The 144,179-nt window shown below is 43.4% G+C and overlaps 9 protein-coding genes across 9 annotated transcripts in view; 5 read left to right on the top strand and 4 right to left on the bottom strand.

Moving 5' to 3' along the window:
- The window catches only part of LOC128299202 (uncharacterized), a 31,498-nt gene extending 17,724 nt beyond the window's left edge, over positions 1-13,774 (top strand). The window contains exons 14-17 of the mRNA XM_053035092.1: positions 1,186-1,296; positions 1,363-10,806; positions 11,294-12,013; positions 12,103-13,774. Of these exons, the coding sequence (XP_052891052.1) occupies positions 1,186-1,296; positions 1,363-10,806; positions 11,294-12,013; positions 12,103-12,378 (10,551 nt within the window). The 3' untranslated portion in view covers positions 12,379-13,774. The remainder of the gene's footprint in view (positions 1-1,185; positions 1,297-1,362; positions 10,807-11,293; positions 12,014-12,102) is intronic.
- Positions 13,775-14,610: 836 nt separating this feature from the next.
- LOC128299935 (late histone H1-like) lies at positions 14,611-15,246 on the bottom strand. The gene has a single exon (XM_053036100.1). The coding sequence runs from the start codon at positions 15,244-15,246 to the stop codon at positions 14,611-14,613; it is 636 nt and encodes a 211-aa protein (XP_052892060.1).
- Positions 15,247-17,967: 2,721 nt separating this feature from the next.
- On the top strand, positions 17,968-18,702 carry LOC128299929 (histone H1-like). The gene has a single exon (XM_053036086.1). It carries the CDS (start codon positions 17,968-17,970, stop codon positions 18,700-18,702), a length of 735 nt encoding a protein of 244 aa, XP_052892046.1.
- Positions 18,703-22,350: 3,648 nt separating this feature from the next.
- On the top strand, positions 22,351-23,085 carry LOC128299918 (histone H1-like). The gene has a single exon (XM_053036074.1). It carries the CDS (start codon positions 22,351-22,353, stop codon positions 23,083-23,085), a length of 735 nt encoding a protein of 244 aa, XP_052892034.1.
- A 3,644-nt stretch (positions 23,086-26,729) lies between these two features.
- LOC128299908 (histone H1-like) lies at positions 26,730-27,464 on the top strand. Its single transcript, XM_053036062.1, has one exon. It carries the CDS (start codon positions 26,730-26,732, stop codon positions 27,462-27,464), a length of 735 nt encoding a protein of 244 aa, XP_052892022.1.
- A 2,320-nt stretch (positions 27,465-29,784) lies between these two features.
- On the top strand, positions 29,785-30,367 carry LOC128299903 (Golgi-associated plant pathogenesis-related protein 1-like). Its single transcript, XM_053036050.1, has 3 exons — positions 29,785-29,789; positions 29,855-29,972; positions 30,047-30,367. The coding sequence occupies exons 1-3, from the start codon at positions 29,785-29,787 to the stop codon at positions 30,365-30,367; spliced, it is 444 nt and encodes a 147-aa protein (XP_052892010.1).
- A 1,352-nt stretch (positions 30,368-31,719) lies between these two features.
- Positions 31,720-32,321, bottom strand: LOC128298434 (uncharacterized). The gene is made up of 3 exons (XM_053034183.1): positions 32,298-32,321; positions 32,115-32,232; positions 31,720-32,040 (listed from the first exon to the last, which is right to left on the bottom strand). The coding sequence occupies exons 1-3, from the start codon at positions 32,300-32,302 to the stop codon at positions 31,720-31,722; spliced, it is 444 nt and encodes a 147-aa protein (XP_052890143.1). The 5' UTR covers positions 32,303-32,321.
- Positions 32,322-34,622: 2,301 nt separating this feature from the next.
- On the bottom strand, positions 34,623-35,357 carry LOC128299894 (histone H1-like). Its single transcript, XM_053036037.1, has one exon. The coding sequence runs from the start codon at positions 35,355-35,357 to the stop codon at positions 34,623-34,625; it is 735 nt and encodes a 244-aa protein (XP_052891997.1).
- A 34,130-nt stretch (positions 35,358-69,487) lies between these two features.
- On the bottom strand, positions 69,488-133,632 carry LOC128310297 (protein amalgam-like). Its single transcript, XM_053046902.1, has 9 exons — positions 133,572-133,632; positions 88,068-88,223; positions 78,230-78,552; positions 77,979-78,126; positions 76,380-76,477; positions 74,202-74,323; positions 73,851-74,031; positions 72,330-72,500; positions 69,488-70,843 (listed from the first exon to the last, which is right to left on the bottom strand). The coding sequence occupies exons 1-9, from the start codon at positions 133,630-133,632 to the stop codon at positions 70,649-70,651; spliced, it is 1,455 nt and encodes a 484-aa protein (XP_052902862.1). The 3' UTR covers positions 69,488-70,648.
- Between the last annotated feature and the right edge of the window lie 10,547 nt (positions 133,633-144,179).

The raw sequence follows: 144,179 nt of genomic DNA, 5'->3' as shown, positions 1-144,179 counted from the left end.
AATGTTGTACATGTATTCCAATGTTTTTTTTTTCAACGATATATATATATATATATATTTTTTTTTTGCAACCCCGTTTGCAAAGATATGCAATACAGCAATTTTCGTTTTGTTTTGGATTGTGAATGATAAAGCCGTAAAGCGGGTTTAAGTACACATTTAAAAAAAAAACCCCCCGACCCACTGTCGCTGTCCACTGCATAACAACATAACCTGTGAACTGATCTTGAATGGCTTTGTCGATCAACAAATTTATTTTTTCTTTTTCCTCTGAATGCCAGCAGCAACCTTACGCGAAATATTACACGCACTACTGTGTACCAAATACTTCTTCGCGTCGATCGCTATTGCTTAAGGTGAGAGATCCCACCAAGAACACCCACCGGTTCCCGGGCAAAGCGCACCTTTTACTCTTGCTAACACCCGTACAATTACTTGACTATCTCTGCACCCATGCCCTTCAGCAAATCGTTCGCAGATCGGCCCCACTGCTCACTTTAGCGTCTCTGTTTGAGGGTTGAGGGTTCACCACAGATCACACACCTGCTAGTTCGCTCTTTCGCCTAGTTTTAGCAACTAAATTAACGCAAGCAATGGGACGTGCAATGCCATTTTTGTTTGTTTTTTGTTGTTACCCAACGTAACCGGCGTAGATTATTGTGCACACACGCTCAGGAAAACTGTATCGATCGTATGTACGCAGCGTTTGTTTTGTTATGTTTTTGTTTGTTCTTCCGTGCGTAATTATCAAATTGGAATGCGAATAGGTATTATGTTTTTTTTTGTTGCTAGTGCAGCGCTTCAGTCTCTACCGCATTACTTACTGTTTTTGTTTCGTTTTTTTCTTACCTGTGCAGTTCGCGCTCAGATGTTATGACAATGACCCTGTGTGCCTCTGATTGTTGAGGTTGAATTACACGTTGTGTGGGAAATGTTACCAACAAAATCATTTCGTTTCTTTCAACTTTAGTGTACCGTAGTTGAGCTAGGTTCAATCTTCACGCTATATTGGAATTATTGTTAGATGCTATTAGATGTCTTCACTTGAAACATGTTTTCAAACCGTGTCTTGATGCGTAATGTAGCGTTTAAAGTAACGATAAGTTTAGTATTGGAAGCGGAACGGTTCGTAATGTTGTGTGCTTATCGATTATTTTATTTTTTTGCGTCATTCTACTTGCGCAGGAGCAGCGTCTTTTGCTGGAAGACATGGTGGAACAGGAGAAGCGTGAACAGGCCAACCAACTGCAGCATGCCGGTGAAATGCCATCCAATCAAGGCATGATGAACGATCAGGTAAAACATTCGGTAATGTTATTAAACTGGCAGTATGAGTAACTTGGAATTATTTGCCTTTTGCAGGATTACGACCGACTGCTAAACAGTCAGCAAGGTGTCGGCCGGCCCTTACAGCAACAACAGGGTATGGTAGCTACACAACAAACCCCAACCCAGCAGCTTCAATCTCCTACGGTTATGCACCAGCAGCAGCTACAAATGCAATCACCTAACGGTGGTCAGTTTATGCTACAGCAGCAGCAACAGCGAATGACTACACAATGGCGCCCAATGACACCGACGCAATCCACACCAAACCCGGGTGTTAATGTAATGGGGCAACAGCAACAACAACAACAGTCTCAAATTGCTGCCGGTGGTGGCGGACTTATCAATCAGCTGCCAAAAAATTCGACGGTTTCTATGACAACCGTTCCGTCGCCCTCGTCGGCCGGAACCGGCGCTGTTCCACCGCAAACCGATCCGACGGCCAACAAATCGATCCCGTTGTTTCAGGCAAATTTGCAGCCACAACCACCGCAACCTCCCGAAACTATCGCTACCGAACAGGATCGCTTGCTGCAGATAAATTACGAAAGCTGGCTCAATCAGCAGAATGCAGTGCTATCGAATCAGCTCAAATATTACGAAACGGAAATAGTGAAACTACGGAAGGTGAAAAAACAGCTCAACACCAAGCAGCGGCACATGCGCAAGCAGGGCAACGAGCTAACGGAGCACGATGCGAAGGAGCTGCAAAGAATCACCGCGGATCATACGATCATACAAAAGCAGCTAGAAAACGCACGGCGTCAGCAGAGGCAACATTCGGTGATACTGCAGGAGTACAAAACGAAGCACCAGTCGAACAAACCGCAAACATCCGGTTCTACAACACCGGTCGGAGCACCGGGCAGCTCACCGGCACAGTCGCTAATAGCGCCACCGTCACCGCTAATGTCACCCTCACCGAGCTCGCAACCGGGACCGCTCTATCATCCCCCCGTACAGTCACCGCTGAGCAATCCCATTCTGCAGCCGAATCAAAGTCCACTGCACTCGCCCAGTCCGCTGCTGTCTCACAGTCCGGGACCGGCAAGCGTAAATTCATCCGTACTGCAAAGCCCGGGTGGCAATCATACGAACTCGAACAGTGCAATGTCGCCGTACAGTACGATGCAACCTTCGCCCCGTATCGGTACACCGCATTCACAGATCGATGAGAATCCGTTCAGTCCCGGTCCCGGTGGTCCTTCGCCGTCTCCATCACTACCGGGGCGGTTGACATCGCCGGCACCTCGTATGACCTCACCCCAGCATCGTATGGCCGGGCAGCAATTGGTGGTCGGTGGTGCTGGCCGTATGGTGCAGAGCCCTGGCAATCAATTTAACCAGCAGGGCATGACGATGCAGAACGCCATGATGAACTCGCAAATGCCGCAACAACAGCTTCAACAGCAGCAACAGCTACAGCAAACACGCTTCGTACGGCCCCAAACCATACCGAACGATCCGAATGTTCGTATGCGAGTGGTAAACAGCATTCAAATGCAGCAACAGCAGCAACAGCAACAGCAACAGCACCAGCAACAACATCAACAAATGATGGTTCAAAATCCCAACATTCGGCAAGTGCAACCGGGTGCTGTTGTCGGAACTGGGTACAACTCTCCGCTGGGCAGCCCGCAACCGACCATGTCACCGGGAGGCAGCATGAACCAACAACAACAGCAACAACAACAACAATCGCAACAACAGACGATGGATCCACGCACAATGCAGTTTTTGCAGCAACAGCGTATGCAACAAATGCAGCAGCGTCAGCAGATGATGCAACAACAGCAACAACAATCACCGCAGCACGGTGGTTCCGCTGGTACTGGAACAATGATGCATCAACAACAGCAACCGAATCAGCAACAACAGATGCAGCTAATGCAGCAGCAGCAGCAACAACAACAGCAGCTGCAAATGCAGCAAATGCAACAACAACAAATGCAGCAACAGCAGCAGCAGCAGCAGCAGATGAATTATGCAAAGCAAAGTCCAATACATCAGCAACCACCTTCACCACTCTTGAGCCATGGAGGTGGTAATACACCCTCATCTTCACCGATGCCTCAAAGCCCGATGATGTACTACAGCCAACAGCAACCACAGCAGCAGCAGCAAGGGCAACAAATGCAGCAGCAACTGATGCGCCAGCAATCGATGCCCAACTGTGAAGGTTATTCCAATACCGGCGGTGGTGGTGGTGGTGGTATGAACCATCCGTCCAATCCGATACCGCTGCCATTCGGCAAGTTTGGTTACATCAAGCTCGGTCTTCGTGGCGGCTCCCCCATGTGGGGCAATGCCCGGGGTAATAAGCGCACCAATCCTGTCGCACAGTTTCAGCAACAACAGCTTCAGAAACAACAGCAATTGCAGAAACAACAGCAACAGTCTGGTGCAAGTGGTAACGCGGGCACATCGTCCGGAACACGACCGCCACAAGCTGCCGCTTCGTCCGAGGTGAGAAAGCCAACGGTTAACGCAACCGGTGCGTTCATTCAGCATCGGAATCGCATCACCATCGTGCAGAAACCGGCGGCCGGCGTAATGAACGCCGTTGGTGTCACGCTGAAGCCAGTTGGGGGGGTTGGTGGCGGAACGGATGTGGTGGTTAGCGGCAACACCAACAGCAGCTCCAACGTCGAAGAGATCGTGGTAATTGACAGCAGTCCCGATGAGAAACAGCAGCGACTGCTAGATTATGACGATGATAATGATAAGACGCTGGTGGGTACGGAAGTGTCACTGAATTCGGTCGCACAGCTCGGTGTCGATGGGGATGAAGCAATTATGGAACCGTTCGGTACCGGCACTCCTGCCGGGTACGAAATCGTTGGCAGTCCGCTGGATTCACAGATTGCTGCCGGCGAGTATAATCTCTTTTCGGAGGACGTGGTTGAGTGTGTGGACAGTGAGGATGGAGCGAGCGTTTCAGCGGTGTCGGGAGCAAAGAAGGACTCCCGGACGGTTGCGGTAGAGTTGCTGATGGATGCGGTGGATAGCAGCTCCAAGGATAAACCATTGTTGGGCAGCTCGGAAATTGAGATAGTGGAGAGCATCGACGAGAGCAGCATCGGTACGACGGCGGAAGATTTCGAGGCAATGATCGATAGCCGGCCCAAGGAAGTTACACCGCCGGCTGTTACCGCGGAAATCCAAAACACCGCGCCGCCCAAAGCTGATCCCGCTAACACGCGAAAGGAAGAGAAGGTTGCTGATAAAGCAACCACCCCTAAAAAGGAAGTGACGGTAGTTACAGTGCAACAGCAGCAGTCAAAGTCATTCTCATACCCAGCAGCGCGGATTGCCATTCAGCAGGCCTTGATGCAGAACCGGCCGATCGTTGCGGCCGGCCATCAGCGGTTCGTGAAGGATGCAACCGAATCGACCGCCAAGCTGTCAATTGGCAACACCACCATCTCGGTGCCGATACTGAAAAGCTTTCCAACGGCCGCCGCACCGTCTAAAGCGGCTGGCGCCGAACAGAACGCGGCGAACAAGGCCGCAACGCTGGCGACACATTCGAAGAAAATCATCAACACATCGGGCGGGCTGTCGATCAGCAACATTGCGAAGAATCCGTCCGGTGGTACCGTGATTGCCGTCGCAGGACAGAAAATAAACACGACCAGCATCGTAACGCTTTCCTCGCTAAACTTGAACCAATCCGCACCGTTCGTAACGAAAACGTTTGTGCGTCCTGGTGGTGCGTTAACGATACAGCAGCAGAAGCAAATCCCGGTTGGGTCGCAGATAAAAATTCAACCCAGCCAAACGTCCATGGTTGCGGCGGCTGGGATTCAACAACAATCCACACAACAGACGGCCACCACCTCCGGTGCGAATGCTAACCAAGCTAGCGCGTCCACCGCTGCAACAAGCATGAGCTTCGGCGTGGTGCAAAGCACTGTTCAGCATTCCGCCAGCTCGCAGCAGCAAATCGAGGGCATCGTAGTGAAAACGGTTACGAAACCGAAAGTATCGTCCTCGCCGAGCCTTAGCTATGCGAAGCTATCGTCGCTTACCGTGACGCAGGATGCGTCACTACCGACCAAAATCTTCGAAGATGATTCCATCTCACCGGACAGTTCGATCAGCCAGGAAGACACGGACCAGCTACCGCTGGAAAAACCCGAACTTCCTACAGCGGTGGAAGACGGTGCAGCGAAAACCGTGGCTGAACCCACCGCACAGACCAGTCAGGACAGTTCGGCAAATGTGGAGCTAAACCAAACGACTGAATCGGGCGTCAAGAGCAAGCAGAACATCATTCCGGTACATGTGATAGCTAAATCGCGCGAGAATTCACGCAGTCCCATCCTGACCGGTGCCTCGGGCCAACGGATCGTGTCGTCGATGCCGCAGCTGTCACCGTTGTCGCAACCGAACGAGCTAACGCTCAATGCGATGAATGTGTCGCAGCAGGTGCGTTCCATCATGTCCTCGATAAGCGTATCGAATGCGGCAAATGTTACCGTCAGCAGTACCGGTACGCCGAACGTTGTACTGTCCGTGGCACCATCCGTCCTGACGACGGCGTCCGGTGTGTCCACCACGAACGCACCGACGGTGGCCGCCAGCAACATATCCACCATAACGTTCGATACAATACTGCCCTCGAAGGGCGACAACATGAGCAAAACGGAAACGATTGCCAGCATACTGAAAACGGTGTCGGGAAAAACGATTCTACCGGCGGCAGCGATCGCTAGCAATACGAACCTGATCAAAACTTCCGAACAGAGCGCCGGTGGTGGTACTGCGCCACTAACGTCGACCACCATCACACAAATACCCGGTACGAAGCTGATCACACAACAGCTGCAACTGAACCGGCTACAGGGCCAAACAATTGGTGCTGGCAACAGTGGCAATTTTCTGGTCGTCAAGCAGTTACGCACGCCGAACAAGCAGGCGGGCCAAAACCACACGCAGAAGCAGCTCGTGGTGCTAACGCAGCAGGCACAAGGAGGGCAGCAAATTAAGCTACAATCGCATCAACCCCAGCAGCTGGCGGCCGGCAACAGTGTCATCATACAGAGCCAACCGAGCGGTCCCGGTGGTGGTAGTTTTGTGAAGATATCGACCACCCCGACCATCGTGGCGACCGGGGACACCACGAGCAAATCGGCTAGCACGACCACGGTGGATACGAACAGTACGGCGGGTGGTATTGCGACCATACTCAGCAACGCAACCCAGCAGCAACACAAGACACAGCAGCAATCATCCCAGCAGGTTCAGTCGATTTCCTCGCCGATGCCGAGTTCGGCAGCTCAGCAAATAATATGCACCAACCAAGCGACGGGACAGACGCGGATACTTAACTTAGGCACCGTGGTAGCAACCGGTGACGGAACGTCCAGTAACCAAACCAAATCCATCGTGATGAGCACCTCGCGGGCCGCTACTATAACGAGTATCAACGTCACATCGACTACAACGACTCCCGTGGCCAGTATTTTAAGTGCTACGCTGTCGCAACCGTTAATCAAAACCGGCCACATACCATCGTCGATCACCACGCTGCTCCAGAGTCAGCTGCAGAACGCCGCATCCTTTCGGCGTTCCAAATCCACCGATGAGGCACCGGCTCACGTGCACGGGCGTGAAACAGCGTCGCAGATATTGAGCAAGCGGCTTAGCCTGGAGGCAACGAACGTCGTTAAAAGTGAACCGGTAGAGAGTGCCTCGGATGATGCAAGCGTCGTAAGCTCCACGTCCGCCTCATCGAGCGCAACCGGTGGTAATCAACCGAAGCCGGATACATCTGGCACCGGTAGTGGGTGCAAATTCTCCACCATGACGCCGTCGGGAACCGCCTCCAAGTCGGAGGATTCACAAAACGTACTGCTGAAGCAGCTGTTGCAAAACAGTGGCGGTACCACCAACGCGTCGGTATCGTCTCCGGCACCATCACCGATCGGTCGGACCGTGCCGAGTCTCATCACGAGCCAGCGTGCCCCCAGTTTGGGTGTGGTGAGTTCACTCGAAGCGCAACTAGCGCGCCCCGTAATTCCACCATCGACAAATCCTCCAGCGATACAAATCATCAGCACCCAGGCCATACCGTCGATTGCCGCAGCGATCACGTCCATGTCCTCCACGACGGCGGCTTCGACGGCCTCCTCTACTGTGGCTGCGCTAACAAGCGCATCCTCCACCAGCATGTCGGCCGGAACTACGACAACAACCATGGCAGTGACTACGGCCAGTAGCGCCGGTTCGGGGAGCAACAGCAGCAGCAGCACGGCAGAGACAACGAAGGCGAAACTCATCTCAAGAGAAACTTCCTTCGTGTCCAAACCCTCCGGCATATCGTCGAGCCATCCGACACCGAATCTGGCTGCCAATATGCTTGCCGCTAGCATGAAGAAGGAGGAAATGCTACAGGCTGCAGCAGCGGCCGCAGCGGGCAGCTTTCCCACCGGAGTTCCCGCCGCGACTGTCGCACAAGGCACGGTGAAAATTGAATCCGGTTCGATTACCGTAACGCAGATACAAACATCACAACCATCGACCGTTGCTTCCCAACAACCACAAACAACGGCCAAGTCGAGTATGCCGCAGCAGCAACCGCAACAGCCACCGAACGCCAACCATCAGTTGCAGACCAAAGTGCCTAATGCTCCGCCCGTAGTAGTGTCCGTGAGCTCTGCGCCGAATGTTGGTGATACAAATGTAACTATCACGAAACGTGACGCTCCGATAACGCAGACAACCTCAAGCGTTACGCCAGCGTTACAGGCGGGCATTAGTGTGACTGTTACGACGAAAACCGTGCCGGCTGAGGAGCAGAAACGGTTCGTACCGAGTCCGGTGCAGGTTGGCGACACAACGGTTGTTCGAACTCCTACTCCAACGCCATCGGCCGGCAATATGCAACAACTGTCCAAGCCGTCGCCAGTCGGCCCGCGGCCAGATACACCGGTTGAGGTAAAGAAAGAATCGGAATTATCGTTAAGCAGTAGTAGTGCGACTTCGGTATCCACTATCACCACCACAACTGGCACCACGACCAGCTCAGCTACGACGCTACCAATCTCGACGATGGGTCCTCCAGTATCGATGCCACCATCCGCAACAACTGCGACGGGTCAAACAACACCGGCAATAAAATCTCCCCTGCCCTCCAGCGGCACTGACTCGGTTACGGCAGCAAGCGTTTCAACTTCTGTCCCTAAAGCGGAAGGTGGTCCGCCGCTACCGGTTGGTGGTACAGTCGTCGTCAAGGAGGAACCAATCGACAGTAACTCCGCCGAGCTGGCGGCCAAAAGGGCCGCCGAAATTGCGCTCGAGCTCAAGAAGAAAAAGCGCCGAGAGTATCAGAAAAATCGCCGACAGATGCAAATTCAGTCCAACAAAGACAACCAGCACAATCAGGCGAAGAAAAAGCAGAAAAAATCGGTCAAGGTCGAGGAAGATTACGACACGTGCATCGACAACTTGATGGGACAGCTGCGCCAGCTACCGCCGATGCAGATACTGGAACCGGAGCTGCCACGCAATTACGGTGTGTGTTCGGTGTTCGGCACCGGCGATCTGTCAAAGTTTACCAACCTGAAGGCGTATTCGATCGCGTGTGGTGATTTGGCCGGTTGTTATGGCGACGCGCACCTTCCATCGGTGGCGGACTTTTACAACACGAAACCGTTCGGCGTAAAGGACCCACCGCCGGAACCGGCGCCCGTTTCCATCCATCGTGGATTTTACGATCAGGAGTTTGCACCGATCAAGTTCGAAATGGAGGACCGTCAGCGGTATGAGTTTGTGCGCGACCGTGAGCTCGATTCACCCGATACGATCATCAGCACGTCGAGTCCGGAGTGTGTGCGGTGGGATTCGCCCATCGGGTTCCCGGGACTGCGGTTGATCAAGGAGGAACCGAGCGACGACGATCAGACGACCGTGTACAGACAAATGTCACCGGTTATTCCAATACTGGCGCCAATTCCAATACGATTACGCAAAGGCATCACACTTTCCGCCGACACAGTGCGCACCAACGGCACAACGAACGTCACGGACAGCAACAAGGAAAACGAAGGCTTCAAGGATACGCTCGGTGTAAAGTCGCGCTTTGGACCACCGACACCGCTGAAGGACACCAGCAACGTGACGGTCACGCTAACGCTCACCTCATCGGCCGTCGATGATATTTTCGGTGTTTTGCGCGATCTGGCCAACATGTTGGAGATTCCACCGCCCACCACGTACCAAATAGTGGAACGTACCGTGTCGCCAACCAGCCAAAAGCTGGGCCTGTACCGTACGAAGGGCAGGGATGGTAAGGAGGGTACATCGATCGACATTCAAACGATCCTGAATGGATCGGCCCGGTTTTGTCGACACTGTGATGTGGTGATACTGAACAACATAATCATCGCAAGTGCGTCCGAGTTCCCATTGCTCGCGGGCAACGGGGACAACGGTGGTCACGGTTTGGAATCGGAAGAGCTGTACTTCTGCGACGAACAGTGCTATCGGCAGTTTAAGTGCTGTCCAACGAACATACTGGACGAGAGCGGACGCAGCATCGCAGCATCACCGTCCGGTGGCGAAAGCATCGTTACGCTAAACCACAAACCCGACAAGACCGCTGATACCCTTCCAGAGGGCGGCATTGTGGAGATCAAGCAGGAGCTGCTGGACGATGTGGACATGGAGGACGCATCCGGTGGTGCGAACGGCTCGCAGCACGGGAGCGCAGAACGGAAGAAGAAACATTCGGACGATGGGTTAGAAAAGGACGTACAGGCCGGTGCGCCACCGGCAAAACAGATGAAGGGCATCCGGTACAAGGTGTACACGCCGAACTGTTTCGGCGTGCAGCGGTTCAAGAAGCCAAGCGAAAAGGAAATCACCGAAACGCTGTTCCGCATGAACATCACCGTGACGCCCGCACCGAAGATGCCGGACGATACGCGCCGCTGCATCTTCTGCCATACGGTCGGCGACGGTGTGGCGGACGGGCCGTCGCGGCTACTCAACTACGACGTGGACAAATGGGTCCATCTCAACTGTGCCCTCTGGTCGGACGGTGTGTACGAAACGGTGAACGGTGCGCTGATGAACCTGGAAAATGCGCTCCAGCAAAGCTTAACCTCGGTGTGTGCCTTCTGCAACAACCTCGGTGCGACGGTCAAATGCTTCAAGACGCGTTGCGCCAACGTGTACCATCTGAGCTGCGCGATGAAGGATAGCTGTGTGTTCTACAAGAACAAATCCACCATGTGCCAGACGCATGCGCCAAAGACGGAGAAGGACTCGGAGCTAACCACGCTCAGCGTACAGCGCCGGGTGTACGTCGAACGGGACGAAAGCCGCCAGGTGGCATCGGTCATGCATCACTCGGAGTCGAACAATTTGCTGCGCGTCGGCAGCTTGATCTTCCTGAACGTGGGGCAACTATTACCGCACCAGCTGCAAAGTTTCCATACGCCAAACTACATCTATCCCATCGGCTACAAAATAGTAAGTATCATCATGTGTGTCATCCAGATTGTGTTGGGTAAAATCGAGTTAAATTTGTTTATATCTCATCCCGGAGTAACTCCGCGGCACATTCGGGAATCAACTCCGGATCAACTCCAGGACATTCTGGCATATCTTGACTGCAACCGAAAGAGGTGTAGACCTCCCATTTTAGGCGTTCGTTGACAACCCATTGTTGATAGACTGTAAACATCTTCACTGAAATGCTTCGAAGTAAGCAGCGGAGTCGACTCCAGTGTTGACTGGAGGTGTTAACACCGGCCTGTTAGCTCCGGAGCATTCTCGAAGCCAAATCCGGAGCAGTCATCTTGGGACTTGTTTGTTTTTTTTTTCGGAGTTGAATCCTGTGTTTCGTCTCGGGAGTCGGAGTGGATTCATTGAAAACCTTCCACTAGTTGAAAAGTTCACAGATATAACGTGTACTGTACCTCGTACTATATCGCTATCCATCCATCTCTTCCTGCAGATCCGTTTCTACTGGTCGATGCGTCGTCCGAATAAGCGCTGCCGTTATATTTGCTCCATCGCGGACGTTTGCGGACATCCGGAGTTCCGTGTGCTGGTGCAGGAAACGTCCGAGGATGACATAGAACTGCGCGATTCGACACCGAAAGCAGTCTGGCAGCGCATTCTTGAGCCGATGGCCCAGTTGCGGAAGAGTTGCCACATAGTGCAACTCTTTCCGAAATACATCACCGGTGAAGATTTGTTCGGACTGACCGAACCGGCGGTCGTGCGTATCTTGGAAAGTTTGCCCGGCATCGAAACGCTGACCGATTATCGGTTCAAGTATGGGCGCAATCCATTGCTGGAACTCCCGCTAGCCATCAATCCGTCGGGCGCCGCCCGAACCGAACCGAAACTGAAGCACTCCCTTTCGTGGAAGAAGCCCCACACGCAGCGCACCGGTTCCGTCAGCCAACGGCCAACGTTCGTGCCGACCAGTTCGCCGGCCGGGGAGGTTGCCTGCCCGTACAGCAAACAGTTCGTGCATTCGAAGAGCTCGCAGTACAAGAAGATGAAGCAGGAGTGGCGCAACAACGTTTTCCTTGCGCGTTCGAAGATTCAGGGGCTCGGTTTGTATGCGGCGCGCGATCTCGAGAAGCACACCATGGTGATCGAGTACATCGGTGAGGTAATACGCACCGAGGTGTCCGAATTGCGCGAGAAGCAGTACGAGGCGAGGGTAAGTAGCATACATGGAGGCGGTAGAGAGGTAGAATTGCAGTAGATTATTTAACTCACGTGTCAATCATATGTTTTTGTTTTTTGCAGAATCGCGGCATCTACATGTTTCGGTTGGACGAGGAGCGTGTGGTCGATGCGACGCTTAGCGGCGGTCTTGCGAGATACATCAATCACTCCTGCAACCCAAACTGCGTGACGGAAATTGTCGAGGTGGATCGCGAGCTGCGCATCATCATCTTCGCCAAACGGCGCATCAACCGTGGGGAAGAACTGTCCTACGACTACAAGTTCGACATTGAGGACGATGCGCACAAGATATCGTGTATGTGCGGTGCACCGAACTGCAAGAAATGGATGAACTAAATTCGTTTGCCCCCACCACAGCCCCGCTGGCTGACCCGATGGCCAGCCTTCAGTCGGCGACACCTGCAGAAGCACGAGCAATCGCGACCGTGTGCGTCTGTGTGCGCACAGGGTCTGCATTTTTACACACCATGTTTACCTCGGCAGCATTGCGGTTGTATGTAGTTTATGTGCGGGTATGAGCAGAATGTTAGGAACCCGTAGCGCAAACTATTCCGGCATCTATGTTGGGATCTGGCTAAGGCATCACTCTTTGTTTTGTTAGTACACCCTTTTCATTTCGATTCTGTATATTTGCGTATTAGCGTTTAGTTAGCATATCATTTCCCATTGTCAGGCTTAAATTAGCTAAGAAATAGACCAGTTTTGCTGCAACTGTATAGATCACAGCAATATTATAATGAAGAATGTGCGTGTATGTGTGTGTTTGTGTGTGTGGGTTAGTGTGCCAGAAGTGTGCGAGGGTACGTGTATGAAAATGTGTTTATGTTTTGGATATTTTTTTTGTGTTAACGTTACGTTCTAATCTAATGTCAGGAGCTGACGTGGGATTACGGTACGAAATAGGAAGAAAATTAGCTTTTAGAAAGCGATGCTGAAAACTGTGTAGTAGGTAGTAGTGTAGGAATACTACTCGAAAGTTTACGATACGATAAGTGAATAGAACAATAAGGCGATAGTGAATAAAGGCAAAGGGAAACAGTTATTTTAATGACCATGTTACAGCATCACGCACGTTAACGGATACATCTTGACCTTCCCCCTGAATTGATGAAGACAAGCAAACATTAGGATCAAAGGTATATACACTCATAATATATATATATATACACACATAAAAATCGTGCATATGATTGTGCACAGTATATATATATATAGCTACATATATAAATATATATTTTCGGACGATTATTTTAGCAAGCATATTTTGCTATATACAAGAAAAACAATGTCGAACAAAGAGATAGAGAGAGAGAGAGTGAATAATAGTGTACCGTGCAGGCAGAGAAATAAAACTAACAAATTACTTTATGATTAAGCTTTCGGTTAAAAAAATAAAACATACGCGCCGCATGAGCAACCATTTCAGAAATGTTATTAGACGGTGTAAGAATTCAAAAGGACAAAAGTAAAGGGATATAAACAAAAAAGTTGTGAAAAAGGGGTGGCGAAACTGAGTGCGAGAGTCTTATCTTCGATTCAATTAGAACACACAACACCCATTCGTGAGCTCCATTTTTCTTTTTCATCTCCTTTTTATACACAGTACACTACACATGTTACTAGGCGGATAAGTTTAGTGGAGAGCCCTTTTGTAGGACTAGGCAAACAACAAAATGATGGCACACACGATGTGCTGAAATGTGTACTAAAATATGCAAATTAATATAACGAACGCAACACAAAGGCAGTGGTGTTCCAATTGCTACGGCTGGCTTTCCATTTGATGACTAAAACCGACCCAAAAACGGTTTTTTTCATGGAGGTGATATACCGACACCTACCGGGTGGGTAGGAGCCATGTACGAGTAAGTTCAGTGGATTCTACAATTCTGGTTAGTACAAGAAAGCCTAAGGTATTCTAGCCAGTCCGTTTCTGTAAGGACCGGTTACACACAACAGTATGGGACCAAACCGCTCATATTCTCACAGCGGTGTCGGCCTTAAATGGCTTCGTGACCTCCGGGGCAGTGATTATGAACGTTAACCAAGTGCAGTTTTGAACAATTCAGTACAACCGTATCCACACGTACACCAGAACGCTGCAGGAACCGTTTCAACGTAATAGACCGCGTAAGTAAATTGTTGATATTGTCCCTCAGATATTCTTCTACTCACATCAAGTTCTCTAAATGAAGTGATTGTCCGAGAGGACATAAGGAGGGAGGAAGCGTCAAAAGAACAAGATAATCTGACTATTTAATTCAAAATCTCCATGTAATACAGGGACTAAATGCAGACAACGTCTGGATAGTCGTAGTACGGTTGAGATTTGGTTCTGCTTCTGCTCTGAAAGCGTCAGAGATGATATCATTCGTACCATGCGAGCTAAAAATTTCATCCAATGCAATGCAAGAACCTAAAACGAAAGGTTAAATGAAGTTCCATTCGATGCCTGACGAGGATAGCCTCGTAATAGCAGAAGGTAGTCAAGAAACGAATCCTTTTACAAATCGAATTGTAGTCCTGAGAAGGACTGTTGTTTGAGGGTGTTTCGTGAGAAGAAGCCCTTTACTTCTTGGCTGCTGCTGCCTTCTTCGGAGCGGCTGCCTTCTTTGGTGCGGCGGCTTTCTTCGGTGCGGCAGCCTTCTTGGCGGGAGCTGCGGCTTTCTTTGGCTTCGGTGCCTTCGGCTTGGCGGCCGCCGCCTTGGATGGCTTCGTGGACTTCTGCTTGGGCGCTGCTGGCTTCTTGGCGGCCTTCTTTGCACCATCGGCGGCCTTCGGTTTCTTGGCGGCGGCTGTCTTCGGCTTCTTGCCAGCCTCTGCCTTCTTGGTGGACTTCTTGGCGGCGGCCTTCTTCTCTCCGGCCGGCTTCTTGGCAGCGACCTTCTTCTTCTTGTCGGCGGCCGACGCGGACTTCTTCGGGGCTGCTGCCTTCTTCGCTGCCGCTGGCTTCTTGGCGGCGGCTGATAGCTTGAACGAACCCGACGCTCCGGTTCCCTTGGTCTGGACCAGCTTGCCGCTGACGACGGCACTTTTGAGCGCCCTCTTCAAGAAGCTGGCCAGCTTGGTCACGTCGGCCTTGTAGTTGGCCGCCACGTACTTCGCCGCAGCTACTTCGGTCGTTACGGTATCGGCCATCGTGTTACGATGCGCCTCTTCAAAACGGGCCACAACTTTGGTCGCACATTCCACGCGCCGCTTCATGTGGTCTTCGGTCAGCTGTTTCGGCACCTATCCGGCAGAAACTTTGTGATACTGCAAGTTGTTCACAAGGATATGACGGATTGTTTCGCTGCTACACACTCCTCCAAGCTTCTCTTCCAAGTCCCTAATTGTCGCACGGCGGTTTTTGAGCATTTCTGCCTCCACTGCTCGAACAATCGCATCCGAGACCGACGGTCGGCCACTTCTCTCCTCGTCGTGAACATTAGTGCGCCCGGAATTGAACTCGCGGCTCCACTTACGCACGTTTTTTATGTCCATACACCTTTCCCCGTAAACTTCAACTAGTTGACGATGGATTTCAATAGGTGACACCTTTTTCGCACTCAAAAAACGTATTACAGAACGCAATTCGCACGCTGACGCCAGGGGTACCTCCATCGTTGACGGCTGCTCAGCCAAGACTGAGCGGTCGGGGAAGCCTCATCCAGCAGCAAAGTGGTAGTGGGGGAACCAAGGAACACGGTGGTGTTGCCATATTTCGCCTAGCGCGTGATCCGTTGTTGTTGTTTGTTGTTTTTATAGAGACTTTGAGCTGGGCAGCTACATTCGCCTCTTTACTGTGGGTGGTGATGGTCAGGATGGCTATGGATGATTATATTTATTTGTACAGGTTACTAATGCGGAGAAATTTGCTGAGTTTACGCTGTTATCGGGGTTCGGTGAAAGGATGTCTGAGATGTGAGTGTCGAGTTGGCAGGAAAGTCAGTGGTTGGAGAAGCCGTGGCAATCGGTTAGGATGTGCAGTACTGTGATGTCGACACTACAGAAGCTGCAGAGCGAAGGTGTGGATCTGTAGCGCGTGATCCGGCGAAGTTGCAGCGTTGGAGCCCTTACTTTATTGTCAGCCCTCGTATGTTTATGTTTATGCTGCATATGCTTTCGCTGCCTGGTGCCTCGATTTCCAAGTCTCGACGGGAAACTACCGAAAAGCTTACGTCAAATTTTCAACGGTGATGTCAAAGAGGGTTGCAAAAATACTGTTCCACTTTTGTTCGAATTTTATTGTAATTTGCTCTGAAACCCTCGATGCGATAATTGCAACACGTAGTAAAAATGTTACACTTCCGAAAAATGTATGCATTGTCTATGAAATATGTCTGTGCAAAAAGATAATCGCGACGGAAGTGCGACTGCATGCGATGCTGATGATGTGCAGTGAGACATTATGAGTCATAATTAATATCGGACACTTGTAAGTGAATGTTTTTGATATTAAATCACTAGTTCAACATGTTTTCTCGCTGATCGCGACATTTGAGCGATAAGCGACAAGGGAAAGGTACATAAAAATCGAAGCGCACTCTGGTGGGTTGTCTGTGAACTACAAGAGCTTTTTTCAAACGCACCAGTACACAATCTCTGCCTTGTGCAAGGATCTTGCCATGACACGCTGGCACATGCTGTGTCATATTCGTTCAGTAAAAACTTTTAAGCAACTATACATCTGTAAGCTTCTTCCTCATTCATCATTACATTTTATTTAATAAAATAGATTTTCGGTAGTAGTTTTGTTCATATCAATACCATCCCATACCATCCGCACAAAGGACATGCGAGCAGGATAACAGCAAAGGACAAACGGAGAAGGACAATTAAATCAATGTAAACTTTACGAAACACTTTTCTACACAAAGTTGAAGGTTGGCATGTTTGGAGCCCTTTCTCGAACTAAACCTGTGTTTGTAAGTCATATTCAATGATCATTCGTAATCCGAATGTTTCCCAATACCTTGTGTCCAATTAGTTGTAGCGAAAGAATAACAAGCTTGTCGGTGCGAGCATGGGTTTTACAATACCGACTGTGTTTGGAATATTCTTTGCTTTATCAACCTTCTCTTTATCTACATAAAATGCTATTTCATATAACTTATTCATTAAAATAGCAATCTCAAATGTTTGGTCATTAGAGGCATTTCGTCTGCCACAAGCCTCGCGTAGACTGTACCTCTTACCCGCGCAGCTGTCAATCGGCTTGTAGAACAAACTTTCACTGGCCTGTATGATGAGTTCTATCGCAATATACATTATTGAAATGTTGAAATCGCTTAACTAAAGTCTTTTTGACTTAGTGACGTACATGTTCTGCACTAAAATGCATATAATCCTCCATAATTATCATTAGTTTTGCACGCAAGACCAACCCAAACAATCAAACGTCATTCCGGTTTGGGTCGATTTGAGGGCCCAGAGTTGCCTTTTGTTTTTTGATTTTTATGTACTTTTCTCTTATCGCTTATTGCTCATATGCCGCGATCAGCGAGAAAACATGTTGATCTAGTGATTTAATATCAAAAACATTCACTTACAAGTGTCCGATATTAATTATGACTCATAATGTCTCACTGCACATCATCAGCATCGCATGCAGTCGCACTTCCGTCGCGATTATCTTTTTGCACAGACATATTTCATAGACAATGCATACATTTTTCGGAAGTGTAACATTTTTACTGCGTGTTGCAATTATTGCATCGAGGGTTTCAGAGCAAATTACAATAAAATTCGGACAAAAGTGGAACAGTATTTTTGCAACCCTCTTTGACATCAGCGTTGAAAATTTGACGTAAGCTCTTCGGTAGTTTCCCGTCGAGACTTGGAAATCGAGGCACCAGGCAGCGAAAGCATATGCAGCATAAACATAAACATAGTTGTGTCAGTGTGTGAGTGAAAGCATAGCAAAAGAAGCGCGAAAGTAACACGATGGCCGATACCGTAACGACCGAAGTAGCTGCCGCAGCCGCCGCCCCAGCAACCGTGGCCAAGTCACCGAAGAAGCCGAAGGCCGCCGCTGGCCCCAAGAAGCCGAAGCAACCGGCAGCGCATCCTCCAGTGAACGAGATGATGCTGGCCGCTGTGAAGGCTCTGAACGAGCGCAACGGTTCGTCGCTGCAGGCGATCAAGAAGTACGTGGCGGCCAACTACAAGGCCGACGTGACCAAGCTGGCCAGCTTCTTGAAGAGGGCGCTCAAGAGTGCCGTCGTCAGCGGCAAGCTGGTCCAGACCAAGGGAACCGGAGCGTCGGGTTCGTTCAAGCTATCAGCCGCCGCCAAGAAGCCAGCGGCAGCGAAGAAGGCAGCTGCCCCGAAGAAGTCCGCGTCGGCCGCCGACAAGAAGAAGAAGGTCGCTGCCAAGAAGCCGGCCGGAGAGAAGAAGGCCGCCGCCAAGAAGTCCACCAAGAAGGCAGAGGCTGGCAAGAAGCCGAAGACAGCCGCCGCCAAGAAACCGAAAGCCGCCGATGGTGCAAAGAAGGCCGCCAAGAAGCCAGCAGCGCCCAAGCAGAAGTCCACGAAGCCATCCAAGGTGGCGGCCGCCAAGCCGAAGGCACCGAAGCCAAAGAAGGCCGCAGCTCCCGCCAAGAAGGCTGCCGCACCGAAGAAAGCCGCCGCACCAAAGAAGGCAGCCGCTCCGAAGAAGGCAGCAGCAGCCAAGAAGTAAAGGGCTTCTTCTCACAAAAACACCCTCAAACAACAGTCCTTCTCAGGACTACAATTCGATTTGTAAAAGGATTCGATTCTTGACTACCTTCTGCTATAACGAGGCCATCCACGTCTCTAGTTTTGTTTCAGGTAATGCAGCTTGAACTTTTTCCGTGTTTTACCTTGCGGAGGTACTCGGGAGATCAACGGCAAGGGGCTACTCAGCCAACCAAATTTCGTTAAATTACCCTTAAATCACCGGGAAAGTTTTGAGGCATTTTTTGGCTGGTTTATCCTTTTTCTGCCTAATTTAAACGGTACATCAATTTGTAGATGCTGCTGTCTGCTCGTTTTAGAACGAATCGCTTCATGTTCTGCTTGAAAAGGGCACGGCTTGCACGGAAGGCCAGAATTGCAGTGTAGGTATCGAAGAGACACGTGAGATTGATGGTTAAGGCGGGTTCACACGACTTGTACAAGCCAGCTTGCACAGATATACGGCATGAGTTGGAGCGTGGCTTGCTGTTGAGCACGTAAACGCGATTCAAGCCAAACCCGCCATTCGTTCTATTGTGCAGTTAGAATCACATTTTTACAACTGATTTCCTTCTTCTGCTTGTGTTACTGGAACGTTAACACCCCTTACTTTGTACTTGCATTTGGGGCCATCCATGCAGGAATGGATCTTGTTTTCAGGAGACCGACTCAGTCGCCAACATGATGTCGTAAGAGTGTATATACGAGGTTTGTAATAGCTTATCGGTCTTTCTATCGAAGTTCATGATTGGGAATTACAGATAATAAAAAAAAACCCCAATGCATACTGGCGCCGGTTCTCCCCATACCCGATCCCCAGCAATAGCAGGTCTAGGCCGCTTGTTGGAACTCTTCTCATCCACTTATTACCTGCGGAGTAAAGAATTAGGACAAGCACGACATCTGGCGTTTCCTTCATGATATCTTTAGCTTACCAATGGGCTAAGAACAGCGGATCAAACCACGTTATTGTAATTGTTGGAGAGCTTCCTCGTGGGTGTATTATGATTGCCACGTGGCTGATTGGCAATCACGTGGATGAATGCTCCATCTCGCGTAAGAAGTACGGGTTCATTGACTTCATTCAACAACAAATCCATCGACGTCATGGCCATCGCCGAAACACACCTCAAGCCACAGCAAAGCTTCAATATCCCCGATCTTTCATTTGTTCGGCTAGATCGGTCTTCGACTGGGAGTGGGATAGCCATTGTCACTCTGCCACCGAAAGGATCCATAATATATGTTGTGGCCTACTGCCCAAAGCAGGCAGTCATAGAAAGGAAACACAAAATGCACCTGTTTGAAAGCTCCGTCAATTTAAAAATCAAGCCGATTGCACTACACTCTGTAGAAGAACCATGGTGACCATCGGTTAGCTAGCAGGTGATCACATTTGAACGTAAAATAAATTTCAAAGATCACATTAAACACACCAAAACCGTTGACCTCCTAATAGGCCTGTAACTACTACCTAAAAGAAGATCAACAGGTAATACTACCAACAATCACCTACGGATCAAACATTCGACGGGAATATACAAGTAGAGATCTGATTCTGATACAAAACGGGTATTTCAATCTCATCTATGATCTTCCTAGAAGATACCATGCTAGCGAACTACATGTGTTGGCTAATGTAATGTATATAAAAAGGTTCGTTTCAGATTTCGAAACATTAAACTAATCCTCAAGGGAATCCACCTCATCGATAATCAACAAACTATTCTAGCAAAAGGATTGCATTCTACCCCCATCCAAAAAACGACGATTACTGCTTCCCGCAAAATAGCTGAAATCCACCGAAACAATCTTCTTAAAGAACCCAAATCTCTCAAATTAAATTAGGCTACAGCCAAAACATGGTTTAAAACACTCGCGGCTTTCAAATCTTGATCAGCATAGCGAGAATAAAGCATTACGATACTCCTAATGAAACCTAATGAAAATGTTTTGAATATCGAATACAGTGTATCCTGCAATTAGGTGCCGATTTTCCCAATGTTTTTTGACTGCGTCCCAGTTACGCATTTAAGCGTGTAATATTACATCATTAAATCCATCTTGTATTATTAAGCTGTAGTCCTATAAAGATCGTGTTATATAAAGATCCTTCAGCCTGGTGTTGATTTATGCTGTGAATGGCAAAGGTTCAAAGCCATCTTTTCAAAGCCAGACTTTTCTATTGTGCATGTTCCGTGCTTGAATTTTCGATGTTTTCTGCGATTTAAAAATCTCCGCAGCGCACTCTGGTGGATTGCCTGAGAACTACAAGAGCTTTTTTCAAACGCACCAGTACACAATCTCTGCCTTGTGCAAGGATTTTGCCATGACACGCTGGCACATGCTGTGTCATATTCGTTCAGTACAAACTTTTAAGCAACTATACATCTGTAAGCTTCTTCCTCATTCATCATTACATTTTATTTAGATAAAATAGATTTTCGGTAGTTGTTTTATTCATATCAATACACAAAGGACATGCGAGCAGGATAACAGCAAAGGACAAACGGAGAAGGACAATTAAATCAATGTAAACTTTACGAAACACTTTTCTACACAAAGTTGAAGGTTGGCATGTTTGGAGCCCTTTCTCGAATTAAACCTGTGTTTGCAAGTCATATTCAATGATCATTCGTAATCCGAATGTTTCACAATACCTTGTGTCCAATTAGTTGTAGCGAAAGAATAATAAGCTTGTCGGTGCGAGCATGGGTTTTACAATACCGACTGTGTTTGGAATATTCTTTGCTTTATCAACCTTCTCTTTATCTACATAAAATGCTATTTCATATAACTTATTCATTAAAATAGCAATCTCAAATGTTTGGTCATTAGAGGCATTTCGTCTGCCACAAGCCTCGCGTAGACTGTACCTCTTACCCGCGCAGCTGTCAATCGGCTTGTAGAACAAACTTTCACTGGCCTGTATGATGAGTTCTATCGCAATATACATTATTGAAATGTTGAAATCGCTTAACTAAAGTCTTTTTGACTTAGTGACGTACATGTTCTGCACTAAAATGCATATAATCCTCCATAATTATCATTAGTTTTGTACAGAAGACCAACCCAAACAATCAAACGTCATTCCGGTTTGGGTCGATTTGAGGCCCCAGAGTTGCCTTTTGTTTTTCGATTTTTATGTACTTTTCTCTTATCGCTTATCGCTCATATGCCGCGATCAGCGAGAAAACATGTTGATCTAGTGATTTAATATCAAAAACATTCACTTACAAGTGTCCGATATTAATTATGACTCATAATGTCTCACTGCACATCATCAGCATCGCATGCAGTCGCACTTCCGTCGCGATTATCTTTTTGTACAGACATATTTCATAGACAATGCATACATTTTTCGGAAGTGTAACATTTTTACTGCGTGTTGCAATTATTGCATCGAGGGTTTCAGAGCAAATTACAATAAAATTCGGACAAAAGTGGAACAGTATTTTTGCAACCCTCTTTGACATCAGCGTTGAAAATTTGACGTAAGCTCTTCGGTAGTTTCCCGTCGAGACTTGGAAATCGAGGCACCAGGCAGCGAAAGCATATGCAGCATAAACATAAACATAGTTGTGTCAGTGTGTGAGTGAAAGCATAGCAAAAGAAGCGCGAAAGTAACACGATGGCCGATACCGTAACGACCGAAGTAGCTGCCGCAGCCGCCGCCCCAGCAACCGTGGCCAAGTCACCGAAGAAGCCGAAGGCCGCCGCTGGCCCCAAGAAGCCGAAGCAACCGGCAGCGCATCCTCCAGTGAACGAGATGATGCTGGCCGCTGTTAAGGCTCTGAACGAGCGCAACGGTTCGTCGCTGCAGGCGATCAAGAAGTACGTGGCGGCCAACTACAAGGCCGACGTGACCAAGCTGGCCAGCTTCTTGAAGAGGGCGCTCAAGAGTGCCGTCGTCAGCGGCAAGCTGGTCCAGACCAAGGGAACCGGAGCGTCGGGTTCGTTCAAGCTATCAGCCGCCGCCAAGAAGCCAGCGGCAGCGAAGAAGGCAGCTGCCCCGAAGAAGTCCGCGTCGGCCGCCGACAAGAAGAAGAAGGTCGCTGCCAAGAAGCCGGCCGGAGAGAAGAAGGCCGCCGCCAAGAAGTCCACCAAGAAGGCAGAGGCTGGCAAGAAGCCGAAGACAGCCGCCGCCAAGAAACCGAAAGCCGCCGATGGTGCAAAGAAGGCCGCCAAGAAGCCAGCAGCGCCCAAGCAGAAGTCCACGAAGCCATCCAAGGTGGCGGCCGCCAAGCCGAAGGCACCGAAGCCAAAGAAGGCCGCAGCTCCCGCCAAGAAGGCTGCCGCACCGAAGAAAGCCGCCGCACCAAAGAAGGCAGCCGCTCCGAAGAAGGCAGCAGCAGCCAAGAAGTAAAGGGCTTCTTCTCACAAAAACACCCTCAAACAACAGTCCTTCTCAGGACTACAATTCGATTTGTAAAAGGATTCGATTCTTGACTACCTTCTGCTATAACGAGGCCATCCACGTCTCTAGTTTTGTTTCAGGTAATGCAGCTTGAACTTTTTCCGTGTTTTACCTTGCGGAGGTACTCGGGAGATCAACGGCAAGGGGCTACTCAGCCAACCAAATTTCGTTAAATTACCCTTAAATCACCGGGAAAGTTTTGAGGCATTTTTTGGCTGGTTTATCCTTTTTCTGCCTAATTTAAACGGTACATCAATTTGTAGATGCTGCTGTCTGCTCGTTTTAGAACGAATCGCTTCATGTTCTGCTTGAAAAGGGCACGGCTTGCACGGAAGGCCAGAATTGCAGTGTAGGTATCGAAGAGACACGTGAGATTGATGGTTAAGGCGGGTTCACACGACTTGTACAAGCCAGCTTGCACAGATATACGGCATGAGTTGGAGCGTGGCTTGCTGTTGAGCACGTAAACGCGATTCAAGCCAAACCCGCCATTCGTTCTATTGTGCAGTTAGAATCACATTTTTACAACTGATTTCCTTCTTCTGCTTGTGTTACTGGAACGTTAACACCCCTTACTTTGTACTTGCATTTGGGGCCATCCATGCAGGAATGGATCTTGTTTTCAGGAGACCGACTCAGTCGCCAACATGATGTCGTAAGAGTGTATATACGAGGTTTGTAATAGCTTATCGGTCTTTCTATCGAAGTTCATGATTGGGAATTACAGATAATAAAAAAAAACCCCAATGCATACTGGCGCCGGTTCTCCCCATACCCGATCCCCAGCAATAGCAGGTCTAGGCCGCTTGTTGGAACTCTTCTCATCCACTTATTACCTGCGGAGTAAAGAATTAGGACAAGCACGACATCTGGCGTTTCCTTCATGATATCTTTAGCTTACCAATGGGCTAAGAACAGCGGATCAAACCACGTTATTGTAATTGTTGGAGAGCTTCCTCGTGGGTGTATTATGATTGCCACGTGGCTGATTGGCAATCACGTGGATGAATGCTCCATCTCGCGTAAGAAGTACGGGTTCATTGACTTCATTCAACAACAAATCCATCGACGTCATGGCCATCGCCGAAACACACCTCAAGCCACAGCAAAGCTTCAATATCCCCGATCTTTCATTTGTTCGGCTAGATCGGTCTTCGACTGGGAGTGGGATAGCCATTGTCACTCTGCCACCGAAAGGATCCATAATATATGTTGTGGCCTACTGCCCAAAGCAGGCAGTCATAGAAAGGAAACACAAAATGCACCTGTTTGAAAGCTCCGTCAATTTAAAAATCAAGCCGATTGCACTACACTCTGTAGAAGAACCATGGTGACCATCGGTTAGCTAGCAGGTGATCACATTTGAACGTAAAATAAATTTCAAAGATCACATTAAACACACCAAAACCGTTGACCTCCTAATAGGCCTGTAACTACTACCTAAAAGAAGATCAACAGGTAATACTACCAACAATCACCTACGGATCAAACATTCGACGGGAATATACAAGTAGAGATCTGATTCTGATACAAAACGGGTATTTCAATCTCATCTATGATCTTCCTAGAAGATACCATGCTAGCGAACTACATGTGTTGGCTAATGTAATGTATATAAAAAGGTTCGTTTCAGATTTCGAAACATTAAACTAATCCTCAAGGGAATCCACCTCATCGATAATCAACAAACTATTCTAGCAAAAGGATTGCATTCTACCCCCATCCAAAAAACGACGATTACTGCTTCCCGCAAAATAGCTGAAATCCACCGAAACAATCTTCTTAAAGAACCCAAATCTCTCAAATTAAATTAGGTTACAGCCAAAACATGGTTTAAAACACTCGCGGCTTTCAAATCTTGATCAGCATAGCGAGAATAAAGCATTACGATACTCCTAATGAAACCAAAAGTGTTTTGAATATCGAATACAGTGTATCCTGCAATTAGGTGCCGATTTTCCCAATGTTTTTTGACTGCGTCCCAGTTACGCATTTAAGCGTGTAATATTACATCATTAAATCCATCTTGTATTATTAAGCTGTAGTCCTATAAAGATCGTGTTATATAAAGATCCTTCAGCCTGGTGTTGATTTATGCTGTGAATGGCAAAGGTTCAAAGCCATCTTTTCAAAGCCAGACTTTTCTATTGTGCATGTTCCGTGCTTGAATTTTCGATGTTTTCTGCGATTTAAAAATCTCCGCAGCGCACTCTGGTGGATTGCCTGAGAACTACAAGAGCTTTTTTCAAACGCACCAGTACACAATCTCTGCCTTGTGCAAGGATTTTGCCATGACACGCTGGCACATGCTGTGTCATATTCGTTCAGTACAAACTTTTAAGCAACTATACATCTGTAAGCTTCTTCCTCATTCATCATTACATTTTATTTAGATAAAATAGATTTTCGGTAGTTGTTTTATTCATATCAATACACAAAGGACATGCGAGCAGGATAACAGCAAAGGACAAACGGAGAAGGACAATTAAATCAATGTAAACTATACGAAACTCTTTTCTACACAAAGTTGAAGGTTGGCATGTTTGGAGCCCTTTCTCGAACTAAACCTGTGTTTGCAAGCCATATTCAATGATCATTCGTAATCCGAATGTTTCCCAATACCTTGTGTCCAATTAGTTGTAGCGAAAGAATAAAATGCTTCTCGGTGCGAGCATGGGTTTTACAATATCGACTGTGTTTGGAATATTCTTTGATTTATCAACCTTCTCTTTATCTACATAAAATGCTATTTCATATAACTTATTCATTAAAATAGCAATCAAAAATGTTTAGCCATTAGAGGCATCTCGTCTGCCACAAGCCTCGCGTAGACTGTACCTCTTACCCGCGCAGCTGTCAATCGGCTTGTAGAACAAACTTTCACTGGCCTGTATGATCAGTTCTATCGCAACATACATTATTGGAATGTTGAAATCGGTTAACCAAAGTCTTTTTGACTTAGTGACGTACATGTTCTGCACTAAAATGCATATAATACTCCATAATTATCAATAGTTTTGCACGCAAGACCAACCCAAACAATCAAACGTCATTCCGGTTTGGGTCGATTTGAGGCCCCAGAGTTGCCTTTTGTTTTTCGATTTTTATGTACTTTTCTCTTATCGCTTATCGCTCATATGCCGCGATCAGCGAGAAAACATGTTGAACTAGTGATTTAATATCAAAAACATTCACTTACAAGTGTCCGATATTAATTATGACTCATAATGTCTCACTGCACATCATCAGCATCGCATGCAGTCGCACTTCCGTCGCGATTATCTTTTTGCACAGACATATTTCATAGACAATGCATACATTTTTCGGAAGTGTAACATTTTTACTGCGTGTTGCAATTATTGCATCGAGGGTTTCAGAGCAAATTACAATAAAATTCGGACAAAAGTGGAACAGTATTTTTGCAACCCTCTTTGACATCAGCGTTGAAAATTTGACGTAAGCTCTTCGGTAGTTTCCCGTCGAGACTTGGAAATCGAGGCACCAGACAGCGAAAGCATATGCAGCATAAACATAAACATAGTTGTGTCAGTGTGTGAGTGAAAGCATAGCAAAAGAAGCGCGAAAGTAACACGATGGCCGATACCGTAACGACCGAAGTAGCTGCCGCAGCCGCCGCCCCAGCAACCGTGGCCAAGTCACCGAAGAAGCCGAAGGCCGCCGCTGGCCCCAAGAAGCCGAAGCAACCGGCAGCGCATCCTCCAGTGAACGAGATGATGCTGGCCGCTGTGAAGGCTCTGAACGAGCGCAACGGTTCGTCGCTGCAGGCGATCAAGAAGTATGTGGCGGCCAACTACAAGGCCGACGTGACCAAGCTGGCATCCTTCTTCAAGAGGGCGCTCAAGAGTGCCGTCGTCAGCGGCAAGCTGGTCCAGACCAAGGGAACCGGAGCGTCGGGTTCGTTCAAGCTATCAGCCGCCGCCAAGAAGCCAGCGGCAGCGAAGAAGGCAGCATCCCCGAAGAAGTCCGCGTCGGCCGCCGACAAGAAGAAGAAGGTCGCTGCCAAGAAGCCGGCCGGAGAGAAGAAGGCCGCCGCCAAGAAGTCCACCAAGAAGGCAGAGGCTGGCAAGAAGCCGAAGACAGCCGCCGCCAAGAAACCGAAAGCCGCCGATGGTGCAAAGAAGGCCGCCAAGAAGCCAGCTGCGCCCAAGCAGAAGTCCACGAAGCCATCCAAGGCGGCGGCCGCCAAGCCGAAGGCACCGAAGCCAAAGAAGGCCGCAGCTCCCGCCAAGAAGGCTGCCGCACCGAAGAAAGCCGCCGCACCAAAGAAGGCAGCCGCTCCGAAGAAGGCAGCAGCAGCCAAGAAGTAAAGGGCTTCTTCTCACGAAACACCCTCAAACAACAGTCCTTCTCAGGACTACAATTCGATTTGTAAAAGGATTCGATTCTTGACTACCTTCTGCTATAACGAGGCCATCCTCGTCTGGGATCGAATGGATTTTTTTTCGTTTTAGGTCATGGAATCGCATTGGATTGAATGTTCAGCTCTCGCGTGGTTCGGATGATATCATCTCTGACGACGCTCTCAGGGAAAAGGCGGAACACGCTTTTGGTAATGTGCTGTAGGAAATCGAGGTTATGCGGTGTTCCGGCTGAATTTGTTTCTGCTGTAATCTTGACGTTTTGCGACACTTCACGCACGTTTAAGGTGGACGGAAGACCTTTTGGCAGACATACAATCCCTACCTAGTGGCTGCGATCTCTTTCTATTTGCGGACGAACAGCTATAGCTGTCAAAGGAAGAACTCCTATTGAAATCAGGAACAGAGCCCAGCAATGTCTAGTTTTTACTTACATCAATTATTGGAAACTAAAACTATATGGGCGTAAAACTCAGGCTATCATCTTCCCTCATAAAAAGCATAAATCACTCCTTGAGCCATCTGGCTTCGGAGTTAAGGTAGGAATTAGGAGTTCTAGCCAAAAGTCTTTATTCGCTTATAAATAGAAGATCTAAGCTAAAGATATCTGTAAAACACAAAATATCTGTTTTCAAAGCCAATATCTTTCCTGCCATTACCTATGGCATAACCATCTGGTAGAACTGCGCACCGTAATAAGTTACAAATTATTTTAAACCGATACCTGTACTCGGAACTTGCTGGATTGGATCATTGAGGTAGACACAGCGTTCAGAGGTAGCCTTCGGATCTGGAATCACACATGAAACTTGAACGATCTTTTATTCTTCTTCACCGGCACAACAACCCAAGACAAGGACTATAACAAGAGGTATAGACCTGCAATTTCTGGCTTTCTTTGACTTTATTTACCCGTAGCTGGATAGTCCAGTCGTGTGTACGGGGGATTGGTCCGGATTGGATTTTCAAACGGTCCTGTCTATCACAGGACAGACAGACCAATACACGGGCCGCTCCGGACGAACTTTTAATACAAAACAATACATTGCCTAAAGCTAGGTAGTTCACATCTAAACCGTGATCTACTCAAGCTCCCGTAGACACCGTTCCGTTACTCTTGAGAGTAAAGACACAGATAACCCGGCAGCGCCATCGGGACAGCTAACGCAATGATCGTGCACTCTGTGCCTTATCATTATCGTTATTGAAGCTAATTTTTTTTTATCGTTATTTAATTACTCCGCTCGAGGTGCATTTGGGCACCATCGATAAATTAGAAGATTAGAAATAGATGTATTATCCAAAATAGTTCTTGGAACTCGTCCGTACTGCTAATCCCTTACGAATTTATGTCGATTTCGGTGTCAAGTTTCTAAAGAAAATTTCAGTTGATTTACGAGGAATCAAAGATTAAGTAGTGATGAACAGGGTGGATGTTCAAAACAAAGACGAATCAATGACAACGCAGATTAAGTAATCGTGTGTTTTAATTAAAAAAATTCTGATTTTAATTTAAAAAAACACCATACAATAATAAAAAAAATTGTCACAAATACAATTGTCACAAAATCACATTAGATTAGACGTTACATTTTCCTGTTACTGTTACTGCCAAATTACTTTTCATTATTTTTTACTCTAACTATTTTTAAGGCTGTATCTATGATCGCAACTGAATCGATCGTTCAATAAACCTACCGTTGCTAGTAGCAGCTCATATTTACATATAAGTAAGAGCATCAGTCTAGCGTGATTTAATGGTGTATTGTCTGCCGGTCTTCACACGATGGGACTGATGCAAAATCCCATCCGGACTAAACATCCGCAGCTAGGAAAAAATAGTCAGTCTGGTGTATTGCGTAACAGTTTGGATGGGGTTAGACACAGACCGATAATCTATGCCATGTAAATATCAAAGAGGAGAAGATCTAACGAAAGCGGGAAAGGTTTAATCTTTTCATACATTTGTTTTGCTAATTGTCTAAACGAGGCTTAATCCACCATGCCGCATCCACACTACTCAGGAGTAGGAATTGTGAATTTGTAGGATGATGATGATGATGATGATAAGTCCCACTTCATACCCCATAGGATTGCAACTCTAATTTTGTGTATTTTCATCGCAAAACGATGCCCATCCCGATAAACTGTATCGTAGATAAACACAATCATATCGCTGAAGATAGCTCAACTGCGGTGAATATAAGGAGCTTTGATTTCCTAAGCAATTATCAGTTGTCTTAGGCGCGGAATAAGCACAGAACCCAAGATGAGGTAAGCTGGAAGTAAAGGGACTGACATTTTCAGATTCAAATGATCAGCACATTCTCTTCTCGTAGTTACACCGCATTTCAATTGGAAGTTCTCGAACGCCACAACCAGCTGCGTCCCAAGCACTCGGCCCCACCTTTGCAGCTCGATGCTGGTATGTGTCAATACGCACAACAATGGGCTAATGTAAGTGATCATTTCATGTCATGGCAAGTCTCACTGCAATCACTTTTTAAATTTTAAAACTTTATCACTCACAGAACCTTGCAAGTCGGAATGTCATGCAACATCGCTCCAATAACAAATACGGAGAAAATCTTTACGCTGCATTTGGAAAGAGCAATGTCACGGGTACCGAAGTAGTGAACGCGTGGTATAACGAGAACAAGTATTACAGATTCGGGGCTGCGAACCCGTCAAACTTCATGCAGGTAGGCCACTTCACACAGGTGGTGTGGAAGAAATCACGCAAAATAGGGGTAGGAATTGCTGCACAAGGAAGAAACACTTACGTAGTTTGCAACTACGACCCTCCCGGTAACTATGGAGGCCAGTATCCCGCCAACGTGACTAGATCGTGAATCACTAAAGATAGACGAAAGTGTCATAATAAACGTATTAAAATTAGGTTTTACGATAATTTAATGTCTATGATTCACAGTATTTCGAAGCACCTTGCACACCTTACACCTGTAAGCTGCGATTGGTATGTGAAGCGGAAATGATATCAGAATTTATGAGGGGTACATCAAAGTGCTATCTCTGTAGTACTGATACCTCGAAGAATGCTAAACTGTGTGCACAGATACTGATGAGCAACTTGAGGATAGACTATGTATTGGTATACAGTTGATATTCGAGATACGCGGATAATGCGTTCCAGAGAAAACCGCGTATCTCGAGTTTCCTCTAAAACATCGTTTATATGTCGTATTGAGGGATGGAATAGTTTTTTCCACGTAACGTACCACACTCGAAATTGATATTTACACGTTTATTTAAATTTATAATTATTTTTATTAAACTAAATTACATTAATGATTCAATAGTAAATTTAAATATATTTTTTTACATTACGGAGCATTTACCGTTTATCAATGAATATCCGTTTATCTCCGAATCCGTGTATCCGCTTATCGCTTATCGTCGAGAACCACGTAACTCGGGTATTGACTGTACCTACAACTGAGTTGTAAGGTTATTTGATTTGTTTGTCTATCTTTACTGATTATTTGTGCCATATGGTGTTGCAGTCACTGCTGTTCTGCTGAATGGTGAATGATATTATTTGTATATCGTGTTGAAAAAGTTCTCCTTTTACTTATACCGCGCACGTCGCAATGCAGCAGAACGTAGAGATCTACTGCTGAGTACTGAGTGAGTGGAGCTTTCCACTTCTCATCCCTCGCACATCGCTTTAGTCGTTCGATAATCATGATCGGAATGCGTCAAAGGACTCGGAACTACGATGTGATCTTCCGCAAATTGTTTTGCGAAAAGGTGTAATTGTGTGAAGTGAAGAGGAGTGTGTGCAATTGCGATGTGAAACTCAATACTCTCATGATCGAAAATGAATGTAAAAATTAATGCAAAAAAAACATTTCCAGATTGTACAAGTTCATTAAACTTGAACTCTAGTAGTTGAACTTCGTTCTAAACCTACTCTATCCTCAAGTTACTCATTTAAGTCTACATACTCACGTTAACATTCGTAGGGGCATCAGTACTATAAAGATAGCACTTTGCTGTGCCCATAATAAATTCTGATATCTTTTTCACTTCGCACACGATTCATTGTTCAACAGCTATTTGGCGTGTAAGGTGTAAGTGCTTCGAAATAGCTGTGAATCGTAGACATGGTTTTAAACATTATGAAACATTTATTTACAAACGTTTATTACGACACTTTCGTCTATCAACCATCTTTAGTGATTCACGATCTAGTCACGTTGGCGGGATACTGGCCTCCATAGTTACCGGGAGGGTCGTAGTTGCAAACTACGTAAGTGTTTCTTCCTTGTGCAGCAATTCCAACACCTAGACTATGTGATTTCTTCCACACCACCTGCGTGAAGTGGCCCACCTGCGAGAAGTTTGACGGATTCGCTGCCCCGAATGTATAATCTTTGATCTCTTTGTACCAAGCGTCCACGGCTTCGGTACCCGTGACATTGCTCTTTCCAAATGCAGCGTAAAGATTTTCTCCGTATTTGTTATTGGAGCGATGTTGCATGACATTCCGACTTGCAAGGTTCTGTGAGTGATAAAGTTTTAAAATTTAAAAAGTGATTGCAGTGAAACTTGCTATGACATGAAATGATCACTTACATTAGCCCATTGTTGTGCGTATTGACACATACCAGCATCGAGCTGCAAAGGTGGGGCCGAGTGCTTGGGACGCAGCTGGTTGTGGCGTTCGAGAACTTCCAATTGAAATGCGGTGTAACTACGAGAAGAGAATGTGCTGATCATTTGAATCTGAAAATGTCAGTCCCTTTACTTCCAGCTTACCTCATCTTGGGTTCTGTGCTTATTCCGCGCCTAAGACAACTGATAATTGCTTAGGAAATCAAAGCTCCTTATATTCACCGCAGTTGAGCTATCTTCAGCGATATGATTGTGTTTATCTACGATACAGTTTATCGGGATGGGCATCGTTTTGCGATGAAAATACACAAAATTAGAGTTGCAATCCTATGGGGTATGAAGTGGGACTTATCATCATCATCATCATCATCCTACAAATTCACAATTCCTACTCCTGAGTAGTGTGGATGCGGCATGGTGGATTAAGCCTCGTTTAGACAATTAGCAAAACAAATGTATGAAAAGATTAAACCTTTCCCGCTTTCGTTAGATCTTCTCCTCTTTGATATTTACATGGCATAGATTATCGGTCTGTGTCTAACCCCATCCAAACTGTTACGCAATACACCAGACTGACTATTTTTTCCTAGCTGCGGATGTTTAGTCCGGACGGGATTTTGCATCAGTCCCATCGTGTGAAGACCGGCAGACAATACACCATTAAATCACGCTAGACTGATGCTCTTACTTATATGTAAATATGAGCTGCTACAAGCAACGGTAGGTTTATTGAACGATCGATTCAGTTGCGATCATAGATACAGCCTTAAAAATAGTTAGAGTCAAAAATAATGAAAAGTAATTTGGCAGTAACAGTAACAGGAAAATGTAACGTCTAATCTAATGTGGTTTTGTGACAATTGTATTTGTGATAATTTTTTTTATTATTGTATGGTATTTTTTTAAATTAAAATCAGAATTTTTTAAATTAAAACACACGATTACTTAATCTGCGTTGTGATTGATTCGTCTTTGTTTTGAACATCGGCCCTGTTCATCACTACTTAATCTTTGATTCCTCGTAAATCAACTGAAATTTTCTTCAGAAACTTGACACCGAAATCGACATAAATTCGTAAGGGATTAGAGATACGGGCGAGTTCCAAGAACTATTTTGGATAATACATATATTTCTAATCTTCTAATTTATCGATGGTGCCCAAATGCACCTCGAGCGGAGTAATTAAATAACGATAAAAAAACTAGCTTCAATAACGATAATGATAAGGCACAGAGTGCACGATCATTGCGTTAGCTGTCCCGATGGCGCTGCCGGGTTATCTGTGTCTTTACTCTCAAGAGTAACGGAACGGTGTCTACGGGAGCTTGAGTAGATCACGGTTTAGATGTGAACTAACTAGCTTTAGGCAATGTATTGTTTTGTATTAAAAGTTCGTCCGGAGCGGCCCGGGGGTGTATTGGTCTGTCTGTCCTGTGATAGACAGGACCGTTTGAAAATCCAATCCGGACCAATCCCCCGTACACACGACTGGACTATCCAGCTACGGGTAAATAAAGTCAAAGAAAGCCAGAAATTGCAGGTCTATACCTCTTGTTATAGTCCTTGTCTTGGGTTGTTGTGCCGGTGAAGAAGAATAAAAGATCATTCAAGTTTCATGTGTGATTCCAGATCCGAAGGCTACCTCTGAACGCTGTGTCTACCTCAATGATCCAATCCAGCAAGTTCCGAGTACAGGTATTGGTTTAAAATAATTTGTAACTTATTACGGTGCGCAGTTCTACCAGATGGTTATGCCATAGGTAATGGCAGGAAAGATATTGGCTTTGAAAACAGATATTTTGTTGTTAATAGAGAGCTTAGATCTTCTATTTATAAGCGAATAAAGACTTTTGGCTAGAACTCCTAATTCCTACCTTAACTCCGAAGCCAGATGGCTTAAGGAGTGATTTATGCTTTTTTATGAGGGAAGATAATAGCCTGAGTTTTACGCTCATTTAGTTTTAGTTTCCAATAATTGATGTAAGTAAAAACTAGACATTGCTGGGCTCTGTTCCTGATTTCAATAGGAGTTCTTCCTTTGACAGCTATAGCTGTTCGTCCGCAAATAGAAAGAGATCGCAGCCACTAGGTAGGGATTGTATGTCTGCCAAAAGGTCTTCCGTCCACCTTAAACGTGCGTGAAGTGTCGCAAAACGTCAAGATTACAGCAGAAACAAATTCAGCCGGAACACCGCATAACCTCGATTTCATACAGCACATTACCAAAAGCGTGTTCCGCCTCTTCCCTGAGAGCGTCGTCAGAGATGATATCATCCGAACCACGCGAGCTGAACATTTCATCCAATGCCATGCAATTCCGTGACCTAAAACGAAAAAAGTTCCATTCGATCCCAGAAGAGGATAGCCTCGTTATAGCAGAAGGTAGTCAAGAATCGAATCCTTTTACAAATCGAATTGTAGTCCTGAGAAGGACTGTTGTTTGAGGGTGTTTCGTGAGAAGAAGCCCTTTACTTCTTGGCTGCTGCTGCCTTCTTCGGAGCGGCTGCCTTCTTTGGTGCGGCGGCTTTCTTCGGTGCGGCAGCCTTCTTGGAGGGAGCTGCGGCCTTCTTTGGCTTCGGTGCCTTCGGCTTGGCGGCCGCCGCCTTGGATGGCTTCGTGGACTTCTGCTTGGGCGCTGCTGGCTTCTTGGCGGCCTTCTTTGCACCATCGGCGGCCTTCGGTTTCTTGGCGGCGGCTGTCTTCGGCTTCTTGCCAGCCTCTGCCTTCTTGGTGGACTTCTTGGCGGCGGCCTTCTTCTCTCCGGCCGGCTTCTTGGCAGCGACCTTCTTCTTCTTGTCGGCGGCCGACGCGGACTTCTTCGGGGCTGCTGCCTTCTTCGCTGCCGCTGGCTTCTTGGCGGCGGCTGATAGCTTGAACGAACCCGACGCTCCGGTTCCCTTGGTCTGGACCAGCTTGCCGCTGACGACGGCACTCTTGAGCGCCCTCTTGAAGAAGGATGACAGCTTGGTCACGTCGGCCTTGTAGTTGGCCGCCACGTACTTCTTGATCGCCTGCAGCGACGAACCGTTGCGCTCGTTCAGAGCCTTCACAGCGGCCAGCATCATCTCGTTCACTGGAGGATGCGCTGCCGGTTGCTTCGGCTTCTTGGGGCCAGCGGCGGCCTTCGGCTTCTTCGGTGACTTGGCCACGGTTGCTGGGGCGGCGGCTGCGGCAGCTACTTCGGTCGTTACGGTATCGGCCATCGTGTTACTTTCGCGCTTCTTTTGCTATGCTTTCACTCACACACTGACACAACTATGTTTATGTTTATGCTGCATATGCTTTCGCTGCCTGGTGCCTCGATTTCCAAGTCTCGACGGGAAACTACCGAAGAGCTTACGTCAAATTTTCAACGCTGATGTCAAAGAGGGTTGCAAAAATACTGTTCCACTTTTGTCCGAATTTTATTGTAATTTGCTCTGAAACCCTCGATGCAATAATTGCAACACGCAGTAAAAATGTTACACTTCCGAAAAATGTATGCATTGTCTATGAAATATGTCTGTGCAAAAAGATAATCGCGACGGAAGTGCGACTGCATGCGATGCTGATGATGTGCAGTGAGACATTATGAGTCATAATTAATATCGGACACTTGTAAGTGAATGTTTTTGATATTAAATCACTAGATCAACATGTTTTCTCGCTGATCGCGGCATATGAGCGATAAGCGATAAGAGAAAAGTACATAAAAATCGAAAAACAAAAGGCAACTCTGGGGCCTCAAATCGACCCAAACCGGAATGACGTTTGATTGTTTGGGTTGGTCTTGTGTACAAAACTAATGATAATTATGGAGGATTATATGCATTTTAGTGCAGAACATGTACGTCACTAAGTCAAAAAGACTTTAGTTAAGCGATTTCAACATTCCAATAATGTATGTTGCGATAGAACTCATCATACAGGCCAGTGAAAGTTTGTTCTACAAGCCGATTGACAGCTGCGCGGGTAAGAGAGACAGTCTACGCGAGGCTTGTGGCAGACGAGATGCCTCTAATGACCAAACATTTGTGATTGCTATTTTAATGAATAAGTTATATCAAATAGCTTTTTATGTAGATAAAGAGAAGGTAGATAAATTAAAGAATATTCCAAACACAGTCGATATTGTGAAACCCATGCTCGCACCGAGAAGCATTTTATTCTTTCGCAACAACTAATTGGACACAAGGTATTGGGAAACATTCGGATTACGAATGATCATTGAATATGACTTGCAAACACAGGTTTAGTTCGAGAAAGGGCTCCAAACATGCCAACCTTCAACTTTGTGTAGAAAAGTGTTTCGTAAAGTTTAGATTGATTTAATTGTCCTTTTCCGTTGGTCCTTTGCTGTTATCCTGCTCGCATGTCCTTTGTGCGGATGGTATGGGATGGTATTGATATGAATAAAACAACTACCGAAAATCTATTTTATCAAAATAAAATGTAATGATGAATGAGGAAGAAGCTTACAGATGTATAGTTGCTTAAAAGTTAGTACTGAACGAATATTACACAGCATGTGCCAGCGTGTCATGGCAAGATCCTTGCACAAGGCAGAGATTGTGTACTGGTGCGTTTGAAAAAAGCTCTTGTAGTTCACAGACAACCCACCAGAGTGCGCTGCTTTACAAAAGCTTTCGGTTCAGGTGGTTATCCAGGAACCTGAAGAGGCCAATTGTTTTATAAGCTAGATGATTTATCAAGATTATTTAATTTCTGTAATTTTCTTTCTCTTTTAATCATATTTATTTTATTTATACACACATAAAGTTAGATAGGTCGTTTCACACATAAATTGTTTCCCTTGCAATGATTTATCTCCCTATGTAGTTTTTATGATAGCTATCAGATGATCAAAACATCATTGTTGCGGATTTATTGCTACATTCCAGAATGATGTTTACAGTAAAGTGTATACAGAATGATGTACATACGGACTTGATTGATTTAAAGTTCATTTAAAAAAGGATTAGTGTGTTTTTTATATTACAATACCTGGGGCTAAACATAGTCAACGCATTGTTTTAGCCATTGCCGGCTTAGAACACCATCGAAACATATCGTTGGTTTTCAACGCATGATCTCGGCCTAATAATTTCATTTCATTCGATTGTAAATTAATTACAACGACCGGTAATTGCCAATGTTTGTATCCAATTTATTTTTCAACGAACGATCGATTTGATTAAACCAGACGCAAATTTGGGAATCGATCGAACCCATTGCCCCAGCTCATAGTTCATCGCAACATAGCTAGCTTCCTTTCACGAGGGGAAACGGGCGCACACTAACAGGCGATATAAAGTGTAGCGTAATCTCCAACAAGCGAAAGCAGCGTTTCAGATCATGCAGCACAGGTAGCTCGCTGGGTGGTAGCGGCCCACTGAACAGCAGCCGTCTGAGTCGAGTCATCGAGAATAACGAATAATTAAAATGAAGAGCGAATCTGCCGGATTGCGGTCAATTCCTTGTATCACTTCAACCGACCATTTCCCCCGTGTTCGGTTGTTTTTTTTTATCCCGCGACCCAGCTGCAGTGGAGTTAGTTAGCGCAACGGCGGGGTAGCGCACAGCGTGGCCAAAAACCATATTCGAAAACTCATAGTTAGTAATTATGTTTTGGGATAAGCTCTTGAAATATTTATGTTTTCCGCCCGCGCTACGGTGGATGCACACCGTTATAACCTTTTGTGTGGCATGGGCGCGGCATAACGTTGGACGTTTGCGGGGGTGGACCCACTCGCCGAAAGGAAGACGAGCGTGTCAACTGATGTGTTGGGTGGTTTTGTTTGATTCTATTGCTGGCGTGGGACGTGGCAGTGGACGTGGAGGGCGTAATAATGTTTGCATTTTTCTCGTCATCTACTTTGCGATACTCGCAGCATGGTGCTTTCTTTCAAATCCGTACGGTTGATACGGCGATCGTAACGCTTGGTAGCGGTGTCAAATGGAGCATGCCGCGGCACGCCATTCGAAAGCATCGATTCGCGAAGGATATATGATGTTCGATGGTTTAGTTAATTTACAGCCCGAACAATCGCGTGACTGTCACCGCACCACTATCCTAATCCGGCAGCTAAGGTGTGCGGGGTTGACATTCGGGACATCGGTGGAGTTGCTGTTGGTCAAACCGTTGCCACAAAATCTCTGCTCATTTACGCGCGCTGTGGTTTTGGATTGATTTGCATAATTTAAACTGGGAAGAGTGGATGTGGATTCTGTGGAATACATTATGTATTGTATTTGTGTGGACAGTATTCTTTACTGTTTTGTTGGTATTCTGGTTGAATTAAAATTTGATCGCGATTGTTATTAAGTTCAAAGAATTGGGAAACGAAATACACCACAGCCTGGCATTGAAAATTTAACACAAAAATGCAAATAAACACACAAAAAGCACCGCAAAACGTACGGCGTAGACCTACTTCAGATTTTTTTTAAACTCGCGAAAAAAATCAAATTCCCATTTGTCAGGATTTTTTCCGCAAGTTACGACTGTATATTAGGGTTTTTTTTTATTTGTTTTTTACATTTCTACATACAACAGCATAGAAATTGTTTTCTCTTTGATGGAGCATATTGGTAACCAATGTTTGGTTTTTATACACTTCAATGCACCATAGATTACCGACTAGGATGATGATACACGAGAGATATGTTCTTTTTCCGATACACCAGCAGTGGTTTACTTCTTTGAAAAGATGAAACGAATTTTGCCTGCACGTTCGGTGAATCCCTTTTTGGTTTTATTTAGAGTTTTTGCCTCTTTGTCCAATTAAACCTCTGTTGCCATAAAACGGCCGCTGAAAGTGGAAAGCTTACCCTTGCTAGATGGAAATATACGAAGCGAAGTACTTATAGACTGTTCAATACATTCGGATGCATTTACAGGCAGGTTTCGACATATGCGGTACCTCTTATACGCGGTTTCTGAGATACCCGTGTTTTTGTAATTTGACTGCTGGATTAGGCAGCGCACTGTGCAGAGCCAAACCAACACGACAAACACGACACTGTTCGAGAGATGCTCTGTCAACAGTCGTGCCGAACTGTCACTCTATCGAACAGTCCATAGTGGACGGAGACCGGGATAAAAATGATTTTTTGTTTTTTAGAAATTGATAATCTCAGTATTTTTGTATCGAAGAGGATGCTTGTCTATTTACCCACTGGTCCATGAAAAGTGTTTGCCAAACAAAAGTTTGTCAAAGGTGTGCCAATTTGTTTGCCAAACATTTTTTCGGCAAACAAATGATTTTGTTTTCCGCAGTTTGCCAAACAGAATTTTGACAGTTTCACTTTATGTTTGGCAAACACTTTTCATAGACCAGCGGGTTAGAAAGCCAAAACATGAGCTCTTGAAACTCCGTACTTCCGGAGAATTAAATTATCAAAGTGCAAATTGTTTCCAAGCCCGTGACGTTCTACAAATGAAAGGAACCAGTTTGGCCCATAAGAAAACATTATATTAAAATAAAGAAAATAATATTGTTAATATATAATTATATATATGAAACAAATACTGCACAAATGTATGGGCATACACGATTGGTTATTCGTTTTCATTTTAAAATAATGAATCAAAATATTGTCAAAAGCGTCCTTAATTACGTTTTATATAAATTTTTGTACGAGATTTAAACCATTTAGCAAACGAACCAATAAAAATGCAAGAACATCTATTGTTCTTTCATTTTTGTAAAGGCTTCTCCCACTGTACTTGTTCTATGCGGATTGTCAAGGTATAGATAGTTTCAGGGTGCGACAAAAACACCCCAGACAGAACCAAACTGATTTGTTTTGTGTCTTGTTTGCGTGGGATGTTCGATACAGGGGAACAGTACACCACCTTAGTTTACAGCACAAAAATAAACTAAAAAATGGTCGATAACACCTTCTAATAAGATAAAAAAATAAAATTGTTTTAGATTATGTTAATAGTTTTTTTAAAAAAGACGAATAACCTTAACGTACTAGTACAAAAAATGCTGTGAAAAGATGATAAACGAACAATAACAATTAGATAACTGAGGGAATTATAAGTGTCTTTCTCTGATTACAATTTAACTAATTAAGGATAAGGGAATACAAAAAAAATACATAAATAAATAAATAAATAAATAAATAAATAAATAAATAATTTACTAAACAAATAAATAAATTAATGAATATATTAATAAGCAAATGAGTTATCAAGGAAACCAACAATATAAAAATGAATATATTGTATTTCAATCGTGTAGAAGAGTTTACCACGTTTCTTTAAGCCTTTCATGAAGCAGAACTCAAGTTTCATACGTGCCGAATCATCGTTTCGTGTGCAACAAACAGGACTTCAGGGTACATTTTAATCAAATGAAACAAAAATAGATCGCATGCAGGTTGGGTTAAGCGTAAAGTCGCACCGAATGCGTGTGGTGCTGGTGACACGATACGCAGCAGTTCATCACAGATCAACGCATCGTTGATGATGTGCAGTTTATCGATGGCATTGGCATGCCAGAGTGCCAACAACACAAGCACCAACCGAAGCGTGCCGGCGCTGCATGAAGCGAAAGAATTAAATCACTGAACGTGAGGCCTATCTGGACGTACCGATGGCAACGTTTTCCTTTTTTTTGCTTTGGTGTTCGATCCGATGAGAAGGGTTTAAGCCATTGTTACGTTTCAATTTTAAATGATTTCGGCTTTCTTTTGCCATTGTTATTTGTCCAACATAATGAAACGAACAAAATGATTCCCTTTTCAAATTTCAAATTTATTCCCTTTCATTTTAATAAAGTATTTCTTTAAACTAAAAATTGAAGTACATTAAGCTGCAAACGATGATGTTGATTGAAAAATAAATCAGCCCCCAAAACACCGGAACTCCTCATACCACATCATGACCTCGTTTCTGCTTAAGGTTCTGCTCTCGCAATGGCTTTGCGGGGTTTGGGTTTCGTTAGCAGTTTGCTATCCCCGTTCTGATCCCCAGCTCTCTGAAACGTTGGCGTGCAGATAGAATACGATTGAAAATAAAATTCTGACAGTTAATTTAGCTGACCAGGTTCCCGTAGATACAGCTGTTCGTTGCCGGCATTCTCGCATGAAGGTAGTTGGTTGTAGAAGCAGTGGTTGTTTGAGCTTTTTTAAAGTGTGGTTTTGTGCGTTTAAAGCTTTACCACAAGCAGACGCTTGTTGGTACTCAGTGGGAGAAAATATTAGTTTTGTTTGTTACTAAGCATTAAAAGTATTTGTACTTTACTTGCTTTAATTGTTGTTATGCATATAAAACGCATTTCAAGTGGAATTCTAGCACTATTCTAGTTCAGCAGACAAGGAGCTACTTTTACCTGCAATAACTCAACCCTAAAATCCCTGCCACGTACAACCGACCGAACATCGATAAGCGGAAACTCTGCTGGGAGTTTAGGGATACGGCTGCACATTCGGCGTCTGCGATACCCACACCACCAAGCGCAAGCTTCTTCCACGTTAAACGAGTCTGGGAATTGAGATAGCTCGGTCCGGTGCAGGGCTGCTATCAGACAGACAGGCTACTCATCGCATCACGATAGGAATAATCGTTCATCGCTAGCGTGAAGGCAATCGGTCGGAATCGGCTTGCCCCCCCCCCCCCCCCCCCCCCCCCCGGTTCGGTAGAGCATCAAACAGCGAAGCAGAGCATATTACCCCATCGAAAATTCCCACCGGTGTGCCTACCCGGTATTCACGTACCCATGACTTTTGCTTAAGAAAATGCTAACGCGGGCAGTGGCTTAAAGGAGGGCTACTTCATTGATGCCTCTTACACACTCGTTATGATGATGAACGAGCTTCACTCGCTATGGGTCCCGGAAGATTTTTCGCCTCATGATTCAACAGCGAAGCTATTGGAAGCCACAAAGCCTTCGTCAGACGATTTGTTACTTCGAGCTTAACGATTGTTGGGAATGCTGCTTTTTTTTTGTTTTATTTTTGGTTTCCAGTTACGTAAAACTATCATCCAATAGTTTGGTGCGTCCTACAAAAAAAACCCAACCAACCCAAGCATTATTTTTATGTTTTTGAAATAATTCTTTAGAACTGTATCTCCGATTACCGTCCATTTATGCGCTCTATTTGTCTGTGAAATTGAAACGAGCGTTGTAGAGGAGAAAGTTTCCTGTCAATATCGAATACACTTCCGCCTGTACATTACCGCGACAGGGTTAGACGAAGTGCATTAGCAACTGGGTACGGGGAAATTACGTTAAAGCTATACCCTGCACTGTCCAACACCGTAGTGGCTGGGTGGTAATAATAATAAAATAAATTACAACCAAAAAAACAAAAAGCTGTACTGAAACCAAGCGAAAAGCTCACTTTTCTATCGTTCGACGTGTCCAGTTAGGGATGAACATTTTGGTTCCAAAAAAAAAGAAGCTGCCTGTGGTCATACAGTGCCGTATAGGTATAGTGGTACTGTTTGCAGACAAAGTTTCCTCATCATTCTAATCGAAAGTTGGTCCGATGAGAGTACCGTGCGAGGATGGACACAGATCCGCTGTGTTTTAACTTGTTTCCTTGTGGAAGGTTCGAGCGGAACGCCAGGGTTATGTGTGTTTTGTTGCGTGGAGTTAGCAATTAATATTGCGCACTGTACATTGCAGTGTTTGCCGAGCATGGGCAGGGCATAGTTTTGTCAAACTTTTTATTGGCATTCGGTAAGCTATCGGTTGCGTCAAGGATTTGCAAGCAAATAGATATCATTGATCGCTTCTTTACTGCGTACTTACGATTCTTCGCTGTCTTGTGAAAATACTCGCGTTGAAGGATCGTCTGAAGGACCGCCATTAAACAGTGCACGTAAGCATCATTTATAGGGAAAGAATGAAAGTTGAGTTAGCACCTAAGCATGGTGCAGCTGCGAGTTCACCACTCCCTGTCGCAAAGCTGTCCAGCGTCACTCCAATTGAACGTAACGAATCGTAGTTCCCGGCTTCGACATTGCTGTTTCCCGGACGTGGATGTACCAAGGATCAGCGCCGCTCCCAATTTCCCCCGGGGAAGAACCAGCCGAAACAACCCAACGGTGTCTCGGCGCACTTGTAGCTGGCACAAAAAACTACGCTACTCACCGCTGTTGTCTAGCTGTCGCTACGGTCCGTAACACTGTCCGAGCGATCGTGCCGTGCCGTGCGATTCCATTCGTCCGGTTGCAATGGTATTGAATTGCAAATTTTTTCACCCACCATTCGCTTGCGCTTGTTACATTTATTTAACCCACCGAAAGGGATCTCCGGACGCAACTGAAAATGCGCATTTTTTATGCACCCTCGGTGATCGGCCAGCCTGTTTTTCGCGTGGGTTTGCATGGGCGCGAAGCTCCCCGTTGGGGTGATACATCCCGAGACGCCGTAGAGACTTCCGGGGTTTCTTCGGCGGGCTGAATTTATTACCGGGCGTTCGCATTGTTGCCGACTGTCACCCGGGATGGCACGGTTCGGCGATCCCATGGGTGGTGCACGGGCTGCATAAATCTTGCAGCAAACGGGGTTTCAGCGATTCGACAACGTGGGTCAATGTTTTTCGGATTGTTTAGATGAGCAAGTGACCGGATCCCGGAGTGTTCTGGCTAGGTTCTGATGCAATCGCGCCGATAGCGGTACTACGTGTACGTCAACGCCTGATGTCCAGGTGCTGAACGGCGCCGTGTATGTTGCATCCACCGGTGGAGCTGTGGACGTTAGTCGTTACGAAGCGATGGAGGGGCTTTTTTTGTTGTGTGGCGTAGCAGGTTTCATTGATTTAATTAAAGTTCATGAAAAATAGAATCGTTCTCGTTGATATATAGTGTAGACCGGGAAGTGGATTTGAAGAGAGATTTTCAGCACTAGCTGATGATCAGTTGTTGGAAATGGGTTTCACCACCGATAAGGACTAGTATGATTTGGTTTAGGTTTTCTAAAGAATCGCGAGGAAGTAAGTAAAATACACGTTTATGAAACCGTCAACCACGAGTCTGTGCGCGTGAGTTTTAAGGCTCGAAGATAAAACATTGCTACCTTACGAATAAGTTGGGTGGAGCTAAACAAAACATTTTTCAGTGTAGTTTGTTTGGTTCTTTCATGTTTTCTATGTTTTATAAATCCAAAGCAGGTCTTTTATTAGTCTTTTGTTCGTCAAGAACAGGTAGTTTAAAATAGAAATACTTTATTTTTATAAAAACTAGGTTATTATTGAACAAATTCTTTCAGTACGGTCTATTTAAGGAATCTCCGTATAACAGTTCTGTTATACGCTTTTAAAATGTAATGTAAAACTAGCATTATATAACAAAATTGAACTTAGGAAATTCTTGGTCCTTTGTCAAGCGTAATATAATAGTGCAGCTATTCAATTGCTATATAACAGTTTTTCTGTTGTTGTTGTAACAGTGTTGTTATACGTAACGATATTTAACGAATAACACCAGCGGCGGATCAAACGGTAGGCGGAGTAGGCGGTCGCCTAGGGCCTCGCCGTGTTGGGGGCCCCAAAAAATTTGTGACGATTGGTCGATTTTTGAAAATTTTACAACAAAGTTAATTTATAGCAAAAAAATTAATTTACAAAGTGAATAATTTATCAAAAATATTTTCCTTGGTTATATAAAACATTTGTTTCTAAGTGATAAATTAAATGCAGAGAAGAATATCGTTTTTGTGACTTTAAAGTATGAACGAAATTGCACCAGGACACTAATTTTCCCGTTGGTCGTGAAAAATTTCTTCGAAAACTACCAGTTTCCGAATGTAAAGTACCAGGAGAGCATGCACGGAAGAGGTAGCTCCTGGTACTGCGCCGTAAGGTATGCAATGTTAATACACTAGGTATGCGCCGTAAGGTATACAATGTTTATACACTAACCTTGCAACCAACTTGCAATGCAAGTTTGGTGCATGCAAGAAACTTGCAGTAAGATGGCGCGCAAGATGGCGCCCAACTTCGTACTTGCATGCAACAAACTTGCATGCAAGCTTGCAAACTTGCATGCAAGTTCTTGCAAGCAAATTCTTGCATGCAAACTTGCATGCAAGTTTGTATGCAAGTTTGTATGCAAGTTTTCATGCAAGTTTGTATGCAAGTTTGCATGCAAGAACTTGCATGCAAGAACTTGCATGCAAGAACTTGCATACAAGAACTTGCATGCAAGAACTTGCATACAAGAACTTGCATGCAAGTTTGTTGCATGCAAGCTTGCATGCAAGTTTGTTGCATGCAAGTACGAAGTTGGGCGCCATCTTGCTGCAAGTTTCTTGCTTGCACCAAACTTGCATTGCAAGTTGGTTGCAAGGTTAGGGAATAAACATTGCATACCTGACGGCGCATTGCAAGTTGGTTGCAAAGTTAATGTATAAACAGTGCATACCTTACGGCGCAGTACCAGGAGCTACCTCTTCCGTGGATGCTCTCCTGGTATCGGCAATCTGAAAACAGCTGGTTTTGTATGGAATTTCGTACCAGCTAATGGCGATCCAAGTAGTGGCGTTATCGTTCTCCTTAGCGCATACAAACGTTTATATATAGAGACTAGCTTACTAGGCCCGTTTACAGGGCTACGCAACAGAACTCTGAGATGTACGCAAGGGAGCTTTCTTTCCGAGACTTTGCTGGTGTTGTTACATCATGTTTGAAGTACATCTCCCTAACACCGATAATGTCGTAGCAAAATTATGGGCCCCCCTTGAAAATTTCCGCCCTGGGCCTCCAAGGGGATTGATCCTCCACTGAATAACACTATACGATCAAACCCCAGATACTAGAACCTTCATCATTGAGTAACAAAGAAGAGCGTTTTAATTGTAGAACAGTAGAACAGTAGAGGGTGTTATATACCTGAGTCATCATAGTCCGAATGACGTATACAAGAAGCAGAGGTTGTCGTCATTCTAGGACCGAACTGTGGAACTACGTGCAGCAGTACGGATTCCCTGTTAAGCTAGTGCGACTGTTGAGGGCCACAATAGATGGAGCAGGGAGAGAGTTTTATTACAGGTATTTCACTGGAGACAGAGCAAGGAGACGTATTCTCTTATTTGTTTATGTACACAGTTCTGGAAGGCATTATGTGAAGTAAGGGCTTCGACATCCGAGGCATGATTTAGATCTGTTCATTTCAATTTTCTGGTTTCGCAGATAACTTCAACACCACCGGACGTACTTCTGTGGCAGTGTGCAAAGCTTCAGGTATTAAAGATTGCAAGGAGGAGCAATGCGCTGAAGACTAAGTATCTGGAAGCTCAGACCGCTACAATTACAGAGGTAAAACGATCTGGACGATCGAACGAGCGGACGATCTGGAGTTAACCTAAACCTAAAAGTTAAAAACCTAAACAACGAAATCCGGAGGTGCATTATAATGAGGATTCTTGCTTACCATGGGCCCAACAAACACCAAGGACAACAGAAGACTCTATCAAGACAAGGATTGAGACACATATCACATTTTGATACTCTACTGATCTATTCAATGGAGACATGAGTCTTGGAAGATGTGCGCAGAGGACGCCAGTCTCTGGCAACAGGTATTTCTGGTACAAGCTTGTATGAAAATAAGAATGAACCACGATCGAGCCGCTTCGGGGGTCCGCTTCGGATCCGCTTCCGGCGGATTCCTTCCTTCTTCTGGCGTTACCCAAGATATACTCGTATTTCGCTATAATAGAGTAGCAAGTGATGTTGCTTTCATAATTATATCGATGCATTTCTGCAACTCTGGCTATTTAAATCAAAAGGTAAAAAAGTACTTTTTCGGCTCAATATACAATGCTACTGTTTTGAAATTTAAACTCCCTACCATAAACTTTCATAGAGTGGGAATAATAATTCGATTTCCATCTGATGTTTTGTTTAGCGGTATTATTTTACCCACACCGTAAAACATTTCCATAAACAACCAACCACGGGTAGCATGTCCATCAACAATATCAATCAAACCTCAATTCGCTGAGTTCACGTCGAACCGACAGATCATTTTTCCACGAGCGATACAACAGATTTTCCAACAGTGACCCGCTACCCGGAATGTAACAATTTCAATTACGTTAAATATATTATTCCGAAACAAAGCCCGTATGCCGCTGACAGATTGTGAAATTGAACAAAAAAAAAAAAAAGAAAAAACAATGGATGATGAATGTGTCGTGGGATGGTGAGCTTTTTTTTAAAAATGGGATTGAAATATTTTCGGGCCACAGCTTTTGTGCGTCTTGCCGGAAACGGAAAGAAGCCGCTTCAAGATGCACCTACAGTAGTACAGTGCGGCCAGCGCTGGTACTCTTCGGGTGCTACCGTCACGGCCTCAAACGGGGATGGTACCATCGAACAGTTTTGCGATGCAGCATTGAGTTTATGTGCATTACGTGTTCGAAATAAATTGTCACCGGGTACGGGTCGTGGTGGAATGTGGTTTTGTTGTTTTTAATATTTCAACATTTATACATTTCGATGTATGCTGGTGATAGCGAATATGGCGGGGGACGAGAGAAAAACGTCGGCGAAATAGACACAGTGAAAGCGGGAATGGACATCGAATGCAAATGATGCACGGGAAAATGAACGGGGATTGCATGGAAAGGCAAAGCAAAAAAGCAACCACACACACACAAATACATTGAAGTCTGGTCGGTCGTAAACGATACTTTACAATAACGTATTCGGGAGCCTGGTGTCGGTCGGTCGGTGCTGGGCTGGAGTGTCTTCCGTACCTGGGCACATATTCCGCCGGCGAATACCTGCTGTAGTACACTCCGGTCACGAAAACGATTTTCACAAAACCTCGCGGTTTACGTACCCACAGTGGGATGGCCCACCTTCGACGAACGTTCCATCCCGATCGTGACCGCCCCGGTTTATAGCCGGGAAAGAGGAAAGCATCACGCAACACCACACTACCGGACTTCCTGGTAAAAAAAAAAAACCCGGATAAATCCGGAAAATGGGAAACTCATTTGCGCTTTTGTAGTAAACAAAGACTCTTTACTATGCACGATGATGATTCCAGAAAATAGGGGGCCAGTTTTTGTAGGTGCGCGTGAACCAAAAAAAACCGAAACACCGCAACATGAACCGAATGCATCAATTATTGACCGGTGCGGTTCGGATAGCCCATGACGCAGCTTCCATGATGTGCGAAATTATCTAGAAACGCATAAAAATTACGAGAAAACAATAAAACTTTACTTTCACCTTTCTTTCACGATTTGGTGGAAAAAAGGGTCCAAGACGGTGGAGTGGGGAGTGGGTGGGGTTGAGGAATCTTGGGGTTGGGGGTGTAAGGTATCCGGGCGGTCGTAAAACCAAAGGGGTTGAGGTACCGTGTAGTGTTGGGCAACGGAATCCGGAGCGGATTCGGATCGGATCAATCCGGATTCAATCTTAAGTCTAGGGTCGTTTGGATCTTAAGTCCGGATTTGGGCAAAAAAAAGGTGCTAGAAGGTGGAGAGGGGAGTGGGTGGGGTTGAGGAATCATGGGGTTGGGGGTGTAAGGTATCCGTGTAAGGTCGTAAAACCAAGGGGTTGAGGTACCGTGTAGTGTTGGGCAATGGAATCCGGATCGGATTCGGATCGGATCAATCCGGATTTGGATCCATGCATCAAAGGTTACCGTGTGGCAGGGTTACCCGAAATCGAGTGATGTGCTTTATAAAAAAAATCAAGTATACTTTGAAAGCGTCTCCATGGTAACAATTTCGGTTTTTTTTGACAGACCGTTAAACTTGTCAATTGGAATCGCAATGTTTATTATTTACATGGAACTATTCTCTTTAAATTCAGATGTAACTAATTTTGTTGTTTTAATATAACTCTAAACCAAATATTTTTCCCAAAAAAAATGATTCTTTATAACTGTTTGGGAATATTGGGAATATAATAGGTGCAATTAATGCATTAATAAGTATTCCATATATTTTCCATTTATAATAAATTTAATCTGTATCTTTGTCATTAACTATTACAGCAATATAAGTTTCATTTTTATTTTCTTTCGAAGAAAGATATCGGATTGTTTTCGAAGGGGATCCGTATGGGTCGGATCGAATACCACCTGGCAGGGAGTTTTCTCATCACTACCACCGTGAGGGTTTTGTCTCATCTTACGTGCACATCCATCTAACAAATACCAGCCTCAACCGGGAGCAAGAGGTACTTATGACCAGAAATTTTCCTCCCTTCACGTGGTGTACGCACGTAAAATTGCAGGGTGAGGAACGTTTCGTGTTCTTCTGTTGTCTTCGCCACGCCAAAAACCACGCGAAGAAAAGTCATTTTTACAGTGGATGATAAATTTTATTGACAAAACCGCAAACAGAACCGACCGCAGAGCAGCGGGAATGGAAGGAGAAGCGACCGGTCGGCCCGTAGTACTGTCTTGCTTTGTTCGTTGGGGTTTTTTTTTCTCTCGCTTTGGTTAGTTATCTTACCACTGGCGTGCTGGTGTCGGTGTCGACATACATAGGAAGAGATACACCGGACCATTACTCTGGTGGACCACGTTTGTGGAAGGTGGCGGAGAAATGGGTGGTGGTGTTGCACATACCGACCCACCAACGGTAACGGAATGATCCATAAGATCAGGATATTTTCTTTACCTCGTAGCCCGTAGGATATGATTCAATTTCTTCACCCGAGTGCCCCATATTGCTACGGAGCGAACCTTTGTACTATGTGTGGTTTGGGTTGTTATAGCCGTATTGAAGCTCTTCATAAATAGTGCACCAGGGTGTACACCGGATTCGTTGCAGGTTAATATTGTTGTTCGCATTGTGAGTGTTTTCAAAAATCGGAAGAATGTGTTTCAAAACATATTTTTTCTTAATAAAAAAGCGGTGATTGGGTTGAAATACTTTTTGCTATGTTTTAGAGATAATTTTTTTCAAATACTTGAGGAAAAATGTAGTATTTGTAAGCATTTTATTTACAAAACAAAATTAAAAAAGGTGACATCGAATACCAGAGCCAAGTGTGGAGCGGGTCAGACACTAAACAACTGCTATTCAAAGCTAGAAACTGCCTGAATCTGCACTTGACCAAGCTATTTACGATAGTACGGTGCATTCGCAAGCGTGGTACCATCATTATTTTTGTGCTCACTGTTTGCTTCTTACAATCCTTAACAAGGCCACAAAGCATAGCGCGAACGAAGCGAACGAGTTCGACTACCCTTTCGTGGTGGTGTTTAAGGGATAGTCCCGGGAATCCTTTAAGACGCTCTAAAATCATACCAACACACAGACACACACTCACCTAGAGCAGGCAATATCGGCATGTCGTTTAATCTGAGTCGAGGACACTGTTGGAATTGGCCCACACAGAACAGCACACACAATGGGCAATTCGCTTTTCGGGATTTCACCGAGAGACCACCACTATCTTCCATCGCAAGCAGTGGTGCACAGTGGATTTGTCTTCTGATTTGAAGATATTTACATGTGCACTTTGTCTCTGTCCGGGCGTAAGGCTGCGCTGGCAATGCATTCGCCTCGCTCCGAAGGGTGCGAACAGAAGCGAATCGACCGAATCGGTACGGTCAATCGTTTGGTTGGTTCGGTTCGAGGGTGCCAATGACAAAACACTTGGTTGCGAGGAGAAAGTGTCACCCCGGTTTTTGTTTTGTCTCCGATTATACGAGATTTGGTCCCGATCCCTTGAAAACAAAAAAATAAAACCCCTTCCGAAAAGATGGCAAATAGACAAGCAGCAATCGCTGCCGGTTCCATTTGTTATGCTGCTGCAACTTACCGATAGTTTAGCATTGTTTTGTTCTTATATTTGAGGGACATTTGCTGTTCGCTGGGAGGTAAATTGTTTTTCTTCTTTTCATTTGAAGTGTGCAGAACCGGGATATGCAAATTGCATGTATTTTATTGCAGCTGAATATCCTCTATCTGTTTGCGATTGTTTGGAGAAATATTACGGGGGAGCGTTATATCTGTCACAATCAGAAGATTGAAATAGGAAAATTAGAGGAAAATAAAATTATATCATCGACTGCGGGGATACTTGTTTTCCCTCACGTCAAAAAAGGAGATTGGATTTTGATTCCCTTGAAGCAGATGCAAATTTTTTAAAGTTACTTTAACCCACTTTATTAAATTAATAAATAGAAAAATGAATTGACATACATTAGGAAAAGAATTAACAAAAAAATTGATTTTACAAAAGCAAACGAAAATTTTTTATATTATTTTTAAGGCTTCTTTTGTATAGACGTTTCAAAGCGACTTGAAATGTCAATTGAAGTGACACTGAAACCTTGGTCCAAAGTGTTTGAAGACCGGGTGAATTCATCCCATGTAAATTGACAACCAAATCCAAGAAAAAAAAAATTTGGATTTTGACAGGACGGGTGCAAACCAAACTGGTACAAATATGCTTAGGAACATATTTAGTAGCCGTTGATTGATTCAGAAATGTTATTAATTTGTGAACGAATTATCCGCTTATAAGTTCTCCCAAAATCATGATCATGAAATGACATTTACGGCTCTTAGATCTAAAAACTGTGCCGTACTTGACCGGGAATGTGCTGGACGTGCTTGATAAAATAGTTAAATAATAGGCTATGAGATGCCCTGGTTTTCGAACACATTGCATTGGTCTAATATCGTTTGTTTAGCAGCAAGCTGTCATGATAATACAAACACACAAGGTCTGTGTAGGACAGAGGTCGAGTAATATGGAGCAATTTGACAAGTAGCCAAAAGTTCGTTACACATGATTTGACGCTTGGACGCCCTTTTTCATTCAAATGTTTTGTGTGTAGTTGTGTTGATTAATCGGGATATAGTAAACAAGTAGGCTAGACGGAAGGAATCTTATACGGGCGACCAAACGTCAAATGAAATCCAAAATGGCGAACCTCTATCTTGGCTATTACTCGACCTCTATGCTACACAGACCTTGACAAACACACATTTTAACATATTCAATTTACGTAAACATATTTCTCTTCGCGCAATAAATCAAAAGTAGATAAAAATATATTAGATTTCGTCTGTAGTTAAAGAATTAATCGTCATACGTCTAACTTCTCGTAATACATTTCCATAGTAAAACATAAATTATTGCAACGTACATTGTTGCAGCAGTCAATGGCATACATATATTCAATAAAATTATTGCCTGCGAAACCACCAGTAAATTGCTAGTCTCAAAAGCATTCTTAAGTTCTCACGGAATAGCGGCATTTTCAATGTTTATTTATTTATTTTTTTCCCAATATCAATGTGTTGTAAAATATTAAATCAAGCTTCATAGCGTCCTTCTAAAAGCAACTAAATTCGGAAAAATCGCCCTCACTCATAACAAAAAGCCCAAAGCAAAAAAGTTGCGCAGTGCACTTCTGACCCTTCTTATGCATTTTTAAGAGCACGTATAGAAGAATTCCTTCACAGCCAGTGATCGAGCTGCACGGTAAGATTGATTCTCAATTTTGACACAGTTTATGACTCCCGCATTTTCAGCATTTATGCCGTAAAATGCAGGAGAAAGTAGAAAAAAAAGCGCACAGTCCACTTCAGTACACTTTAACGATAGCTACAAGCTCCACGATGGGTTGCGAAGCGTTGGAGCATGGAACGTCATACGGCGGTGGCTAGTTCCATTCTGTTGTCGATGTTAAAACACAAAGTATTCTAAACGAAGGATACCGTGAATTGGCGCTTCGCGTGTACGGGTGTGTACGGCAAGAGCATGCATACATGGGCGAATAGTTAGTGACCGTCCGTGATGGCGCGGCTGCAGCATCGGATCGCAACACAGACACACGCACACACCTTCCGAAGTGCACATGAATGAAACGGTAACGGTGGAACCAGCACGAAGTAGTAAATCTTGATATTGACATCGGGGGCTATGGCCGTGGTCATGGCAATATGGCGCTTCGAGAAAGTGGAAGTTTGAAGCACGAGTTGACTTTTTCCCAGCACGTGCACGACGATCCCCGTCACGAGCCGGTAGCCGGGTGTTCATAGATGGCGTACTGATGCGTGCTGTAAGTGTGATCCATTCTTTGCCTCTGCACGTTCTCGCACCATTCTCGCGCGAAAGCCGATGCGCGAAAGCCGGTGTGGCAGGGAGAGGGAGACCAAAGTGGAAACAAAACGAATGGGTCCACCTTTTGCAGGCGGACGAGATAAGAGCGGGAAATTTGTTAAGTTTATGAGTGTCACCCACCACCGGCCACCATCGCCAGCGGTTGGGTTATGGGCCCCGCAATACACACTGCTTGCCTGAATGCGACAGTAGCTTTAGCGCTCCCTTTTCTTTAATACTTCCAATTTACTGCACACTCACTTTTTACGGCACTTTTCCGGATTTTTCATTCATCGCCAGGGTATGCGAAAAATTATACGTTGTTTGTTCGGTTTTTTTGTGTGTGTTTTCCTTGTTGCTCATATTACACCACTAACGATCCTTTTGTATTTCGTTTTCGACGCGCCTGTTCGCTGAAACGATCGTTTTTCACACAGCTGTTTGAGGAGAGTCAGTGAAAGGGATCGCGCATTATGTTGGCAGTGTCAATGAAACGTCCACTGTGTGTTTTTTTTGTAGTTGTTGTTTTCTGCTTCAAACTCAGATGAAAGGATGTCTGTAGTAAAAACAAGCAATTTAGTTTGCAAAACATCGCTTTCGCCATCGTTCGATATGGTGTGGTTTTGCCTTTTTTGTTTACTGATGTTACATTTAGCAAATGAAGGTAAATGTGATTATTATCGGACGACCAACTAGTGGGACAGCGCAGTGTGGGAGAAAGCAAACATCAGCAAAAAATAAAAACACTCGTACAACTCGTACGGCTCATAACTAACCGTCGGTCGACCTCCGACGATGATTGCTTGTTTGGTGTAAATAAAAGCAATAAACGTTCGCAATTTGCGTAGATTCACAGAATTGTTACTGGTGTTTTGCGTGTATGGCGAGACGCGAGCAGTAAGGAATGTGTAACATTTTTACCGATTCCGGTTGCATAATTGCCGTACAGCTAAACAGATACAGGCTAAATAGGTTGTGAATTTTGCACCAACCGACCTACACGCGGGTAATGGAAAGTGTTTCAACAATGAGATAATATGCGTCGTGCAACATATGACGCGTTTCCCACAGTTCCGTTGCCCACAGACATAGTATGAGAATTTACGACAGAATATATTAATAAACAATTGACATCGGTGCGTCAGCTAGGAGAGAAAATCGATGCGGAAATTAACTGCTCCGAGTTGATTATGTATGCTTAATTATGATCCCGCATGTCGAGAACATTTATAAAATTAAAATACATGACACAAAAGGTGATGCGAGAGAGAAAGAGAGAGAGAGACGGAGGGTTGATTTTGGTTTATTTTAACCGATGATGAATATTGATAACGCACTAAGTGACTAGTAGGACGAAATCTTAGTTTTATTGCAATTTTTCTTCCAATAGTTGTGATTCGATTTTCTAAATTTATTTTAATTAGCTACTGTTTTGGACTTCTCCATTGATTTGCATGTGTTCGATCAGCTACCGGGCGCCTCCATTTATTTGCTCAAGATTGATCAACCACTGGGCGCCTCCATTCGTTTGCATGTGATTGATCAAGTACTGGGCGTCTCCATCGGTCGATTAGATCATGAAGGGATAAAAAAAACACAACGTAAAAGCATAACCTTTCTTCAAATGTATTTTAATTACAATGGCTCTTGGGCATTATTGAATTTGTACTACCTATCAATAGTTTTAGAACACTTTAAACAGGTATGATATAGTTTGCCTCGATAAAAAAAAAATGTTATAATAATTTAATGCAGTATTTAAATTTTAGTAATAAGAGTTTTTTAACAATACAGTAAGTAAATGGTCAGTAATTATTCAATATTTCCGCTTTCTTCAGTATTATACGCTTTCTTCTTCGTATTATTATTCACTTAGTCGCGTCAGATGATAATAAAATATCTAAAACTAAATTAAAACTTTTGTTTTAGCGAGTGTGTATCTTTTATACGACCGCTGGCATCCCATAGTGTGTGAGGCTTGGTTTGAACCAATCATTATGTCAATTTATGTATCATACGCTGATCAACATATTACTATGAATGCCGGTAATGGCTGCGTAGTGTTATAATTACTATGAAGAAAAATGATCTTTTGCGACTCCATGTCCACGATTATAAAGAAATATAAATAATCAATAAAATTAATATATGATTCAACAACATAAACATTATAATACCCTTTGAATGAAATTATTTAAATGGAAACGCTGTGGGAAATATAATTATTTTATAACAATGAAAATAACAAAATTCGTTACAAAACTCTCTACCAAATAGATGCCATCGAAAACAATGTCAGCAAAAAATGTTAGCGATTTAAAATGCGTTATCCGTAATGCTATGTTTTTTTTTATGTCACAATTTATTCAATTTACAACAAGTTATGTCATTAAAAATATTCCTTAGTTGGTTGTTGATGTGTCAAAAAATGAAACCAGGCACATTATGTCCCGCCAACCCATGGCAACTTTTTTTTCTTTACTCAATAAGTACGTATGTTCATGCGGTATCCAGCACCCGGTATGCAGTCCCGGTAAGGAAATGTATCCTTTTGGTAGAGCAAAAGTTTTCTTCCGGGACCGGGAAAAAAGTCACTAATTGTGTCCTGTCACAGATATTCATTAGGTCCGGCCACAGTATGGCCGAAGTTATAAAGTTGGTCTTCTTCTCGTTCGTCAACAAGGAAACAAGTGTTCGTTAGCGGTCCGCTGGCCGGGTTCACTTTGTATGACTGTGTGTGTGTGTGTGTGTATTTTTTCCACTCATCCATCGACCAGGGAGTTGGTTAAACTTTTCCATCGAGCGGTCACTTAACTGTGGTGGTGTGGGAGAGAAAGCAAAAAGCGATAACTTTGCTAAATTTTTACCGTCACCCGATCTTTGCCCAATCATTCATTCGGGCCATGTTTTACGGTCATGACGCGGTGCTTTTCACGTAACAAGAACTTAAAAATGAAGAAAAAAATCTCGTTATTCGTGGTATAGAGAATTTTCTTATCGAAGAGTGAAGTGGTAAAGTAAACTTAGCCTATCGATTCAATGATCGTACCACACTGAATCAGCATTGAAGATGTTGTGCTTCATAATGTGTGACTTATGTGTGTTTGCTCCGTTCGGCAACAATCGTATCGTACGTTATCTACGAAGATATAATATTCGTTGAATGGTTCACTCTCTTGCGATTGTGCCCTGAACGATTCGAACCCTGATGAAGTTACTGAGTGCCTGCAGGGAAACAAAAAAGTGTGTGTGTTAGTTTTCCTTATCTTCATCGTTGAATAGGTTAAATACTTATTCAACCCCACCCAGAAGGAAGGAAGTTTCCTTCTACTTCTTCACCAGCTCGTTCTTCAACAGCTCTTGACTATGCCCGGCAAATGCCGGCAAAAATGCAAATATCCGTTCCTGCACGACGGCACCCACAACAACACATGCTTCATATTTATGTAAACACTGATAGTAAATCGACCAAAATTCCTTCACATCACGGGAAGGGAATGGGGCTCAGCCCCCGGAGCTGGTCCGTGCGGTGGACCGGGACGTAGCGTTGGATAAATGCTGGGATACGCATACTTCCGGGCCCCAAAGGGAGAATCACACCGAAGGGGTGGTGCTGTTCGGGTGGTTTATTTTCCGATCCATTGGATTCAATTCCATGCCGGTACGCTTGGTACGCTTTGTAGGGCTACTGTTGTTCGGGTAGGTCGCACTTGCAGCAGCACCGTACAACCCGTGCCGACTTTCTTGGGTCGGGGTCGAGTTCTTCAGGCCGCACCCCGCATCGTACATGGACCAATCACCCCTCCACTAGTGCTCGAACGGCTCAAAAAGGTAGCACTCGATGGAAGGGCCAGTAAAAACGGAATACTTCTTCATACCAAGTGTCTTGCAATGCACGTTGTTGGGTAAATATTTAAAATTCTCACATGAAAGAATGCGCTCGAAAGGAAAATGTTTTCGTTTGCCCGAGCACGAGGAACGAACGGGCCAGCGGTGCGGTACAGCACCAACAACAAGTGCATACACGAATGGAAGTGTTTCGTAGCAAACCGGGCCACCGAGTGAGTGAGTGAGTTGTTCCACCTACAATTCGGTTGTTGCTTTGGTTTTGTCGGACAATGTAAAACTTTCGTAAGCGTATACCGACTCCGGTGCAGAACCGCTTTTACACCGTTCACATGCAATGTTGTTCTGTTCGGCTTTGGCTTGTTTGGAAAATGCAACCGTTCTTCAGACAACCGCTTACAATTGGATGCATTTTTGTTGTGATTGAATAACCACAACATGTGTTTTTACCTCAAGATCATTTTTTGATGGGTTTATTGCAAAAACTAATTCTTTTCGTTCTAATTATATGAGTGTAGCATGCAACCTGTTATCCATTGCCGATCCACTGTCATCCTGTGCCGACTTCAACTTCTTGGAATTATATTATTAATTTGACATTGTTTGGATTGTTAAATTCCTTGGTGCAATTTAAATGTCTGTATCCTGGCTTAGTTTTGCAGACTATTTCTATTTCATTTTTGCAATTAATCCATTTTCCATATCTTTTCAAACTTTCAGGTAATAAATTATGGACGATTTTCCCGACTTTTTAAAAACAGATTTTAGCCATTATCTTTTTGATAAAATTCCTTTTTCACGCAGATAACACTTGATAACAAATAAAAGTTTGTTAATTTCTGCAAGAATTATAAGAAAACTGCATTACGTCCGCATTTATAAGATATAAAACAGCAAACAATACGATATGACAATGAAGCTGTATTAGCGCTGAAATAGTGCTGTTTAAGCGTTGCACTAGTACTGTGAGAGCGATCTACTACTACTAGCATTGCGCTACAGAGGAGGAGCTACTAGCATTGCAAATACTGACTGTCCCCGAGATACGCTAGTATAGCGGACCGCTATAATCCAGGGAAAAATCCGCGTACCTCGAATTTCCGTGTAAGTCGAATCCTGGTGCAATTTCGTTTATACGTCAAAGTCACAGAGTCGACTTGCTTCTCTGGACTTCATTTTTTCAATCGATTTTAAGCGATTTTAAGAAAGAATTAATTAAAATAAGTTAGAAAGAAATGTTTTATGTGACAAAAAAAGGTATTTTCGACCAATTTTCATCTTTTTGCTTAGTTTTTGTGCTATAAACTAGCTCATCTGTCAAATTTCCAAAAAAACGTGTATCTCTGAATCCGTGTATTAGAGGTACCGCGTATCTCGGGGACTGTTTGTACTTCTCAATTCGCTTAAATCATTTTTTTTACCTAAGGGCTCCTTTTCTATCGCAGCATGTAACTCAAGTCTCACCTCAAATGCTGGAACGTTTCCTACAATATTGAAACCATAACGAAGAGACAATTGATCACCAAGGCAACGAAAAGGCTGAGCCAAAAGCTAGCATCGTTAAACCTCAGAATCGTCAGCGTGCTTTGTTCCTGTCAATTGGCGTAAGCACTCTCGATTGCATGACTTTAAGGAAGAAAAATTAAAAAAAAAAACATTCAAGTACCGCGTCTGCTTTTCTGATTATTTGTAGCTTAGTTATACATACATTTTGATTAATTTTCTTTAGTTAAAAGGAATATTCCGTAATATCAACGATACATTTAAGTTGCCTCGGAATACTTAGCCTGCTTCTCCACACAAGTATCGATACCATTTAATTTTGGCTTCCATTAGTTTGTTTTTAATAAAATGCTCGAGTTACTAATCTATACAGTTTTACAATAGTTAACATATTTGTACCATCATATTTTTATGGGTTTATGTGTTATTTTGCGGAGTGACCTGAGACTACCTTTAGTGCATATGTTATTCCCGTAGAAAGTTATTGGGTTTCCTAATCCAGAACAGGAATTAATAAAAAAAAGAATTTAATTCAAATAAATGTCACCTTCCATTTTGTGACTCAATTTATCTATCGCTGAAAAAATGTTATCTTCCACATGTCAGGCCTGTCCACCGTACGGGAATTTCCCTCGCGTAATAATCCTCCCCAGACAAAGTGACACATAAATGGTGACACATCCTTCATCTGCATCCATCGGCCAAACCGGACTAAACCATTTCGATGTCATATCATCGCTGCTGTCACCATTTCATGTAGTACTCACCAATCAATTGCTGCCCGAACAATCCCGAGGGTCGGCAGGTTAAATGAAAAGAATTAACACAACCCATCTCGTTGGTGGAGGAGATTTCGACTTGTTTTTAAAATGGAAACCCAATTCACTTGGGCGTAAATAAATGTTTGGGGCTGAACAATTCCGACGTGTTAATGCTTTTTTCCTTCGCCGGAGCGGTGTGGAAGTGGAAATCATTCGAAACACTGACGGGTTTGGCAGTGTTATCGGGATATACGTAGGCTCAATACGGGTACAGCCGAGTGCGTCGGATTTGATAATTAAATGAGCTCAAACAAAGGCAAGGGTGAAAATAAGAGGGATTGGAAAGTTAAGCCGTCGGTGCGTCGGCCCTTTTTTGGTAGCGGCAGTACGAATTATGCGGTTACGATGAATGGGAGAGAGCAACCGTGGAGGGACAGATTGGGTGGGGCGGGGCCGGCCGAAAGATTCGTTACAGCAAATGAAAAAGAAAATTGCGTCTCATTATCTAAAGTAATCAATCTCTGCTTTCATTCAATTTATGCTCGGCTTTGCCCTGAAGCTACCCTTGCCCTAGCGCGGTACCGTGTGCATGTCCCCCGGGTGGGTGGGTGGGTGGTTGTTTTTCGGGGTGGGGATGCTTTTATTTGTGTTGTTTTTTTTGGCTCGTTGTTGCTTCCTTTCAGCCTTTGCACGAACCGAAGACACTCGGCGCTTTGGTGAATCATTCCGGTGACTTCGGGCAATATGTGTTTCCTGGCCCCTGTTAGGAGGAACTCATTTTGCGAATGGTAGAATTCTGTACGTAAGGCGAAAAATAAAAACCCCGAATTGAACGCAAAACGACCGATCCCATGGGGCCTGTAACTGTACTAACTATGGCAAATAAAATTGTTTTGCTTTTAGCAAAATAGAGGGAAAAAAACCCAACATTCCAGCAGCATGAAAACTACCCGCCTAACGTGAGGTTTTACGTGCCACGATTTGCTGAGCCATATTTTCAATTTCCAAAATAATAACGAAAACATTTTGTTTGGTGAAATTATTGCTGCTTTTTATTTAGTCTGTCGTTTTCCGGCATCGGTGAACGGGGGAACGGTTTTTCAATGGTTGATTTTCCTTTTTCGTGAGGTTGTTCTCCAAGTGGGGTTGTTTATTTTATCGTACTCTAAATGTAAGCATGCCGCCTAAGGTGGTGTTGGAGAAGACGTTTTTCCGATTCGTAATACGACACGTACCTGGTTGGTAATAAACTGTCCGAAAGTATATCGTATGAATGGGTGGTGGTACGGTGCACGATACATATCAATATTTTTTTGTACAGGAATGCTGGGAGAAGCATGAGGATACTAGCGAAACAATACTAGGAATACTTCTGAATGAACAATCAGTTTTGGAAATTTGTAGAAGAATTATGAAGAATATATCTTAAAACGTTCAGGTCAGATAAAGGGGATTTCGATATAATTTTATTATCTTTGGCGTCTTACCTTAGATGAAGTGAGAAAGCTAATATATAAAATAGAATTTGTCAAATAATCGAGCTAACATCGATCGGTGAGTTGATGCCAGGTTGTGATGCTAAGTTGAAGCTACAAATATCAAAATGATCGGTCATTTATTTAGTATCTTTCGTTGAATTGCTGTATTACGAGACGTTAGCTAAAAAGGCACCTGGTATAGTTCTTTATCTACTTTACGGATGCCATAATAGTCCTATGAAGAGAACTTTTTGTGATTTAACCTCTCTAGACATATTTGTGTATGGTAACGTTAGGAATTGTTTAAATTGTTTATTTATTTTGGTTTAATTTATTATCCGCCAGGGTTTTACATATTTGTCTTATTAACTAAGGGATGCAAGGAAGAAAAGGAAATAAAACAAAAGGAAGGTGACAGATTAAACATAACGCTAATGAGGATGAAAGGACGCGGACTTGCGTAGAAGTGAACGAAAGTGGGACACAGGGACATTGTAATCGAACAGGTGATATGAGCTGTTGAAGTCCGATAACGCTCTAATAAAGGGTTTGTTCAATTCGTATCGCCTATGGCGGGATGGGGTACGAAAAGGAGGGGAATGTGGCGTAGAGAGGGATGGATAGAAGGAAAGGAACATTCAGATCATGGGAAAGTGGGAAGCGACGAACGGCCACTCGGATGAATCTTCTCTGCACACTCTCTAGTTTGGCCATTGCAGTCGAGCCTCGGGGGAGACCAGAAAACGGCAGCGTACTTTAAGGTGGATCGAACCCAGCAGCAGATCAAAGCATTCAGCCAGAGAGGGTCTCTCAGTTCGGCGGAAAGCTGAACGGAACCTTTTTAGATTTTTCAAACGAAATGACACAACATTTATAGCAACAAAGTAAGAAGCCATTTTTACGCTGTTGATGGAAACCCTGCATTATTCCAAATGTTGCCCATAATGAAAAAAATTGAATGATACTATATTTTTATACTTTCTCTTGAAATACTTCTGGTCTTTTCGTACAGCAATAGCCACCACTGCTCAAAAGCATCAAAACCAAAAAGTGACCATTAGCGAAATAAAATAGTACAAAAGAATATCTTTTTTTTCTCCTTACGTTCCTAATACTTAATGAATAATGCAATAAAATCGTACACCGTCAAATATTGATTTGCTTTCGAGGGTTTGCGCTTTTCCTCCATTTCTTTGCTCGGTTTTTTTTATAGCCACCGGAATCGCACACCGTGCATGATACAACTGTATTGCAGTGCTTTTATCGTGTGAACAGCAAAGAAATTGCATTCCGAACTGCGTGACGGCCACTGAACGAGTGTACGGGATTCAATTGGGAGCAGAAATAAAAAAAAAACAAAAATGCGAAGATTTTCCAATGGTTTGCACGAATGGTAGGGAAGTTTGAAAGCCATGCTACAAAGAGCAATTAAGAGTTAATTGAATAATTTGCATCCCTTGCACCACATCGAAATGCTGTTCGTTAGCGCCAATACGCTGCCGCATCCATTTCGAATGCAGCGCCACACCGTACCGTTGAGGCATTATGGTCCATTTCCGCTTTCTTTGACGCTCTTTCACAGTGGCAAACGGTTGCAGCTGGAACACAACCATCCTCGTCATCTGTGCCATCCCGACCATCATCCATCCATCCATTGAAACGTGGCCCGGTACCGTGAAAGCGGGATGGTATGTATTTGCTATTACTAGAATTTAAAAGTACCAATTAATTGTAATTGTTTCAGCTTCGGTGTGCTGATGGATGAAAGTTTTCGAAATTTCACTGCACAAGCGCATTCACTCTCGTCCACCCGTGCACTGTGCACGGTGTGTTTGTGATTTCTATGCATTTCGATTCCGCACGGTGGGTTGCAAAAGTGCTCCAGCGATCGTTTCTTTCGACCGTTTTTCCTCGTATTCTTTACTGGCTTACAATGGCCGGATGAGGTTTTTGTGGGGCAGTCTTTGTGTTTGAACTTTTACCAATTCGTGTGTGTGTGTGTGTGTGAGTTCGTTAAATTTGCTAGCTCAGGTACCGGTACCCCGAGAAGAAATTCGTTTAAACAGGAAGGTTTTAGAGTCGGTTTATTCTGCCTACTTGGATAGCATTAAGAAAAGTATTGTTGTATTGCTATGAAAGATGCTGTTGGTACTGGTTGCTAGGCAATGCTACAGTTTTAGACAAACTTCTCACAAAATACCTGTTGCGACTGTTGAAGTTGGAATTCTATAGAACGTATATGGTTCCAGCATTCTTCAGCCGCGTTGTCCAAAAATTTCTTAGACGCGATCGAGGACTCCTTTTACTCACTGGAGTAATAAAGAACTGGACAGTGGAAGTTTATTGGGCCCATTCAGACTATTAATAATAAACAATCGCCTAGGCAATTTTGAGGCGGAAATATCCGAAAGAGCTACCTCAATCGCTCTGCACACTTAATTTAGCACGCGCTCTTCAGTGTGCGATTGCGCACTAAAGAGCGTGCTGATCAATATGCGATTAGAGCTAGAAGGAAGCTATGAGGAGCGTTACTTGAGGAGAAATAAATAAGATAAACATATTTGGAAAATAAATCCTGGGTTCAATAAAAGTCATATAATCAAAGGACAATTGAATGCAAAGTACTAACAGAAAAATATATATTTACCAAAGGAAATAAATAATATTGGTTTCATGAAGCGTATATTTTTGAACATTGTTTATAGGATTCCATTATTTTGCTTAATGAGTAGTATTTTGCTAAGCTTCTTTTAATTTTAACCATGTTACGTCGCACCTCGCTCAGCACGCTCTGAGCTCAGTGCGCTCTTCGGAGCGCAATTCGCACAGCGCTCAGTGAGCTCTTCGGAAGGCGATTCGCACAGTGAAGAGCTACCTCGCGCTCACCGCTCACTAAAGTGTGCGAGAGCGGGTCGCTCTGCTCATTGGACAAAACTACTTGACCCATCACTATAACTTAGTAGTGTTAGGACCCCGAGACATATGGTGTCTAATATAACTATAAATTCGTTGACATTACTATCTTTTATTTTTCAATGTGCTACGTGAAAATTGATCGTAATTTAATTTTTTTCCAAATACACGGGAAATCGCCATATAAGCAAATCGCCATTTATACAACCACCTCGAGAACTTTGACTTTGGACAGGTCATGACCGTTAGATGCTTACACCGCTACCAAATGCAACAGCTTCTCAACTAGGGATATACATTTTCTTCGAAATAACAACTCCACAGGACAAAAGGATATTCGGTAAATTGTAGAAATTGTTCAATTTCTTACTCCCAAACAGAAGTGATATTTCCGAAAACACATCTCTTCGGGCACCACTGACAAGTTGAGAAACAGTCAATAGAACCGTTCCTAAATTGGCCACGGTATCGAACACAGCTCGTTAATCGTTCGACAAGATAACGATGTAGATCCTTACGAAAGTTTGTCTCCCCCCCCCGGACACTCCGGATTGCCATACCGTCGATGGTGAACATTTCCTGCGGCACTATTCACATTCCGAGAATGTGGTAACAGAACGACATAAGTACAATGACGAATGCCTCCGCTTGATTTACCCTTGTATGTTGTGTATTTCTGTTTTTTTTTTGCTTCCTTCCGTTGCTCTCCACCACCCGACGGGTGGATAGCAATGTTTGTGGGTGTCTTTGTAGTGGATAGCGGGATTTCCATGAGTGATGTTGTTACGCCTAAGTCAATCTACTGTCAGCGACACGACCGTATCCTGCAGCAGCCGGAAGGATACACAATTTTATCTCTTTACCGCGCGCCGTGTCTGTCCGGGGCCATCTTTCCGCTGAAACCACCACCGTGGGGCGCGCATACGTGAAACTGTTATGGAAACCTTTTGAACATTCCGCACGGAAAGGATGGGAAGGGAAAAAATCTCACCACCACCACCACCACCGGCATGTATGATGTGCGTTTGGTGCCGCCTTGTTGCCCGACAGCTTTTCGTGCCGTGGCGCACTGGGGGGAGGCGAAAACGGAAAACTTCATCGAAAACCGATCGTCTTCTTACGCAAATATCGGCAAACGTCATTCGGTAACGTCACCAGGCGAATGATTGGGTTGTTTTCGATGTCCCTCGTGCGGTGTTGGTCCTCTCCTTTTTCTCGGTCTCCGTTTGACGGGTTGGCTTATTGTGTTCTCTGCAAACATAATCTATCGGTGCGGTATTTTCCCCTAACGATGACTTCTTCTCAGCATGGACCCCGCCAGCATCGACGGAAAGGCACGATGACAGGGTTCGGTTGTAAAAATATTGTGCTAAATGTTTATCGATCGAAATGGTTTGCTTTCTACGCTTCACATAAACACCGGGTCTTTTTGCGTTTCTTGCGTGGTGTGGATGTTTCGCTCTACCTGTGCGACCGGGGAAGACCGCCGTTCATTCATCTTCTTTTGCGGCTTGCAGATGCAAAACATCTCATGCGCTTACGCGCCTGTCAGGCAGATGCTCGATGAGATGTCGCCCGGGGCGTCGTTATTAATGATGGTGTAAAGCGTGGCCGCGTACGCCACGTTGGTTGCCCGTTCGCCTTAAGGAAGATTACCTCGTCAGCGGATGATGATGATGGGTTTCGGTACGCCGTACCGTGCCACTCGTGCCAGGTTGACAGTTTTTCCTTGGGCAGGATTTAAATGTTTCGGCGGCCGGTGTGATCGTTGGCGGTGAGTGGTGTGCCTGAGTATTTTTCGGGGCGCAGATAAAAGTGCTGTTGATTTTACAAGTCGTTAAGCCCATTGCAAGATTCCGGGAAGATGTGTTTGATTTGTGCACAACTACTTCACGGCGTCGAAATGTATCGTCGCTTTGAAATGTGCTGAAACTAATACACTCAATTTGGGAAAGTAGACAAGTCGATGTGGAAATTTCCTTTTTTAGGAAATTTTACATCGAAACGATGTTGAATAATTGCGATGCTTGTCGCTTGGATGCATTTTAAGTGTTTGCGCCTAACAGTAGGCAATTTGTTTAAAATTTTATCGTTCAAGGCTTTCGGAATTTCGGAGTTTATTAATTATTCCTGTGAAAAACAGGATCCGAACCAACTCCTGGCACTGAAATATATATATGCGAATCAATAAAATTGTAGGTTATAGTTATGTAAGTGTTTTACACAGTTGCCGCTCGGATGTGCTTTGAGCATATTTTTAGCGCCTAAATATATGCAGTTTAAAATACCACAAATGTAACGACTTCCTGTGGATTCTTCAGTTCATGCATGATTCTAGCGATTAGAATGAGTCAATGCAGCATTGATGGAGGAAATTTGTGACTATTTTAAATTGAAACAGTTACTACAAATTCTTACAACCGTGATGAACATAATATACATTGCAAATTCTTTCGTCAGAAAAAATATTTTTTTTATGATAATGTGGCATTTCTTCTTGTTTTTTTTTCTTCTTCTTCTTCTTCTTCTTCTTCTTTCTTTCTTACTTTTTTTCTTTCTTTATTCCTTTCTTTCTTCCTTTCTTTCCTTCTTTCTTTCTTCCTTTCTTTCTTTCTTTACACGCACAACAACCTCTAGAGGTCTAGAGCCCTGCCATTTCCGGCCTTCTGTGACTTTACTTACCCGCAGCTGGATAGTCATTCCTGTGATCGGGAGTTTGGGTCCGGATGGGATTTTTGGCCCGATCCGTTCGTGTGAGAAGACCTCCGCCGCTACTATTATGCCACCAGGCCGCTAGAAATCGTGCACTTTAATGGTTTATAACAGCTGTCAAAATATCGTTATAAACAGATACCCAAAGTTTTACGAACCCAGGCAATTTACAGTATTTTCTATCTAGAAAATGTTACCGAAGCTGCTTGGAATGGCATTCCACGTACAATCAGTAGCAATAACACATTTAATTAAATGTATTTTACGAGTTCCATAGTAATGTTACGTCTGTGCCACGGTGTAGTAAAAGGGGGAAAAAACCAAAACAATGAGCAACATAATTATGAAGCAATGCAATGTGCCTGGGTGAAAACAGAAGAAAAAAAAACACACACTCACAAATGGAACTTAAAATGGTAAAATATCCATTCATGTGTAAATATTGCAAAACCGTTTTGTTCGCGCATTTCAACTGCTGCAGCACCGTGGCAGCTGCTATTGACACGAGACATGTTTATGCATTCCAGAGAATGCTCGGTGCATTCGGTTCCCGTTGCTTCCGTTCCGCGTGCGTCGGGCGCGGGAAAATCGCGCGAAATCGCTTCAGCACAGGTGAACTGCCAAAGGCAGCTGGTAGCTAGGCATTGACGTTTAATTTAAAATCTGTTCAGTACGTACGCCAGCAAATAGCAAATAGTGTGCTGCGTTTTGCACGGCGTTGCAATTCATTTAGCACGCTGCCCCTCCCCCCCCCCACACACACACACACACACACACCCTCACAGACAGCCGCCTCGGTGATTCTTCACAAAAGCTTGGCTTGGAGGTTCACTTGCCATAACTCAAATCGACTTTCCCGGCGCGCTGCCCCGTCAGGTCAACGTTGAGCGTAATTTTTCTTCCGCGTTTTTATAAGTTTCATATCCTTAACGACTGTGCGGGGCGGAAAGGCGGCACGGTGCGGTTTGAAGTGGGCCTGTTTGCGCAATACTTGTAGCAGAATGTATTTTTCGCCGGCTGCTCCCATTTTTCGAGGGCGAGAATGGAGCGTAAAGACCCCGAACGGTTCTCGAGTGAGGTGGCGTGCAGGAGGAGAGCAAGGGAAATATTGGGTGCCGGAACTGCTGAGCAGCCGAAAGACAAAGAGCGATACGAAACACATGGTGAATGGGTAAATTTCATTTCAGTGTTTCCCATTTTTACTTAACTCATTTTGGATGGTTTGTGCTGCTGCCGGGGTGGTGAATGCTGTTTACGTTTGTGCGCCATTCGCCGCTCGAGAGCGCACGAGTATAGCAAAAATCCCATCCATTAGAGTTTGGTGTGCTTACGTTTTTTTTTGGTGTGGCCATTTTTTCGGTGCTACTACTACTTTGCAACACCTCACCGGAAGCGGGGTTCAGAGTTCCAATTTTCATGCATCAAATGGAAAGTTCGAAGCGGCTTTTGGTACTGCGTAATACAAAGTGTACGAGGTGGGGGAAAAAAAAATAACCACATGAATACCCAGGGAGCTTTCCAGCAAAGGAAGCTTTCACAAATGGAGGTGGAAGAAAAAAGAAAAGGTTATTTTTCCAATTTCTGGTTGTGTGCTTTGGATGTCATTTTGAGTGATTTGCTTCGTAGTTAGAAGAATCGCTTTCCTTCGCTTCTAAAAGCGATGGGAGTTGTGTTAGCAGATTGATAAATTTATAATGCTTTAAGTGAGTTTTGGTTTATATTTTGGGAAAATTCATTTATGTGCTTGTTTGTTTTTTTTTGGCCCAGATTACTGTGTAATGAACAGTTTGGCATCTTGGTAATATAAAAGACCAATATTTAACTAATACACAATAACTAGTATAACAGCCTGCGTATAGTATAAATGTTAATGCAATGAATCTCATCTTTACTAAGCGTTCTAAAAAAATCCTTGGAGAACGACTGTCAATCCGCTTCGAAGCCTCGAAGTTATCGTCTATTTAGACGTTAGACTATCGTCTATTTTAGATTTTCCTACATACGATCCTTTGATCACATCGGAGTGCCACTGAGAAGAATTACGATACTCGGTAAAACGAACATCCTTAACGCGTCAAACTCGGCTTTAGTTAATACATCGAAGCGATCACACACTTGATATGAGAAACTTCATGATGTAAGTGGCGGAATTCAGGAACTTTGCACTTTGTGACTATATCTCAATATTTCCGTTTTGCTGATCATCAACTACTAAAGGGCCTTTCTTCAGGATACTGACATGGAAGTCAAGGATGCTAATATTCTTGATGAAGTAGTGCTCGACATCCAACACATTTTAAAACTAATCAGTAACCCAAAAAAAAGCCCAAATCTTGACGCTATTTACCTTCCTCAATCAAGGGGAGACTAAAATAAAAAAAACTAAAGTTCTTAACAAAAAAGTTGTTCAAAAGATATTAAGGATACATTCCAAAAAGCAGCAAAAGAGCGTCTCTATATATTGGAAGATACTTGCTGTAGGAGTTCTCTAAACCGGTCTAAAGTTGAGCGCCGTCGTCTGCCAATCCAAACTCCCGGTCTTTCTCTCTCAATTTGGGCTAATCACACCTCCAATGGCCATGTCCATGCGACGAGCCAAAAGGACTTCACGAGCAGGGTCATCCGGTGTCATTGTCATGACGTGACCAGCACATAGTCTTTACGATAGTGAGTTCGTCACTTTAGCGGCTCCTCCATTGACCTTTCACACATAAGGGGTTAAAAATCTTTTTGAGTCTTCTCGAACGTGGCTAAGAGGGTTTCGTTAGTTTTGGACAAAGTTCGTATTGGGGAACCACCAGTAACAACATGTAACAATTCTAGTTTTATGGTCAAAGAATTGTATTGTAAAAGTTTCAAGAGAAATAATTGCAGTACGACGTCATCTTGTTTTAAATTTAATTTTTAAATTAACAAAACCATTGAGGGAAATAATAAATTATCGTTTTGAAGAGTTAAACAATGCCTTTGCATAATTATTACATTTTATAGATCGTACGTCAAAAAAAATAGTTAAAAAAAGATAGATTTCGGCACTTGCACAAGATCAATCCGGAGCATTCGACAGTACAGTGTACAGTTGGAGTAAAATAAAGTTTATTTTCATCGTAGTACTGTAGTACATTACATGGTTAGGATGGCAGGCAGCCGATCGCCCATTCGATCGAGAGCGAGTTATTGCGCAATGCGGTAAAGTAATTTCTTAAAAATAAAAACTTAATGTACAGTTACAGTAAAGTCCTTCGATCGGGTTGCTTAATTTCACATTTACATTGTTTTATTCTGTTGCTTATGCCTCACAAAATGTGTCGAAACAAATCGAATGCTATGGTTTGGTTTCTGCCTTCTACTCAACCGTGTTTTATATTTTTTGTTTTCTCCGGTGGACAAGATACACCCGAAACTGGGCGAAAGGAAATGGGAATTTATATTTTGCCAGCGTGGTAAATAATTTTTATTCCGCTCTCCCTTTTTACTGCAGCATCGTCAGTATCGTGTTGTCTTTGGCTTCAACTCATGACGTACGTTCATTTTTACGTTCACTTGCTTCCTGTTCTTTTCTTTTGTGTGTGTTTTGTTTCCTTTTCCTTTTACAGGTGTATCGTTTGAATGGCTTACCTAATCGTCTGTTAAACGGCATTTATTATTTTTGTCTTACCCTACACTTACATGCTCTTACAATGCTACATTACAATCCTCTGTTTGTTTGTGTGTGTGTGTTTTATAATGTTTTTGCTTTACTACAAAATTGTTTGTGTGTTTTTTTTGTTTGTTGTCGGTTTTGAAACATTCATCGCACGCGCCTCGTATGAATTTTCCCATCCATCGGAGCACAAATGTTTAATACCATGAATCATGCAGTAATTTTTTGTTTGTATCTAACCGTACTTGTTCTGTTGTAACTGGTTGTTTTTCCTCTTCGTCTCCCCCACGTAAGTAATAGTAGAAATTCGTGACAAAGAACGCCCCTGGCCAGATGGACAAGATGGACAGGCTTATTGGTTTATGGATGGTTTAAATGTCCCGCCTCATGTAGCGCTTTCTAACACACTCACACACTCTAACATTATGGTGGTTTGTTTTTTGTTTCTCTCTTTTGGTTTTGTATTCATAGTGATTAAAACTAAACTCCCGAATGAAAAACAGAAAAAAACCCGCCGCTAAGGATTTTTTTTGTGTCTTGAGGCAAAAATTAAAGTACACATCTAGAGGAGCCTTCCATTTTCTCTACACACACTACGGAGCAAGTGTTTATGTGCTTACCAATCGCCAAACGGCCGCCGCTAAGCTCAGTATAATCGTGCCCGGGATTAGTTCGCTCGCGAGCGTGGTGCAGTGGTTCAGCGCCCGGTAGTTGTTGCCGTATGCCGTCGAACCGAGCGTTTGCTCCACGTCCTCGTTCGGCATGTCCGTGCTGAGGGTGTAAAACTGGAAAATGTCGCTTACCTGCAATGAGAAGAGAAAAAAAAACGGGCATGAAAAACGAGAGAGAAAAAATAAAATTCCTTCCAAAAAAAAAAAAAATGGATTTTAAATAATTTAATAAAAGCAGAAAATTGGCACATTTTAATCGGTTACATATGCGCAACGGCGGGTAGTTTCATTACTGTGACAAAATTTGGCGGAAAATGCATTGTTTCGCCGTAGTCTCGCTCGATGTAGCGATAATGCAATTGCACGAACCGAACCGTCACAGTTGAGCCGGTACTGTCGCACGTAATTAAACAGTGCCACGCATGCCCGTACAGCTGTGCGGGTGGTGGTGGATCCAACTACAATCCGATCAAATACCGACGCGCCTCGCATCGGTTTCCAATTGCTGTGCGGAATAGCTTGGAATGGAATGGACGCTGACACTGTGAGTCGATCGTTTTCTATTTTTCTTCCTCGTTTCGCTGTTAATTTGTGATTTTTACGCCACCCGCTCTTTTGTTTTATTCTACGCCACCCGGCGTGGCGTGGGTGGCCGCTCGTACAAATACGCACATCTGCACCGGCAGCACCGTTTGTGTGCACTGCAGGCGTGCCGAATCTCGTTAGCGAAAAATGCGAGTGTGCAATCAATTTTAATCAGCCTATCAGTTGGAAATTGTAGCAAAATCGGTCAAGAGAGACGAGCACAACAATACTCGGGGAGCCAAAAACAGCACAGGAGGAGAAAAAAATCCCGTTCCACCCCAACCCTCTCTCCTATCCACTTTCTCGTGCGGGAAAGCACCAATTGGAGTACGTCGATAATTTACATTTTCGCTGAATGGGGTAATTAAAAATGTTATGTAAATTATTTCGACCCCATCGGGCACACACTTCGGCAACGGCTTGAACGGGAGGGGTAGATCGATTGTGCGTATTCCTACTCAGCCGGTGTGCATTTTTATTACACTCGAACAATACGCCAAAGTAAACCCGATGCGCGCGTTGTACGGGCGGTTATGGTTGGGATTTTATCGCTCATTTTTGTGGTTGCTCAATTGGTTCCGCTGGTAGTGTTGCGAGTTGTCGCTTTTTTTTTGTTTTGCTTTATTTGGTCGTAACGAACCAACCAAGCACTAATGTTTGGCCGGTGACCGGTTAGGAAATTTCACCGTAAATTCAAGTGTCGCCACGGTAATTGATGTATCTACATTTTTTCCACCATTAATGAGTGGCATTCAAATTCTCTATTTGCGATGTAATTAACTGATAGGGTTGAAATGGTTTACGCTTTGGTGCTGGAAGCTGGTGGTGCTCGTGATTACAACATATCGGCACAAATTGCTATCCTAATTGAGTGCTTTTTACGGCCGTTTAATGGCAGATATGGTGAATGGTTGAAGTTCGCGGACAGTGCATTGAAATAAGCGTTCTACATAAACGAAGTCCTGTAAGATAATTAAAGCTTTATAACCTTTTCGCTATAACTAAAATTGTTTTACTGAAGCTAAACACCTACCTCATTCCAGCCGTAGCGATTTTTCGCCTGCACGATCGTTTCGTAGACGGAGTTCGGATCAAGCCCCTTGATGGTGTATGTCATGATGTGCCGAAAGGATTCCGATCTCGTTGACGGTGGGTTCAGGATGATGTCGTGCCATCTGCCCGGATGTTGATAAGACTCGTTCATCTGCATTCGGTGCGCATTGAAAAAAGAAAACCGAGGGAAGAGTCGAATTAAAACGAAGGAAATATTCGATATTCGATGGATGTATTTGACGAGGTATGAAACGGGATTTGCCTACCGGCAATGGTTGGCTAATGAAGATGTTCGAAACGCTCGGGCAAAAGTCTAGACAGGCTTGGCTATTGTTTGGGGATTGGTTGTTATCTTGCTTTTTTCTCTCAACACACACCCTTTTGGTTAGCGTAGAAGATGATTTAATTGTGCTTTGAATTGAAGCGGAGAAGAATTACGATTCACTCGGTCTGTTAAGTTTGATTGTCGTTGATTTTATTCTAACGCGCGCAAACGATTCTTGAAGATTTTAAATTGTTAATAATCCTTGATGATTCAAATTAGTGATTCTTTAAGGATTTCTTTGCGATTCTTGAATCTCTGAAGGTTAATGAAACTCTGAAGACTATTCAGAATCAGCAGTGAATCAAGGACGATTCGCTCGGTCTGTTTGATTGTCGTTGATTTAAGTCTAACGTATTTTAAGATCATCTGATGATTCTTGAAGATTTTAAATTGTTATTAATCCCTGATGGTTCATATGGGACTAAAAATTAGTGATTCTTTAAGGATTCCTTCGCGATTCTTGAATCTCTGAGGTTAATGAAACTCTGAAGACTCTTCAGAATCATCAAAGATGCAACGACACTAAGATTCTTCAAGAATCTTCAAGAACCTCCTTGAAGAATCTTAGTGTCCTTGCATCTTTGATGATTCTTTAATTCTTCAAGAATCGTTGATTCTTTGATTTAAAGGATACACGAATGTTCCGAGAGAGCGATTCGGAGTCATTTCCTCGGTCCCTCGATTCAGGAATCTCAATACAATTTTGAACGTATTGTTTGCAAAGTTTAGTGTGAGAAAACTTAACCGTAGCACAACGAACAGCAGTAATGTCAATAATTACTAATACATAACCAAAAGCCAAAAGCGAGGCACAGTGGTTCGGTAACGGTGCAAAGCGTGAAATCATTGCTTTGCCATAATAAATTATACTAGCCCTGTAGAAGCCAGCATCCAGCGAGTAGACTCGTGCGCTCACTGTTGCAAACACTTTCTCCCAAAGGTGAAGCATGGCATTGCATAGCAATGCACGCCGAGTAGCATGGATTCCCGGCAAACAGTCGCTTGGTAGCATGGGGAATAAATTTGTAGCAGAGAGATAAGTTTACCGGTTTTCTTAAGCGACCACAAACCATGCAACCACCGCGGGGGGTTTGGATGGCGTTCCCGAATGAGGTGATAAGACGTACCGTAGCGAGTACTGGGGCGAATGTTCGGGAAGGGTACCGAGTTACTTACCATTAATTTTCTGTAAAGTAATCTTATTTCCTCTATCAGCGGGAATGATTCAATGCTCCATGTTAGGTTGTACATTTCCCGGTATCTGCTGTACATCGGCGAATGGAACTGAGCGGGACCGGGCCGGCCCGATACTTCGATGTACTTTTTGGCGCGTCCTAGTGAATTTTCCGCCACGCAGCTGTAAGTGAATGTGGAGTAAAAAGACGTAATACAATACAAAAACCGTTTGAAAAAAAAAACCCGTTCGATGCTCGTATTTGAAGGAAATAATTCAATCTTCAAGAAAGAATAATAAAATTTCATTCCTTCCAATACAGCTCGCGCAGTAAAGAAGTTATGAAATATTACCTATAATTGCCAAAATCAGATGCTCGAACGTTCCGGACGGTTAGATAGTGCTTTTCACCGCGCGTATCCATCGTTCGTCTGTCGTTGGGATGCAACAGAAAGGAGTCCTGGTACCACATAACCTAACAAAAGAAAGAAAAAGTGAATGAATGAAGCGAAAGCCCCCATCCCGAGACGAGTAAGTAATCAAGCGTTAGTTTTGTAAAACGGGTCGATTCTTGTCCAATCGTTTTCCTATCTTGCCGCACAGTTGACAGTTCGGTTCAATTCGGAAATGGATCGCCTAACTCAATTTTACTCAGCATAATGGTTTTCCATCAATAGTTGCCCAGTTCCCGCAAACTTCTCGTTGCGCTACGAACTGTGCACAATTCGGTGGAATCGAAATCGCAGGCATCGCCCTTTGCGATAGGAGTAATGCAAAGAAAACTAAATAGTGGAAAATGTTGCGATCGATTGGGGATTATCTGTTTGAAGGATCCGAATTTACTGCGCCGAAGTTAGTTTTAGCTAAGATCAGCATAATTCCTTATTCAGATAGATGTTTTATACGACTGTATTTTATGCTTTAAATGCTTGAGGAGCATCGTTTTATTTGTGCAATTTTGGGGTTTTATTTGTGTTGTCTAAATCCTGATAAAGTCGAACAACAAAACTAAAAGATAAATCTACTTTTGTTTATAAATAGTTTAGTAGAACGCCGTTTAATCAGCCGGAGACACGGTTGATTGATTACCACGGATAACCGGACCAACAATTTAATTGATGTTTAGAATACATGATTTGAAGTTCCAGCAGGATTGTCAATACTAAAACCATTTTTATATCTCTTTATGTGTAACTTTACAGCTTATTATGCTATTTTGCAACATTTTCGACCATTTTGTTTCGATATTTAAAATGTTTCACAAGGAAACATTATTTGATTTCGATACGACACTTTAACAGGGTTACTCATTTGCTTGTTGTATGTCTCACAAATTAGTCACCCACTGTTAAATAAGATCATTGTTCTATATTTGTACATAATGAAGGTTATTTGTGGGTATTTATTGCTACTTAGGTTATTATTTTACAAGAATTCATTGTTTTTAGTTTGAAATCTAGCATATTCTAAGTCAAAGCTGATGGACACTGAAGATAATCCGATAAACCGATAGCTGATTAAACCATCTTATATTGAATCATTTAGGTTCACTTTTTTAACTTGATTGAAAGCACTATTAAAGAAAACGCATTAATTAGCATATAAGCAATAATGTTTTGCTAAGCAGAATAAAGGGTTTCCCGTATAGATGTGTGAGCTTTTTTTTTGGGCCAAAGCTTTTTCCATTATCAGAAACCAACGATGGAAGATCGATGTTTCGTCCCATCTTGCACCCCGTGTGCTTAAGATTTCGCCCGCCCCTGCGCCCTGGTTTTATTCCAGAAGATTCGCTTTTATCCCAACTCCATTACGGATAATGTATTCCCTTCGTTGTCGTGCCGCAACGCAGGGGAGCTTTCCACAATTTTACCGATCCGGCATCGCACTTGTTCTTTGGTGCACGGTTGGTGTTAGTTGCGGGAAAGCGAACCCGGGTGCGCCATTTTCCGGCATCATTACCGACCTTGAAGCGGCCCGCAGCGGGTGCAGTGAGATTGATTTATTGGTTTCATTTTTCAGTGCTGCTTTGCCGAATGCATTATGCAAGCGGGTGACTACGGACTTATGCAGCGCACTTGCACAGCACTGCCGGTCGGTGCTACCGTGTTACTTGTTCCCTTTCATGCGAGGTTGCATTACGTGTTCTTTTTGTGTTCTTTTGAGATGAGAAAGCTGGTTGGAGTTCTTTAAGAATATTAACATCATTGATCTTCGATCTCGGAGAAAGAGTCTAGCTCTCGGAGATATTAAAGAAAGCGTGATTAGAGAACATTTAAAGTGCACGTTGTGCACTGCCTTAACCAAATTCGTTCTAATCATTTTAACATGATTGTTAGAGATTGGCCGAATGCAGGTTTCGCAGCCATCTTCCCAGCCAATCAGATAAAAGGGAGGAAAATAAAAACATTTTAAGACCTTGTTTTAACGAGCTTAAAAAACGTTCAAATTGAGGCTGAACACATTCTCCGCGTTCCATCCACCTGGAACGACCGTGTGCAGTCGAGGTTGGGTATATTTTCGTACGAGCTTACCTCTGGATTAGCATCTCCGTGTACGGTGCAGACTAGCTGTGCCTCGTATCCTTCGCCCGCGTGTACCCAGGATTTTTCGACCGTGATTTCCGGCGGTGCTGTCGGGGCGAGAAAGAACGGGAGAAGAACATACATTTATCAAACAGGCAGCAGTTTAATCCATCAAAATCAGCTCGCAGGAACCGGGGTAGAGGAAAACAACCGGTCGGGTTTTTGTGGCACATTCACTGAAATTGGCCCAAGTGCCGCTTCCGAGAAGTAGCACACTCCATTTTTACACAAACCGGTTAGTGTATCGTTTTCTTTGTTTCGGACGCAAAACATGTCGGTGGTTCATTTCTCGACCCTTAATGCGATTAGCATGAGTGCAGTGCTATGATACAATTATTATGATCAGTTCGCTTGCTTGCGGGGAACAGGTTCTGGAGTTTTCTCGCCCCACAAAAAGCAAAACGTGTCTGTGCGGGAATTCGAACGAAGGCCTGCTGACATGAGGGAAGGTTACGTTCTTATTTAAACGTAATAAAATACATACATTATAAAACATAAAATGCATGAAATGCTAGGTTGAAGATCTTTACAGGGGTTTCCAGTTTAGCGGTGAAAGTTACGTTCATTTCTGGATGCTTTTCTCGGTTGAAGTGGGCTATGTAGAGGTAGTAGTGGAAGAGTCTTTCTCAAATTTCAGAGCTTTTTCTGTATTATTTTAGAGTTGAAGCCAAGCAGGTAGTAGCCGAGAAATATTTCGCCATTTTCTCGATCAATCCGGAGCAAAATTACTCATTTATCTTATCAACAAGCTTGGCCCATGTGTGAGTTGAGAAGGCTTGGAATAGAATCAAATCGATCTAGCGAGTGGTGGTGGAAAACTTCTACTGCTATTTTTAATATTTCTTTTCAACATGACAAAAATATCCAGAAATCTTTGTTAATTCACCATTTCGTATGGAAAACCCTGTAAAATGGGATAAGGATAAAAAGCAATAATTTAATTCATATGGAAGTGAAAGGAACGTTTACTCAATTTACGATTTTTTGAAAGTTTAATAACATAAACTAACTTCTAATTCGTTTTTTTTTAATTAAAAGAGGCAGATAGTATCAAAACTAAAATAAAGAAAGCAGTTACATTGCAAACGGACTTAAAAAAGCGTGTGGTTGCACAAAACCGACATTCTGCTGGTTATTGTGACATGAAACATTTGTAATCTTAATGAAACACCAAAAAATAAAAAAAAATCGACCGGAAAAAGCGAACTCGCTACCTCCCGTATCTAACGTCGGCCATGTTCCGACGATTCATTGGAGAATAATTGAGAAATGTATTTTTAATCCAATCCAAATCTGGTTCGATCGGATGGGCATGCGATTTGGTAACGGCAAAGCCCGAACTTCATAATGGTACCCCGGGCCAGAGCAACGCAGTGGACCCGGTGTCGCCAAACGACAAACGAATCCCACGATAGCCCGGCAGTACGGGTGTGTTTTGTCGAATCATTTCACAATTAGTGACTGATTGCTTCCGGCCGGAATCGGGCCTGGAGTTGTTCGGAGGCGAGCATGTCGCAGCGTAGCGCATGGGCCGAATCAATTACTCACACAGGACAATCAGCTGCATGTCGACGAAGACCGGCTCCCGGATGCCGTTGTCTGCGTAGCACCGGTACGTTCCACTGTCCTGCCGGTTCACATTTTCCAGCGTGAGTGTGGGTCCCTCGGAGAGATGCGGCGAGCCGTGTATCGAATCCTGCGGGAAGACGGGAAGACCAGAAAAAGCCAGAATCGGAAATCAGCAAATGGAGGCGATTGGGGAAAACATGATTTTCCACGGAATTTTCGTTTGTGCTTACCTTCCGTGTCCAGCTGATGCTCGGTACGGGGTTGCCGGAGGCTTTGCACTCGAGCGTCGCGGTACCACCCTTCCGGACGGTGACGTGACCGGATTCCGGGTTGGAGCGCACCGAGGGCGGCACCAGTATCTCGACCGTGTGCACCAGATCCCGGTTGTCGTGGTCACCGATTTGGCAATTGTAATCCCCGGCGTCCTGCGGGCGTACGTTTTTAATCTGCAAGCTGTAGCCCTCGAGCAGCTTGAACCGTGTGTCGCGGGTAATGATAAGATTGGCCGCCGTTACGACGGCACTCCCTCGGCGCCAGAGTAGTATGTTGCGACCTGCGTGGAATGTGGAACGTGTGCGTAAGGATAAGCGATGAATGTATCGAATGCCGCTTGGGAAATGAAAGACACGCGAACAGAAAAAAAAACGCCGATGGACTTTGTTCAAACTGGCTACAAACTGAGCTACCCGGCAAGGAGGACACCAGGGTGCGATTGAATCGTGCTGCGTACTAGCGAGCGAGAACATCGTCTAATGGCTGCTTTGTTTTCGTTCCTTGCGGAAAGTTTCACAGTATCGATTTTCCCTGTAATGGTAGAGGTCGCCTCTGGGGAGGTCGAAAAAGTTTGCATGATAGGTATCGGTGACATTAAACGCTAACAAAATTCTTAGCGAAAATGTTCCCCCTCCAGTTTGATAGCTCGGTCGAACAGGTGGTCGTAAATTTATTTGTTTACCTGTTGTAAAGAGTGAGGTACGTATTTTGGTACTCTTACGCAAAATATTACACATTTGTTTTTAGATGACCTTTCACGGTTCGTGGAAAGAAAACTGTCTCGCAACCAATGTGCAGAGTGCCCTAGATTAAGTTATCATTAGCAATAAGCTAAACGGTCGTTATACATGAATGTATAACAGGAACAGACAATACAATGAACAGGACAATAATACTAATAAATAATGCGATTCCACAGGCTAGCCCAATGTTCCAAGTATTTTTATTTTTAAATATTTTTAAATGCATATCTTAAGTTTGTTTAAGATTTCCCTCTATCTATTTTTGAATCTGCCCCGAAAATTTTGGAAGGTCTTCTAAAAAATTTTGACTGTGCTACACAGTGCATTGGCAGATTTAAAAAGAATTTTGATCTCGTGTATATGTTTCATGTAAGTTTTGTCGGTTGCCCATAACGTGGAGCAAATTTATGCATTTTTTGCATAACAATATTCAGCTGACTCAGCTGATGAGATAACCGGAGTAGATTCATAAATCGAAATTTCAATTCAGAAGAAAAAATCCGGATTATTTTAGTATACCCATATACTATTTGGGTATACCCATATACTATTTTAGTATATGTGGTATACCATTTTAGTATACATGTGGCAGAAAAATACCAAATTAGAATTTTAAGTACATATGGGAATACTAAATTAGTATTCCCCGTACCAGGTGATCCATACTGATTTTCAGATCTTCCTCTCCCAGACTTAATTTTACATGGTAAAATTGTGTACTCCAGTATTGGAATACTGGTATAGGTATACTAAACGCTACTATAGGTTTACGCAAACTATACTACTACGCTAGGTTCAAGTTAAATAACTATTAGTTCTCCAGAAATCCTTTAATCAGTGCTGTAGCACTGTAGTCAACACATCAAAGCATAAATCTGCTGTACTGGGCATATACTAATTTAGTAATCGTATACTAAAAATTTACTATTTAAGGTATGCTATTAAAATATACCCGGAATATGCTATTTTAGTATACACTTTATTTACTATTTACGGTATGCTGGAACATTCTGGTTTAGTATACGCTATACTATTTTAGTAGGCGGGAACATACTAATTTAGTACGTGGTTAGTTTTTTTTAACTGTATTGAGCAACCGGGATAGTTGTTCTTGGCAACAAGGGATTGGTTCGGATGTAAATTGCGTGCGAAAAGCAGGATAAGGGGGAGTGGGAATAATCTGACGCAAGATTTTTAAGAACTGCTGAAGTGTAATTTGGAGTACTCGTGTTTAAATGATATGTCGCATATGAGCATCACAGTCCAGATGGGAGCTGAACGCAAACAGGACGGGCCATATATTTGTACGTTATATTTCATTCGTGATAACTGACCAAGGTTCGGGACTAATAAACTACAATGGCCAAATATCTAAAACACTGCAAAATGCAAGATGTCCAGACGAAGCCGCTAAGGCTCAATGTCTGTGAAAACCTGAAATAACAATAATAGCTCTTTGTGACTTGGAATATGCTTTGCCGAATAGCTTTTTTTATGAGAGCCAAGGTTACATCCAAAGGCAAGCAAAGGGGCGTGTGAAATTTGACAAATTATTAAACTAAATGGAATAAAACTAACAACGTCCACCAATTGGGAAGAAAACCTTTTTAAACATTTTTGAGCTTACGTATACAACGGAATTCTGTTGCATAGCCCTGTAACCGGGCCGATTAGCTATTACTATCAAAATGTATCTCCCAACGGCATGGAACCGTAAAAAAAAATCATCTTTAAAATCATTGCTAAATCAGTGCTAATTAATTGCTAAAAATTAAGTATTCTCAAAATGGTAATATAACCATATATTTTTTTGGAAGACAATTTAAAAAATTTGTGCCTTAGTTCCTTGGGTGCCCGTATGCCGTAGTTTGTCATTATTATGTAGTTTTTTATTCTACTTTCTTTCCAGCCACATAACTTCATGAATAGCTGCATATCAACGACCATATGTTAGTCAAGTCGGGGTAAATTTATCTTAAATTTGTCCTTACAGTCTTCACAAACTCACGAGCAACACCTGCTAAAGATTCGCCGCGAAGTACGACACCATCGCGGCTGGCACGTTTTTCATTCCTTTCCATACGGTGTGTGACTGTTCATTTTATTTTTTTTTTGTTAGACTCCAAATTTGGCCACTTGCGGTTGAGGTACGATGAAGACGCAAGCACCGGCAAAGAACCACCCACCGGCTAACTTGATCTACACTTTGCGAAATTGGATTGGAACTTTTACCATTAGCATACATCATCGTTGCAAATGTATAATTGAATAGTTTAATGTTAATGAGCGAATTAAAATGCACTTTCCTCTTTGTCTGTTCGTTAAGGGGGTGTAGTGCCGCGCTGTAAGCCATCAGGCTCATTAGAACCGTGCAGCGAACGCTTGCTGCTTGTGGCCAATAAAGCAAGCAGCGAGACTAAAGAAGTGATTCGGCATGAAAAAAAAACACACACACACAGAGAGACGATCAGTGCGCGATCGCACAGACATGCGATAATGAGTGAAGAAGACATTAACTCGGTGAAAATGAAGCTCATTCTAGCCCGGGGTGGTACTGGTAACCGATGTCGAACGATGCTGCTCGGCAACTCTATCGTTGTATCGCTTTGTGCCGAAAAGGAAACTGTAGCATAAGCGCAGTGATACAATGCCACACACACACAGAAAAAAGGAGGAGAGAGCAACGAATCCACATTCCACAGCGAATGGAAAATGGCAAATGGACAGAAAAGAGCGAAGAGGAAAAATTGCAATCTTCGGTCGGAGTCGTGCGGTGAAGAATCATTTTGCCGTTTGGCAAATGAATTTAAAACTTAATTTAAAATCATCTCTTTCATGTTGCACGATGCTGAGTATCTGAGTCACTCGCATACACTCACACACACACACAACAGCAAAAAAAAAGAAAGCGTTCGTCCTTCCACTTTGCCACTCACCGAAGCATTATTCCGCATCCGGGCACACGCGAACAACGCGCTTGCAGATGATGGCCGGCAGGTTCTGCAACCGAAATGGAAATAGGATTGCTAATTTCGCGAAAATTGCCAGCAGCATGTATACGGGGCCCGTACCGTGGAGCGACGTGAATGGCAATGGCAGTAAGCGCCACGGCGCGGCGCGGTAGTAATGCAAGGACCGACCGACCGGGGCTGCATTGGCATTTGGCACGAATTCGCAGTTTTGTTTCTGCGGTGCATGGTGTTTCGGTTTCGGCAGCATAATAACAATGCATTAGCCGCGTGTGGCAATTGGCTGTCGCTTGTGCACTGGGGCGGTTTATTTTTTTCTTCTGCTGCTGCTTATTTTTCCATTCTTCTGCGCGCCAGTTTTCCCTTCACTGATGCCAAGTGGTCTTACATTTTGCGCGCCCATCTACCCGCAAAGCTGTGTTTTATCAAAACGCGCGTTCGCGTTGCGTTGTACTGCCGCCGGTTGTTTATTATGTCCGCTTGGTGCCGGTGCCGAGAAATGCCAACAACAAACATCCGGCGCGGCGGACCGGTTGTGCAATGCTGGAACGCGCGGCCATCATGTTTGTGGAGCAAAAGTTTGGGATGCAAAATTTAGCGCACACACACACACACACCGAACAGAGGGAAAAGAATGTTTTACATGTTCAGCGAAGGCTTTGGACCGTAATTTGCATTATGTTATGTATTTACAAAGTAAAAACCCAAGCAACGGCGGGTAATGAGTGGGTAAAAGTTTTTAAATTAATAAACTGTTGTGGGTTTCGGAGCGTTTCGGCTAGAAGCCACTCGCACGACGTTGACGTTTAGAGTGATTCGAGGGTACTAACCGAGTGCTGATTGGAGCATTGCTGGCGTGGAGTGTTTTAATTGTACCTTCAGTACTGTGCCCATCTCAGTTTTTGTGTCCAATTTTTCAGTTGCCCTAGTTTCTCCTATATTTTCAGAGATGAAACCAATTTGTTTGGGGTCACATGACAACCCATAAATAAGGAAAAGGAAAGGTTCTTATTATACAGGTCAAACAAAAGGTTAACTATTGATTACAGGGGGTTTCAATTGATTCAACTCCAAAATCTCAATAATTGTAATGGCTCATATATGTCTATATAACATATTTCTAAAAAGTTTTATGGAACTATTGAACCCCAAAAATGCTGCACATTTCGATTTCAAAACATATTTTTATAAATCAATATTTATAATTTATTCCTGATTTTTAAATCAAGCGTATAATAAGTATTGTTGGGCAGAGAGCATAAGAGTTATTGAGAGTCTTCGCCTACAAAAAACTGAGAGCCCTCAGTTCTTCAGCCCTCATTTGTTCGCAGAGTTGCTTGTGCATCTATTGGAGTTTCAAGTGATAAAAAGTAAATAATGATTTTTAAGGATGAAGCATGGAGAGTAGTTCATTTTAAGGTTTTGGTAATGTAAATTAGTGAGAATTATTGCGGAAGAAAAAGAGCTCAGCTTAGAGCTTACATTTTAAACCCAATATTTGCAATTTTTATTTTGCAATAATCTCTCTGTATTTATCTTTTTGACTTTTTATTTATCTGTTTCATGTTTTATTTCTCGTTTCCCGTAGAGTAAAATGAAAATCGCGATGTATTGGTTGCAAACTTTCTGAAATCAACTGGAAACCCCTGCAATAACACATTTCGTACATGGAAGTACACAATGGCATAATCTTTTCTAAACTAGTTGTGATTAATGCACGATTCAACTTACGATAAATATAATAATTTAGTCATACTATTCTCAAAGAGGCCACCCACAATAGCTCGTAATATAAACTCTGTGAAATTTGTATGGTCTGAAGGAAAGTTTGTACGATGCGCCGCGTGTGTTAGTAATATCGAGCCAATTTTCATGTAATGTATGCTATGGGGAGACTATCAAAAACCTGATATTAATGAACAAATGGATGTTGTGTGCTTTGTTTTGTTCCAACAATAATGGGAAAATGCGTTTCATCCATTGCGTTAATACGGTTTTCCGAGTTACGAGTATGCGCCAATGGTGCATTTTCGCAACAACACGATGTATATGTTGGTAACATAATATGTGCGATAAAATAATGCAAATGATGAAACCCCACCGTACATGTTCTGTGGCAGTACCGGGAACAAATTAACTTCACCGAACCCACTGCAAGTGGGCCGAACAATGGTGGAAAATCATGGGCACGAGCAAAACAAGTGGAGTAAAGAAAAATAGAGTAATGATTTGAACTGCAATTACAATTAACCCGCGCATAGTACAATCAAACTCAGGCAAGCGACACGGTGCACCGAATTGGGACGGTTGGGTGGAAATTGGAGCTTTTAAACTAAACACGGTTCCATGAAACAAAACGCAGCCACATGGGTGGGGTTTGAGTGAATAGGGAAATGGGGGAGTATGATTGGGCTTGATGTACCCTTCCCAAAACTACTCCCCAACTACTATCCAACAATAAAAAAATGTAAAAAATAACAAGTGCGTTGATGAAGGTACATTGAAAATGCATTGAAAGCGGGTAGGCGGGTGCCACGATGGCGAAATCCACCACAAAGGGGCAGCTTGTTTGTTTCGCAGAACGTGCGTACGAATCGACCGAACCTTTTGTAGATGCCTGGGTTGAGCATATTTTCGATGCTCATTTGATTGCAGTGGGATCTAGTTTTACGGCGAGTGAATACCGTTGGGACGGGACGGTAGGATTAAATTTGAAATACCACCTAAACACACACACACATACGAGTTTCACCCACATAGATGTACATAAATCGAACTCAACGCATTTTGTGGCAAGTGCACTGTTGGCATTTTGGAACAAATATCGGGGTAAAATTATCGCTAATGGAGAAATGCTATTTTTTGTGTGAGTAAAATGTTTCATTATGCTAAGATCACATTTTTTATATTTGTACATCAAAATTTAAGGATGTTTTTGCTTTTGTCACTAAAGAGCATCATTTAAACACATGTTTTTAACATGTTATTAACATGTTTTATTTATTTATATTATTTATAAAACAGTAAACTGGATTATTTAATAGCAATAATAATTTATATAATTTTTCATTTTTTCAATGAGTAATGATTTCAATTTCAAATTTTCTGAGTATATATTGTTAAGAAATAATTATCATCTACTAAGCAAGAATTATGGAGCCGCCCAGTAGTTTGTACAATATAAAAACGAACACATGTTATTAACATGTTTTATTTATTATTATTAGTTATAAAAGGTTATATGTTTTATTGATTATCTGTTATATTTTTTATTATTATTCATTTTTTTAAATGATTAGTGATTTTATTTCAAATTATCTAAGAACGTATTATTAAGAAATAATTATCATCTGCTAATCAACAATTATGGAGACGCCCAGTAGTTTGTACAATGTAAAAACAAATTCATGTTATTAACATGTTTTATTTATTATTATTATTTATAAAAAGTTATATTTTTTATTGAATATCAGCTATATTTAATATTATTATTCATTTTTTTAAATGATTAGTGATTTTAATTTTAAATTATCTGAGAACGTATTATTAAGAAATAATTATCATCTGCTAAGCAAGAATTATGGAGTCGCCCAGTAGTTTGTACAAAATAAAAACAATTATACATAAGTTAATAATTTTAGAGAAAAAACAATCCAAGCAGATGATTAACGTAAGAAAAATTAGAAAAAAATATAATGTAATTGCTAATACGGCAGAAGCCGTCATACTGGAGAAATATATAAATAAATTTAATGTAAGATCAAAATAAAATGAAAAATGTCAAGAAATGTTCAAGACGAAATTGTTGTAAATTGCTTCTACGTTTTTAGTGCTTACGGATGCTTACTTTCAAGCTACGAGAGATTTATTTATATTCAAAACATTAACTTTGGGGCAGATCACTCAAATCAGTCATCAGTTGAAAAGTTTCAGCTTCCAGACTGAATCCACGTTCCACGGCTGTATTATTTTGAACAGTTTCATAAAAGACGTAGCATTTTGACATAAACAACGACATAGGGTGTTATTTTTGGCTCAAAACTTTGCGGAAAGTTGGATAAAGTTTAGAAGCTGAGCTTTAAATTTATTTTGTTTAAAACGATTTATTTAATTATTAATTATTAAAACTGATTGCACTTCAAACACTCAACATTTCGGTCTACATTCCACTGTTCAGCTGTGAAGCTGTGGGTGAATCTCGCAAAACACCCAGCCAGCAGCAGCCGCACGGCAGAGCACGGCGTGAGCAAAGCACGGTGGAAGCTTATGCCATCGGATTGGGTTCATTTATTTGCCGTTCGATAGCAGTGGGATGCTTCCACGTGCATCAGCACGTGGTGTGTGGATAGATGGATGGATGAATTCGGTTTGGACATACGAATGTTCGAACAGTGTAAAGGTTTGCATTCTGATGCAGCACGATCGACAGCCGCCGGTGTTCTGTTCCAGGTGGAAATAATTTATACAACCACACACACACACACTCTTACATAAGCGTATCGGATGGTGGAGGATGAATTTAATCCTCCTCCACCACTTCTCCAACCCACTCATCGCACGGCAATTGCGTGAGGGTGCGATCGTGAGCAACTGCAGCACTGAGTGTCCATGACATGAGGGTTCGGTGCTTTTCGATGCACAGGCTACACGTGCAAAACAAAATGGCTAATAAGTGTGCGCAGGCGGGCGTGAGTGAGCGTGAAAGTCCATTACGAAACGGGTCTCGCGTGAAGCGGTGAGCGGTGAGCGGATGTGAAAAATTAATTATCATGCTATTTGATTTAGTAAATGCGTGTACATTTTTACGCATCGTCTGCAACCGGCCATCGGCCGGTGCAGCAAATGAGCTGCATCCGGGCGTGGGGGGGGGGGGGGGGGTGGTAACGCATGATTCAATTAAAATAACAACTTAAACGCACGTACCAAATGTGCTCCCGGTGGTGCATTTAGTTGCGTTCGCTGGAACAGAAAATCGGGTTTTTATGCCATCCAATTGCCCGCCCCGGAAGCGGAACCAATTTGAACCGGAGCGAGCATAATGTGGCATAATGCAACAGGTGAGGTTAGTTTTTTTGTTGTTGTTGCGTTGGTTGCTGCTGATAAATATTCCTCGCTTTGTCGATCCAAAAAAAAAAAAAAACTACAGATAAATTAGATTTTTTTGTGTTTTTTTCTAAAATTCCGTTCCTTAAATTGGATTGCGCTCAACTATCAATTCCATTAAAATAATGCCATGTTAGCTGGCGGCTCTCGATCTCCCTTTAATCAGCGTGATGGTTATGCGGCACCAGAGCACCGGGTGAATGCTGGGTCTGGCGAATTTAATTTCCTAAATAACAGGCAAATCACAAAGATTCCATGTAATCGCCTTCCCGGGCGTGTAATTCTTCAATCCATTTTACCCTTTCCTTGCCGCATCCCCAAAACATAATCATGCAGATTGATGGGATGCTGTAATCGGCCAGATTAGACGACATAGCACGGGCAAAGGAATGTGTCTTGCACGGGTGTGCCAGGTGAGCGGGCAACTAACCGGGATAAAGTTCGAGCAGAGCAAAATCTTCAGCCTGCCTTTCAAGCCACATGTCGGGAAAATTCTGCCCTTCTGCCGGGGGAAATCCAACAGTTTTAGAAATGTTTCCACTTGTTCATAGCCCACGAGCCCCACCAACCGTACCGTTCCGTACAGAACCATTTCCGAGGGGGTGTTTAAAGTGAAGCAAAACTGGAACAAAAAAAGAGTAACGAGCTTAACAAGATGAGAACGGTAACCAATTTCCAACATGATACGTACATTCTAGCTTGGCGTACGATTTATTTGAATGTGTCTTTCGGTACGGCAAAGAAAGTTCCTTACCCCACACCCACACGACGGTACACCTTGGCTTAGTGTGTCCCTTCGGGCGGGTTTTCATTCTGTCTGTCAGAAGAGTCCAACTCCAAAGACAGGCGAGGACGAAAATGTTGAAACCTACCTACCTTTTCCACCCCATTTTAGCTCACCCAAATACCTGCGATCCGGAGATGCTTTTCAACTTCAACGGAGATGAAACAAAAAGAAAAAACACACGTAGGGAACTCACCTAGATTTTCCACCTCGCAGGGAAGCGTAATCGTATCGCCAATGACGGCCCGGACCGACTGCGACCGGGAGGTGAACTTCGGCTGCACCATCGGCGGACTGTCGATAAAGTCCGGATCGAGCAGCGGATCGGACAGACTGTTTCCGAATGAAGTGCCTGAAATGGAGCAATAAAACAGCGAGGAAGTCAGTTAGTTGTCGGGCGGCCAAAAATTGAGCCAAAAATTGCATCACTGCACTGCTATAATCGATCGACCGTTTCACGCTGGCGACCGTACCGATCCGGGTGGTACGATTTGGCCGGGTGCATCCATGTTCATCCGTGGCAGTGATGTTCTAATTAAAATTGAATGCGTCACGTGTTTTTTTTTTGGTGTGCGATGCCGAACCCGGTTCGGCATGAAGAAGCGTGGGTGAACAGAAAAAACAAAAAGGAACCACGTTGTGCGCTGTACGCGCCAAGGTGAGCATGATACCCCTCGGCATGCTGTCGTGTCGGACTGGCTGCGTGATAAAGTCAAGTAGTGACAGGTTTCGGATACCTCTGCGATGCTGTCGAAGGATTCGAAACATTGAGCGGAGCTGAATGAATCCGGTACGTGATTTTATTTGCGAAACAGAGAGCTAAAGGTAACATGCACCGGGCGGATGATTCGACAAGTCGACAGATTTAAACCCCGTTTTTGAAGCTTTTTTTTTTTGCTACCGCTGGGGATAATCGATGTCAGGGAATTTTTTTGTCTATTTGTGGACTATTTTTAGAAGCGTCGCTGTTGGGAAGGTGTTGAAGGGTACGTTGGTAAATATTATTACTCAATGTCAAATTAGAATTCAATATTCAAGAAGTCACTCAGAAGCATACATTATTCGTGAAGTTCTGCAATGTCCCAAGGAGGGGCCTAAAGTATTTTGTTTTTATTGCATCTTAAAATAAAAACAGTAACGAACCGGGAAGTAGTTGACACCAATTTTATTGATCAACAGTAATGGCATTGCAAGTTGTAGCTAAATGTCTTCCGCTTTATGTCCCCCCAAAAAATGTCGTATCAGTAAATTCGTGATAATCTATTTTCAGCGCCATGTACCGGTACATGGACCCCCCTAAACTTTGTAGCCTAAAATGTACCAACATGGAGCGGACCGCTCCATTTCTCTGTGCAGCGAGTCGACGCTCGTTAAAATCGACATACCCAGCCACTGAGACACTGGTGAAACAATGTCTCCTTCCTTCCATTCCTCAAATTGGGCGACCATGTGCACCATGCATCGGTCGTACCGAGTTGTACCATGGCGTCGCAGCACCGTAGACCGTGTGTCCGTGTTCGGTCGGTCGGTCACCAAAGTCACCAAACCACGTAGGGTGAAGTTAATTGGCACTAGTTCGGTCGCACGGCAAATATAAAAGTGAAGTCCGGCGATCCGATCCCCCCGGGTTTGTCACACGTCCCACCAGCAGTCGGGCGAACACCGCCAGCAGAGACGCGAGTGCGCGCGTGCATGTGGATGTGCGCGGTTAGTTTGTCAATATTTGAACGCTGATGATGTTTAACTTCGTTTCGCTCTGGGGTGGAGCATTTCTGAACAAAAAAAACCCGTACTCCGGGCGCATAAATAGCTGCGAGCGTGCAAAACGGGAAAATCGTTCACATTCACGCAAAATACCCACGCCAACCGACAGCCCACGGAGGAACAGATCGATCTGCCTGGGGTGCCGTCCTTCGGAACACCGTTTCGCGGCTCTGGCATGGGTTGGCTTCCAGGGTGCGAGATGGTTGGGTTTCCGTTTTTTTGTGCTTGTAATATCGCACCCAACGAATGGAGGCATTCGTGAGATCTGTGCTACCCATTTTTGGGAAGAACTCGCCACGGTCTCCGAAGGACGGCCGGCGGAAAAGCGTTCGATTTTCCACTCCGGAGCAAAAGGCGAGTTTTCCCGCTAACTTACTGTTTCCGAGGCCCGACGTTGCGATGCGATCGATTGACGTGAGAAGTTAGCGCTAATTCACCCGAAACGTAGGCCAAATTTTTCGAATCAAATAATTCACGAGCGTTGCACTGCACTGTCGGCGTTCGACACCGAGCGTTCCCACCACTCGGTGGGTGCTTTCCGATGTGTGTCACCGAGCGTGGGAAGCGTGAAGCGACGTACCGAACTACTATTTGACATCGAATTCAATTTTCTAGTTTTACCTTCGCTCTCGGTTTTGCACTCTTCTTGGCCCACATTTTCCCCAATCGGTGGAACACCATCGCCATCATGGCAGCGTGTTTGCGTGTCGTCACACAAAGCGTTCATCGTCCGTACAAAGCACAGGGTGCATTTATTTGTAAGCGTTTTACCGACCAGCGGACAGGAGGGGTTTGCTAGTGCACGGAAGTGGTTGAATAGCATTTTAAAATGTTTCATTTCATTTTACTCCGCCACGCGCTTTTTGATGGCCACTTGGATGGTGGAGGTGGGACCGGGTGAGCCACGAGCCACTCTCGCCTGTTAATTCTTTTCCACTTTTCGCCTTTTTTAGTGCTTGGCAATCGCAAACGGGGACCATTTCCGGTTGAAATGGTCTCTCTCTCTCTCTCTCTCTCTCTCTCTCTCTCTCTCTCTCTCTATCTCTCTCTCTCTCTCTTACTCTCGTTCTTTGATTGCCTCATGCCAAAAAAATACGCCAACGTTCAATAGAAAAAGGACCCAAGAAAAAAGTGTCACAAAAATTTGATTCAATTCCATATCGACAATTTGCCACCGCGCGCACACTTATCGTGGCAGGAAAAACGAGTGCTGCACGCGTTCGGGATATATTCAGCATTGTGAGAACGAAAAAAACTAGAGTGAAACTGAGTGAAAATCGCGAACAGTGTGAAGCATGAAATGGGCAGCAAAGATGAGACACTTAATAATACAAAATGGCAATTTTGCGTCTATGCCATTGCAATCAGGTTTTGATGTTCGTTTGCTGATGATAGGAAATTTTACTTCTGCCATCGGTGGAACGTTTGCATCTTTCCGCGTGATGTGCTTTGATGAATTTCTTTGCACTATGGTCCACTCAAAGTGGAGCAGCATAATTGAAGTAAGAAAGGGAATTTAATTTCTTCTGTTGAATGATAACAGTGTTTGCTGTTACAATACGTTGGAGAATGGGAAAAGAAGTATGGCTGCTTTTAGATGTTGTTGAGTAAATTTTTGAACAACTATTTATTCAATTATCATCCAATTGCTCCATCCAATTTGCTCGAGTATGAGCATCCTTCAATATTTTAAATTTTTATAATAAAGTTTTAAAACAGGTGACGCAACAGGTGGTAGCAAAAACGGTAGGTCTCTGTGTAATGCGTTTATCTTTGATAATATTGTATCTTTATTTTTTTTTTGTTTCTGTATAATTGTTCTTTATTTGGCTTATCTAAAGTAGATAGACATAAACAACACTAACTTTTTATTTTATAATAATTTTATATATTTATAATATTTTTTGTATTATACGAACGAGCCATTAGTATGTACGCCAGAAAGAAAGGAACATACTTAAGTCATCGAACAATATGCTTTGGGGTTTAGTTTGTGTAGTTTGTTGATATGGTTGGTAGTTAGTGAGAACGAGCGAGCATACTACGCTCTTTGGGAGCACAAGTCGCTCAGAGCGAATCTACCTGGCGCTCATCGCTCAGCGTGGTGAGCTAGAGCGGTACGTTCCGCTCATTAGCAATTTCAACTTCACCCATCACCTAACAGAGGCATTAGAAGAATATTTTTAAGATCGTTGATCATAATAACTAATAAAGATATTGATTTATTTAAATAATAATTGTTTCACATTGTACCCAATGTTTCAGATTACTCTTGGCTTTAGACGTACTAACATCAAGTATTCCTTCAGTGATGAAAGCTTCATTTTTCAAATATTTTAAGCTTATTCCGATTTATTCCCATCTGATTCAATAAACAGTTCTCTTTAACATGAACATCAATTCCGTGGGAGACAACTTAATGTTATCAGTTCAGGAGATAGGTACGTCAGTAGTCTGCCTTATGGTCAATTTTGACATCTTCTCAGTTTCTACCTTTAATCCAGAAAACATGATTCGGCATGTTCCCCAAAAAGCTATTTCTGGGTAGTTTTCGATTTATTCAAGCAAACCGAACAACAACTTCTCAAATTACTCCCTTCAATAAGCTTTAACATTACGAACCCCGTTGAACAATGTCAATGTTCTGGCTATCAACATCGCAAAATCAGGTCGGCAATAAAACGAAGACAAGATGTGTCTCGACGTATGAAAGTATCATCTCACTCGAGTGTTGGGTTTAATAGCATATGGACAAGACTAAACTGTAATCAAGCAGAGACCAACAAAAACACACACAAAAAACCGAGTCTTTAACCATCCTGTCCGGGAGCGATGCTGAATCGGGACAAAAGAAAGCAAACAAGATTTTTCATTTTGTCGTTAAAGGTGTACACAAAGAGAAAAGAATTATCCTCCCCTTTACCCGGGTAAACCAGGCAGAGCAACCGGGTATAACCCACCCACCCCAAAACATCAGCAAACTGCATCAACTGCCGGTTGATCAAGGGTTTCGGCTGCAAACGCCCGATCCTGAAACCTGAATTTCGCAGCTGGATGGTTTGATTTGGCTGATTCTAAATTCTACACATTCGCCGGCTGTGTGCCATGTGTGCTTTGAGCCTTCAAAGAGTAGCCAAACGGTTCGCAAACAACACAGTATAGTGAGCTCCCGTCCCGTCTAACCCCATCCAATCTTTCGGCCGAACCGAATGCAAACGCTTGCAGAAAACGCAGCCTTCACAAAAAAAGGTCCGTGACACCTGGGGAAAAAAAGCTCTCCGTCCGAAAGTGCAAGCTCACAGTGGGGTTTGCACAGTGGTTCTTCGGGCGTTAAATTGTGCCGCACTCGATAGGGGACTTTGTTTACCTGCCACCAGCACCGCACCGCACCCACATGCCGCAGGCCTTTGCTCCATAATATGTGCTGGGTGTGAAATAAATTGAAAAACCTTTCCGCATGCATTAAGCTCGGTGCTATCAATTTGAACAACATAATATTTTACTCGTCCAACCCCTGGTGAAGGTTTGAGTTATTTTTTTCTCTCTACCTCTTGTTGAAGCAAGTCCCACCACCGATTGGGGTGGAACTCCTCCCCCCCCCTCCCCCTGCCAGAATACACAAGGCCCCGTGCCGTACACGTTGGGCTATAAATATTTCCATTATCACACTCGACTCGATTCGAAATTGAGTCAAAAGCAAATGGAATATAATGGGGTGAGAGTTGGGGGGGGGGGGGGGGGGGTTGGAGAGATGGGGAGTTCCGGGGGGTAGACTTTCGATTCTTCGACAGAGCAACATCGAAACCGGCATAATCACGCGAAGGTTAGAAAGGCTTCTCTTTTCTCACCGTTGTTCCGTCGAAGGTTGTTCGATTCCTTCATTTTCTTCACTTAGCACCCAATGGCGTGCCCACCCCAGTGCCCAAGTTAACCAAAGTCAGGGCAGGGACGAAAATTGAGTGCTTGATTGTGTTAGTTTGTCTTTTCCTGTTAAATTATTTAAATGTTAATTTCGCCTGGTTATAACTTCGGCATTCGAATGTGAAAGCGTGACAATCGGAACAACTGTACCGACTGCTGCTTTTGTGCTGTGGGTTCTCGAAGTGGCTTCCTCGATGGTGGTGGGAAAATTCCCTTACCCTCTCCCCCCCGCAACACCACCGTAAAGTGTCCCCGTTTAATCGAGAAAATAAAAACCCATCCAAAACGCTGAGCGGAACTGAGTTTTTTTTCGATTTCCTTTCGCCCGGTATCGTAACGTATGCTGACGTACGTTGCCGTCATGGCATATGCTACTGCTTGTGGAAGTGTTTTGTGTTCCGTGCGTATTTCTTCCATTGTGCAGTGCGGCAACGAGACACATACACGCTTGAATTGATTAACCATTTGCCCCGGTGCTGAGTGTGGGGCTTTTTGTTATAATTTTTGGCTCTATTGGTGCCATTGCGCAGCTTTGTTTGCGCGTGGCCAGTACCGAGGAGTGGTGGGTTAATTAAATATTGAAATTAATATTTATATTCAATAATGAATAAATTTTTATTATGCACGCACGCACGCACGCACGCACACCAAACAAGTTTTGCGCACGGCCGTGCAGCCGAGGTTTATGGAAAACAAACATCCCCCCGTCCGGTGGGAAATGTTGCTTCAAATTTATTGCCACTTCATGGGAAACTGGGTCGAGCGCATTTTCCGGTCGAATTATCCGCGTGCGTTTACATGCGTGTTTTGGTTGGATTGTACAAAGCGGGAATAATGTGGGGGGATTGAATAACGGGGCAGCGGCCGGTTATGATGGTTTGACACCCGGCAGTTCCGGTGAGCAAGATTTATTTGCCGTATAATAGGGTGGCCGATGAAATCGCTCATGATTTTGCATGCAAAAGAAAACAGGTACCAACGGTGCACATCGATTCGCAACAATAGATGTTTGTTAATGTGAGCGTGAGGGGGGGGGGGGATAAACGTGGTAATGAATCAGTTCCGTAAAGTACTTGCGGAGATTAAATCTTGTTCTATTGGGGTGATGAGATTTAATGATTGATTGGTTATTTTAAACCTTCTGCACCGATTGATAGTTGGAACAGTCAGATCACCTATGCAAGTTGGGGTTTTTCGGTTCCATTTCATTCCATCTTAATTCAATCAACGAGCACGCTATTACTATAAGTTACTTACAAACTCATGAGCATTGTTCCGGGATCCTCATTGAGGATCTTACTGACGTAAGGATATCAGCTTCAACAAAAAGCTTTGGTTCATGATGCAAACCCCTTAACCACTCCGTCTCCCAGGATTCGTCTTCGAAGTCTGAAGTCTTCTAATCTAGAAGCGTAGGAGTTCATGGAGCACACAGTGCGTATGATCATTTTGTTTGTTGATGATGTCAATTTGATTTAAAAATTCTTAGATGAGGTTCAAACAATTCCGGCTACCTTCTTTCCTTAATGTCACTCATTAATGCCCTTCCTAACCAAACGAGCCTCGTATATTTCATTTCATTCAGTTTTATTTTGTCTCTGCTACGACGGGTTGAGCAAAAAAAAATTGCTTACGACTGAAAACTAACAAATAAACTAATCCTAAGGAGTAGGAACGGATGAATCGGGGGAAGAAAACCCCGGAAATACAAGATTAGGGAAGATCGAAGTCGAGCCCTAAATGCAGCAAGAGAAGAAAGAAAACAGAGTGGCCAAAGAATTAAACAGACGGAGGCATTCGTGTAAAGGATCATCATAGATATAAGAGATATAGTAGGACGGCGACGTAGAGAACGCGACGGAACATACAGGTTAATAGAAGAAAGAAGATGAGGGACGTTAACTTCATTCAACAGAGGCAATGAAAGATCCTTGAGTCTGAATTCGACGAGATTCCAGAGAGTCGAGTTCAAGGAGCTGTAGGCGGACGGGATGGGAAGGAAGATGATAACCAGAAGATCTGATCTGAGGATGGAAGTGGAAGAGGAAGGTGAGCACTCTATATTTGCAAACTTTAGTAGCAGTCTGACTAGGCTACACTACAGAGCTTTTAAATATGTAAGATCCATGCGGACGTAAATGTCCTAACGAGCCATCCGCATAGGTTTCTGAAGTTTGAGGAGTTGTTAGTCCATAGGTGCTTCTTCGAATCTGGTAATTGACTGTGGTGGTACCTGCATACGACCGGGCTTCTGTGACAAGAAGAGGGTTCTCTATGAAGATTCTCTCCTCTGACAATCCAAAAGAAATATGTAGGATCCGAAAAATCCATAGCGGTAGGCCTTACTAATAGTTATGTCATAGTGCAAAGTAAGACAAAGCCTATCATCCAGCAATACAACCAAGTCCTTCACCGATGACATCTTTTGGAGAGTCGTGGCAGAGCATTTATAGGTGAAACAAACAGGGCGAGGAGATCGGCAGAAGGAGATAGAGTAATATTTAGGAAGGGATAACGAAAGACCATTGAAGAACGAACACCAAGCGGAGAAACAATCAAGATGACGTTAAAGAATTTTATCGACAATAAGGGTAGACAGTAAATGACTCAGGACGCTGCCTTGAGACACGCCAGAGGGACAAGCGAAGGATATTGAGGTCGATGCTCCAATTTTCATTGAATAAAAGCGATCATTAAGGAAGGAGTTTAGCCAGGATAGGAGAGTTTGGCTAAAAGAATATAGTTAGAAACACCGGTCAATTGTAGAATGGAGATGGAAGTAGATAGCATCTACTTGACGATCTTCGTCAATCATAAGCACATAAGGATTGAAACAACAGATCTTTTCGGCATGAAGCCATGTTGACTCACAGATATATGATTACATACAGGGGATAGGAGCTGGAAATTCGAGGGTTTTAGAGGCGGCACATTGTTTGGATATGCCTCTCTAGTTGGCTACGATCAGCTTTTTTAAAGATCGGAACTAGCCAACTAATTTTCCATAAGGACTTGTAGGTAAGGAGCTATAATGACGTCACAACATTTTTTGGCAGACATGAGAATTCCATGAATTCCAGAATCAGGACCTGGTAAATATGAAGACTTCAGGCATTTAATGGATAATACACCTGTATACATCTGCTGACACATTGTGTGTGTGGTTGACTTCCTATCAACCCCCACAAAATCCTACCACAAAATAAGCTATTTGTAGATGAAATTTGTAGCAAGAGATGTAGGTCTGCAGTGATGACTCTTGGTCCTCAAGGCCGGGTTGTTACCATTCATACGTTCTAAGTATATTATATTACTTCCTTTAGCGTTAGTAAGTCTTTTGCTTTAACAAGCTCATATTAAAGATTTCTGTCACCATCCTACAGCAGTGATAGCTGACTTGCTTAATTTAAACTGTGCTGATGACTCTTGTGACTTCGGAATCTCTACCGATTCCGTTCAGATATCCACGAAAGATGAAGGAAATAGAAGTTATTGTGTAATGAAGCGTCTAAGTTTCTACCCTACGCGATCCTTGTACACACAATCCTCAATTAATATCCAAAACCTTTAGACAAGCGAAGATGGCCAAGAGTAGATGTTTTGGCAACCACATTAGATGTGCCGTAAGATGTCTGCTTCCCGACACGAACCTGCCCGAACCATTACGCGAAATCGATAATGCAGTGGCGAATAGTTTCCATTAGTGCCTGTAGTAACTGTTAATAATCGAAAACAGTGGCAATTTGATACGGGAGCCATCATACCGGGAGCCATGCAGTGTGTGATGAAGGTTGTCTTCATCGGTGGAAAATGGTAGCTATGCCAGTGCTATATTGAAGAGGCACCGTTCGATAGACTGATTATTCTGCAAAGTGTGTAGCTTGATAGTGCATCCCGCACCGACGTACGTTGGGCTGTGTACGTGCACGGGGAAATATTATTCCATCCATCGCTGCTGCCGATATCTGTACGGTGCGTCCGTGGTAGCGAGATTGAAATCCCGGCACATTGTGGCCCACCGGCGTACGGCTTCCAGCACTGATGAGAAATGTTAAACTTCCTTCACTATCCATTCCATCACAGCAGAAAACGGTACCGCGGCGGCACCATTGGCCCCGAAGCGTTCTCGGCAATGATGGCCGAGAGGCGTGAGATACTTTCTACCGCCGGATGGCGAATTGTCGTAACACGGCGGTCTTTTTGCACACTTGAAGATACTTCCAGCGCCGTAATGCGGGAGGAGGAGCGACGGTCGGAGGAATTGTCAGTAATTCGATGTGCTTGCCGGTCGTATTCGTTACGCCGTTACGCTGGCAGCAAACGATGGAACATGAACCAAAACAAAAAAAAAAAACCTCGGTCCGGACGAAAACTGGAAAGAAGGCAGCAGTAGCAGCAGCAGCTGCCTGTTCCGTTGCTCGGCGTGAAATGTAATCCTTTTATTTTGTAAATATTTGCACAACACGTGATTCTCATTTCTTGCTGAAATTCTTCAAATTTTACCAACACGTCAGTGGGACGATGATGATGAAGGCCACCATTACGTGGAACCCGCGCCGTGGGTTGTGTTACAGTGGAGGCTGTACCATTGGGGAGGGTTTTTTTTGTGTGTGTTCGTTGTTGCTCTGACTGGTGTTGCCCGCTGGAATGCTGTTGTCGTGTCGTGAAATTTCTTTCGGTATTTTAGGCAACCCGGCTTACGCAACCCGATTCCATCGTAAGACAAACAAACAATTTTCCCTTCAAACATAGCGCTCGCCCGGTGTGGATGGTTTTTTTTTGACAAGCTTAGCGACTTAGTGCAAGTTTACCGAGCTGGTTTTAGTTGCTGCGAGAATTCCAGCGGTATCCACAATCCACACATCCCCGTTGGGGTAAAGCCGCGCGACATGGTGACGACTAGCGTGGCTCAACCGCAGATGTGTTGCGACACGATTACGCGTGAGGATTGCAGGAAGGATTCGGGATTTTTTTTGGTTTTTGATTAGCTTCATTTCTTTAGACGGACAGCGTACTTTCACGCACGCACGGTCACAGGTTGGGAAAATGACAATTAGTCGTAAAACACCCGTTTTGCGTACCACCACCAGAAAGGATCACAGCACAGCAGGCCATGCCGCATGCGAGATGCCGTTTTGCGCCTAAATTGCTGCAATGAGAAAAATCGTAATACGGCTTAGGTTGAGTTTAGCACCGATCTCGTTAGAGCCCTAACAGGACCAGCGAGCGTCGCGTCCGCGCGTAGATTAGCTGCAAAGTGCCAGGTGTACCCGAAAACCGGGTAGTTTGACGCGAGAGGGTCAAACGAACCTTTTTTGAAAGAAGCGACAGTGGCAATCACTCATGGGGTACGGCTGTAAATAAATTTGCACCGAGCAAACATTTATCTTCAATTAAAATACCTTCCGGTTTTGTGCGAACAGCCCGATTGGTTTTTTCTTCTTCTCGTGCCTCAGAAGCTGATTTTCCGTTCCGATCGGTGGCGTGCTCGTAGCCGTCGTACCCCATGGTAAGTGTGCGAAATGACCCGAGCGAGATCCAAAATTGACAGCATGATTGTTACGGTGCACGCGAACATTCAATTAGTGCTGAGCGGTTGAGGCCCGGTTTCGGTACAAAGTGGGGGACCCCACATTTTAAAACGGGTCGATTGTCGGTTGGCTTTGCTGCGCTGTGTTGGAAATAAGTCCAGGGGGAAGGTACGGAACTAGCAGCTTCAGAAGAAGCGAAAGGGTAGACTAATTTCAATCGACTTTTTGTTTTCATTTAACAACCAGCAAGTGTTAAGTGAAAAGGGTGATGGAAAATTAGAACTTTAAGGTTTTTTTTGTATTTTGATAAATTTATATTAAAGTTTCACACAATCGGAAATAGATAACGATCTGTTTCAGCGTGCAGAATAAAACAAAAGAATTTTTCCACAACGTAAGCTCATTACAACCCACACAATAGATTGTCAATCTAGCTAAGTGAAATTTTACTCAAAGTTTTTTTCTTGTCCTTTCTTGTCCCAAGAAGGGACAATTTTTCTTCTGTTGACAGCCAAAAATAGCTGTGTAGAATTTTCTTCTTTCATCCCACAACACGTCCAAGAACCACCCGTGAGAGTGGAACGATTCCGGAAGTTTATAGATTTGGTTCTACGACGCGTCACAGCGTTCATCAGGTGACGTTAATGATGACGAAAGCCTACAGAGAGGCACCAAACATAGCAGCGCAGTCCCTTGAACGTCATCCCCAAAATGGCTGCCTGGTCGTCTGCTGAAGCCGTGAAAGTTCACGGAAAGAAGTGTATTCTCGTTCACCTTGCTCTATATTTATGACAATGGGCAAAATTAATGATCTAAAGTGGCAGTGCTCGCTCATTTGGGCTCGTGATGTTGATGAAGTTAATCTATTAGTGCAGCTTTTGGGTAAGATAATATTTAGTATAATTGTGGCACATGACACAGGGTCTACACACTGTAATTAAAATGTTTAGCAGAGCCTTTTCAAATTTAGCAGCTGTGGAAGCGTTCGTTAGTGTTAACGGATTAAATGTTGTTTGGGAACCATCTCGGCGATTGTTAGTGCAAAAAAAAACGAACACTTTTCCCACTGTCGCGGGTATTGGTTCACCGGATAATAAGGCTAAAGTTTCCGCGGATTGTGTTACAGGAAAAAGAACTCCAATGAGGCCACGGTACGGATGGGCGTGATGGGCAAATAATGATAGATTGTTTTGGTTCTCGTCTGGGAAGGGGAAGCTTCTTTTCTTTTGGTTTGCTGGTCGCGCTCCTTCCTTGCTAGGCTTTATTATGAAGATGGCAGCTGGGCTCACCCTAAAGGTGAGGTGAGTCAGTGCGACTGCTAGGATGGTGCCTCATCTTTCGTGAAGTGCGCGCCCTGTTTGCCAGGTTGACGGGGCCATTATCATGATTTAACCGGCGTTGATTCGAGGCGAATCGGGCGTCCCAGAGAACACGGGAAACGATAGGCGCTAACGTCCCAGCGGGAGCTCCATTATATTGGCTTCGTACCTTTTCATAAATCATGTTCGAAATAAATGAGATGCCGGGGCCTCGACAATTCCCCGATGAAGCGTACGCAGCGGTGTGTATGGATGACATTTTTTTTATTCGTTATCTACGCTGCCTTATTCTTCAAAAGCTCCTGCACGAGCTGCACAAAAGGTTCGCGCAAGCGAGCGTGTAAGAATGTCGCCCGGAGGCGAACGCAAATATGTAAGAACGGGAACGGGAACGGTCTCTGTTTGAAGCAGATTCACGCATTCGACCCGTTTTTCCGCACAAGAACGCACGGAGAAGAGCGCGCCAGAAATTGATGGTGTTTGATTTGTTTGCTTGTTAGCAAGGGAGCAGAACAGGGAGCGGAGAGTGTCCGGGATCCCGGGGGGGCAACCGGTGAGTGTTTATCTGGCGCGGCTGGCTTTTGGACAAACAACATTAGCAACAACCGTACCGTACCGTATTTCCAACTGACGCGCCACGGCACAATGTCACCGGCTGCGTCACTTCTGACGTTCGCATCAGTTAGCTGGGAGCAATTATCGCTACCCGGGGACGATTACTTTGCGAAAGAAAGAAGAAGAGAAGAAAGCAAAAGAAAAAACGAGTCACAAACTCAACCTACACTCCCGGAAGACGGATGAACATTCCGGTGTCAATATTTGTTTGTCGGCAGGCAGACCGTGGAAGGCATGATAGAACAAAAACTTCGCGGTATTTCGGAGGTCCAAGGGCGGCAGAATGACTTTGGGGGAAGTGGGAGGAGAGTACAAGGGTTAGGTTGGAAAAGGGGGCAATGAAATTAGATTTGCCTTCGACCGGTGAGGTTTGTGCAAAATTCTCCGGTTCAGCAAAGAGCGACAGCGTTGAGTTTTGGCCGACGGAATAATCAATACCCCGAAAACTGCTGAGCGATTTGTTTCGCTGGGTTCTGTAAAGTGCCATCTTTAAATTTCGATAAAGGAAGGAAAAACCGGATCGTCAAACGAATTGGCGTTTGGGCGGTATAAAACCTCGTAATCAAGATTAGGACCGCACAATCAGCCAGTTTTGTGAGTATTGATCAATTTTATGAAGACTGTTGGGCGTCTGGTACGAGATGCGGAAAAGAATTTGATGTATTTTTAATGCCCGAATATTTCAAACACTTCTTTGTGCTACAGTGCGGAGCATGACTATACGGTTCCTTCGTTTTTGTATGTAATACTAAAAATTTAAAAAGAATTATACAAATTGAACTACTTTAAAGTTGGTAATATGCAGGGTTTCGAATTGTATTTGAAAAGGTAGTTAAGGCAATATTATTGTTATCATTTTTTTATTGCAAAAAAAAAATATTTAGCTTGAGAAGTTTAAAATAACTTTTTCGTTGTTCTTTATAAATTAGTATTAAGAAGTATGCTCTATTAATTCCGTATCAGAAATTCAAATGAAAATTTTATTTTCAGTGCACAAGAGTCACCCAAATACGGATTTAAAATACGATTATAATCATCGATTTTTATATTTTTTTTGAAAGCTTTCGGAATCACATTTCAAAGAGAACTTTTTAAAATAACGAAAATAAATTTTACATTGTGACTTAAAATAATAAAAATCATCAAAATTCGTATTTCGATTTGTCCTGCTCAACTTCATAGTGCATCATCATTATCTAACTCAAATTTGAATTTCTAAATCTAGATCTTATAATTTTGTAACGAGCTGTAGAAACACAAAGAGTTGTAATAATGAAATACAAAAAAAAACCATTGCCACAATGTTATCAAAATTTTGTTTCGTCGAGGGTTTGCTTTAAGCAACAACAGATAAATTTCAATCATACTTCAACTGTATGCGAAACATAACGTGCGCAATAAATTTTGATGATGATACGTATTCAGCCGTTTTAAATGATCGTACACAAACATCATTGTTGGGCACACATCACAGAAAATGAGCGGGGAGCGAAAAACAAAACCAAACAGAAAACAAAACAATAGGCCAAGGTTAAACAGTGGCAAATCTTTTGCCATAACTCCACCATATCCTGTGAATGCCCCGGGATTACACGGTTTACTTTTATTTCCCATTCCAAAAAGGGGGCCGACCGCTTTGTACCATGGTGGCGTTCGGTGGCCTCGTTGTGTAAAGTTACCGAATGGTGTAGTTAATAAATTTATTTACTCACTTCCGGGTCATTAATTTCGGAGCGTAACGGTAAGCGGTAGCTGCTTCGCTTTCCACCCGTTCCACCGACACGCTAGGCAACTTGGCACGGAAAACTCGGTGGAAAATTGGGAGGGAATTAAAAATTTACAACACCATATCAAACGGTTACCAAATGTCGCTGTTTGCCAGGTAAAATGAGTATCGCTTGAAGGGTGCCACTCACATGATGAAAGCGTACCACGTACCAGTGATACAGACGAGCTACAAAGGAGCGCTCGGATACAACTGTGGCTTGCGTGGCCATGTTGGGTTGTTTTTCCCGGTAGGTGGCCGCCCCTGGCCGAAAGCAACGGTATGCAACAAAGACTTTGTGAGCATATGGAAGGAAAAGTTTCATTCGGGTGTCACGGTGCCTTGGCAACACACGGCGGCGGGGGGGTTGAAATGAAGTTTTCCATTTGGCCCACTGACACAATGCTCCAGTGACTGCCAACCACGGGGGGAGGGGAAAACCGGCAACTCCGACACTCGATAACGATGATGTTGATGCTTCCCGTACGGAAGCAGTCGGAAAACTCATCCTCACCGGCACATAATCTCCTGTCCTGGGTCCTGTGCTGTACAAAACAGGCGGAATGGAAAAAAAAACGGCTGCCCCGGAAAACTACCGAATGCAAAATGCAGTACGCAACATTGATACCGGGGACGTAGGTCCGGGACACCGGGCTCTGATTCTGTAATCCCTAATCCCGGGTACCCCCAGAAGTTCAAATGACCGATGGGAAATTGGAAATCCCGCCGGCTTATGTACTTTTTATGCCCGAGTAACGGGCTTTGTTGGGGCACCGCCCCCCCTCCCCTCCCAGCATTCCTCGATTCCACCGGCACCGGCCATCCCTTTCCCGTCCGAAGAAAGTATCACTTTTTCACGTGTCGTTTCGGTTCGCTTTTCGCTTCAATCCATCCCTGAGCGCCCTTTGTCCAGATTTGCGTACGTACGCGGTACCTGAAGCCCGTAAGCGTTGTGGGAAGCGCGGGAAAATGTGAAACAGCAGCTTTTGGCAGATAATCGATCAAAGTTCGGGAGGTTTGGGCCTTTTCGTTTCATTTCGAAAAGGGAGCTTTTGTTCGTGTGTGTGTGTGTATGATTGCGGATTGCGATGTACGTGTGCGCACACTGTCGATGGAGTCGATTTTTCCTCGTTCGATCGAGGGTTTTTTTGTTTCACTATCTGATGAAATGATTCGCCCGGTGACGGTGGCGGTCGAACTAGTCTGTGGGTGGGTGGGTTAATTAATTTAGTTATAGACACAGAGACGTATCATTTCGATGGTAAAGGTAGGTACGTGTGACATGACGCACCCGTGTTTCGGTTGGGTGGTCTCATTTTTCCCCGAAAGGCAAGACGGACGGTAGCTAATCGAAGATGAACCCACCATGTGGCTTCACTGTAGCACCGTTTTGAGTTGGTGATTGCCGACCGGACAGGGAATGGCTAGCTAGCTGGCAGTCCGATTTGCTAACAAGCGTGCGCGTGGTATTGATTGATGAATGGGCACGTAGGAAAATGGACTCAACTCGTTATCGGAGCCTTTATGGCTTTTTTTTTGCTGGTTGAAAGGTTAATGTGGGTGTAATGAAATGTGAACTAATGCTCGCTGTTACAGGTCGATGGGTTAGGGTGCAGAAAAGCTCTCTTCATTCAAATTCTTCGTCCATATTTCGTCCAAATTCCTTTAAACAAAGTGTTGTAATTAACGAATTGAAGAGTCATAAGTATCAAGAGTCGCCTCTCAAATAAATGTTTAAAAATTTCACACATTTAAAGTTAAAAATGAGAGAAAGAGAGAAAGAGTGATACAGAAAGGGAAAGAGAATGGCCTAATTCTTTAACCGTAGAGTTGTTAACACAAATTTACACACGTAAGTTGGCAACAGGCAATCCCGTGTATTCCATACGTTTTGACGTATACAATTAACGGTTTAATTGTACAATTAACATCGAACGGATTAACGATAATCTTTGAAAATCGGTACGTTAAATGAATATAGAACTATAATGCAGTATTATACACATTTTTTTATATCACACGTAATATAATTTAAAAAGAGCAATACGGCCTGGCCGTCTCTGAATAAATAAAAAAAAAAATAATTTAAAAAGAAACAAGTAATTAAGAAATGCGTTGTATTACAATCCATTGTTTACATTTTCGTTAATTCAGAATAATAATTGTCTTTATACGTTTACTGATATGTAATGTATTTATTTACAATTTATTCATTTATTATAGACTTTTTGTTGTTTTTGCGTATATAAAATCTATTTCATGCATTAATTATGTTTTTCTATGTTATGATTAAACTAACGATCCATTTCAAATTTAAAATCGATTGAATTTGACTCGAAAATAAGCGCAATATGAAAAGAAGCAGAAGATAAACGTCATACTCCATACAAAATGTATGGAATACCCGGGAATGCTGGTTGCCAACTTACGTGGTAAAGTTTAAAATAAATAAAAATAAAATACTTACTGATTGATTGAAAATTACAATTTATGCACCAAAAAATTTGATATTTAAAAGTTGGGAGGCTACAGAAATTTTCAGGTCAATGCAAGCAATGAATCAAAAGTAATTGCAGTTTAAAGTTGAAAAAAATACCCGGGTATCCGGTTGCCTACTTGAAGGTTAAAATTATACGAATTATTATTGATTCTAATTTACGATTTATTTACCATCGGAAATTAATGAATCTTGGGAGCATTTTGTATCTTCAGCCTTTCTTGAATCTTAAATGAATCATGAATTTTCTTAAGAAATGTTTAGCAAATGTTTAAATTAATCTATTTTTTTCTGAGTCACCTTCACCGCACACAATTCACACATGATACTGATGGATGCTTAGTTGAAAAAATTAGTATCTTTTATTACGCACTTGTTTACTACTGTTTCAATGAAGAGCGTTTCTTGAATTAACTTCACTAGCACCAGTAAAAAGGAGCAGCGTACAAAATTTGTAAAGCAGCTTGTTGGCGGAACATTGTGTTGCAAAAGATTATGTTGCAGCGGGAAGTTGCGGCAGTATATCAACCTGCAAGTGGCACTGTGCAAACGGTGGCCGCAATGAATGACAGCAAATTTACTGGCGCTGGTTACAATTTCCTACTAATTTTAGCTATAATGTCTCTTCTGAGTGCTTGTTTTCAGCAGGAGCCTAGCAATTAATTTCAGAAGTGGTACAAGACTCGGTGCAAAACTGGCTTATGTTACGTTTTGTAACCGGTCCGGAAACAATTGCTACCGCGGATGGAGTGGGGATGAAAAAGTGCAGGGGTAGCCCTTCCTGCCCATTCGGATGAAATGCAGCCAACGCATTTGCAGCAAATTGGACACCGATGGGGAAACGCACGTGAAGCGTGAAGAAGCAGACGCCCATTGATGCAGCGAGTTCTTATAGTGTAGCGTGCGACGGTACGTGTTTGGCATCGTTTCTGTGCCACAACTGTTGCACAGGCAGGCATCGAATGCGTTGCCAGCGGTGAAAACCGAGGCAGAGATTTCAATCCCGACAACATTGTGTCCCGTTGTCGTTTGTTTAGGGGAAGTGGATTTTCTTCGCTTGCTGAATGTGTGATGCACGAAATGTTGTTGGCTGTGAGTAACACACAGTGACTCAAACGCAACTCTAGACATCTGTCAGTTGAATGATTGTTTGAGCTTTATTGGGGTTGGTTTCGGTCTAGAATTGGAAGGTTATGTTTTTTTGCCTCATCTTTTGCTTTTCCTACAGTTGGGTGTTAATTTTTGTTGCATGAAAATAATTCCGTTCTGGGGATTAGGGATAATTTTAAAAACAGTTGTTAAGTCATCATCTTCGTGTTACTCATGTATGGGTTATTAGCTTAAACATCGAAATAGTAATATAATATACTAGTTTACCTAATATCTAACAAGAATCTTATATAGAAATTTTCTCCCTATTTTCTTCATAACCAACTTCGTACTCTTGAAATGTCAAACTCATGTCAAACAGTACCTCGTCAAAAATAAAGTTTTATTATAATTTACTTTTAATTATTTACTTAATAATTTTACACACGACTGTGCTGTACTTGAATGTCTTATATTGCTCTAAACACTAGTAAAATTAAATAAAATATCCAATCGTAGAGAACATTCAAAACAGACAGACATAAATCTTCAATATATGAATGTCCAAATTTGTGTTTGAGTCACTGTCACACCAGTTTCAATTCCGTAAACTCCTTGACTTATTGAAAGTAAACATTCGGTATGCAAAATCAGATGGAAGAAATAATTTTGTGGTGCAAATTGCTGTGTGCTTTAACATCGCCAACGAGCTTTAATGCTAAAGTACGTTAATGCACACACACTCCTCCCGGAGCAAAACTCAAACGGTTTTATAACTTTTTCTTCAAAATCAGCCCTTCCCTCGTTCCAAACATCGCTTCCACTCATTTTCAGTGGGCGAAGCAGTACGTAACAAAGGATTTTTATCACCAATGATGTTCCTCCCACATCCGTAAAGTGTTTCATCCATTATGCTTCTTCCCTCACTATCTCTCAACCGGTGCCGGTGTGCGCACCGACTTTTGCACGCGTTTCTTCTACGCGCGGAAGGAAATTATGCTACCAACCTGGGATGGGGACAACGGCACTCGGGCCAATTGATAGGGGGGTGGTGGTGGGGGAGAACGAGGAGGGGGGGGATAAATGGTGAATAGATTTTTTCTTCTTCCTTGCATCCCGGACGGTACGGACGTCTCTTCCCTCGAGACGAGCGAACGACATGTCCTTAACGTTGCGCCGCGTTTTGTCTTTTCCACCTGCGCTCCAATATTTTCGTTTCGGGCTTCCACCCCACCGAATGGCTCGGTCGTGTCAGTCAACCCCGGGGTGTCTCGATCGCCTTCCCGATCTAACACCAGCATCAGTGGCAGGAAGTTATTATCAGGCGTAGAGATTGCACTTACCCACGGCCGGTGGCAGTGGCCTGGTGGTCTTGACGCGAGAAGTCGAGAAAGTGCATCATTATGCAGCATGCCAAAAGGGGGGTGTTTGTGCAGGGATGTTACGCCCGGCACACTTTCGCCGAGACACCCGCGTGTCGAGACATTCAAATGCGATTTGATGGTACCGGCGACGAAGTCGCTGCTGGATGCCGCTGGATGCGATGCTTTGACACTTTCACATAATTGTGATTCAAAAATCAATATCCCGTAAATGGTTCGAACCGAGCATACAATTGAGCGTGTAAGAAATGTAAGGCGTGTGCTTTTTTTTGTCTATTCCGATCCTCTTTCGCTCGCCGTTGAATTGACTGTTGAATGGAATTTTCCAATAGCTTCGGGGAAAGATTGAATATTATATGCGTTGCCGGGTTTTTTTTGTATTCGCTTCTTACACTCCGCAGTGCAAATATTGGCCCATCTTTTGCACCATCGATAGTTCCACGTTGCCACTGGGGACGGTATAAAAGTGAACGGCTTTTATCAACGACCGTGCGGAAAATGTTCGTCATTCGAAACGGTGGAAACGCGACCAATGGGAGCAACATTATCATCGTAGATGTTGCTTCAGTTCACGTACTACATGTGTGCGATTCCTCTTATCAATGTGAGTGCATTCCGACGCTGGGTACTGATTTTTTTGTTTTGGTGCTGGTGTAGCATACCCACACGCTTACACGCCTTTACTACCACAGTAAGGACTGAGAGACTCCTGGTTGGTTTTATGGGGCCATTTTCACCCGTCATCCCAGTAGCGCCCCAGAAATTCGCAAACCACCGGGTTTGTAAATTGTTCCCGCCGGTCGTTCGCGACTGTCATAAATTTGATGAGCCGAATGGGAGAATGGGAAATGGGAGCATCAGCACCAGCACATCCAGGGTCGGTTCCGTCGTTCGTGTGCTTTTATTTTGGTTTTTATTTTACCCGTACGCTACTTTTTCTCCACCCGAAACACGCTGAGTAGCCACCGGATTCATCATCAAACCTCATCGGGTCTCGGACGTCAATGCGATTGCAGTGGTGGCTGATGTTGCCATAACTGCCGGGTGCTGGTTACGCGCACAGGTAATGGCAACCGGAACTGGCCAACGGGAATGGCGAGACGAGGGTTCGGGCGTGCTTGGAAAAAATGCTCCCTTTCGTTCGTACTCCGATTGGCCATTTATAAACACCGATATTCCCACGGCCAACGATCGGGACGGATGGGAATCGGAAGGACGACGACCGATCCTTCTTTATTTAAATTAGATTTTATTCGTCGTTGATTTGATCGTTATCCTTCCCGTACGCCCGGTCCGGTTAAAGTAGGTGTTTGGGGATTTTTTTTTATTTTCAGCCCCAGACGACGGTCGATGGACAGGTTTGCCATGTTTGCCCGAAATCTGATGCTACCATCGTCCAAGAAACCTTACCCGAAGTGAATCGGAATTTCAAAAAAAAAAATCAACTCAGCAATAAGGTGGAGCACCATGGAGCAAATATAAAAATAGTAAAAAGGAAGACACTAACAACAACAAAAAAAAAACCTCCGCTCTTGACGTGGGTAGCATAAAAATCAAATTATTGTCCATGCCAACCCCAATGGTTCTCGATTTCGGCGTTTGCTGGCGTAAAATGATATTTATTTTTTGTGTTGATGTTGGTTAGCCGCCTTTCTTCACTTCCGAGAAGAGCGCTGAAAATGATAGCCTTGCTGCGGTTCCAAACGGATTCCCCGCTCGGTTCCCCCCAGGTGGGGTTTTCTTTTCCCTCTTCTTTTGGCCTGCTGCTGGACAAATATGCTCCGATCGTAAATTCATTTAACATTTTTGACTGACGAAATCTGCCGAAACGGGTTTCGAGGGAGTTGGTTTTTTCTTCTTCCCTCCAATTTACGCTGCTTTATGGCAGCATCGCGGCGGTTATTACGGTGTTTGTGGGTAGCGTTTTGTTTCATCGCATATAAAATGTATCAGGAAATTAAAACTGTTCTATTATGGATGCGTATAACGTTTCGGTGCCGGCGTAATGTGCACGCGTTGAATTGTATATCGGAATAATGATTTTTGTCGTTTCTCTTAACGTTGGAAATGTTTTAGACTTTTTCGGCCATATTTTTTAATGTCAATATTAATGATTTGTGGTATTATTTATACGTTTGTCGTATATTTCAAAACGACATTATATAACAAAGATATTGCATAAAGTGTACTATTTTCACCGTATTTAAATTCATCCTTCCATCTCATTCGTTCTCTCTCTTTCCTTTGAGAAATTCGGTAGAATGTCATTTCATACTGCTCCGAACATTTTACGTCCTTTTTATCAGATGCCACACCTGGCTTGATCTGCAGCAGGAGTCATCAAACCCGCACATGGTCGAGAGTCATCGTCTTCCATTCTGATATTCCGACCATTCGCGTTCGCGGACGCATCAACTCCATCAAATTGGGCCTACCACGCCTTCTCTGTCCACGTGGACGATCTACAAGACTTTTACGGGTTGGGTTGTTCGGTGACATTCTCATTACATGACCAGCCCACCCTCCGGTCTGGCGAGTCTAATATGCTGTTCGATAGTGAATTCCTAATACAGTTCACAGAGTTCGTGATTGTTGCAACTCTTCCATTGGCCTTCATCCGAGGTAAGCGCAAACTAAACAAGTTCAATAATCGTCAAGGCATTTCCAGCATTAATACATTTTCGGAGACGAGTCGATCAGGTCTTGCAAGGCGTCACTCACGGTAGGGTTTTATTAGGAAGTCCTTAAGAACTGCTTAAACATTCCCTTGAATGTCCTCACTACTCTGTTTTTTTCTTTTTGTCACTCTTTCTTGCCTTGGAGACGAAATAAAGTCAGAGAATAAAGTCCCGGTAAAAGACAGTTGGTCGATCACGAGAAAAGAGAGAAAAAAGACTAGGCGCCTCCATTGCGCCGTTTCAAAAAATAAAACTTACAGTGCTAAACTTTAACAGGTGGGCTGATAATTGTTTGGCCTAAGACATTAAAACACTTTTTTTTTGCAAAATTATTTTTATTTTATTCAACATACATCCCTTCAAAAGTGTTACACCGATTAAAGCCGGTTTTCATTTTTCGATACCATTTTTGTAGTAGTATTTGCCCCTTGCCTCAAAATTTCTTCTCAGTGTACATCCTATTGAGATCTGAGAAAAGGAATTAGTCACTAGGACGCAGATCTACGAAATACGGTGGGTGGCTTAGTAATTCGTAGTCTAATTCATGAATTTTTGTCATTGTTTTCACTGATTTGTGGCACGGTGAGTTGTCTTGGTGAAGCAATTTTTTATTTCTTTAAATGTGGCCGTTTTTTGGCTATTTCGTCCTTCAATCCAATAACGCTCCAATAATTTGATATAATACTCGCAATTAATGGTCTTTCCTTTCTCAAGATAGTCGATGAAGATTATTCCTTGTGAACCCCAAAGAACTGAGGTCATAACCTTGCCAGCTGATTGTTGCGTTTTCCCCCGCTTTGGAGCAGGTTCTTCGCGTCCTATCCACTCGGATGACTGTCTATTGACCTTTGGAGTGAAGTGGAGAAGCAAAGACTCATCCAAGAGTGAGCTCGCGCGACAGCCATTTTGCTCAGAGCTTTCTCATATCCAAATACTCGTGAACGATATGTCCAACACGTTCCTTAGACATCTTTAGGGTGTCAGCTATCTCGATCAACTTCACATTACGCTTGCTTTTAATAATTTTGTGATTTTTGTTAATGTTTTCGTCAGTAACCACCTCTTTTGGGCTTCCACCGTGTTCACCGTCGTCAGGACTCATTTTACCACTTTTAAATTTAGCATACCAATATTTGATGATTGCTTTTGGTGAAGCAGTGTCCAAAGACTCTTCATCAAGCCAATTTTTGGCTGTATTTTTCCCCTTTAAAAAGCAATATTTTATCATCACGCGAAATTCCTACTTTTCCATGATTACTGAAAGCACAAAAGTTGCGTCACACAAAACGCTCTAGCTTATTAAGTTACGGTCCGAGTGCTGTCAAATTTGTACAAAATTCGTTTGAAGGTTGGTACAAACGGAATATGATATGGATTTGAATCTTCTAGCGTGATCTATGTGATAGGCCAAACAATTATCAGCCAACCTGTTACTTGTGGGAAGTACTTTTTACATTATAGTTTAATTTAATATCAAATTTAAAATTCATTCACAAAATCCGAATAAACGTTTATGCAAAATAAACGTTCCGACAGCGAACGAAATCATCAAAAATTACTGATTGTTTGCAGCGGGCTTATCCTCAACACAACGTTCTTCTGTAGTGTCTAATAAGTAATCACGATTGATACAGTAGAAATGCAAGCCCCCTGAAGCGATCAGAGGCCACAACAAAACCGTCAACACGATCGTGCATTTATTCTCCGATAAGAATGTTTTGCCCTCTCCTTCGCCATTTGCGCTGGCAGACGAGAGTTTTGTAAATCTATCATCATCACTCTCACAGCATCAACTGGCAAAGCAGTGCCGACCGCATCAGCAGTATCGGTAAGCATCGTTATCGTCACTGTCATTGCCAGCCTGTATCAGAACGTAAAATATGGCTGCTCCAGTTTGCTGCTGCTGGTGCTGGTGCTGGTACGGCTGCAACAGATGCCAACCGGTTACATGCGAGGGTGTGCGAGCCAAACAAAAACTGTCTCCCAGGACAGCCACCGGATGTTGGGCTGGTGCCCTTCAGAAGGAGGAGGTGTTTGAAGCAGCACGCTCCCATGCAGTGAAACACACACTGTGGCCGGTCGTTTGTTGACCATATCGCGTTAAGTGCAAACACCTACCGATCCATTCATCTTGTCCGAAGGACGCTCACGAGCGTGTCCTTCGGTGCGCGTGTCCTACCATGTGTGGTGTGGAGTAGGGCGGGGTCGAATGTACCCTGGTTGACACATTGTCCGTTTGGCAAAACAAGCTGGCAAAATGAATGTTTGGGTGTCCGTTTTGTTGGCTACCGCTGTGCCGTTACCAACGATCCAATGTATGTGTGAAACGGGCCAGGCTGACAAGGTTCCGGTTTCGGAATGTGACAGCGGGAGACACGTTTTCTTTCGTCCCGTACACAACGGACGGGCAGTGCCTCGCAGCAGCAGCAGCAGCACACGATGGTGTCACTGCTCGTCAGGATCGTCGGCCTACAATGAACTGCTAAATAATGTACCAGAAGTTGTCATACAACATGGGACAAAAAAGCCCATCCCCCACCCAAAACAAAAAAAAAACCCAGGGCTCATCAAAGTCGGTGAAATGAGTTCACGGTTGAAAAGAGTTTTTATGAATCCGGATGCTGTTTCATTCGGTTCATTTTTCCAGCTCCTTTTTTTTAGGAGTCTCATGAACATCTTCATAATGTGCTCTCTCTCACTCACCTTTTCGCTCTCTCACACACTCAGCCAATGAGGTTGGTTGAGCTTTGATGCTCGCTTAGAAGGTGTTAGAGGATAACCACCAAATGGCAACAAAGAGGTCACCTTTCGAATCCTTCGAGCTTGCGGTTCGGGAGGCAAAATTTTAATGGAATTTTTTGACGACCTCCGACGCTAACCGACAGCACCGTATTGTTCGGTGGGGGTAGCCAACATTGCTATTGGGTATTAATAAAACATGCTGACGACCGTACGGCGTCGTGCTGGTATCGCATCGGAACAAAAAACAAAAAAAACAAAAACCCGGCCCTTGCGCTGCATTATGATTTGCAGTCAGCCGATTCTAGGGTGCGTATCCGTATTCATGATGTGCCTTCGTCACGAAGATTTCTGCCCCAAAATGCTGCACGATCTGATGGTACGCGGGTACACGGACAGGTGGTGAAAAGTTTTCAACCATTCATGATTGACCGTCATTAAAAGACTCCGCTAAATATTGGTTTAATTTAGATAAAATATTGCGCGACACAGGCCGGTGACGGCAAGGCAGGCGACCCGCCCGTTCGGAAATGGCCGGAAAAGGTCGCATGTCGCATTTTTCCACCCTTCCCCCTCGCATGATGCACAACCGTTCTTCCTCGGGATGGTTTTCCACGCGGCAACAAATTGGATAGCCCCAAACACTCCTCCGCGCCTCATTTTCTTTTTTGGGGCGAACGATAACGACCCCAGCGACAAATGTCTGCCAAATCGGGGCTGGCTGACGGTGGGCCGATAACGATCACCCCTCCCGGTGGTGGTCGGCGGTGTTGTTGGAGATGTTGATGACGGTGAAACCGGTGGACACAACACAAAAAAACACAATTTACGTCCTACCGACCAGACCAGACCATACCTTGCATCAGGACGCCGGTGCAAAATCGTGTTGTAAGGATACGCTCGGATGATAATCACCGTATTGTTTTGTTTTATATGAGGATCTCCGGTCGATGGTGTTTTGTTTCTTTGTCATGAGGTTTTTATTCACCCAAACCAAACCAAACCAAGCCAAAAAAAAAAAAAGGTGACAAAGAGAACCAAGCCTCGAAACGGTGCAAATGTTGTGGGGATCTCGCGATTGTGGCCCACACACCGCCACCGGTTTGTTTTTATTTCAATTAGAGATTAGGGAGCGCACACACCATCATCTGTTCCGTTTTTGCGTGCGCGTTTGTTCGTTCTCCACGTATCGTTTGGTTTGGGTTTTTTTTTCCTTCCGTTTCGCGCCTTGTTCCACCGAATAATAGACTCCAGTGTGGGGTCTTCTAGCGCGTGAAACGATGGTTATGGCCGGTGTTGAAACGGGTGCTAAATCGAATTTTTCTCCCCCCTTCTTGTTGGGGTTGGAAAAAAAATATACATACGGAAACGCGCGGGGAAAAAAAGCAGGAAGGAAAGAGAACAAAAAAAGGGTGGAAAGCGAAACGAGGGAGTTTGACCGAACATGGAACGAGGAGAGCCATTTAACACATCGTTTGACTTTTTTGTTATTATACTTGTGATAGTGTTATAGAAGGTTGATGTTTTTTTTCGTTGCGAATGTGTGAGTTTTGTGTCGAGGTTTTTGTGTGTGTGTGTGTTGGTTGGTTTATTTCGGGAACACAATTTGTCCTTTGTTGATTCGTTGTGTTGCATATTGTTGTGTGTTGAGTGAGTTTCAAAATGATAGAAAAATAGAGTGGCTTTCATGTTGCTTTGTGCTCAAATTTGTTTACGAAGCGAAGCAAATGGTTAAAATAGTTGGGGATATAGTGTTTAAAAGCAATAAAGCCTTTTCTAAGACGCAAGCGAAAATGATCATTGTTAACAAATTGTTACACATGGTAATTATCAAGATAAAAGATGCAATAACTATTAAATAAATTATTTGTGAAAGTTACACATGATACTAGAAGTTTTAGAGAAAATAATTTTAAAGAATTAAAGAAAATAATTATGACTTAATTTGTTAATCCTCATCATTACAGATCAAACGTGTACAGAACTTATTAAGTTAGGATTGTTTGTTGATGATAATGTTTTAAATAATTCCGAAATTGCAATACTTGTACTATAACGATTCATTTGATATGGCTTTAAGATGTAATTTTGGTTTAAGTTTTGTCAAGTTTATTTGTGTTTCTTTTGACCAGTCCCTTTATAAATGTTGTTCGTCAACATTGTTCGTATGTTGTTTTTATCTTGCGTAATCATGGGTACATTTCCTTACCCTTTTAAGGTATTTCCAGTGTTTGGTGCAAATTTTATGAGTTTTTATGAATCTTTAAAATGTTTCTATTGCAATCAGTAATCTAATTTTTATGTAGTCAGCTCGGAAATTTTAATTGTAATTTTTGATTAATTTACCATAATTTAGTATGTCAGACAAGTCAAACGAAATACGTGATTATAATCTATACAGTGTTACACCTGCTGCATGTTTTAGTCACAAACATAATTTTTCCTTTTTCGTTAGAACGGCCTGGCCGTATCGACTTATTTTTGACCAGGTAGCCGGATAGTCAGTCCTTGCTACGGGGGATTGGTCCGGATGGGATCTGGTCCGGTTCGTTCGTGTGAAGACCGGCTCCGCTACCATCATGCCACCGGGCCGCCCCCAAACATAAATTTCATTTGATAGTAAATTATAAATATTATTTATATAAATTATTTGCTTTTAGACAGTCCAGACTGAAATTCAAATTAAATATTGGAACGCTCATATTTCTTTATTTTCCAAATTTTTAAAAATGATATCTAAAAAAATTGTTGGATCTACAGTTGATTGCAAGGTTAGCATCTGTTGGCAAACAACACACATATTTTTAACTTTGTTGGGAAATAGACTAGGGTAAAGTAGCTTTTTAGAATTGTTTTCTAATAAAGAATATGGTATTTTTATAATATTTTGTATCTAAATTAACAGCTTCATTGTTTATATTACCTTACCCAGCAAATGTATTCAGATACATAGAAATAGATTCGTAATGATTTAGATTTGTTTGAGTTGATAGTTATTTTTTTTGACAAACATCCTTTGGATTGCTTGTTACAAAAGACTCTCAATCGTGAAGGATAATATGTAGTATTTAATAGGGTTTTGAATAATTTCTAACAATTTACATACTTTGTAAGGATATCCCACTACCGTTGAACATTTTTTATACCAACTTGCTCATTTATTAAAAAAGCCTGCATCAATACTCCTCGAGAAAACATAATGCGGACAGTCGATTGGGCTGTCTTCTTTCTACCGCTGTCGCTCGGAAACATCTTCTCAAGGGACTGCCAAAAGATCACAGCAAAGCGAGACCATTGCCACAGCAAAACCCAAGGTGATGTATCAAGATTTGCGGTAATCCATATCCATTCCGCAACATAATTGAATCGGAAAGGTCGCACACATTTTAGGAGCTCCCCGGAACAACGCCCCGGATTGCGCTTCGGTTTCGGTTTTTCGGGGCCGGTGCGAAGGGCTTTATCAGTGTAACCGAGCCGGTGTAGTAAAAGATCAATCCGCAGCCCACTTTGTCTCTTCAATTAAGCCTTTTGATGGATGCAGCAAACGTGACGCCGGCATTTTGTGTGGGGGATGCGAAAGCCAGTGTTTGGTTGGAAGGCGCTCGCAAACAAACAAACAAAAAATGGCCGCAACATAATCAAGGACGATTTTTTCACATCGACAGTCAGCGCCAAATCTGTCATCTCGGTGAAACCACTGACTGTGATACAGTGTGGTACCAGATCTGGCTCTGGTAGAGTGTTGTGGTTGAGATTGCGCGTTGTGGGGGTTTATAAATGATGTTGATAGCAGATTATCTTTTTGCCAAAAAACAAAAAAACAAACAAGCTCCATATTATTCATTTCATGCGTTTTTTTTTGTTTAAGCTTTAATATAGACCAGGTATTTGTTGCTGATCTCCCTGCAATACAATTACCGTTGCGAAAGTATTTTATCATTGTACAGGTCGAGTTCGTTCAGGTCTCGTTAAAAAGGGTAGCTTCACCTAAAATGGGGATATTTATTGGCCTCAGCAAAAGCCCCCCAGCGACAAGCGGACTGGATGGAAGGCACGAAAGGTAGAAGAACCGAGCCACTTCATAAGCGATTAATTATTCATTATCAAACGTGCACACGTGTGCGAATAGCGTCATCGTCAGAATCCTCATCGGTCGCTGTAATACCCCTCCTACCCCCTCCCCCTCCCTTTCCCACCATGCACGCTCCACACCCTACCCAAACAAAGCCTGGGAATACCAACAGACGATGGTCGGAATAGATGGATGGATGAAGTTCGAAATTTCCTCCGGGTATCGTGGAGGCACTGGTGAAAAACTGGCTTTAGGAGGGCGGACCCGAGGGCCCTCCCGGTACGAACTGAATGGAACAATTCGGTGAAATGAGCTTTTTATTGTCCGAGAAAATTGGAACATTATTACAGCGGCCCGATCCCGCTGGGACCACTGAGCATGATTTCCCTGTGCCGGTGCGCCGTGCGCCGTCTGAACGCGTGTAGCAGCAGCTGCACACAGTGTTGTTCCGGGCTAACGGTTCGCCTACTACTACTAGTGGCACACATTCGCCCTAACGACGATGAACTGTCAAAAACCATTTGGATAAGGGGAATAGTTAACGGTTCCTGTTGTGCGATGCGGTCGATAAGTATGCCGGCCGTACGGGGATGATGGCCAGACGAGGGCGGACAATACACAGGAGATAAATTTTCCAAATGCGTTACAAATGATATTTGCAAAAAGGTTAGCCCGTAACATTCTAGCCATGAACGGTGGCTAGTAAATGTTGGCGCTTTTACTATTTCCACGTAAATGTCATCTTAAATATTTATGCTGAAACGCTTATATCAAGTGGTTGAAAGAAGCACTAGGAGCTGTGTTTGTGTGTGGTTTGCTGTTCGTTTGTTGGGGGAGGGGGGGGGGGTTGCCACTCAAACAAGCAAAGGTAAAGTGGAACGATAATGTTTATTATCGCTTAAATGGCCTCTCGATGGAGTGGGTGAACATCGAGGTGTGAGTGGAGTTCTATCAGTAAATGTTACTCAGGTGCGATAAGTGGGGTTTGATATTTTTATTTAAAGTATTTCTTTTTTTCGAACAAATTTATCAACAGCAATCCATCATTCAATGTCGTTTAATATTCAATTTAAAAAAATTTCCCCTACCGATCATGGACAACAGAGTATTCTACATTATTCTGCAAAATAATGCACATCACGGTTAATATTTTCCCTTCATTTTTCCTCCAACTCTCCGACCAACAGCAAGCTCAAAGCATAAAGTAATTACCAGAGCAACATGTAGATAAAAGCATGAATAGCAAAGACTGATAGTATTACGGCTATTCAGAATGACAAGATGGAAAGGACAAAAAAAAGCCCAATACTGATATTCATCAGCCTAAAAGCACCAGCCTATCAATGGAGGTAGAACAAAAACAAACGAGCAAAAGAGGAAATCAAAATAAGAAAAAAAAACGAGAAAAGAAAACGAACGAGGAAACGTCGAGCTTCCTTCGGCATGGCGCTGGCCGTGTGGAGTGTGTGTGTGTGTCCAACCCGCCAAAAGCCCAAGCCTTGCGGGTTTGAATAGGAAAATTCCCAACTTTCCCTTTCCATTAAGCCATCGCTTTGTCACTTTCTTCAAGAAGGATGATTTCCTTTGATAAAGAGAAAAAAAATCACTCGGTAAAAGAATGTCGGCCCGCAACGGGTGCCACTGATGTGCCACCGGAGCGCCAGGCCGATATCCTGGAGTACTAATATAAATTAATGATCAAAACCATACATAAATTAGGTGGCATGTCCTTGCGTTGTCGACGTTGTCAACGGACCTGGAGTGACTGTTTATGCCTCTATCGAAGTCAGCCAGCAAGCGAGCCAGGCGAAACGTGCCAGCGCTTGGATGGATGTCTTCATTTTTTCCCTCGTTCCGACCAGAATGCCTCTATTCCCAGCTGATCGGTGGCAAGGTGAGTTAATTTTTTATCATCCCCTAACAATCTGTTTCCTCGCCCCCAAAATTCCACCGGCGTTCGTCCTCATGCGGGGCGGCTTTCGTCAGCGGCTTATGAATATTAATTGCCGAGACACGCCACACTTCACTCTCTGTGTGTGAGCGCCCGCGTTTGGGGTGACTGAGGCGGTAAAGAAACTCTTGGGTGCTTCCATCTATTCAGCCTCAAATCAGCGAAACGATAAGCGTAATCGAAAGATAACATTGTGTTAAATGAACGGAAGGCCGATGTGATACGGTGGTGCTGTGTAATGATGCCACAAGGTTTTACGGGCGGCTTGTTAGCTTTGCGAGCCGCCATTGTGGCAACGCAGGCCGACGAAAGCTGACGAGTTTAATCGCTTACCTTAAGGACGCGTTGAAGATCACACGGCCCCCGAAGACCCCGAAACTTTCCACCTCGAAATGATGCTGCTGCTGTTCTAGGGAAATCCTTAAATCCGTAAATATTTGATACTTCTCCCGTACCGACGCAGATCAGACCGCCTTTTCGGCAGCAAACATAATCAGCTCCTAGAAAGATTCCCACCAGCGATACGGTACGGATTTAAACATCGCAGCCATATTTGGGGCATCGGCAAAAATATTGATCTGATTTGGGTTGTTTTGCTGCTCCGACATCTTTTGCAGCCACTCCGCCTCGTCGCCTCGTTCGAACATTAAGCAGTGTGGAGAATTGTTTTTTCTTTCCCCGCTCTCCAAAGCAAGGAGGCCCAGGGCCCGGCAAAAAAGGTTGTAAACAATCTTCCAACAATCTCAGACATTCGATTGAATATCGCATTCCCAGGGTGATGGAACAAACGAGGGGACAAAATTCCCTTTTCGGTCATGGTAATGACTTTGCGGAAAAGGCGATGTTGACAGCCATTCCAGTACGGATTTCTCCTTTTTTTTCTGGGTAAAAATTGAGTATTGTTTTCCGAAAAACTGAAAATGATTTTGTTGTGCAGAAAATAAAGTTCTGCTTTTGGTGCTAAAGTATGCGAAGTCGAAGCCACTCCATTCAATGAGTTTCCGCGCTGGGAAAAGTTAACCCGTTTCGGTACGGTGAAGCTTCGGCTTTTGCGGTTCCGGTTTACCGGTGCGGTTGCTTCCGTTCGCAAGACACGGCCACGGCGCACGGCGTTCGATGGGATACTCGTTCGCTATCGAACGTTTCCCTTCCCTCCATCGAGCGTGGCGTGAGCGTTGAAGATGACTGGCACCGATTGACTGAGTTCACCGGGTGACAGTTTCATTAATTTTAATAGCATAAATAATGAATCAATTTATATGTATGAGTGATATGACGGATTAATGATTCATTTGGTTTGAACTTGTTATTTCAGAGTGGCCGCGCCATTGTTTATTGACAGCAGGGCACCCGGGATCACTGATTGGAGCGCTAGCATCCGTTGGCCACCGCAGCGACAGCTGGGACCGTGGCTGGCTGCGAGTGATGAAAATTGGAAAAAAGGAAGGGAAAAGGGGTTTTTACATGGGTTGGATCTTGTTTTTTTTTTCAACACCCAACCGCAAACATGGACCGGAACGAGAAGTTCACACTTGAAGGATGCTGTTGAGTTGGAAGATGATGATGTTTTTTTTTAAATGTTTTTAGATAGAACAAGTGTTTTATAAATAATTTCTTGTTTAAATTTTGCCTACAACTAGCATTTTCTTTACAATGTAATGCTCCGAATCCGAATACGCTTAAAGAATCTTTTGAGAAGAGTCACTCAAATGAATTTTTACTGAGGAGTCATTCAAAGCTAGAATCAATTCCCGTAAGTTTCAAGAATTTTTTTGATTTAAACACGATTTTAGGTTTAATTTTATTCATCTGATCCTTGGAATAGAGACCCAGTGTGGAACATTATTCAACGGCCGATTCAAATGCGACAACTGGTGTCGATCGTTTTACTGTAGAGGGCGCCACTTCGAGCGGAGCAACCGATCGAGCCGAGCACGCCCGAACTAAAAAGATCAACGACCAGGAGTAGAGGAATCTATAGAGCTAACCCCGACGAACGGGGACGTGATTTTTTAGCTCCACAAATAAAGTGTGCTAAAGAAAGTCCTTTCTGTGCGTTTTTATTATGTTTGTGCATTAGTGTTTTACGTTATTGAAAGAACGCTGTTGCTTGTCGCCCAGACACCCAGATTCAGGAGGGATTTGAATTAGATTCACCCATTGCTAAACCAAACCGCTGTATTAAAATGATGGTTATTTATATACTAGCTCATTCTCTCGCCTGAACTGTTCAATCCGTTCAACCGAAAGTGGTAAAAATTATGTTTAATTTACCATCGATACGAGCGGTAAGATAACACGGTTCCGAAAATGAACAAAACCGCTCGAACCGTGTGGTTTGCATATTTCCTTCAAAGGGTGTACCATCAATCATAAGCGTAGCGTAGCCTAAAACGCTGGTCAAACAATAAATCAACATGTCAAAATAGCCACCCGCCACGCTGTTATTATACTCAAACAGCTTACGGTAAAGTATCCCGACTGGGAACCGTTTGGGTGCTTGGGTGCAAAATAATGCTGAATGGCAGAATTTACATACGCGAATGGAATGGAGTCTCGCATTACACGTGTACGTCCTATTGGGGAGTGATCCTTCTGGCTCTAAACTTTTATTTTACTAAAATTACTTTAGTCTTGAAAGTATTCTAGTTGATATAAAAATATTATTTATTTGAAACTATTTTAAAATAAATTATGATTATTTTTTCCTTTTACTGCAATTAAACTTAAACAATTTGCAGTTGAAATTTCAACAAAAACATTTGAAAAAAAAACACGCTTGAATGACGATTTTAATGCTCCACGATTAAAGGAAAAACGCGATGACGAAGTCGGGAATAAACCGAACGACATCGCCGTACGTATTTTATTCGCGACAAATAAAACTACCAAACGCTCCAATCAACGTCACAAAGCAACCAAATTGGGGCCGCCCGTTGCCCGGTGCAGGTGCGATAAAAGCCACCATGATAAATGTACTTCCTTCTGAGCCGCCCGGAACGCCAATGGGGTGGGCAAAGAAATTGAAAATAAATCAAAGCCGGTGTGTTTCGGGTCTCCCGTTTCAGGTAGGGGCCGTGCGACGGTGAGCTTGGAGCCACACGAAAGGGAAATGCTTTTGCAGTTAATTGTAATAATCCTGTTAAAAATCAATCATCTTGCCATAACGTTAGGCTTGCCAAGGGGTGCCAACCTCCCGAACACCGATACCGGCCAAAAAAAAACGGCGACATCCATGCGTGCCATGGCGCTAGCAGCAAGCGGAAACGGTCTCTCAGGGTCGCTCCCGTAAGTACGCCTCCCCCACGTCGTGGAGTGAATATTCGTCCGCCTGCACACCCCCGGCATTCGGCGTGGCCCCGAGCAAGGGGGAAGAGGTTAGTAATTGAGTTCTATTAATTTTCCGTTCAAACTAAACGCTGTAATAATCGCATGAAACTACCCCATAAAATTCGCTCCCTTTTGTTTTGAGTCCTTTTCGGTCGGAATGGTCCTCCTTGCGAGACCCGGTCCAGACGTGGTCGACACTGGTGGCGGCAAATCGTTGAAGGATGCCGGGTGCCCTGTACTGCGTTTGCCTGCGCTGCCGAATGGAAGGAGGAAGTGAGCCAAAGTGCAAAAGTCAAGAGAGGGAAAATAATTGAGTGCAGTTAAGGAGGCTTAAGGAGCACTTTAGCAATTGCGAAGCAGAGCGGCAGACGGATCCACTGCTGCTGCTGCTGCTGCACGGGTGGCACAACAATGTGACCACCGTTTCCGGCAGATAACGACACGAGAAGGAAGGTGGATTAAAGAAAATGAGGGAGAGAAAGGAAAAAAAAAAGTACACATCCTGCTTTATAGCATGGGGAATGCAAACGTGGTGCGGCAAGGGCGCGGAATACAACACCAGTGTTTCTTGTCATCAAATGAAAAGATGGTTGACATTGAGCTGTTGTTAAGTGGGGAAGATAAAACAAATATTGCGGTTGTGTGCAGTGAGGCCGGCGCAAAAGTTTATTACTCACTGGCAATTAAGGTATCGGAATGGAAACGAACACTGAGGACCGCCGGCAACTTCTCCATCGGGTTTTAAAAAATGTGGCGCGCTTTGAAGCGGGAGCAAGCAGGAAGAAAACATAATTAATAGTTGAGATTACTTGGATGAACTTTACAATCGGTTGCTGGTTGCTTGATTGTGATGGATGGCATTGGAGGCGATGAACAAAGTTTTATAGTTATTTTGTTAAATAATATGCTACAGTTTACCTCGTTATTGCTACAGCAATCATTCCTTTATACAATGAACGATTATCCGAATGACATTTTTCGTATTTTTTTTTGCATTAAAAGTGATAATTTTTTATCACTTTTATCTTAGCGATATTGAATTATAGCTTACATACATAATGTTTTGCATGGTGATTCAATTTATGGCGTTCACAACTCTCAAATCATGAAGCATAAACGTTGCCATGTTACTTGAATATTTCAAATTATTTTAAATGATTTCCTCATTTCGCGGAACTTCCATAATAAATCTTGTTTTTTTTATTAAACAGGAAATTTGAGATTCAAGTAGCCTTCGAAATACAGGCAGTTCGCGAGATACACCATTATGGCGTATAAACTGCAAGAGTTCCGCGTATATTCTTCCTAATATACGTCTAATTAGATATCTTCCTGTTTTCTTTCCGCTTTCTCTTTTCTTCCCACTCTATTTACTCTGTTTTGTGATTTGTCCATTTCCTGTTCTATTTGTTTCCTTCCTTTTTGTCTTTCCGGTTTAGTTGTAATCGCTTGTTCCTGCAGTTTTCTTAATTAGTTCTTTTCGTTGTAGTGTTTAGTTTAGGGCCACTTTAGATTTAAGTTTTTTTATACCATTGTACAGCCCGCGAGGCAAACAATTTTTATTAATAAGTAATAATAATAATAATAATATTAAAATTCCACGTACAAGCAACCCTCGAGATTGACGGTTCCTCTTATACACAAATTCGGAAATTTGTGAGCAAAATTAGTGTATAGCACTAAATCTAAGCAAGAAGGTAAAACAAAATGGCTGAAAATGTCTTTCATTTTCATATAAAACAAAAGTTATTAATTTTTGTTAAAAAGTTGCTGTAAGTTTTGATAAAAGTCTCTTGAACTGCTGAAAAAATTAAAGTAAAGAGAAAAAAGTCGAAAAAATTGTCGATTTTCTTTATTGCCTAAGTTTTGATCAAAATAATGTAATTGGCTGTAAAACTTCAAATTTTGCGCACCTTCGACCACATTCCACGTGTATTATACTGTGCTATGGAACATAGTTTTCGCGGAAAAGCCAAAATCAATAACCAAGCATAGATATACTTTTCAACATAAGGCCTTTAAGGTTAGTTTAACCATTAGCTTAGTTGTCATGGGGAGAAAAAAATCGGTTCCGCATAGCATCGAAATCCCTTTATTTTCGTACTACGCTAATTGCGCTCCCGTGTCGATAAATCAATTAAAATGGTGGCAGCATCATTTTATGACAGAACAAACACAATCACCCACAACGCTGCCATGGCAACGGTTTATGATTTTGCTTCCGCTACTACGGATTCCCGCCATCGAAAAGAGTGCAAACGGCGACAATGAAGCGTTTGAACAAGCGTGTTGCGTTTCGGTGTGCGAATTTATTTCGCAACACATTTCGGAAACCCTTTAACAGGCCTAGAAACGTGAATCGTGCTGACGTCGTAGCCGTACCTTTACGGAGTTCCCACAGCCACGGTCATTTCCCAGCCCCCTCGGCAGCGCAATTGTGGCACGTTTGGTCGCCCGTTTGATGTTGACACTTTCGCCTGTGTCACCTGCGTTGATTTGCCGTTGTGCGTTTGGTTTCTGATTACAACATTAAACCCGGCACTGTGAGGGAGTTTGTTTTTACTTCACGAGCGCTGAAATGGTTTCCGATTGTGGGCAAAATGGGTGGACTAGATTTTGCGGCTTCCCGCGCAAGGTGAGAAGTGTTTCAATGTTCAACTTTTAATCACGTCACGTGACCGTCCACAGCAAAACCGAAGCATAGGTAAAACCGGCGAAAGGGTTGCTTTTAATTTAAAAAGTTATCCATCGAAGTGGCCTTCATTATCCTAAAATTAAAAACCTTTTTTTTTGATTCGCAAAGAGTTCGAAAGGGATAGATTAAAATCTTTCCTTCGTGCATTGACTGGTTTCAATGAAATTGATGCTGCAGAAAGTGCTGAAACAAAATAGATGAGAAGCGGAAAGTGAAAGCGAATGTTTTGGTAAATATTAACCCTCGAGACAGAAATCTTTATCCAATGTTTATCGCTTGTCGCTAGCGTAAGTTTCGCCGCTTACCGCTTTACTGCGTGTAGAAGGCGCACCGATTCGCCAACCGATCTTCGACAGATGTTAGAGCAATCGTCTAAAAATAAACCCGAACAATCGATTTTCAAACCGGAACACCCGACTATCGGCTACATAATGGAAAAAGGGACCCGGGGCACGGACCGTACCGGAACCTTTTTCCCCGACAAAAGGACTACGGAGGGGACGAAGGGCGAAGGGACAATCGTTTTGCGGTACACGGTACAGCGACAATGTTTGACTTCATCTCGCCCCGGACTGGACCGTGAGTAAATGCAACCCCGGAGCCCGGGGTACGGCGGCCAGGACGATACCGCAACCGCAGTGAAATTCAATAATAAAAGGTAGCGAACGACAGCCAAAAAGGGGACCGGGCGGATAATAATCGTCAAACAGATGGCTTGGCTTAACTGACGAGCTTAGAACTGTCGGTTTGAGGACGAGTGGCGGACGAGTGTTTTTTTTTAAAGCGATTTAGATGGTAAAAAATTGTTACAATAATCCAACGCATAAAGGGTGTTACGCGAAAAGGCAAAATATTGTTTACACAAGTTGTTGAAAATCTGTTCACTAACCGTGTGGGGTGAAGGTTTCGTGATTTATGGAGGATAGCAAGATGGTAACAAATTGATTACGAAACGAGATTATTTTTTTAAAACATCATTCATACTTCACTGGGTGGGTTGGAAAGTTAAAAATGGAAACGAAATAGATTAGTTAGGGCAATTGAGGTAATCTTTATTTTTGAATCTTCTATTTCTGGCTCAAAGTACTTTATTAGGCCTGTGTAATTAATATGCGGAATAGACAATATGTTTGATTTTATTTTAAACTAAAATAATCCTTAGGTTTTGTTAAGGAAACTGTGACAGTGATGAGACTATAATTTAACACGTGATTTAACTACAGAAGCATTAAAAAATCAATCAAAAAGTTCCATCGAATTAGTGGTCTAAAAACAAATTTACTTCGGTTGGTAAATATCATCTGAATCTACATAATCATCCAAAATTTGAATAGGAAATGACATCTTCATAAAATATGTATGGAATGTTAATAAAATATTTAAAAAGTTATCAAAATGAAGAAAAACAATAAAGCAAAAAATATAAGCGATAAATGCTCGATTATTTTAAGTTATAGCATATTGTTGAAATTATAGCAACTGTTGGCGATCTTTGAAATTGAATTATTTTTAGAAGATTTAAAATCAACTGTCACATTTTTTATTAGAAGAATTATTAGAATGATGAATTTGATTTGAGTTGAGTTAAATCAGTTGGGGAATATAACGAAACGCGCATCTAATGGATGTTTCTAATGGATGGTATATCTACGCCTAAATGTAGACAATTTTTGGTTATAGCAAATGAATTATCAAATGAACTCTTTTATGGACGTTCGATGCAAAAGGTAAGAATGAACATCAGAAATAGTAAATAGACGAATATACGTCCAACGTTTTTATTGTACTTCACAACTAAAATAGTACTTCAACAAGCAAATTCATGTAAAATATTGTAATGTCTACCTTCAAGCTTATCGTCACAAAAATCACGCACCATTCACCAAGAAATATCCCGCACACAAACGGGATTAATTTTACAACTCCAAGGCAAGTTACAGCAATCAAGATAGCGGCTTAAATGAGACAAATTGCTGTGAACGGAAGCCATATGCGAAACAGTGATTAAATGCAGTAATATTTCCTCCAGTAACGACCATCATTGCGGTCAATCGCATCTTCGCACCCCCCCGTGTGTTCGTGGTCCGTTTGATGATGACAGAGGCAGCATTTCTCCCAGGGCCAGACAGGTCAGTTATATTTTTCAACCCCTCCGGGCGCCGGTTACAGTTTTTGCGGTCGATCAGTATAGTTAATCAAACGCAAAATTGGATCCCTCCATCGTACCCTTAGCCGGGTATCTTCCCGGTACGATCTATCCCTCGGCATCGTGTGTGTGTGTGTGTGAGTTCTGTTTCCGAATTCGATTATGTGAACCCCGAGAGGTTCGTTGTTAAAAATGGGGAAAAATAAATACATCCCTCTTCCTGGCCGGCGAGCGGATTGATTCGAGAGGCAGCCCGTGCTCGGCAGCATTAAACCGTTAATACGCAAAGTGATCAAAGCGATACCGATGCGATGCCTGATACGCCGCCCGTACACGGTATGTGGCCGAACCTTTTATGCTTGCAATGGGAAGGGTCCGTCGGGGTTCGAATTTGAGTGGGAAATGATGAAGCCCGGTAGCGCTGATGTAGCTTTCATCATGTAGCGATGGGATAATGGCCATGTGAATTACGCAACGAGCACGACAACACGGGACAAACGATAACGCATCTTTCGTACGCGACCATGTGCGTACGGTTTCGAACCGGCATTGAAGATCTAATCAACAATTTGGCGAAATTGGCGAACTATGCTGAGCTTGTGGGGAGGGAAAAAACTAATGTTGGCTTCCGGCGGGACTATCCCTATCCACTTCGCCTTTGTTCCCGTTCCCGTTCTGCGTAGTTTCGGTAAGTTAAATGAAGGAAACCAATAAATTTATTAGATTACCCGATAGTGACTTTTGTGTTTGCAAGAGGTTTGGATTTTTTCCCTCAGGTTCTTTTTGTCTTTCTTTTATTGCCCTCTAACCACCCTGTTGGGAGAAACTAAATCACCGACTGTCGACTGCTGAACGAGGGAACGGGAACGCACACATTTTCAATTGCGCCGGGGCCGTTCGGCAAAACTCACCAGGGGAATGCCGAAAATGGAAACCGAGCGCCAGCGAGGACAATGGACCCCGGTGGACGTCGGGTGCGTCTTCACCGACATACACGCCATCAGCGGGAATTAAATCGAAGGGAAACGAATGCAACGAATTTTACCGCGTGCTTGGCAGACGAACGTTTCTGTTTGCACAAAAGCGTTTCCCATTATTTTGGACGAGTTCCTTTCGAAACTCCAACAAGTCGGACAGAAGCGGGGATAAGTTTTCCCTTTTTCAAAGCGGTGACGCTTAAAATGCGCCACCAATTCGTAAATGGAACGGAAGCAACAATTTTCAAGGCTACCGTGGTGGGTGAGGTGATTTTTTTTTATTCTCTCGATGTTCGCCCGATTTGCCTTCGGGTTGATGGTAAACTTTAGTTCTCGGTCCGAAAAACTTAGGTATGAATATTTATCAGGCATGCCGGGGGAATCGACGCGTGATAGAGCAGACGCAAAACTTTCGCAAACCTATTGATGAACTTCCACGTTTTTTTTTGTTGTTGTCCTGGTTCCATCCAAACATTGTCGTAGGTATTCAAGAGTTTGATATAAAAGCAAAAGAAAAAAAAAACAACCGGCAAGGTTTAGTTTTCGGTTTATAGCAAAACGTGGCCTGTAAACTAGTTCATTGTCATGCCACAAGTCATAACTCATTCGACATTTGGGAGGGATTCCGTTAAGTTGTGAATGCCAGGGAAGCCAAACAAGACGTAGCCGGAGTTGATTTTAAGGAAAAGGATTTTTACCATGAACGAGATCCCAGAGGCATAATAAGAGGAGAATTAATTAGAAATTCAGTATAAAAATAGATTCGAGGAAACCCGGGGCTGTATGGTAACCGGGGGCAACTAATTAATTGGGCTTTGTTTTGCAATTCCCGAAGGAATTGTCAAACGATACATTGAAAAATTAAAGTAAAGCTATAAGCTATAAGCTTAGTTGTTGTAAAACAAAAGACAAATCAACGTTTGTTCAGAAAAACAGACCCAAATAACAACAAGCTTTTCATCCCAGATGGCAGATGTGGTTGTGCGTGTTTCATAAGGTGAAAATAGTTTTTCCTCCCGCTTTTCCGAACGATCGAATCGGATCCATTCAAAAAGGCCGAACACTTTTTCATCTGATAAGAGAATCGTCTACCCCTCGCCGGGGGTTTGTGCTTCTCCCGAAACACCATTTATGTTTTGTTGGAATGTTTTGATTTATGAACATCGGCATCTTCGGTGCCGTTTTTATTGTAATTGCCCTCAGCGGCAGCAGGGTGAAGGTTTTCTATGAAGGTTCGCTGAGCTCATGAATTTTTGCAACTCGATGGCGCCAGCCTGACAGATAGAGCGTACGTGATGCGAACTGGCCATTTTTCCGCCTTGCTCGTAATCTTAATCGGAAGATTTATCGATGTTTGATTTTGTTCAACGATGAGCAACAATAACAACCCTCCCTTGTATGGCATTTGAATGGCCTAGCCATCCCAGCAGAGGGTATCAATAACCTCATTTAATGGCTTTACTTGTGATAATGTGTTGTATTCCGTACTGTTACACGATCGTTTACTTATACGGTTTAAAAGTACTTCCATTCCATCGTGTCGCAAAGCAAAGCAAAAAACAAAACGCTAATGAGGGTAAAAGCAGAATCACAAGCGACAAGAGCAAAACAAGTTGTCACACTTAATCGAAACGTGCCTGATTATGCCTGGGTATTGTGAAGAAAATTAAACAGCAACAACTTTGAGGCACATCGTTGAGTGCGAGCGAAAAATCGGAAATCTACCGCTAATTATCACGTTTTCTGCAGGTAAATCCTTCGTACGTGATATACGAGCTAATATGCCGGGTGGTTTGTGCATCCACTTCCGTGTCCTGTTGCGCTCACGCAAACACACTTCCCGGTGTCTGCACCGGCTGCAGAAGAGGACGAAGTTTGCCAAAGTTGTGTCATTTCTAATTTTGAGCATATTGCCCCCTTTTTTGTGGAGAGTTGAAGCAGCAGAATGAAAGCGTTGGGACCGGGACACGGGAGTAAGGGCAGTCAAACCGCACCGAGATGGATGTAGAGAAAGAATTGGCTGATAATTGAGAATCGAGTTTTAACCCTATCTCAACAAAAAGCGAAACTTTCATTAGCGCGCGACTGTGTGCAGCTCGGAAAAGCAATCAGTGGAAATAACGTGAAGCAAGCTTGTGTATCGATGGCAACAACTCGGATTAAGTTACCGGGGCGGTTACAGTGATAGTTCGGCGAAAGGAAAACACGAAAGTAATACCCTGGAGCAGTATCAAAGATTTATCTTGTATCTTGTGGGCGAGTAATTTACCACCAACTTGGCAACTTTGTTTCAATCCAATTAGCTGTAATAATGTGCGGTGTATCATATCGTACGAAGCGATGCATCCACGAGCGCTACTCAAGATACGAAACATGAGACATAAACGAGCACCAAACGTCACCGCCACCGTGATCGCTAGTGAATCGCTTATTTCGACCAATATCGGGTATTTTCGACCAATTTTCACCTTTTCACCAATCTAAGTATTACTATAAAAGATGCTATAAAATAACTCATCTGTCAAATTTCCAAAAACCGCATACAGGCAGTCCTCGAGATACGCTATTACAACGGACCGCTGTAATCCGAGAAGAATCCGCGTATCTCGAATTTCCGTGCAAGTCAAATCCTGATGTAATTTCGTAACTTTATTTATTAACTCTGAACTTTATTTATTTAGCGAATCATTCGAATTTTAGAAAGATTACATTAAAATAAGTTAGAAATAAATATTTTCTGTGACAAAAAAAGATATTTTCTACCAATTTTCACCTTTTTGCTTAGATTGCTATAAAAGATACTATAAAAGAGCTCATCTGTCAAATTTCCAAAACCAGCGTATCTCCGAATCCGCGCATAAGAGGAACCGCGTATCTCGGCAACTGCCTGTATTTATTTTCACCTATTTCAAGCACGGTTGTTCCCTCCTTCTTGCAAACAAAAGAGAGTATAGAAATAAAACCGATTCCGATCCAGTTCGTTACGGATCGCCACTGTAGAATGGCACCTTTTATTTCCTCTTGTCTTGTCGGGACTGTTTACTATCGGTCCGGTTTTACACTAGACAGGTAAGGTTTGCACAAGCCATTTGCATAAGCCACCCTGTGTTCGATGTTCCTTTCTGGGTCGGTGCGCTATCCAGACTAACGTTTCTGGAGTGGGATATCTAGCAGCAGCAGCAGCAGCTAAAGAGGTCCAGCTAATTTGAAATGCAAATATTTTAACATCACGTGCACATCACGAGGAAGTCAGTCGTGCTGGCAAACTTGGCTGCGGGTAAGAGCGGTAGAGGCGAAGCGAAAGATGGTAAATGTTTTTTTTCCTTGTGTTGCTGCTGCCATTGCTGAAAAACATCTGCATCAAAGCACCCTTTTCCGGTGGGTCATTTGTTTGACGATGCAAATGCAACCGCCACCGAATGGACGGGAGGAGGATTTGGGAGTTATCTTTATCCCCTTTCGATGCGAGCTGGGAATTGTTGTCACGGGGAAGTATCGTTCATGCTCCCGGAGAGATTGGACTGCTGATGGACGGCATGCACCTCTGGGGGGAGTGTTCCGCAACATCACACAACCAGGAAGGCACAAGCAATGCTCTTTCATTTCAATTAAGTGCCAATGAAAATCGGTCGATAATGGACTTTAATTTCACTTTTCGTAACAGAAGAAGCAGCAGAAGCAGTGCCGGCTGCTGCAAATCACACGCACGAATATGTACACCGGCAGCAACCGTCTGCTGATTGTGGACGTCTTTGTGGACGAGCGCCAATCGAGGACGGATCCGACGGTAGCCGGTTTACAGATGCGACCCGACCCGACCCCCGGTTGGTACAAAATCTCAACACATTGTCACACATTGGGTTTTGGGGATGGAAATCACATCGAGACAACCGGCACTGTTAGTACACCTTCTGTTCCGGTGTGATGACCCAAGCTCCCAGTATCCCCAGGACCAGGGCTGTCCGGTTGTGCTGGGACGTTGTAGCATCATCGATTACCAAACCGAAGACGCTCTGGGAAAATGCAAACAAAAGTTGATTAAGAGTCATGACTACGAAGACATCGTTTATCCTTTGCCACCGTCGGTACGATCCAGCCGGCAACGTCGCCACACGGACCTTGTACATCATTGGAACGGAACCGGAACGTGGAAAGGGCCAACAGCAGTTTATGATGAAGATGTCCAACCGTTGGCCCACGTAGACTTCTGGTTCTGTTGACTTTTGATTAGGTTATTGGAATTGCTATCCAACGTCTTCGTCTAGCCGCTCGGGGCCGGTATCGATATCCGGCTGGAAACGGAAGCTGATTACGAATTACGAGCTCGGGCACCAGGTCGGACCGGGACCGGGGGGTTTCGGCATCGAGCAAATTGTAATCGATGGCAACCAACTATCAACATGCCGTTGTCAATTACGGATCGGTTGACAGATATTCTCGTATTCCCGATGACGTGTCACTAACGGAGGATGTTGGAACAGCATTCGACAGTTTGTTGAATTCGACGTACCGAGATGCATTAGACCATGCATACCATGCTCACTGGAGGATTATTTTATTGCACTGAAACAAATGCTGGTGACAGCCTGGCCAACGTTGGATTCTTGGCTAATTGGTCCTGCATATACGGATGGAAAATCGGGACGGGAACTCTGCTAGCTCTTCTGAACGTAATTACAGATTCCTGCCATTTTGTTACAATCAGCATCATTTACAACCGATATCGGTACGGATTCTGCAACCTTGGAACCTATCCTGCCACACATAAAGTCCGCACACAATAGGGCACAACACTAAAGTTCCCTTTAGTGGGCAGCGGAAATAAAACTGACAGCCATCCTTTGCGGTGGCTTCTCGCATTACTTGCCGAAACCTGTCAATAAGTTATTGTTTGGGCCACGGTAACCGTACACCGTACTGCCATAATCTTCCATCGTTTGCCGCAAGATGGCAAACATTCTCGAACCCCTCCCCGATACATATACACACACACACATACATACATACATCAATCAAACGTCTGCCACAGATCGACGAGATGGACGGGAAGGCTCACAGGGCACAGAAGGAGCGCCAGGAAGTCTTGGAATTTTCACGTACCGAGTGATACGGCAGTGATGGAGTCCTCTGCTTATGTTTTTTTGTCTTCTTCTCCCTTTGTTTGCCCCGAATTCTCCGATTCGCTTCGTCATAAATAATGAAATGATAAAAGTAAGCTTTTTCCCTTACCGTAAGCCGTTTCCCGGGTGAAGAGGAAAACCAGCAGAAGGTGGCAAACGAAGCCGGCCATACTGCCGCTTTTCCTGCTTTTCGATGCTTCGTAGCTGGTGGGGCTGAGCGGGGCTGGAGCGCTCGGCGCTGGTCTGGGTGATGGGGAAAATGCTTTTCCACCGGGCCGGTCTCACCGGGGGCTGGATTTACGGGCTTCCTGTGTTGGCACTTTCAACCGTCACTCGCACAAACACACCGCTGCGCACATCCGTGTGTTCAGCGGGCGCACCTGAAAAGTACCGGGCTTCCGTGAAGAGGCCGGTTTCACCCGCGGGACCTTTCGCCCTTGTGGGGGGAAATCGGGGGAACCGAGGGGAGGGATGGGATGGAGGGGTGCCTGCTAAGTGTTTGGTGATTTTGCCCACTGAAGAGCACTAATTTCCGCACGCTCCCGGGGGGTTGCTTAAGGCCATTTTCTACCTTTTGCTGGTTCGACGCTGGAACGGTACGTTGTGTGCAAGGACTACCGTGATGAAGCTGAGTTCACAAGAAAGCGTACCACGCACGCTGGTCGTCCAAAACGGAAAATGGAAATTTTGCACTAACACACACACACACCCACACACACAGCGGTTCACCGTTCTACACTAACCCGGAAGTATAGCACAGGAGCACTAAGGAGAGAATGAAAAGAAGAAAAACCATTAAAAACAAATAAAGAAAAACAAAATCACATCAGAAGGCAAATGGCATCACAATCCCATTGCCCTACGGCTAAAGACCTAGGATGACCGTTCTAGCTGCTGAGTGCCCGGGCAGGGAAAGGACACTCAACACTCACTTACATACACGTGCACGCACACTAATGGGGGGCGGGGGGCTCAGGATGATCTTCAGGCTTTTGTTTTGCTTCGAGACTATTATTTTCGCTTTAGCCCCCTGTTATTTACCTTTGTTATTTTTTGTTGTTTTGTGTTCGTTTGGTTCGCTTTTGTTTTGCACTGCTGTTTGCTATTGTTTTTGCCTGCTTTTCTTCCCCTCCCCCACCCCTACTGCCCCATTATCTGACACTTGGGAGTGTACTTTATGCTGGTGGATGTTGAGTAAAGAACACACGACGATTCTTAGCACCGTTTAGCTTCGTTTGTTTACGGCTTATGGATAATTTGTCTCACTTGCCATCAAGACGGGTGTTGGTACTACTAAACGCACGAGGTACCGGGTTTTGCCTTTCAGCGCCACTGTTGCTTCGATTGCCTGTGTGCGAGTGTGAGTGTGTGGCGAAAATTTACGATGATTTAGTTGCAACACAGCAGGCCGCGGTAGTTTTTTTATTCTTCGTCCATTTTTAGTTTGCTTTAAACCACCCCTGCATATGCTGCAAGTTTCGGCACGTGTTTCGGCAGCTACCGGCGAATTGCGAGCCCTTCTAAGTTTTTCCGGTGGGGAACCGCGTTTATGAGTTCCCGGGAACAAAACAAAAAAACCCCGCTCAAAGCTGATTTTAAGGACTTTGAAGTTTCGCGCATGCTGGTAATAAATAATGTCGATTATCCTTTATGTGTAGCAGCGTTCGCTTATGTGTCTGTCTTTTCCTTTTGTTTCGCGTGTGTGTGGGGTAACCTTCAGCCCCAAAAAACCATGTGGCGCTTGATTTACCGGAAGCAGGCTTTAAATCTTCTGCATACTTCGTTGATGGCTAGCGAAGAGCTGACTTTGGCAGTTGATTTTGGCAGTTGAATATGAAAGTTCACCGGTGGCACTTCCGGGCGCTCATCGATCGCGTTTTGTTACGGGAGTAAAAATAAACCGTGCAAAGCCAACGTACGGTTACAACCGCTTTGGCAGACGCTGGACTGAACTCACTGCCGGCATTGCCTTCCGGGTTGGTGTTATGGCCGGGTTTGGCAGAATAATTTGGCACGAACTTCCCCAACCGTTATCAGTAGTTTAAATGCATTAACCTAGCAACAAGAAAAAAACGAATCACACAGAATGGAAGCATCCAGCATACTTTCACATACCAACACACTTTAGCGTCGTGCCGTCTGCAACGGATGTGCGGATAATATCGCCATCGGAACGTGGCTGGGATTGGTAGCAAAAATTCGCGGGGCCTTCCCGTAGCCAAAACCTACCGCACGGTGTGGCAACGACGGCCGAGCACATTAATGGCGAAGAATTATGATATCGTACAGTCACATCGTGACCCCTCCGGGCCGTGACCTCGGGCCGTAGTTGGGGCGAGATTTAAGGTTTCCTAATTTTTTTGAGGCCCTTCCCTGACGTAGAGCATTTAAAGGATGCATTGATCTTGTTGGAAGGTGCTTTCGTAATATTAAGTAGATTTAATTCCATTCTTTTCCACGGGTACTTTCCGCGTGATTGTATTTCGTTTGCTGCAGCAACTGTCACAATCTAGCCACTTAGACAACGTGTTTCCTGAGGTACTCGTTTCGTGGCAGGAATGGTTGAAAATTAGCATTAAGCACATGGCCGACATTAGACAAGGCCTTTCTAGCGAGCCCAATCTTGTGGACCCACCGTTTCTGGTTGATCCCCAGCCGGGGGCCAACTGTCAGACATGTCCGTTTTGGCGAAGATATGTAGTGGAATGTTTGGAAGCTAGTATTTTAATCATTGCGCTTTCCTGGGGGGGTGAGGAAGAATTTAATAACCGACCGTGCCGGCTAGATAATCTTTAGCACGCGCCCAGCAGGAATTTATTGCGTAGGGCTGACTGGAAGGCTCAATCAAAAGAGAAACGCTGGCATGACAAAAAGAACGCGAGAACACGAAGAAAACGAAACCAAAAATCCCACCACCTAGTACTATTGCAATGAAACGCGAACGCGGAGGATCAGGCGATCGAGAAGAAAAAAAAAGTTTTGAAGCAAATTCCTAGCCGGTTTTTGGACGCGCGACGGCATTTTATTAAGCTTTTTGTTTTGTGTTTTTTTTTTTTTGGAAGGTATTTATTGCAAAACAAATTTGAAATTTGTTACATTTTATAGCGATGAGTAGGCAATGGAAGAAGCAAATTAAATTAACGGCCAAGTTGCGCTGGCGCTCCGCAATGGGAGTCAAGAGCCGGTTACATTATTAATGAAATTCTTGCAAATGCATGAAATGTTGGCAAAATATGGTAATTGTGTTACTGGCTGATATTATTAACGGTTAATTGTTATTTTCCTTTTTATTTTCATTTGTTTCATCTTGTGTAATGAGATGTTACAAATACAAATTTTGCATAGCAGTACTGATAGTGGAATATAATCTGTGTCTTCAAATTCAAGTAACAATATAATCAACAATCAGCTTAATAAAAGACTAATTCAATCACTCAAATTAAAAGAATGTTAAATTAAGGTAGAAATGACAAGATTTGTTTAACTATAGAATAATGTTTTCCAATAGGAGATCTACGATAGATCATCCTCTAAAGAAGGTGGCCTTGGTCTTCAGATGCCAGATCTGAAGAGTAAAGCTCTGTTGACAAATAGGTCACACAAAAACTATAGAATTCACCACTATATCCAAGCTTGCATTGCAAAACACAGACAATCCACCCAATATTACAGCTTCAAACCTTCCTTGCATAAAATCCGTTTTACAAGAAACAGCATATCTTCCGAGGAAAATTAGAGAAAATTTATCAAGTAAAAGCATTTACGAACATTATTTAAAAAATGCAAAAATGCAATTAAATAGAATCGCTACAACACAAATACGCAACTTGTCCCATGATGAAGCAAAAATGGGAAATTTTTCTAAAATTAACCAATCAATTCATTTGTACAAAAACTCAAAGTTGGGAAGAACTAGTTTTCCTTGATACCACCAAGAAAAGAGCGATTTCCGAACAATTTATCAATTACATAAATGCAGTTAGTCAAAATCCCGATGTAAACATAAGTGAGGAATTAAGATATTTTATATTGAAATACAGTTTTTGTTTAAATCTTTAAAAAAATCCACCCAACAAAACAAACACCTATCACTATTGCATAAAGCCAGTAACAATACATGGTAGTAGAATATATTTCCAATAATATTAGAACTAATTTAATTAATTAGAATAATCTAAAAGGCTTTAATTCGGTGAACTCTTTTACTTAGTGTACAAAGTATCAAATTATCATCAACTACCAGATCAGCGATCAGTAGAATTTAATATTATACCTAAAAGGCTACTAATGTCCCTTGAAGCGTAAATTAATTAACGGGGAACCACTTTTAGCGCGTAACTCTCCAACAAACTTACAGAGTTCACCTAGTTAAATGAATTGTCATTAATTTGCAGCCATGTTTTAACAGGCTACCGAAACTCCAGTCAGTAATCACGGATGGAGGCTGAAATTGTTCAACGTCAATTTAGTGTCATGTCCATCGAAACGGTCTACAGATTTTAAAGCAATAAATTATGAATCAGAGCTTCGCCTTCTTTTGCGCCGTATTTACACTCCGCTCGGTCGTACCGGGGCACGAGTGGGCTTTCGGCTGAGTAATCTTCCTTCCGGATACATGGAAACACCATTGTCCTCCCGTAATCAACATTCCGTAACCGTCTCCGCCCGGCAGCGTTACGTCCCATACTGGAGGCGAATGAAAGTCAATGAATTTCCGCAATTTGCCATCTAATCCATTTCCGTCCAACCGACCGCCCGCAATCCCGGGTGGAACCCCAATTGGAACGTCGAGGATAGTGCTTGGCAGGATTAAAATTGCACACTACTGGCTTTGACGCGGCTCGCAAGAAGGAATCAATCGGCTTGCTAACCCTTGGCATACACACCGCTCCGTACGATCCGAACGAAAGCTGCAAGGGCCGGGCCCGACACTTACACCTCCTAATATTGAAAAAGGGAGAAAAGGCACTAAGAGAAAAAAAAAGAAAGACTCCGGGAGAGCGCAACCGTTACGCTACACGGAAGTTGGCCGTAGGAAGCAATTTGCTAACGCTTGAACAATTCGCAAAATCCACTCCAGTGCAGTAAATGATGGGCACGTGTTTGGACCAGGCAGACCCGGAAGATGCCACCCCGTTCTTCCCTCCCGTGATGAGGCTGTCCCCTTACGCTTACCGCAGCCGCACGCCCAGATGAGCTGCTTTCGTTTGAAGAGGTTTTATCGCAGGATTAAAAGTAGCTGTCCTTTGCGATACGATGCAATGCGGCGCGGCGAGTGTGTGGCTGTGTGTGTTGGGACACAAATGGACGGCGGTTCATTTCGGTTGCGTATTTATCCAACAACGGCGACGTGTAGCGACGTGTGTAAATTCATTATTTTCCACACTAACAAGCAGCTGCGGAGCGTGCGTGCGAATTTTGTCACGCCGGTATGAAAATTTGCAATAGGAAAAAAGGAAAGCGAGCGTTACGGACTGGCGGTGTTGATGGAGTGAGGTTCGATACGGTCTTTAGCTTAAGGAGCGTTTTGCTTTGCAAATCGTTCGAAGGGTTTATTTCCGTATTTGCGTTGAACGGTACGCATAAAGCAATCAAAGCATTTCAATGTTTTCGTTTTTTTTTGCAAGGATTTTTTGTGTTGCTTTTAAATGTAGAACTTTGTTTAAATTTTATGCCCCCAAATACAGTGTGTGTCATAATAATAGGTTTTTTTTTTAATTTTTAATATAGGAGAGCGAAAAAGTGAAAGTTACGATTTTCCTAAAATATATTCAAGGAAAATGATGCTCAATTACAAGAGTTTTATGCCAGCTCAACTTAATTCGTGAGCTGAGCTAAGCTACTAACAAAAAATATCGATTGCTCATACTTATAATTGTTTTCAATTATTATTATTTAATTTAATTGTTTTAAATTAATTATTAATTAATTAAATACAAGAAAATTGGTCTGAGTACATTAAAACAGAGCCATTTTAAATTCGTTTTTTAACATTTTAACGTTTTTTTAACATTTAATATTATTTTATCTACCAGTTCATCGTTAATTTTCATTCAAAAATGCCGTATGTTATACACGGTATGTCGCGTTCTGGTTGGGTGTTTTCTAAAGAAAACCAACAAAATGCAATCAGCACCAAAAGCACGTCGATCGAATCGTGGATTTTATCAACATGAAAAGAAAACATTTCTACAGCGAAACGGTATTCTGACCATTTGCATCGTTTAATCACACAATTTGGAGTAAGTTTGCAATCGTTTGACAGACATTTTGCCTCAACAAGCACCGGGCAAAATACACCGCAAAATCGCACCATTCAAACGTTCGCCCACAACACTGTACAATCATGATCCGTATCCGAATGGTTGGAGCACCGAAAGGACCAACCCGGCCATTCCTGGTTGAATATACGGAAACAAATTCCACCCATTTTGGCATGGCCGCTTCCAAACCAGCAGGGTTTCCTTGGTTCGGCAAATAATCTACCCGATTCAATCAATAGCGTTCGGTTGGTTTTGCGTGTCCCGCTGATTGAAAGGGAATTAAGCCGTACCGTTTCTGTGCCGGACTTTACTTCACGTGGTCCGCAAACCGAGCTCAATGGCAGCGCGTACTGCAATGGGGTTTTTCGGGAACGGATTTCGACAGGATTCCTTTGAATTTGTTTACCATTTGTGTAAGATGACACCCGAAACTGAGTATCCTTTTTGCCGACGGTGGACTTTCACTGCTTGTTCGGGGCATCCATTTTTCCCCATCAGAGATCGGTAAGTTGGTGTTACGATCTTGTGAAGATTAAATTTTCAGGTAACGTCAGGAGCCCGGATGAGTGTTCTGGTATTCACCGGATGTAGAGTTTTGATACTTTAAAGCGTTGAGAAATGTACGAGACAGAATGCAAAAAAAGTGTACCAAATGTTGAAACAAAGACCTTGAAATGCGTTGCAACTGGCGCACTGGAAAACTGGAAACGAGAGAGTTAATTTTCCTTTCCGAAACTACAAATGAATGTTTTCCCAATCCGGTTCACCTCAAAACCAATTCCACCGAATAGTTTCTACGATCTCGCCAGCTACCGGCAATGATTCAAAACTCACACAAAACTAATACTTTCTTGTGCGAATTCATCCAACCAAAAACGATCGCTCTCTCTCGCTCTCTCTCCTTCCCACACACAAAACTAACTTTTCTTGTACGGCGATGTTTTTGCCCACCCGTTACAGTACCAACCCGGGGGGGTGCAAAACCCACCCCCTTTGTGGCACAGGAAATCAGTAAAGAGCAACTTTTAATGGTGCTTCGGTTTCGATTTCCCGCGGACCATTCCGGACCCACCGGGCGGAATCCAGGCAGCGCCCTGAAAGCCGTTGGTCTAAAAATTGCACACTGACCAAAGTCAAACCGGCGAAAGCAAAACTTTCATTAAATGATAAGAGCCGAAAATCAACCGGTAATGAGGCATCCTTGTTCGAGTACACCCCCCCTGTAGAGAGCGGTAATCGGGATGGGGTTTGAAGATTTGTTTGTCCACGGAACAGACACGGCAACTCTCAAGACGATGTGTACGGTTTCTTCACGAGCGCTGCACGGTATCATCACACGGTGGGACAGTAAGGTACCAAAAAGACATGGACATTTTTATGTTTTTTTTTGTGAAATATCATCCTATTTCTTGTGAATTTGAATTGCAATTAAGTAGAAGATAGGAAAAATCAGTAAAACACTAAGGTGCCTAGATGCCGTCACTGTACCTGTCGTAAATGTCCTGTGTGATTCACGACTCTAAGAGAGAATTTAGTTAAATTCTATTTTTTTTATAATATGCTAATTAAACATATTTTGAAACTTTCAATCATTTGTGCTTTTTTGTGCTACTCCGTTTGCTTTGTCAACATGTATTCCGTACACTGATTGGACTGACTATCCAGCTTATGGATTTTTTTTTAAAGAAGTACCGAACAGTATACGAAGAAGTCAGTATGCATATTCACAAGACTATATCCTCTAAATACCTTTACACTAATTAGTCTTAGTAACATCACCAAGAGATAAAGAGCGTACAGTTCTTTCTACAGTAGATTATGAAGATTGCCACGGTGAAACTTAAATGCAGTGTTCCACCTACCAAAGAATTGATGACCCTACCAAAGAATTGATGGCTTGATGCCGGCAAAGAATCAACTAGAAATCTTTAAAATCTAAATCTAAAGTATTCCAGCCTTAACATTCGAGAAGGCCGACCAAATTATGCAAATATTTACAGTACCCTCTCTTTTGACGAATTGTTAACAACATCATAGTGCTTATTTTTTCGTAAAAATATCATAATTTATCAAAACAAATATTTTCCCCGTCTAAATGTCCACCATCTATCCTAATGTGCATCGTATTTTTTTTCTTCGGCCTTTTCGTTTCGGTATCCACGAGCATCGCATGGAATCGTTACGGTAATGATTGGACTATTTTTTTTTGTTGCTCCTCTCCCACTTCTTACATATCACGATGACTTCCGCGAAGGCAATGTTGGCAAATATTTGGAAAGGCGGGCAAAACTGTCGCTGATTAGCGTAGTGTGCCATCTATGCTGAATGCATCATATTTTATTTGCCCACGTGATGGCGCATTTGCATCCTTACCGATCGATCGAACATCATTATCGTATGGGAACCGATCGTTACCAGGGGAGGCATCTTTACAATGCAGTAATGACTTTTCCTGATTCCCCATTCGGTGGAGAGACCGCTTGGCTGCATTAATGAGCCTTTCAAGTGAAGTGAAGGAGACAAATGATGCGATTAAGTTGTCTTATCTGGCAGATGATGAACGATAAGGGTGTAATGTTATGCTCTTTGGCTTTAAAACTAATGAACCAATTCTAATTTGCTGGGGGGGTTGAAAAACCAGTCAAGAATGAAAAATCTTTTCACATTTTCTGGTATTCACGCGTAAAAAATCTAATTTCTCCATTCCATTTTTCCTTCGCCGAACAGATTTCATGGCGTATCGACATACGGGTTTTTTTTGTTGACGAACCGGCAATCTATTTAGCCTGCCTGATGAACGAAATGCTGCATAAGCTTCATCCAATCCGTTCCAAAAACACACACGTAAATGCACACATATGTGTTCTAACATAAAAGCGTCCCACCCGTACTGGAAACAGAAAGGTGTAAAAAAAGCCTCTTTTGGGGGGTGTTTTTTTATTTCGGTTTGAAGGGGCATATTTTCCCCCCGCCTACTTGGTTACATTCTCATTGCTCTTACCATCGCCTCAATTTACGGAAACATAATCAAACGTAATTGAATTTTTACACTCATCCAAGCAAGCGCGCATCGAACGGGGAAATGGGCCCCCCGGAAAAAAAAACCGACAAGCAACGAGCTGGGGCTTTGAAAGTTTTCCCTCCCACAGTTTTCTAGGGGTCGAAAAATGGGGTCCACCCGTTATGGGGAGGGATGGGAATGGGATCGTTAAGGAGTAGCAAAAACCTGCATAGCTGACGTCCCAATTTTGGCTACCAACACACGCTTACAAAGACCTAAAAGGGGGTTAGATCCAATCAAATGGGTATATCCAGAGCAAGAACGTCTTCTTGAAGCTAGGAGCGTGTCTGAGCTGGCATTTCCTTCTGCGTGTTTTTCCCCCCCACTTCTGTTCTCGCTTCAGTCAAGCTTCTCAAAACGTCATGACACGGCCGCCTGATCAGACAGAGTGATGCGAACGAGGCAGTTCGCGGCCACTACCGAAAAGAGCACCGAACATTTGCAACCCCGAAAGGGAAATGGCCGGCGGTGTGTGTGTGTGTGTTTTTTTTGGGCGAAAAGTTTACAAAAAGAAGAAAAGTTCCGTAAAAGTTCGCGCAATGTCGCGAGCTCACGCAAAAACATGGCCAGCCGGTGGACGCGGTGCCGACGCGTTCGCGACCGGCAAAGGTTGAAGTTGGAATTGATTAAACAAATATTTTGCTTATGAATTATGTCACCGGGTGTACCGCGGGGGGGTTGTGCCGGTAGATATAATACGCAAAACGGCAAAGATGTGAGTGAAGATTTTGAGCGGGCCGTTTTGAATCAATTCAACCTGGGTGCCTGGGAAGTAGCAACCCATGATAAGTCCTTTTATGATGGGCGCGAATTTGTGCCACGCCATGACAGGAAGGAGTAAATTGTGCGGATTGAGTGGTACCGGGCCATCAAAGCGAAGCGCGTGACTTTGAGCGTGAACGGTGCGACAGCCAATATTGATTAGTTCCCCCCACTGCGCCATTGTGAACTTCGATTCATTTGCTGTAGGGTTCATCCTTCGGTTGAGGTGAAAAGCTATTATCGCGAGTGAAATTTCGCTTTTTCGTTTTTCGCTGTTGAATCATAAGAACATTCGAACGCTTTATGGTTAATTTCACACTCAATAAGACTTCGGCAAACAATCAATCGGCATAACGAGCGACCAGTTTGATTGATTATCGGGAGCTGTTGGTTACCCGACCAAGCGTATCGAATGGCCACGAACACTGTGTCTGTGATGGCGTGTAACGTCTCTGGCAGCCATTGCAAACGACAACCAACGGGAACGGCGCCGGTCGTGGTGGTTCGAAAGTTTCGAAAACTTGAGAAAACAAAGTTTGGGCTACAAGACGGCTTCCACAGCAGCAAACACGCACCACCGGTTCAGGTAAGGAGGGCGGTCGGGGTTTTGGGTGAAATGTTTTCAAGCAGG

This window comes from Anopheles moucheti, chromosome 2, assembly GCF_943734755.1.
Source record: "Anopheles moucheti chromosome 2, idAnoMoucSN_F20_07, whole genome shotgun sequence".
NCBI lineage: Eukaryota > Metazoa > Arthropoda > Insecta > Diptera > Culicidae > Anopheles > Anopheles moucheti.
The sequence above is the reverse complement of the archived record's forward strand: the minus strand, read 5'-3'. Positions and strand labels throughout refer to the sequence as shown.

What these genes read in the sequence shown, in the direction of transcription:
- LOC128299929 (XM_053036086.1), top strand. Translation starts at nt 17,968, where the DNA reads ATGGCCGATACCGTAACGACCGAAGTAGCTGCCGCAGCCGCCGCCCCA.
- LOC128298434 (XM_053034183.1), bottom strand. An exon ending in ACGCACAACAATGGGCTAAT is followed by an intron (nt 32,041 to 32,114) that starts GTAAGTGATCAT and finishes TATCACTCACAG; the next exon opens with AACCTTGCAAGTCGGAATGT.
- LOC128299935 (XM_053036100.1), bottom strand. Translation starts at nt 15,246, where the DNA reads ATGAAGCGGCGCGTGGAATGTGCGACCAAAGTTGTGGCCCGTTTTGAA.
- LOC128299918 (XM_053036074.1), top strand. Translation starts at nt 22,351, where the DNA reads ATGGCCGATACCGTAACGACCGAAGTAGCTGCCGCAGCCGCCGCCCCA.
- LOC128299894 (XM_053036037.1), bottom strand. Translation starts at nt 35,357, where the DNA reads ATGGCCGATACCGTAACGACCGAAGTAGCTGCCGCAGCCGCCGCCCCA.
- LOC128299908 (XM_053036062.1), top strand. Translation starts at nt 26,730, where the DNA reads ATGGCCGATACCGTAACGACCGAAGTAGCTGCCGCAGCCGCCGCCCCA.
- LOC128310297 (XM_053046902.1), bottom strand. Translation starts at nt 133,632, where the DNA reads ATGGCCGGCTTCGTTTGCCACCTTCTGCTGGTTTTCCTCTTCACCCGG. An exon ending in CACCCGGGAAACGGCTTACG is followed by an intron (nt 88,224 to 133,571) that starts GTAAGGGAAAAA and finishes GCTCCATTTCAG; the next exon opens with GCACTTCATTCGGAAACAGT. An exon ending in GCATCAGCTGGACACGGAAG is followed by an intron (nt 78,127 to 78,229) that starts GTAAGCACAAAC and finishes GTCTTCCCGCAG; the next exon opens with GATTCGATACACGGCTCGCC.
- LOC128299903 (XM_053036050.1), top strand. An exon ending in ACGCACAACAATGGGCTAAT is followed by an intron (nt 29,973 to 30,046) that starts GTAAGTGATCAT and finishes TATCACTCACAG; the next exon opens with AACCTTGCAAGTCGGAATGT.